Below are 144,179 nucleotides of genomic sequence, written 5' to 3'. Positions count from 1 at the left end.
GGGAAGGAAATGGGGGGAGTGGCCGGAGTGACCCCCCCACGGGACTGGGTGTAGTGCACAAAGACTCTGAGAGACGAATAGAATGAAGTCGATGAGGCTTTATTAAGCGTGACTGTTTCCCCCGCAGTTCGGTAGTCGACTGCCTGCGGGGGAGGACTCCAGGTACTTATACTCCGCCTTCAGGGCGGAGCTAGAGGTCAACGTCCAACCAGGACCCGGGATCTGTCAGCCAATGACATCATGGCTTCACAGTCCCACATGACCCCTAATGCATACTACCACATTCACCCCTTGTTAAAAATGAACCCGGCGGGGTGATGCTTCGCATGGTGGTAAGGGTTTACAAGGCTGGTCCTGGGAGGAAAACTTTCACATGTTCTAACAGTATGTACAAGGTTTTTTTTTTTTTGTTTCAAACTATTTACAGTAATCGTCAGGAAAAGACAAAATGTTCTCGTTAAAAGTCCACAAAGTCCACATTGTACTGTTAGATCGACGCCACGAGTCGGTCGGGCGGTCTGGTCGTCCGTGTCGATCGCCTTGGCCCCGGTGGTGGTGCTTGTTTCGGTGTTGTATTCTCCGGGAGCCTTACGGTTTCAGCTTGGGCTTCATTCCTGGTCGGGCCTGGGAGGAGGACTGATCCTCCTGGGAAGGGGGCGGTCGCAGGGTGCGGCGGTGGCAGAAAGGGGGGGGGGTTGGGTGATTGGTGTCGGGGGGGTGTGTGTGTTGCCGGCGGGCGCCAGATCTCGCAGAGAGACCGTGTCCTGTCGGCCGTCGGGGTACTCCACGTAAGCGTACTGCGGGTTCGCGTGAAGGAGGTGAACCCTTTCGACCAACGGGTCCGACTTGTGCGCCCGCACGTGCTTTCGGAGCAAGATGGGTCCTGGGGCCGCCAGCCACGTCGGCAGCGACGTTCCAGAGGAGGACTTCCTGGGGAAGACAAGGAGGCGCTCATGAGGCGTTTGGTTAGTGCTAGTACACAGTAGTGACCGGATGGAGAGGAGGGCGTCCGGAAGGACCTCCTGCCACCGTGAAACTGGGAGGTCCCTGGACCGTAGGGCCAGTAGGACGGTCTTCCAGACCGTGGCGTTCTCCCTCTCTACTTGCCCGTTCCCCCGGGGGTTGTAGCTGGTCATTCTGCTCGAGGCTATCCCGTTGCTGAGCAGGAACTGGCGCAGCTCGTCACTCATGAAGGAGGACCCCCTGTCGCTGTGGACGTATGTGGGGCAACCGAACAGTGTGAATATGGTGTTCAGGGCTTTAATGACTGTGGCCGCGGTCATGTCAGAACAGGGGATGGCGAATGGGAAGCGGGAGTACTCGTCCACCACATTAAGGAAGTATATGTTGCGGTCGGTGGAGGGGAGGGGTCCTTTGAAATCCAGACTAAGGCGTTCAAAGGGGCGGGAAGCCTTAATCAGGTGCGCACCATCCGGCCTGAAAAAGTGCGGTTTGCACTCTGCGCAAATGTGGCAGTTCCTTGTGACTGTACGGACCTCCTCCAAGGAGTATGGGAGGTTGCGGGACTTGATAAAGTGGTAAAACCGAGTGACCCCCGGGTGGCAGAGGTCCTCGTGGAGGGTTTGGAGGTGGTTAATTTGTGCGTTGGCACATGTGCCGCGGGATAGGGCATCGGACGGCTCGTTCAGCTTTCCGGGACGATACAAGATCTCGTAGTTGAAGGTGGAGAGCTCGATCCTCCACCTTAAGATCTTGTCGTTTTTGATTTTGCCCCTCTGTGCATTATCGAACATGAAGGCTACCGACCGTTGGTCCGTGAGGAGAGTGAATCTCCTGCCGGCCAGGTAATGCCTCCAATGTCGCACAGCTTCCACTATGGCTTGGGCTTCCTTTTCCACTGAGGAGTGGCGGATTTCTGAAGCGTGGAGGGTTCGGGAGAAAAAGGCCACGGGTCTGCCCGCTTGGTATGGGTGGCCGCTAGAGCTACGTCGGAGGCGTCGCTCTCGACCTGGAAGGGGAGGGACTCGTCGATGACGCGCATCGTGGCCTTTGCGATATCCGCTTTGATGCGGCTGAAGGCCTGGCAAGCCTCTGTCGACAGAGGGAAGGTCGTGGTCTGTATTAGGGGGCGGGCCTTGTCTGCGTACTGGGGGACCCACTGGGCGTAATATGAAAAGAACCCCAGGCAGCGTTTTAGGGCTTTTGAGCAGTGCGGGAGGGGAAATTCCATGAGGGCGCGCATACGTTCGGGGTCGGGGCCTATTATCCCATTGCGCACTACGTAGCCCAGGATGGCTAGCCGGTTGGTGCTAAAAACGCACTTGTCCTCGATGTACGTGAGGTTCAAGGCTTTAGCGGTCTGGAGGAATTTTTGGAGGTTGGCGTCGTGGTCCTGCTGATCGTGGCCGCAGGTGGTTACATTGTCGAGATACGGGAACGTGGCCCGCAACCCGTGTTGATCAACCATTCGGTCCATCTCTCGTTGGAAGACCGAGACCCCGTTTGTGATGCCAAATGGGACCCTTAGGAAATGGTATAATCGCCCGTCTGCCTCAAAGGCTGTGTACTTGCGGTCACTTGGGCGGATGGGGAGCTGATGGTAGGCGGACTTGAGGTCCACGGTGGAGAAGACTTTATATTGGGCAATCCGATTGACCATGTCGGATATGCGGGGGAGAGGGTACGCGTCTCGTTGTGTGTACCTGTTGATGGTCTGACTATAGTCTATGACCATCCTTTGCTTCTCCCCTGTCTTTACTACTACCACCTGTGCTCTCCAGGGACTATTGCTGGCCTGGATTATGCCTTCCTTTAGTAGCCGCTGGACTTCGGACCGAATGAAGGTCCGGTCCTGGGCGCTGTACCGTCTGCTCCTAGTGGCGACGGGTTTGCAATCCGGGGTGAGGTTTGCAAACAAGGACGGGGGTTGCACCTTGAGGGTTGCGAGGCCGCAGATAGTGAGTGGGGGTATTGGGCCGCCGAATTTGAAGGTAAGGCTCTGTAGATTGCACTGGAAGTCTAATTCCAGTAATGTGGGGGCGCAGAGTTGGGGAAGGACGTAGAGCCTGTAGTTTTTGAACTCCCTCCCCTGCACCGTTAGGGTAACTATGCAGAAGCCTTTGATCTGTACGGAGTGGGATCCTGCAGCTAGGGAAATCTTTTGTGCGCTGGGATGGGTGGTCAAAGAACAGCGTCTTACCATGTCGGGGTGGATAAAGCTCTCCGTGCTCCCGGAGTCGACTAGGCATGGTGTCTCGTGCCCGTTTATCAGCACCGTTGTCGTCGTCGTCTGGAGTGTCCGGGGCCGAGCTTGGTCCAGCGTTATTGAAGCGAGACGTGGTTGTAGTAGTTGAGCGTCTTCTTCGAACCCCGTGGAGCCGTCGACACTGGGGTCCGTTGTTGCCGTCCAAGATGGCGTTGGGGTTGAACAAAATGGCTGCCCCCATGCATCGCACATGGCTGGGGGGTCACAAGATGGCGGTGGGGGTGGACAAAATGGCCACCCCCATGCATCGTACAGGTCTGGGGTGGTCCAAGATGGCGGCGCCCTTCCTCCCCTCGTGGTGGCCGGGACCCAAAATGGCTGCGCCTGTGGGTCGCACATGGGGCGCTGGGGGGGTTGGGGAGCGTTAGGAACGCGCGGGGCTCCCTCATCTCTGGGGACAGCGGTGATCGGGAGCCAAATTGGTAACGCCGGCGGGTCATACGTGGGGCGGGGGGGGGTTTGGGGGGCGTTAGAGCCGCACAGAACTCCCTCTTCTCCGGGGAGAGCGGTGGTCGGGACCCAAAGTGGCTGCGCCTGCAAGTCGTACATGGGGCGCAGGGGGGGGTTGGGGAGCATAAGCGGTGTGCAGGGCTCCCTGTTCTCCCGGGACAGCGGCGACCTCGCGGGACCGGCACACAACCACAAAATGGCCCTTTTTCCCGCAGCTCTTGCAGATCGCTGCGCGGGCCGGGCAGCGCTGCCGGGGGGGTGTTTCGCCTGGCCGCAGAAATAGCAGCCGGCGCCCGCGGTGCGACTTGGTGTTTGGACCGCGCAAGCCTGTGGGGTGTCCAGGGGGGGGGGGGTTTGTCGCGACGGGTACGTACGGAGCCCAATGGGCTGCCGCGCGGTCGGGGCAGTAGGCGCGGGTATTTCGCGCGGCCACGTCTAGGGAGGCTGCTAGGGCCCGTGCCTCTGAGAGTCCTAGCAACTCTTTTTCTAGAAGTCTTTGGCGGGTTTGGGAGGAGTTCATACTTGCCACAAAAGCATCGCGCATTAACATGTCCGTGTGTTCATTTGCGTTCACCGACGGGCAGCTGCAGGCTCGTCCCAAAATTAGTAGCGCGGCGTAGAATTCATCTATCGATTCTCCGGGACTTTGCCGTCTCGTTGCGAGTTGATAGCGAGCGTAGATCTGGTTTACTGGGCAGACATAGAGACTTTTTAGTGCTGCGAACGCCGTCTGGAAATCCTCTGCGTCTTCGATGAAAGAGAAAATCTCCGTGCTTAACCTCGAGTGCAGGACCTGTAGTTTTTGGTCTTCTGTGACCCGGCCGGTGGCCGTTCTGAGGTAGGCCTCAAAACAAGTCTGCCAGTGCTTGAAAGCTGCTGCCACGTTCACTGCGTGGGGGCTGATCCTCAGCCATTCCGGGATGATCCTGAGCTCCATAGTCCTTTTTAGTCACGCTTAATAAATTGTAGCGCACAAAGACTCCGAGAGACGAATAGAGTGAAGTCGATGAGACTTTATTAAGCGTGACTGTTTCCCCCGCAGTTCAGTAGTAGACTGCCTGCGGGGGAGGACTCCAGATACTTATATTCCGCCTTCAGGGCGGAGCTAGAGGTCAACGTCCAACCAGGACCCGGGATCTGTCAGCCAATGACATCTTGGCTTCACTGTCCCACATGACCCCTAATGCATACTACCACACTGGGGCGGTGTAAAGTCCCGGACCACTATTACCGCACCCAGCAAGGCAGCCATCTTGCTATGCATTCGACTGACCACACATCCTGGCCCCTGATCCTGCAGAGTGACACCGACTGTCTGGGTGCCCACATCTCCACACCCTACCCCCCGCCACCACCCCTCCATTTGGCCACCACCCGCCACCAGATCACCCAGGGCAATAACTACAGGGGCTGCAGCCCCTACCCCTGGTGGGGGAAGTGCCAGCCAACGGTACCCCTGGCACCAGGCACCAGACGCCCACAGGGGTGTGAGGATGTGGGGGCGGGGAGGGACATGTGGGGGTGGAGCCCGCAGGGCCAACCGGGGCCACCACGTAGCCCGGTGGACCTGGTTGAGCATGGGGGGGGTACACACCATGCTAACATGTCAGCCTTTCACCCCCTGCAAACAATTGATATTGGAATTCAACCAGCAATGGTGGCCTTCCTGCTGGTCGCCGCAGTCCTGGGTGATGCCCTGCGGCTGTATGAGCTTGGGCTGCTCGAGGAGGAGGAAGCTGCAACAGCAGAGCTGGCAGCAGAAGGACAGGTGGCAGCCACCCAGGTTGGAGAGCCAGCCGCGCAACAGGCCGAGGAGGAGGATGTGCCAAGAGGGTGCCGCATGAGGCGTCTTCTGGGGCGACCGGGCCTGGATGGGCCCGGCTGCTGCTCGAGTGTCCCCACTGATATATATCAGAGTGGATTTATACATATCAGAGTATATATATATATCAGAGTATATATATCAGAGTATTCATATCAGAATTTTGGTAAGTAACAAACATTGAACCAACGTATAACATCTGTTCACCGTAAGCTTTTAGAGATCTATATATATATATATACATATAAATATACCTGTATGTAACATTAGTTTGTAAATACTGTGATTACACTGCTAAAAAGGTTCTCATTTATCAGATCATTTTGGTAGCAAGATCAGTGTACAAAGGAAATAAGGGAGAGTGTCAAATTGAAGGAAAAAGCATACAAAGTGGCAAATTTTAGTGGGAGACTAGAGGACTGGGAAATCTTTCGGGAGCAACAGAAAGCTACTAAAAAAGCTATAAAGAAGAGTAAGATAGTTTTTGAGAGTAAACTTGCTCAGAATTTAAAAACAGACAGTAAAAGTTTTTACAAATATATAAAACAAAAAAGAGTGGCTAAGGTAAATATTAGTCCTTCAGAGGATGAGAAGGGAGATTTAATAATGGGAGATGAGGAAATGGCTGAGGAACTTTTGGGTCGGTCTTCACAGTGAAAGACACAAATAACATGCCATTGACTGATGGAAATGAGGCTATGACAGTTGAGGGCCTTGAGATGATTCTTATCGCTAAGGGGGTAGTGATGGGCAAGCTAATGGGGCGAAATATAGTCAAGTCTCCTGGCCCTGATGGAAAGCATCCCAGAGTGCTAAAAGAGATGGCTAGGGAAATTGCAAATGCACTAGTGATAATTTACCAAAATTCACTAGACTCTGGGGTGGTCCCGACGAATTGGAAATTAGCAAACGTGACACCACTGTTTAAAAGAGGAGGTAGGCAGAAAGCGGGTAATTGTAGGCCAGTGAGCTTAACTTCGGTAGTAGGGAAGATGCTGGAAGCTATCATCAAGGAAGAAATAGCGAGGCATCTGGATGAAAATTGTCCCATTGGGCAGATGCAGCATGAGTTCATAAAGGGCAGGTCGTGCCTAACTAATTTAGTGGAATCTTTTGAGGACATTACCAGAGCGGTAGATAACGGGGAGCCAATGGATGTGGTATATCTGGATTTCCAGAAAGCTTTTGACTAGGTGCCACACAAAAGGTTGTTACATAAGATAAAGATGCATGGCATTAAGGGTAAAGTAGTAGCATGGATAGAGGATTGGTTAATTAATAGAAAGCAAAGAGTGGGGATTAATGGGTGTTTCTCTGGTTGGCAATCAGTAGCTAGTAGTGTCCCTCAGGGATCAGTGTTGGGCCCACAATTGTTTGCAATTTACATAGATGATTTGGAGTCAGGGACCAAGTGCAATGTGTCCAAGTTTGCAGATGACACTAAGATGAGTGGTAAAGCAAAAAGTGCAGAGGATACTGGAAGTCTGCAGAGGGATTTGGATAGGTTAAGTGAATGGGCTCGGGTCTGGCAGATGGAATACAATGTTGACAAATGTCAGGTTATCCATTTTGGTAGGAATAACAGCAAAAGGGATTATTATTTAAATGATAAAATATTAAAACATGCTGCTGTGCAGAGAGACCTGGGTGTGATAGTGCATGAGTCGCAAAAAGTTGGTTTATAGGTGCAACAGGTGATTAAGAAGGCAAATGGAGTTTTGTCCATCATTGCTAGAGAGATGGAGTTTAAGACTAGGGAGGTTATGCTGCAATTGTATAAGGTGTTCGTGAGGCCACACCTGGAGTATTGAGTTCAGTTTTGGTCTCCTTACCTGAGAAAGGACGTACTGGCGCTGAAGGGTGTGCAGAGGAGATTCACTAGGTTAATCCCAGAGCTGAAGGGGTTGGATTACGAGGAGAGGTTGAGTAGACTGTGACTGTACTCATGGAATTTAGAAGGATGCAGGGGATCTTATAGAAACATATAAAATTATGAAGGGAATAGATAGGATAGATGCGGGCAGGTTGTTTCCACTGGCGGGTGAAAGCAGAACTCGGGGGCATAGCCTCAAAGTAAGGGGAAGTAGATTTAGGACTGAGTTTAGGAGGAACGTCTTCACCCGAAGGGTTGTGAATCTATGGAATTCCTTGCCCAGAGAAGCAGTAGAGACTCCTTCATTGAATGTTTTTAAGATAAATATAGATAGTTTTTTGAAGAATGAAAGGATTAAGGGTTATGGTGTTCGGGCCGTAAAGTGGAGATGAGTCCACAAAAGATCAGCCATGATCTCATTGAATGGTGGAGCAGGCTCAAGGGGCCAGGTGGCCTACTCCTGCTCCTAGTTCTTATGTTCTTATGTTGAGACAGAACTTAGTTGTTTAATTGCTCTGACATTCCCTTGTTCTCCATTATAAATTCCATTATAACGTCTCCCATTTCGGCCATTTGTCTTCATAATCTTTTTCTTCTTACATACTTATAGAGGTTTTTACAGTCTGCTCTTATGTTCTTATGTAAGTTGGATAATTGGGGAGAATGGGAGTCCCGGGGCATCAACAATGGAATTAATGGAAAATTATTTGATCTGTCAGATTTGGCGCAAGTGGGAAGTGTTTTTTTTGTCATCACTGACTTTCATAGATTATTTCCTGTTATTTACTCTCAAAGTCTAGAATTATGTCATTCAAAATTCTAGACTTACGCCAGCATAACATATGCAGTTGTTTATGTGTTTGCTGATTAAAATGTTGGGAAATATTCCCTTCGGCATGAACCAAGTGGTATCTACCGCACTGGGATCCTGGAATGTTGGAGATCATTTCCTGATGTGAACGTAAAGAGGTTATGCAACAAACCCTGCCTATGAACCCCAGATGACATGTTCGCGCCTCTTATTTTGTGTGTAACACTCTGCAAACTTACCATTATTATACGTGTGTGCAGCCATTATATTCCCTCACTGCTGTGACACGAATCTCTCTCGTCAAGAGGTTGTGAATTTAAAAATACTTTGCGGCCATAAATTTCAACTCTGGAAAAGTGCAGGAAGCAATTGTCTTCCGATGATATGTGACAGGAACCGTGGATGCTACATAAAGTATTCAGTGTCCACAGGGACATTTCTGCTGGGTTTTTTTCACTTCTGGAAAATGCTGCTGAAATATTTGACTGACAGGTTGATCATGCAAAATTTGCTTAACCTTTGTACCATGAAGACAAGGAGATCATGTCCAAGATTGGGAAATGGATCGCAATGCCATTTGTTTTGAGTATTCCATTTAGTTTGAAATCAACAGCAAGAAAAAAAATCCAAATGTCATCCTTAACTTAGAATTCGAGGACATTACCTGCTCAGCAATGCAGTGTGTAGAAATTGAAAGTATCCCTGGTCGCAGGGGGAAAGACTGGCCTTATACCCACAACTTGTGATGGTCTTATATTAACAAGTTGTGATAGTTTACCTGTGTGATGGCGATACTGCTTTTGGGGGAAAAACAAGACGAGGGGGGGATTATCCGTTGCCCGGCGGTGAAATCGTGTTCGGCGATCAGGTGGAGAATGGACTCCGATGCCGAAATCGGGGCTCAGTCATGATCCGCCACCTCCAAACTGCCGTCATTGTGACACGCGTGCCATTAGGCCGTTGGCGCGTCACCGGCTGGCCCACCCGTGATGCTCTGCCCCCGATGGGCCGAGTTCCCGACGGCGGGGGACATGTGTGGTCGCAACCGTGCGGGAACCCAGCTGTGTCCAGCGCCGCCACACTCGGCAGGGATCCGTGCCGCTGGCCGGGGGGGGGGTTTCTGCGAGGGCTGGGAGGACTGGTTGGGGGTGGCCAAGGGGGGGGCTGTGGGGTGGGCTGTGGGGTCGGGGATGGCGGGTTAGATCCACGCATGGCTGGCGCCATGTTGTACGGCGCGACCGCTCAGGTCACCAGCCATGAGCATTCTCCAGCCGTTTTTAGCGCAGTCGGCGGGCGTTTCACTCAGCGCCAGTGATAGCCCCTCATCGGTCCGGGAATCACTGAGGGTTTCACACCGATTTGTTGGTCGTAAAAGACCACACATGAAACGGAGGCTTCTCGATGATCTGATTCCTGCTTTTAAAAAAACAACTGTCTTCCAGTGAATAATATGTGGCCAAATTGTTTCGAGATAAGCAATCAAAAAAGAGTCAACAAGTTAATTATAGGGTGAGTCGGTTGAGGGTGTGTTTCTGATCAAGCAGAATTTTATTAAGTAGCATTTTTTTGTTCTTTTAGTTTACATTATGCTGACTGCAGAAGATAAAATATCTCTCTTAACGAGAGTTTAATTGAAATTTTGCATGCCGGCTAAATGAGTTTCAAACACTTGTGAACTGAAGGTAACAGTGAGTTGAACTTCTGATATAACCAAGCTGAGAGCGAGAGAGAGAGGGATCTGACCCGACGGTAGCAATGCTTAAGAGGCTAGAGCCGTCTGTGTTGAACGAGGAGTGTGTAACTGGAGGATATTTAGAGGAGATTTGCAAGGACAACCTTATCAGAAGGTAAGCAGAACACCCAAGAAATCTCAACCTGTATACAAATCTTTGAAACAGTTCTCCGCCATTCTTGACAGTATCTGGGTTGAGCTTGTTAGCAGTGTAAATTTAATGGGTATAGAAGGAGATATCATTGAAGAATTTTGTTTATATTATAAGTGAGTTCATTGCATCCTTATTATCGTTAATGTAACTGACTATTTCAGGTAGAATGCATTTGTTGTTGTTCATTCTCTTTGAATTTTGTGCAGTAAAATCCTTTTATTTAAGCAGGAAACCTTCTGGGCACGATTCTTTCAAAAGTGTAGTACGAGCGGAAACTGCCACAAGCTTCCCGATGCTTGTCCCGCGGGGTAAGACTGTCATCACAATACACGAAACAGCTGGCTTGCAATGCAGAACAAGGCCAGCAGCGCAGGTTCAATTCCCGTGCCGGTCTCCCCGAACAGGCGCCGGAATATGGCGACTAGGGTGTTTTCACAGTAGCTTCATTGAAGCCTACTTGTAACAATAAGCGATTTTTATTATTATTATTATTACAATACAACGTTGATTGGGCCACTTAAGGCGGGCCCATGGGCTTCACACCGTAAATGAAGGCTCGCCAGCCAATTCACCATGGACCGCGTTCGCCAGCCCCCCGCTAACAAGGTAGAAGAGCACATAAATTGCTCCTGCACACCACTCAGCTCGCAGCCATGTTCGCCAGATGCCAAGCCCCATAATTCGGGGATGCGGACCTGGGGAGGCTCTGAGAGGTGGTTGAGGCCAGGAGGGATGTTGTGTTCCCCCGAGGGCCCCGGAGGGTAAGCCACAGGGCAGCCAGTGCCGCCTGGGATGATGTGGCAGTGGCCGTTGGCTCAGGCAGTTTCACCAGGAGCACCGGCACCCAATGCAGCAGGAAGGTCAATGACCTACACCAGGCCACACGCAGTGGCCGTGATATTCAGAGGGGGATGTCAGTGACACTCCAGCAGATCCATAGCGGTTGGGAGGAGTTCCAGAGGCTAGAGACACAAGAGGTGTAGCCGGCAATGCGTGGCACCGAGGCCAAAACTGCTAGAGTGGTGACCGCAGTGCACAGCCTGATGCACAATGTCAGCGGCATGAGTGGAGGTGTCCAAAACGTGGCTCAGTCGTTGACGGCCATCGCTGAAGGCCTTGGTAGACTGTCCCACCTGCTGGGGGACGTGACCCAGTACCAGATGGACCTTGATGAGGTGCTGCGGGACATGTCCCAGTCCCAGCCGAGCCTGCGGACCTTGCCCCAGTCGAAGGTGGGCATTGCCGAGGTGCTACAGAACATGGCCCAATCAGTGAGGAGTATCGCTGAGGGTGTTGACACCATGGTGCAGATATTGGGGAGCCACAAGGGCTGGCAGGGCCAAATGGCGCATAGGAATGGGGCTCGATCTAGCTGCCCCTCCGTCCCGAGGTGAACTCTCGGGCTCGGTGCCAACTCAGACCCGTCTCATGGAGTGGTGATGGTGGCCACCAGCTCCCTTGAGTTCCACCCCTCTGGCAATGCCACATCTCACTGTCAGCACCCGGGACAGGGTGGCACGGCTGTGCATGTGCCGTCGTCAAGGGCACCTCTGGTCCCAGAGGATAACCGCCAGGGGCATTGAAGGCCACAGGGCCCGGTAAGCAGCTGGCTGTCACCACCTCCGATGTGCATCCTGGGGATGGTGCGGAGAGTGGGGGTGACACTATCGGGAGAGTGGGGCAGTGGTGGACACTTGTGTGATACATTAAAAATCCTTCACCACAACCAGTATGACTCCTCTGTCATTTTCATCCGCAATGCAGCACGGTAGTACAAGTGGAGAGCACTGTGGCTTCACAGTGCCAGGGTCCCAAGTTCGGTTCCCCGCTGGGTCACTGTCTGTGTGGAGTCTGCACGTTCTCCCCGTGTGTGCGTGGGTTTCCTCCGGGTGCTCCGGTTTCCTCCCACAGTCCGAAGACATGCAGGTTAGATGGATTGGCCATGCTAAATTGCCCTTAGTGACCAAAAAAGGTTAGGAGGGGTTATTGGGTTACGGGGACAGGGTGGAAGTGAGGGCTTAAGTGGGTCGGTGCAGACCCGATGGGCCGAATGGCCTCCTTCTGCACTGTCTGTTCTATGTTCTAACCTCTAAATCCTTGCCCAACTCCCCAGGTATGGGAGTCCTGTCCAGCAACCCCCCCCCCCCCCAGGTGATGGGTGCGATCAAACACTCACCAGGCAGGCAGGGCAACAACGCTCAGCTCTCTGCAGATATTCATCACCCCCTGCCCTCGACAGTGACCCGCTGACCATGCCAACACAATCCCAACATCCTGGAATGATGTAACACAGACTTTGGGAGGGTGGGAAATGGAGGTGGGTGGTGTGAGGGGCTGGCCTGTGTGAAGCAGATGAGTATGAGGGCCTCCCTCGGCGCTACCACCTCCGGCTGGTCCTCTATTTCCTCCCAGCGATCGTCCTCCAGTCCTTGCTGGTCCAGTGCCTCCTCATCATCCCCTTCCTCCTCCTCAGAGGAAAGACCATAAGACCATAAGACAGAGGAGCAGAATTAGGCCACTCGGCCCATCGAGTCTGCTCCGCCATTCAATGATGGCTGATATTTTGTTCATCCCCATTCTCCTGCCTTCTCCCCATAACCCCTGATCCCCTTATTAATCAAGAACCTATCTATCTCTGTCTTAAAGACACTCAGTGATTTGGCCTCCACAGCCTTCTGCGGCAATGAGCTCCACAGATTCACCACCCTCTGGTTGAAGAAATTCCTCCTCATCTCTGTTTTAAAGGATCATCCCTGAATCTGAGATGGTGTCCTCTGCTTCTCGTTTTTCCTGCAAGTGGAAACATCCTCTCCATATCCACTCTATCAAGGCCTCGCAGTATCCTGTAAGTTTCAATAAGATCTCCCCCCCTCATCCTTCCAAACTCCAACGGGTACAGACCCAGAATCCTCAACTGCTCCTCATATGACAAGTTCTTCATTCCAGGGATCATTCTTGTGAAACTCCTCTGGACCCTTTCCAAGGCCAGCACATCCTTCCTTAGATACGGGGCCCAAAACTGCTCACAATACTCCAAATGGGGTCTGACCAGAGCATTATACAGCCTCAGAAGTACATCCCTGGTCTTGTATTCTACCCCTCTTGACATGAATGCTAACATTGCATTTGCCTTCCTAACTGCCGACTGAACCTGCACGTTAGCCTCAAGAGAATCTTGAACAAGGACTCCCAAGTCCCTTTGTGCCTCTGATTTCCTAAGCATTTCTCCATTTAGAAAATAGTCTATGCCTCCATTCCTCCTTCCAAAGTGCATAACCTCACACTTTTCCACATTGTATTCCGTCTGCCAATTCCGTGCCCACTCTCCTAGCCTGTCCAAGTCCTTCAGGAGCCCCACACCCACTGCTTCCTAAATATTACCTGACCATCTGCATATCTTTGTATCATCTGCAAACTTAGCTATCGTGCCCACATCGTTAATGTATATTGTGAAAAGTTGTGGTCCCAGCACAACTGGGATCCCTTTATCCCCACTCTCTGCCTTCTGCCAGTCAGCCAGTCCTCCATCCAATCCAGTATCTTACCCTTAACACCATGAGCTCTTAACTTATTTAACAGCCTCTATTCGGCACCTTGTCAAAGACCTTCTGCAAATCTAAATAAATCACGTCCACTGGTTCTCCTTCGTCTAACTTCTCGTTATCTCCTCAAAGAAACTTAACAGATCTGGGGCTGGATTTTCTGTGGCAGGATGCTCCGTTTTGCCGGCAGCCCCGGGGTTTCCTGACGGCGTGGGGCTGCCCCACGGTGGGAAACCCCATTGAGTGGCCAGTGGTACGGAGCATCCCGCCGGCGGGGTGAAACAGAAATGTGGCGCGGCGGGGCGGAGAATCGAGCCCATGACCTCCCCTTGACAAAGCCGTGCAGCACGGTAGCCTTGTGGATAGCACAATTGCTTCACAGCTCCAGGGTCCCAGGTTCGATTCCGGCTTGGGTCACTGTCTGTGCGGAGTCTGCACGTCCTCCCCGTGTGTGCGTGGGTTTCCTCCGGGTGCTCCGGTTTCCTCCCACAGTCCAAAGATGTGCAGGTTAGGTGGATTGGCCATGATCAATTGCCCTTAGTGTCCAAAATTTCCCTTAGTGTTGGGTGGGGTTACTGGGTTATGGGGATAGGGTGGAGGTGCTGACCTTGGGTAGGGTGCTCTTTCCAAGAGCCGGTGCAGACTCGATGGGCCGAATGGCCTCCTTCTGCACTGTAAATTCTATGAAATTCTATGAAATCTATGACTCAGGTGGCCACATGTTCCTCATCCTCCACCTCCAGCCACTCGCCCACTGCGGCTCCAGGTAATGGAGGGCACAGCAGACCACCACGCAGGAGAGCAGCATCGCAGACGGTTTGGCGCCCACTGCGGGGCATCGTCGGAGCAGTCGAGGCTTGGGGACCACATTTTGAGCAGTCTGATGCATTGCTCAATGACAGCCCGTGTGGCCACATGGGCCTTGTATTAGGTCAACGCCTCGGTCGCCAGCCGATGCAAATGCGTCATTAGCCATGTCCTCAGCAGGCACCCATTATTCCCCACGAGCCAGGCGGCCAGCCTGGGGTGACCCTTGAACAGGCCGGGGATGTCTGACTGCCCCAGGATGTAGCTGTCGTGCACTCTCCCTGGGAAGCGTGCACACATGCATGATCCTAAGATGGTGGTTGCACACAAGCTGGATATGCAGGGAGTGGAACCCCTTCCTGTTGATGTAGGGCACTCCCAGGTGGTCCAGTGAGCGCAAGGCAATATGCTTGCAGTCTATCAGCCCCCAGACCTGGGACATCCCAGTGATGGCTGCTGCCCAGGTATCTTGTTGAACTTTGTCTGTGTCAAAGTTTATATAGTTTTCTGCCCAGGCAGACAGGGCATCCATGATAGCCTGCGAGATGCCACACAAGTTGCCGCTCGAGCCCTGGAGGGATCCTGAGACAGAAAAGTTCAGGGCTGTGGTGACCTTTCTGGCCACTGAGAGCGAGTGTCCTCCTCCATGTGGAGCCAAGTCCATGAGGACGTGGCACAGGTGCTCCACCGTCTGCTTGTTAAGGCGGAGCTTCCTGCGGCATTCGGTGTCCGTCATTTGCTTCAGAGACCAGCAACGCTTGTACACCCTGGGCAGTCGCGGGCCTCTCCTCTGGGTCTCACCTGGGTCTGGCCTGATGGGCAGCCGGGCCCTCAGGGTGTGGGGCGGGACCCTGCACATGGTCAAAGCTGCTGCTGTCACCGCCATCCCCGGCGTCTGTCCGCCAGCCTGCCAGCAACATCACCAGGGAAAGTTCGGCAAGGTCCAGAATATTGTCCAAACCGTTCAATATCTGTAAAGAATTGGGAGAAGGCGCTAGACTGACAAACAGCGATATCTTTCACCACGGGACTCTCTGTACCCCCATGCCCCCCCCCCAGGCACAGCAGGAACGCCCTGCCCACACAGACTTGACCAGAGCGGGGCCCTGCTCACCAGACCCTAGACCTTGTACCCTTGACACCTGCACATAACGCTGGTCCCCTCCCCGTTGCACACATGCACCCTCTGGTCATGGACATGTCCCTGGTACCTCAGTGGAGCAGCCCCCCCCCCCCCCCCCACCCCCTGCCGAGAGTGGAGCCCCACCCCCCTCCGAGCACGGTGGCAGCAGGCCCAGTGACCCCGGGCTCATTGCCTGTGAGGAAAGATGGCTACTCAACTCACCGGCTCCCCTCAGAAGCCCTTCTGCCAGGTTCACATTTTTCAAAAGATGTCCTAATTGGCGCCAGCGTGACCACTTGCTGGGAAGGCCGCTGAATGATGGGAGGCCGTTGGATAACGGGTGGCTCCCGTTAATTGTATGGAACTAAGGCTTAAGTGGTGATTATTGGCTTCTTGCCACGCTACGGCGAGATCCCGATTTCGCCAATGGGAGCGGGCCAGTTGCATCGTAAACGGTTTGGCGCCCACTGCGGATCTCGTTATTGGCCTCTCCCACTATTCCCTGGCCTCGTCACGCCCTCGCTCGAGCGCAACGAGGCCACTGAATGACGCCCTCTGGCTTAATTTTTCAATAAACACCTGGGGCTGGAGTCTCTGTAGCCCGACGCCGAAATCGTGATCGATGATCAGGCAGAGAATGGATTCCAACGCTGGAATCGGGGCCGGCGGCGGTTTGACGCCGGTTCGCTAAGCTCCGCCCCCTCAAAGCTGGCGTCATCGTGATGTGCGCCACGCGCCGTTTCAACACCTTTGGCGTGTCATTGGCCAGCCCACACACGATGTTCCGGCCCCAATGGTCCAGAAACGGAAAATCCAGCCCCTGGGCTTTTGGATTCTAAAAGAAGGTAGTGTTGTCTACCTTGGTGGTAATAAATGCTCATCTTCTTTGCTAATCGAAGGTCAGCTTTTATGCCAAGGAGGCAGAATACAAAATGCTGGTGTAACTATATAAAGCAAATGGAGTACTGTGTTCCGTTCACGAGATACTACCTCAGGAAGGAGGTATGGGCCTTGGAGGGAGTACAGCATAGATTCACCTCAATGGTACTAGGGCTAAAAGGGTTAGATGGCAAGAAGTTACATAGAGTATGTTTTTATTCTCCGCAAGTACAGAAGATTAATGGGCAATATAATTGAAATTACAGCTCGGCCTTTCCAGGGTGATGTCTTCAAGCATTTTTCCCCACATTGAGTAATCTGGAACTGTCTCTCCTCCCCAAGAAGCTTTTAAGGCTGGTGATGGAACACCTCAAGACTGAGGTTGAAAGGTTTGTGTTTGGTGAAGGGATTAAGTGATATGAAACCAAGGCAGGTCAATAGAGTTAAATCAGCCATGATGATCCAAGTGAAGATCAGATAAGCTGGAGGAACTGAATGGTCCACTCCTGATCTTCTACAATGCTTATTGTCAATATGGAACCACTTCACTAAATTCCAAGAGAAACTGTCAAACGATTAATGCATACTTCTGTTCCGCATCATAACATGAGTTAACATTTAGGCATTTTCTCCCTGAAGTACTTTCCAACATCTGCTGTCCAATGCCTTGCATAAAACCATGGAGGATGTCCTATTTGCATGTACATTCCTGTAGTCTGAGCAGGGTGCGGGGAGGGGGCGGGGGGGGAGGTGTCGCTGGCTCAGCCAGCATTTATTACCCATCACTAATTACCCCTGGCAAGATGGTGGAAAGCCACCTTCTTGAACTGCTGAAGTCCATGTTGTGTAGGTACATCTACAGTGCTGTTAGGAAGGGAGATTGAGGGTTTTGACCCAGCGATGGTGAAGGAAATGGCGCTCTATTTCCAAGTCAGGATGGTGTGTGGTTTGGTGGGGAACTTGCAAGTGGTGGTGTTCCCATACATCTGCTTCCTCTATGTCTGCATTAAAAGTCCCACTGACCTTCCTACTCACATTATATCACATCAAATCAATGTATATTCCACTATCATTAAGCATTCTGGCACATTATTTTGAATTGTTTCACTCTACTGGAGGACAGAAATTGTTACCAGATCAGGTCTGCCCCAACGAAAGGTAATACCTCACAGTAACGTTGTACCAGTAATAATCAGGAAAGATGTAAAACAGGCTGATGGCCCGTTATCGTCCATTTTATTGAATAGAGTAGAACCAATTCCTACAGTGCAGAAGGAGGCCATTCAGCCCATCAAGTCTGCACCGACCCTCTGAAGAAGCACCATACCTATTCCCGTAACCCTATCTAACCTGCACATCTTTGGACACTAAGGGGCAATTTAGCATAGCGAATCCCCCTAACTTGCACATATTTGGTCTGCAGGAGGAAACCCACGTAGACACGGGGAGAATGTGCAAACTCCACACATCAGTGCCCCAAGGCCGGAATTGAACCCGGGTCCCTGGCGCGGTGAGGCAGCAGTGCTAACCATTGTGCTACCGCGCCGCCCCTGCACTTTACGCAAACTCAAGCCTTTCCAAAGACTGTTTTGCAACAGTGACAAGGTACAAGGCTACAAAGTACTGAGTGTGACATTTCGTGTGATGGCACCGAGTCTTTTCAAACATTTCACCCATTGTGTTTGTTGCAATGACTTGATTCTGTTTTCATCCAGATTCTTTTCCCAGTGAAGCTCATTTTCATGAAATCTCAGGGAATTAGGTGACTTATTTCCTACAACTTCCACAGTGAGCACACTTCGAAAGTACTTGATTGGCTGTAAAGCACTTGGGACATCCTGAGCTCGTGATAAATGCCTGCGGAAATGCGTGCTTAAGATATTTTCTCATGCTTTAAACTGACATGATCTAGATATATTCCAAGGATTGATATGAATGAATCGGATAGGGAGCAACCAGAAAACGTTAGAAAAGCAGCTCAAGTTGACAGTATCTGTGCCCAAATCAATTTTTTCTAAGTGAAATAAACATTACTGTCTGCTTTGGTAAATAGCAGCCATTAGAGTTCAAATCCTTTCAAGGGATTTTCTGCTTTCTCCCTCCTCATGTTACAGACTATGGGAGAATTCTTGTTCCCTATACAAAATTGGAAAATGATAAATATTTTCAATTTGTTAAAAAGAAGAAAGAACATAAAGTTCTCTGGATTCGGAATTTTCTCATCATTGTCACATAAAGCTATAATACTCAAGAAGGCGGGGAGCAAACAGTTTAGATTTAGCAGTGAGTGTTCAACTGGATACTGCTCAGCTCGGGAGTGAGGTTAGGGTGTTCAAGATAATTAATGTGGTCAAGTTCAAGAGCAACCTTTAAAAAAACCTTCATTCTTGGGTCCAAAGATGAGCAGATTAGGTGGATTGACCATCAAAATGGGTTTGGAAGGATCTACCTAAGGGGCCTTGGCAAGTTACAGCAGTGCGTCTTGTAGATGGTACACATGGCTGTCATTGTTCGTCGGTGGTGGAGGGATTGACGTTTGTGGAAGGGGTGGCAATCAAATGGGCTGCTTTGTCCTGGATGGTGTCGAGCTTCTTGAGTGTTGTTGGAGCTGCATTCATCCAGGCAAGTGGAGAGTATTCCATCACACTCCTGACTTGTGACCTGTCGATGGGGGGTAGACTTTGGGGGTCAGGAGGTGAGTTATTCGCTGTGGGATTCCAAGCCTTTGACCTGTTCTGGTAGCCAGAATATCATTATGGCTAGTCCAGTTCAGTTTCTGATCAATGACGACCCACGGGATGTTGATTTTGGGGGGTGGGGTTCAGCGATAATAATGTCTTTGAATGTCAAGGACAGTGGTTAGATCTTCTCTTGTAGGAGATGGTCATTGTCTGGCACTTGTGTGGCACGAATGTAACTTGGCACATGTCCGCCCAAGCCTGGATATTGCCCAGGTTTGTTGCATATCTCAATCTTGCTGCTTATCTCCATCTTGCCACTCACCTGAGATGTGATGACCCTCGGGTTAAATCACCACCAGTCAGCTCTCTCTCAAAAGTGGAGAGCAGCCTATAGGCCCTCAGGGACTACGGCAACTTTCACTTTCATTTTTGGTTATAGTGACCACATTTCATAGAATTTCATAGAATTTACAGCGCAGAAGGAGGCCATTTTGCTCATCGAGTCTGCACTGGCCCTTGGAAAGAGCACCCTACCTAAGCCCACACCTCCACCCTATCCCCGTGACCTAGTAACCCCACATCTGCAGCAAATGTTGGTTGCTTGATGATCTTCGGCTCAGAGTTAAAGAGATGGAGTCAGAGCTTCAGACACATCAGGGAAGTGGAGAGTTACCTCAACGCTATGTTTCAGGGGGCAGTCACACCCCTTAGATTAACTGCTTTGAATTCAGCCAATGGTCAGGGGCAGGAGGGTGTGACTGTAAGTGAGGCAGGTAGAGGAATCCAGGAGGGAGCACTGCAGGAACCTCAGCCCTCGGCCTTGTCCAACAGGTTTGAGATTTTTACTCCCTGTATGATCGAGAGCGGGGACTCTAGGGAGGATGAGCACATTGGCCATAAGACCATGGTACAGAGAGTCATTCTGGTTGGGAGAGAAATGGGAAATGTAGCCCTAACCCTGGAGGTATAGCTAACAGAATAGAGTCCGGAAAATAAAGAGAAATGCAGTTGTAGTCAGGGATGAAATTAAATTAAATGAAAATCGCTTATTGTCACGAGTAGACTTCAATGAAGTTACTGTGAAAAGCCCCTAGTCACCACATTCCAGCACCTGTTCAGGGAGGCTGGTACGAGAATTGAACCATGCTGCTGGCCTGCCTTGGTATGCTTTAAAAGCCAGCGATTTAGCCCAGTGTGCTAAACCAGCCCCTAGTACAGTTAGGGGAATAGACATTGCTCTCTGCAGTCAGAATCAAGAGTCCTGAAGGCTGAGGGCAGCATGTGGCGCAGTGGTTAGCATTGCTACTGCGGCGCTGAGGACCCAGGTTTGAATCCCGGCCCTGGATCACTGTCCGTGTGGAGTTTGAACATTCTCCCCGTGTCTGCATGGGTTTCACCCCTACAACACAAAGATATGCTGATTAGGTGGATTGGCCATGCTAAATTGCCTCTTAATTGGAAAAGAAAAATAATTGGCTGCTCAAAATTTATTTTAAAAAAGAGTCCTGAAGGTTATGTTCCCTGCCCGGTGCGAGGGTTAAGCATATCTCATCCAGTCCATAAAGAAACTCTAAGTTGGAGAGAAAAGATTATCGTGGTCCATGTAGATACCGACAATATAGGTAGAACGAGGAATGAGGTTCTGCGGATCATTACCTGAGCCATGAGCTAATTGTCACAGGGTCAATAAGATTAAAGAGGTAAATGCGTGGCACAAAGATTGGTGTGGGGAAATGCGTTTGGGTTCACGGGACATTGGCACCAATACTAAGGAAAGATGGCGCTGTTCCAATGTGACGGGCTCCACTTGAATCATGCTGGACCAGTGTCCTGGCAAATCCAACAACAAGGGCTGCGGATTGGGCTTAAACTAAATTATTGGGGTTGGGAGGGCGGTTTCAGTTGCATAGAAATTTTAAAAATCAAAGTGTACGGAGAAAGTAGGCATACAGGTTGATTATGAGGCTAATGGTTACCAGATAATGAAAGGAAGGGATGGAGCCTATGAATGCACCAGGGAATTGTATAATACTAGGGAAAATTAATAATGGGTCAAGTCTGAAGGCTTTGGGGGCGATTCTTCGATATGGCGGCCAAGTGTTCGCGCCGGCACGAACAGGGCCCGGGCATGTCCTATTCTGGCCTCCACAGGGGGCTAGCACAGCACTGGAGCGGTTTACGCCGCTCCAGCCTCTGTACGCAGCGCCAAATGGGCGCCGCGCCAACCCACGCATGCGCAGTTGGGCCGCGCCATCCTGCTCATGCGCGGGGAACTTCTTACGACGCAATATGGCGTGGGTGTTCAGGGGCCGGCTGCGGCGGAATGTAGGCCGGGGTGGGGGAGAGGCCGGGCCGCCGTTCGGTGGACCCGATCGCGAGCCAGACCCCTTCGGAGGCCCCCCCACCCCCCGGTGAAGGAGGCCCCCCCACAGGCCACCCCCCGAGCATTCCCGCAGAGTTCCTGCCGGCAGAGACCAGTGGTGGACGGCGCCGGCGGGACCCTGTCGTGTCGGAGCGGCCGCTCGGCCCATCCGGGCCGGAGAATCGGCACTCGCCATTTGCGTGATTTGCGCGGTGCTGGTTTCGGGGGGGGGGGGGGGCGTGAGAATCGCGTGCGGGGATCAGGGCGGCGTGACGGATTCGCGCAGCGCCCCGGCGATTCTCCCACCCGGCGGGGGGTAGTGGAGAATACCGCCCTTTGGATCTGAATGCGGGTAACATTCGGAATAAAATTAATGCGTTAACAGCACAAATAGAGACAATGAGGTATGATGTGCTGCCGAATACTGAGATATGGAGCGCGATTCAGCCGACTCAAATTAAAACGGCACTTTGCCGATTTTCTTTGGCCTCAGCGAGGAACTCCACTTTTGAGGCCATTCTTCCAGTCATTTCCTGCACTGGCGAGCTCAGCCCAGCTCGACAGTGAAGAAGGACTACTCACAGATTGGGATGCCACTTTTAAAGGCAGCCCTGATCTTTCAACGCTCCCCTCCCCCCCCGCCCCTCCCGCCCCAGCACCCCCACCACGGCCTCAAGATCACCCACCTCACCCCCCCCCCCCTCCTCACCCCACCTCTTATGGGCAAGGTTCCCCCCCCTCCCGGCCTGACCGTTGGCACGGGTAACCTGGTACCTGGGCACCTTGGCACTGCCAGCCTGGCACCCTGGCAGTTTAAATGCCAGTATGGAAGTATCACCCGGGCACTCTGGCAGTGTCAGTGGCAGGACACTGGAACCATCCCACCAGTAACAGGTAATGTAGACGTTGTTGAAAAGGAGTAACTTAAAACAATCACCATCGCTAGGGGTAAAATACTGACCAAGCCATTGTAATTAAAGGCCGACAATTTTGCCACATCCTAGGGTCTTAAAGGAAGCAGAGATAGTTGTTTCCATTGGTTACAATATTCCCAAATTCTCTGGATTCTGAAAGATTCCAGTGGATTGGAAAAAGGCTAATGTCACGTCTCTGTTCTAAAAGGGAGAAAGGCAGAAAGTAGGAAACTATAGACCAGTTAGTCTAATGTCTGTCATTGGGAAACTGTTGGAATCCATTATTAAGGAAGTAGTAATGGGACATTTGGAAAGTGAAAATGAAATCCGGCAGAGTTCAGCGGCATACCCCAGGGATCAGTGCCGGGTCCCGTATTGTTTGTCATACATACAAATGATAGAGACGAGAACGTGGCGGAATAATAAGTAAGTTTACAGACAACACCAAGATTGGTAGGGTGGTTAACAGTGAAGAGGAGGATGGTAGATTACAGGAAGATATAGATGGGTTGGTCAGAGCAGTGGCAGATTGTATTTAACCTTGATAAGTGCGAGGTGATGCACGTTGGAAGAAGAAACAGGACAAGAGAGTATGTAATGATTGACAGGATATTAGGAATCCCAGAGGAACAGATGGATCTGGGGTACTTGTTCACAGATCACTGAAGGTGGCAGGGCAGGTGAATAGGGCAGTAAAGAAGGCATTGGGGCACTTGCCTTTATCAATCATGGCACAGAATATAAGAGCAAGGAGGTTATGCTGGAGATGTACAGAATGTTGGTTAGGCCACAGCTGGAGAACTGTGTGCAGTTCTGGTCACCTCTCTATATGAAGGAGGTGATTGCACTGGAAGTGGTTCAGAGGAGATTCACCAGCATGTTGCCTGGGATGGAGCATCTAAGCTATAAGGAGAGACTGGATAGGCTTGGATTGTTCTCTTTAGCACAGAGAAGGCTGAGGGGGGAATATGATTGAGGGGTATAAGATTATGAGGGGATTGGACAGAGTAAATAGGAAGCAGCTGTTCCCCTAGGTTGAGAGGTCAATCACAATGGGGCACAGTTTTAAGGTGAGGGGCAGGAGATTCAGAAGGAATTTGAGAAAAACTTTTTTCACTCAGAGGGTGGTGAGAATCTGGAATGCCCTGCCTGGGAAAGTAGTGAAGGTGGGAAACATCACAACGTTTAAAAAGCTTTGGGTGAGCACTTGAAACATCATCATATTCAAGGATATGTGACAAGTGCTGGTAAATGGGATTAGCATGAGATATGGGGTAGTTATTGTCGGTGCAGACTCGATGGGTTGAAGAGTCTTTTCTGCGCTGAACGACGCTATGAATCTGTCTATTCGAAGTATATAAGATGCTAAAGGGGATTGACAGGGTGGACATAGAGCGAATGTTCGACATTCTTGAATGAGATGGCATGGGTTTACGCTAAAGGGTGTGTGGTAGCTCAAGACATAAACTGCAGGCTTCCAGTCGGAAACAAAAATGCATATTAATTGAAGGCAATCACAGGCACAGTACCCTATACACAGGTCCTTGCACTTCACCTCCCTGGTCTACACCGCCCCGAGTCCTGATCCCAGGGCCCCGTGCAAACTCCCCATTGGCCGGGCTCCCGCACGATTGGCCCCTAGCCGGTCGCATGATACGTGGAGCCCACCCTTTTAAAGGGCCACGTTACCACATCTTTCCTCCCTGATGTCCCTAACCCCACTATCTGGAAACCATGCACAAGGACTATAGCAGGGACAACTGAGGGAAGAGAGTCCATGAAAAAGTCAATCGGTCCAGAGACTCTGTATCCTCCCAGACCTCCGTATTCCAGTCACAGGCTCGGCACTGTTCTGGACAATCGAGTGGTCCACAGTCAATGCCGCCTCAGGAGTGACCACTTAATCGACAGGCGATTAGTCTCACTGGCCTCGATAGACACAGGAGTTTGAAGAGAAGCGGAAGTCCCTGGCTCTACTTGGCTGAACAGAGTTACAGGACTATTCACGATGCTCGCTGGACTTGTGAGCACCAAGTGGTCGACGTGCTTTTTGACATTCTTCCGATGAACATCGACCGCATAAAAGTCTGGGCCACAACCCGTCCTTCTAACCAAGGTGAAACGACAGCAACATTTCGGACCAAAACCAGGTCTCCCACTCGGAACAATCTGTCACCTCTCTGCTCTGACCATTTACGCCAAATTTGGAAATACAAGATCCAATCGGGTACTCAGTCAACGGCCCACGAGCAGCTTCGTTGGTGTGACCCCTGTGGTTGAATGGGTGGTTGAGTTGTACAACATAAAAAATTAGCCAACCCCTAGTGAAGTGGTTTATCGGATTGCTTTTTAATGCCATTCTTGAAAGTTTGAATAGACCTCTCAGCCAAACCATTCGATGCTGGATGGGAGGCGGTCGTCCTCGCGTTGTATGCCATTTTCTCTCTCAAACCGCTGGAAAACATCAGCAGTGAGAGGGGCACCATTGTCCGAAACAATTATCTCGGGAAGCCCAAGAATAGCAAACCTGGTGCAAGGCACCCACCATGGCCGCCCAGGTAGTGGTGGCATCGACCAGTGCCAAAAACACCTTGCCCAGGAACGGACCTACTTGTCAGAATGGGAGACCAAGCCATTCCCGGGGTGAAGGGGGGCAGTCGGCAGCAAAGATTTCTGCATTTGGCAAGGGTGGCACTGTATACTAATTCTTCAGTGGCTTTGTCTATGCTTGGCCACCAGACGTAACTGCACGGGAAAACTTCAGTTTTAGCTGCCCAGGGTGGGTGCTTTGTAACTCTTGAAGAAGGGGCCTCTTGACCGGAGGCTGGATGACCGCCCATGATCCCCACAGAATCACGCTATCTTCATATGTGAAGTCATTTTGACGAGTGAAGTAGAGCCTCAGCTGTTCAGACTTCTTCGTCACGTCAGTCATTTATTTGACCTTTAAAAGATTACTGTGCCTTTGGGTCCAGCTGAGGATGTGCCCAGTGGGCACTGGCAGAGAGTCTTGGAAGTTGAGGGCTAGAATGATCTCCTGGAGTACCGATGGTGGTGGAATCTCTTGGGTAGGGGCGGGCGACGTAACGCATCCGCATTAACAATATGCGTCCCAGGCCGGTGTTGAAAAGCATATTTGTAAGCTGTCAACAGCAGTGTCCAATGCTGCACCCTCGCCGATGCTGTGGGCGGTATGGGCTTCACGTCCCTTAATAGGCCCAGTAATGGCTTGCGATCAGTCACTGTCGAACCGTAGACTGTACACAAACTGGTGGAATTTTTTCACACCGAATATAACCTTTAAGCCTTACTTCTCAATCTGGCCACAGTTTCGTTCTGCTTCGGAAAGGGTCCTCGAGGCAAAGGCAATAGGGTGTTCCGGGACACCTACCGACCCCTACGCTGTGTGGGAATGTGTCAAATGTCAGCACGATTGATTTCCCCGGATCAAAATGCACCTGGAGAAAACCCACGCAGACACGGGGAGAACTCGCAGACTCTGCACAGAGAGTGACCCAAGTCGGGAATCGAACCTGGTTTGTAATGTTTGCTTCACAACTTGGAAGGCTTCCTCTAGAGGCTCCCTCTATTACCCCCATTGATTCTTCCTTAATAGCTGATGTAATGGTGCCAATCTTGTGGCTAGATTTGAGACAAACCTTCCACGGTAATTGAGCAGACCGAGGAAGAACTTCATCTCGCTGACAGTTTTGGGTGCAGACCCGTTATATATGGCTTTGACCATTTCTTCCAAATGGTGCAACTTTGTCGCATCAAAACAAACTCCGAGATATGTCACATCCATTTTGGCTTGGTTACCTTCAGGTTTTGGGAATATCCAGAAACATTGTTGATCGCCCAGTACCAACTAGACGCCTAAATTCAGCTCTTGATGTTGTTCGGTACATAGTCGCCGAAGGGGTGTTGAACTTTGTCTACCATCTTGACTAGTAGACTTAAATATCTTCTTTTTCTCACACACTTGGGTTGTTGGTAAAGTTTGTTGTGTCCGGCATCCTTTGGTAATATTCCCTTTTTGCCACAGTTCTTGCACTTATTTTCTCGACTCCAACATTCCCGACTGAGTGTCTAACTTGTGCACATCGATGGCATGACTGTACTCTGTCAGACTTGTTTTTGGTGGTCTCCATCTCCTGGATCTTCACTCCAACTCCTGTCTGTAATTTTCAGCTCTGCCAAATGTTGTTAGGTTGAGCAGTAGAGTCTGACAAGGCAGAAGGATTTGCAGGCTGTTCCTCAAAGGGTCTCTCTAAAAAGGTCTGCACAGATAAACAAGTAACCCTGATTGTTAGCTTTATTTATAAGTGCCATTTGAACTTTATTGGGTTGCTTAATTGGAATTAGTGGTAGGTATGGATCGGAAGTTAAAGTTTTTTTCCTTTTATTCAAGAACTGTTAATTGTAAAGCTATTTATTTGATGTTAATGTGGTTAATTCTGTGTTTAAATTCAAGTTTGTTTTAACATAAAATCTACCTATTGGTCAAAGTCATCACTCTTGGGGTGAAGTAACCTTTCCTCACAGTTTTACAAATTAAAAAATTGTTTGGGACTCTCATCTGGTATCCTAACAAAAGTTGGGGTCTGATCCGGAATTCTAATACACCTTCTTCCTGACTACAGTGCTGAAACAAAACCTATCTGCAATTATAATTTTTTTTTGATAATCTTTTTTAATAATCTTTATTGTCACAAGTAGGCTTACATTAACACTGCAATGAAGTTACTGTGAAAAGCTCCTAGTCGCCACACTCCGGCGCCTGTTCGGGTACACTGAGGGAGAATTCAGAATGTTCAATTCACCTAACAAGCACGTCTTTCGGGACTTGTGCGAGGAAACCGGAGCACCCGGAGGAAACCCACGCAGACACAGGGAGAATGTGCAGACTCTGCACAGAGAGTAACGCAAGCCGGGAATTGAACCTGGGACCCTGTTGCTGTGAAGCAACAGTGCTACCTACTGTGCTACCTTGAAGTGGTCTTGGTAAGAAATGCCCTTCTAGAATCTTCATCAATTAATTGCAGCTGTTAGCTCCTGGCTTTTCTGGTTGGACTACATTTTGCAGTAGCATAATAGTTTACTTCCACTGGTATTTGATCAGCTTTGAGATAATGTTTAACTCTCTCTTCATACGAGTTCTAAGTCTCACCATCTTCGTCAGATGCATGCATGGCACCACCTTTGGCCACCATTTCAGATACCAGTTCCCAGGGTCTAAACCTTATTTAGCCTTCCTCCCTTCTGTTTTTTTCATATGTATGAAGCAAGCGGTCTTCTTATCCAAAATGCAAAATTTTTTTTTTTGTTGCCTGGAATACCATTTGTTTCATTCAAGTAGTACCTTGTACTGAGCCAGACAGACTATTGAATCCCTGTTCCCACAGCCTGTTTCATTTCACCACATGTGCATCCCTGAAGCTCAGAGTCTACCCACTTTTAACAGTAAGCAAGATTTACTCAAGGTTGTACTTTGTGTTTTTTTCCTCAAACCTTTCTGCATCTGCGGATTTTCTTTTGACCAACATTTGAATCCGGTACCCAGAATCTTCTCACTCACTCTCGTCGCCCATTTTCCCTTTTCTCGTCGACAGTTTAGTGCCTCAATCCTCGTTGCCAGTTGCCTCTCTTGTTATATTCTCAAATTGCCACAAAGAGAAAAAGTATGGAGGTGCCAGGTACTTGGATTTATTCAAAACATGATGCAAGGTTTAATCAGGAGATGTTTCTCATAAGTATCTAAGAGGAGAACTAAGCCCGTGCAAACACGCTTCTGACATCTCTACAGATCATGGGTCATTTCAGCAGCAGGGATGTATTACTTAAATACATAACAGAAACCCTGTGAGGTGGGTTGCCATTGAAATTGTCCAAGTTGGAGGAACCTGGGGAGAGAATTCCAAGGCGAGATCTTCAGTGGTGGAGATTGAAAACCCTCATGAGAAAGTCAAAGTTTCGGTGAGATTGCCTGACTCGGTGTTACTGCCGTCTGGGTGTGTTGTTGAGAAATCTGTGGAATCTGGTTTGGTTGTATCTGTTATTTGTTGTGCAGTGTGGTATTCAACCACTGTTTTCCTGTTATTTCACATGTACTTCAGGTTAATGTTGAATTTGTGTGCCATGAAATGCCTGCTTTAAATTGGTAATTATTCGCAGCTGTCCCAATTGGGGAACGGTTAGGGAATCATTCACGGAGTAAATAAACCAATTCACTCTTGAGTACCTGGGAGGAACTGGGTGAGTCTGTGACTTTGCTTTGCTGTCTTGGAAATAACCCTGTTGTGAGGTACAGGTTAGCTTCAGATTCATTCCCCCTCAACATACAGTTATTGGAATTAATATTTCATACTTAGATTCATAGAATTTACAGTGCAGAAGGAGGCCATTCGGCCCATCGAGTCTGCACTGGCTCTTGGAAAGAGCACCCTACCCAAGGTCCACACCTCTACCCTATCCCCATAACCCAGTAACCCCACCCAATACTAAGGGCAATTTTGGACACTAAGGGCAATTTATCATGGCCAATCCACCTAACCTGCACATCTTTGGACTGTGGAAGGAAACCGGAGCACCCGGAGGAAACCCATGCACACATGGGGAGGATGTGCAGACTCCGCACAGACAGTGACCCAAGCCGGAATCGAACCTGGGACCCTGGAGCTGTGAAGCAATTGTGCTATCCACAATGCTACCATGCTGCCCTTACTTACCCTAATATAACTTGTGTTATGGGCCAGGGCTTGCAAACATATTATGAAGTCCACCTGACCTACAACCTTTATGTTGAATTTGGCTGGGATGAACACAAGAGCCTTCACTTCTGGTGTGATTCAACAGTCTTCCTAGAAACCTTTATCAAAATAAGCTTTATTCTAAGAACTAGCTAACATATATATATATAAACACATAGCTACAATTCTTATTAATTACAAACATAAAGACAGCACAGCTACAGTAATCTATGTATAGCACTTAATGAATTCCCCTTAACTGTTCCAATTCAAAAACAAAATCCCATAAACCAAAAAACCCTTTTCAAGGGCGTGGCCCAGCACTCTGCATTCTCACTTGAATAAGACTGGCTTTTCCTGAGATTCTGATCACGTCTCACCAGCAGGTTTAAACTCGTCCAGAAAGCAAACTATATCTTTTAAGTTCCCAAAGCAGGTAGCTATAATCAATGGGCTTTTTTTCTGGAACAACTCTTTAAAATGAAAATAGAGAGACAGGCCAAAACACCTATTTTCTCTTGTCTGCAGTCCACAGCAGTCAAACTGAAAGTGAAACCAAAAAAACCTCTCAACCACAGCTCAGCACCACCCACAAAATTACATCACTGAAGCCATGTGATAAGACAAAAACCTTTCTTCAAGAGACACTCCCATGACACTTGGGTATTGTAATCTGTTTTATCTTTTTTACCTTAAGTTTATTTTTGTTTGTTCAAAACCGTAGGAAACCTGTGGCTTTATTCTATTAGCAACTGTCTTAAATCTCAAACTTTGTCTGCTTCAAATAAATTGTTCTTGCTTCCAAACGGGTTCCCCCCAAGGATCATAATAACTCAATATCCAACTCCTTCATCACCACCGAATGATGGCTGCATTATGTATGCACAATTTTGACACCTCTGATGACCTCTACTACCAAGAATGACAAAAGCAGCAGTTTTTTCAGAATGCTATTCCCTGTGAATTCCCTGCAAGTCACACACCATCCGGATTTTCACTGCCACTAATTTCATACACGTACACCCTTATAGCAGTACCTTCACCACAAGAATTGGAGCGGTTCAAGGAGAAACCCCCAACCAAGTCCTCTTGGGCGGCAGAGTGGCATAGTAGTTAGCACTGCTGCCTCACAGCTCCAGGGTCCCGGGTTCAATTCCGGCCTCGGGTGACTCTCTGTGTGTAGTTTGCACTTTCTCCCCATGTCTGCGTGGGTTTCCTCCGGGTGCTCCGGTTTCCTCTCACAGTCCAAAGATGTGCAGGTTAGGTGGATTGGCCCCTTAGTGTCTAAAAGGTTAGGCAGTGTTACGAGGATAGGGTGGAGGCGTGAGCTTAAGTTGGGTGCTCTTTCAAAGGGCCAGTGCAGACTTGATGGGCCAAATGACCTCCTTCTGCACTGTAGGGATTCTATGATTATATGGCAACCAGTGTGAACTTGTCAGAGTTGCCCACATCTTAAGAGCGACGTGTTAAGTAGGTAGCCCCATTAATGGCACATACCATTTCATATGGACAAGTGAAGTGCCATGCACTTGAGAGGGAAACAAAGACAGAAAAGTAGAAAGCAAAAAAGTAGAAGGCAGAGAGGATCAAGGGCTAGCAGTAAATATGACCATTGTACAAACGCTACGTTTAAAAATGTTAAAAAGACAAGTCTGAAGATGCTGGGCTGGATTCTGCATTGGCGGGTTCTTACGCTTCGCTGGCAGAAAACTGACTCCCACAGATTTCCCGACGGTGCGGGGGTGCCCACAATGGGAAACCCTATTGGCTGGCTGCCAGGACAGAGGACCCCGCTGCCGACGGGGGCGCGCCACACCAGAAAATGGGTGCGGCGGGACGGAAAATCCGGCGCGATCGCGATCGGTTTGTGTGTGGGGGGGGGGGGTGTAGGCGTATGCACGGCTGCAGCTCGTCAGTCCCGTGCATGTCTAGCATGGACCTGCGATTCTCCCACCGTTTTTTGCGTATACCGCGGGTGTTTCACGCGGCGCCGGTGCTAGCCCCTCACCGGTAGCGGAATCGGTGCGCGTGTGGCACCAATTTTTCCGTCGTGGAACTCCACGGATCCTCCGTTGGCGTCAGCACTTCGCCGCAGGAACAGTGAATCCAGACCATGTTTTTATTTTCTTTAAAACTCTGGTTTGCCATGGCATTCTGCTGTTAATTCCATTAAAAGAACTTGCGTATGTAACAAAGTAGGTTGAAGTGCCAGTAATGACCTTCAGCTAAAGTTCATTTGAATTTTGCTTTGGATTTTAAGCGGTGTTGTTTACTTCTTAAAGAGACTCCCTGATGCATTGTTGATCCTTACAAGCCTCTTCAGCAGTGATATTGATATATTACTGTGAGAAAAACTTGGCTATTGCAAATGCTTTCGGAAAGTATCATGCTTTACATGACATATGCAAGCCTCTTGTAAACCGATGTCAATTATCTCTCTGACAGGTACTCCAGGATGCAGTGCAGATTGAAAACTTCTCGCAATCGCCTGGCTGCTACTTCTTTTGGACATTGAGCTTTTAAAATTAATGATATGTCCTTTCCTCCCTCCCTCCCTCTCTCCATCCCCCATTCCTTTCTCTCCATCCTCCATTCCTTTCACTCCCTCCTTTTCTTCCGTCCATCCCTCGGAGCACCACTGTAGCACAGTGGTTAGCACTTTTGCTTCAGAACGCCGGGGGCTGGGTTTGATTCCCGGCTTGGGTCACAGTCTGTGTGGAGTCTACACGTTCTCCCCGTGTCTGCGTGGGTTTCCTCCAGATGCTCCAGTTTCCTCCCACAGTCCAAAGATGTGCGGGTTAAGTGGATTGGTCATGATAAATTGCCACGGTTAGGTGGGGTTGCTGGGTTACGGGGGTAGGGTGGAGGTGTGGGCTTAGGTAGGGTGCTCGTTCAGGGGCCCAGTGTAGACTTGATGGGCCCAATCGCCCCCTTCTGCACTGTAAAATCTATGATTCTACAATTCCCTTCCCTCGCTCCATTGTTCCCCTCCCTCCCTTTACCCCTTCCCTCATTCCCTTCCCTCCCTCCATCATTCCCTTCCTCCCTTCCCTCCCTCCATTATTCCCTTCCCTCCCTCCTTGTCTCCATCTTTCATTCTCTTCCTTCCCTCCCCGTCTCCATCTTTCATTCTCTTCCCTCCCTCTATTATTCCTTTCCCTCCCTCCCTATTTACAAAAATAACGCAACAATTCTGTTGTGATAAAATGAAAAAATATATTTTATTGCCCAAAATTTGAAAAAGTTGAAGTAGTTCTTATCCCAAATGTCATACTCCAGTTGCTTATGTTAAACAGGTTAAATGTTAATATTGTATCAAAAGTTATTATTTTTGATAATCAATGTTTTTCATTAAACTTTACAGTCTGCTACAAATGTCTTATTACAACATCAAAACACAGTATTTGAATACAAGATAATTATAACTGAATATCATAATTGGAATAAACAACATTCGTGAAAAGGAAAATGGTTAAATTAAGGCAAAAATGTACTAATAAACAACACGAAGCAAAAAGAAAATCAGGTAAATGTCTTTTAAAATTTGTCCTGAAACACATTTAAGAACTTCCAAAGACAACTGAAAGCTTGCGTCCGAGGGGACTTTTTCGATTATAACACATGACAAGGTCAGAACCATCTCCAAGGTAACACCATTTTCTGACACCTCAAAAAACTATCAAAGAAACATCACCGTGTGTTATCAAGATTGCATTTGACACATCAAAAACCTAGTCGGCAGAACAACCATTGTTCCCTTTCTTAACCTCCCCAGTTAAAAACTCGGATTTTAAGTCTGATTCGAAATGAAAACACATGAACATCTTTAAGCACGCCACACGTAAAGTTATATAATAGTATTGCAGATTTATATGGTAGTATCACAGCTTTAAAACAAATACCAAAACCTATTGTAAATATTGAATAATAATAATCTTCAATCATAAAAACTAAAATTAGAAATCACACTTTAAATCATAGAATTTACAGTGCAGGAGGCCAATCGGCCCATCGAGTCCGCACCTGTCCTTGGAAAGTGCACCCTACCGAAGCCCACACCTCCACCCCATCCCCACGCCTCCACCCCATCCCCACACCTCCACCATATCCCCAAACCTCCAGCATATCCCCGCAACCCCACCTAACCTTTTTTGGACACTAAGGGCAATTTATCATGGCCAATCCACCTAACCTGTACATCTTTGGACTGTGGGAGGAAACCGGAGCACCCAGAGATAACCCACGCAGACACGTGAAGAACGTGCAGACTCCGCACAGACAGCCGATAATAAAAGCATTAATTATTTAAAAGAAATAACAAAAACATTTAAAAGGCTCAAAATATGTTTTTTAAAATATTTTTATTCAGGACGTCTTTTCCATTTTACAATATACACAACACTCAACATTATACAATTTTCATAACAAACATTACCCCCCACCTACCCCCCGTGCTGACGACTACCAGTTCTTGAAGAAGGAAATAAACAGTGCTAACCTCGAATAGAACCCCTCCTCCAACCCTCTAATCGAGTACTTAATTTTCTCCAGGTGCAGAAATTCCGACAAATCTCCCACCCACACCGTCGCCCTTGGCGAATCCGGAGCCCGTCACCCTAACAAACTCCTCCTCCGGGCTATCAGGGAAACAAAAGCCAGCACATCAGCCTCTTGCCCCTCCTGCACTCCGGGCTCATCCGTTACCCCAAATATCGCCACCCACGGGCTCAGCGCCACCCTCACCCCTAGAATCTCTGTCGTTATCTCAAAGAACGACTCCCAGAACTTCCCCAATTTTGGACAGGACCAGAATATTTGCGTGTGGTTCGTCGGCCCCCTTGAACACGTTCACATCTGTCCTCCACTTCTGGAAAGAATCCATTCATGCGTGGTTTGGCCATAAGCGCTTTGTGCGCTACATTAAACTAAACCGGGCTCAGTCTCGCACATGAAGAGGTAGAGTTTATCCTATGTAAGGCCACACTCAACAACCCCCCTTCAAGTATGTAAACCTACTTGTGACAATAAAGATTATTTTTAAAAATGCACCGCCCAGCTCCATCAATTGCCATAGGTATCCAAAATCCTCCCCTCCCTTATCTGATCCTCAGTCACTACCTTGTCAATCAATGAAGGGCATGGCAACCGAGGAAACGTAGCCAGCTACCTCCGCACAGAGTTCCTAACTTGTAAATACCTAAATCCATTTCCCCCGGGAGTTGAAATTTTTCCATCAGTTCCTTCAACCCTTCTAATTTACCCTCCACAAACAAATCCCTAAACCTCTCTTCCCCCTCCCATTCCCAGACACTGCATTGAATCCAACCCCGCTGGGATAAATCTGTGGTTCCTACACAGCGATGTTCACAAAGACATTGCCTTTAGTTTTAAATGTTGCCTAAACTGGTTCCAGACTATTGACGAGGCTACCACCACTGGACTCGTAGATTACCTGGCCGGTGAGAACGGAACCAGAGCCAGCACCAAAGCTCTCCAACATGACCCTGTGCTTTTCCCCACGTTAAGTCTATATCCTAAAAAGGAGCCAAGCTTACTTAATACCTCCAGAATTCTTTCCATACTGGAGACGGGGTCTGTTACATACAACAGGTCATCCACATACTGGAAGACTCAGTGCTCCATACCTTCCCTCTCTATACCTACCCACTCCGTCGATGACCTCAGTGCGATAACAAGTGGTTCAATTGCCTCATCTGCCTGAAACGTGCACTTCTCTCGTTTTTACCGAATACCGGCTTCTTTGAACATTTTGAGGACTTCTTCCAAATTTGCTGTGTTCCGCTGGTGTTGCCACCTTCATAGGACATCGTCCAGATGCACGACAACCTTCGACATTCCCTGCAATAGGTTCTCCATTGTGTGCTGAAATATAACGTAAGCCGTTGAAATACCAAAAGATAATCTTGTGTCTTGGAACAAGCCTTTAGGGTATTTATAGTAACAAATTTTCTTGACTCATCTTCCAGCTCAAGCTGCTGGTATGCACGGCTTAAATCCAGTTTGGTACACTTGAGGCCTCCTGCCAACTCAGCATATAAATCTTCTATCCTACGGATAGGATATCTATTTACTTTAGCAGCACTGTTCACTGTCATACTATAATCACCACAGAGTCACACTGTGTGGTTCAGTTTCAACACTGGGACGATGGGTGCTGCCCATTCAGAGTAATTATCTCCAGGTCCTCCAGGTAGTTCAAGACCACGGGCGGGATCCGCCGACCGGCGCCAAAAACGGCGCGAATCAGTCCGGCATTGTGCCGCCCCAAAGGTGCAGAATTCTCCGCATCTTGAGGGGCCGAGCCCTCACCTTGAGGGGCTAGGCCCGCACCGGACTGATTTCCGCCCCGCCAGCTGACGGGAAAGGCCTTTGGTGCCCCGCCAGCTGGCGCGGAAATGACTATGCCGTGCGGCGCATGCGCGGGGGCGTCAGCGGCCGCTCACAGCATCCCCGCGCATGCGCAGTGGAGGGGGTCTCTTCCGCCTCCGCCATAGTGGAGACCATGGCGCAGGCGGAAGGAAAACAGTGCCCCCATGGCACAGGCCCGCCCACGGATCGGTGGGCCCTGATCGCTGGCCAGGCCACCGTGGGGGCACCCCCCGGGACCAGATCGCCCCGCACCCCCCCCCAGGACCCCAGAGCCCGCCCGCGCCACCTTGTCCCGCCGTTCAAAAGGTGGTTTGATTCTCGCCGGCGGGACAGGCATTCACTGACTCCCATCCCTCCAAGACCCGCCTATTTCACCCCCTATTCTACTCTACCTTAGCCCCCCCTCCCCCTCCCCGCCTGCTGACGATTAAATCTCCGCGAAGAAGGTGATGAGATTGCCACCTCCGGGCGAACCCTAACAGTGACCCTCTCAAGGCGAACTTAATCTTCTCCAGGCCGGGAAGGCTCGCCATGTCAGTTAGCCAGGTCTCCGACTTCGGGGGCTTTGAGTCCCTCCAAGCTAACAGCAGTGGCACTTCGGCCCATTGCGGGCCGGAGAATCGCCGGAGGGGGGCCCGCCAACCGGCGCGGCGCAATTCCCACCCCCGCCGAATATCTGGTGCCGGAGAATTCGGCAACCGGCGGGGGCGGGATTCACGCCAGCCCCCGGCGATTCTCCGACCCAGCGGGGGGGTCAGAGAATCCCGCCCAGAATCTCCATTTTGTCCTGGAGCATAAGGCACTGGTCTGGTGCGAAAATAATTTGGTGATGTTTCTGGCGCTACATAGACCTTTGCTTTGACTCCTTTGATGCATCCTAACTCTCTCTGTAAGACCTTGTGGTATTTTCATAGACGCTCCTAGAAAAACCCGTCAGCGTTGTTGAATATTTCTTTTTTTTTAACAAAAAATGTAATGAGGTATTTTTGGCATTACAAACAACAACAGTATAAAAGCAATGTACAAAGTACAATAAACATAGAGCAAACACTGACTCCCATCCCTCCAAGACCCGCCTATTTCACCCCCTATTCTACTCTACCTTAGCCCCCCCTCCCCCTCCCCGCCTGCTGACGATTAAATCTCCGCGAAGAAGGTGATGAGATTGCCACCTCCGGGCGAACCCTAACAGTGACCCTCTCAAGGCGAACTTAATCTTCTCCAGGCCGGGAAGGCTCGCCATGTCAGTTAGCCAGGTCTCCGACTTCGGGGGCTTTGAGTCCCTCCAAGCTAACAGTATCCGTCTCCGGGCTACCAGGGAGGCAAAGGCCAGAACATCTGCCTCTTTCTCCTCCTGGATTCCTGGATCTTCTTACACTCCGAAAACCGCTACCTCTGGACTCATTGCCACCCTTGTTTTCAATACTCTGGACATAACGTCCGCAAGAGAGGCTGTTTAGCACAGGGCTAAATCGCTGGCTTTGAAAGCAGACCAAGGCAGGCCAGCAGCACGGTTCAATTCCCGTAACAGCCTCCCTGAACAGGCGCCGGAATGTGGCGACTAGGGGCTTTTCACAGTAACTTCATTTGAAGCCTACTTGTGACAATAAGCGATTTTCATTTCTTTTTCATTTTCAAACCCTTACCAATATCCCCGAAGTTTTGGACACGCCCAGAACATGTGAACATGGTTCGCTGGTCCGCTCGCACATTTTACACACCTGGCGTCCACCCCAAAGAATCTACTCATCCGGGCCACTGTCATGTGGGCCCGGTGGACCACCTTGAATTGGATCAAGCTGAGCCTTGCGCATGTAGCGGTCGTGTTGACTCTGCTCAACGCATCCGACAATAAGCCATCCTCCAACTCTCCCCCAAGCTCCTCCTCCCACTTATGCGTCAGCTCCTCGGTCTGCATCCATGAGTTCTTTGTAGATGTCCGAGACGCTCCCCTCTTCCACCCATCCCCTAGTCACTACCCTATCCTGGATCCCCCTTAGTGACAGGAGTGGGAAGGATGATACTGTGCCTGCGCAGAAAGCCCCGCACCTGTAAATATCTGAAGTCGTTCCCTCTTGCCAACCCAAACCTCTCCTCCAGCGCCCTCAAGCTAGGGAAGCTCCCTTCCAGGAACAAGTCCCCCATCCTCTCAATTCCCGCCCTTCGCCATGCTCGAAACTCCCCATCCAAGCTCCCCGGGGCAAACTGGTGATTGTCACAAATTGGGGAGCAAACCGATGCTCCCACTGCCGCAACTTACCTCCTCCACTGACCCCAGATCCTCAAGGCCGCCACCACCACGGGACTGGTGAAATATCTCGCCGGCGGAACGGCAGGCGTGCCGTTATCAATGCCCCCAAGCTGGTGCCCCTATGATGTTGAATATTTCTAACCAATTCAATTTGATTTCCTTCAGCCAATCCTGTCCCATGACACTTGCCATTTGCCTCTTCACCACGAATAAAGGCAGCTGGGTTGACTGCTGCTGGTACGATACTGGGTATGCTGCCGCTGCTGTTGGGAGTAATCTGCTGACACACATTCATCCTGGATTGCCTGCATCATGCAGCATCATTCATCAGTCCCTCATACACACCAGCCTCTCTCTACCTGCGAAGAACTGGGAGAGGAAGAACCGAGTACTTTGAACTCATAGCTTCCACACGAGCCTCGCAGACGAGTGGAGGTTTAACTCTGCAGGAGGCAAATCAAATACAGCAAGGACAAAACATGTTGTGATTTCATTGGCAGCAAAAAAGTAACAAAACCTTTCGACACATTGGCCCCACTTTAAACCACCGGATCAAACGGACCAATCTTCCCGAATAGTGGCACCACTATTCAATTGCTGATGATCTTTTAGCTTTCCAGGGCTCTGAGAGGCCACTCCTCACCCCCCCGCTTTCAATTTCCGATGAGTTTCCTTCGAGTGGGTTGATTTATTCTTGTCGCCAATGTTGTACTGCAAGGCAAGCAACAAGGCAGTGTTTAATCACAATGGTGATTTATTCAACTAGGAAGAACTTTATATACAGAACAGAACACCTACTTCAGAGGTCTTGTTCCCTCGACTCCCAGGTTAACTCTAACCAAACCCCAACAGGTCCATGCCCAAACACCTGATAGGCTAACGTTTGCCCATAGCCTCTGGGTCTGTCATGTGGCCTCTGAATGATCACCCATTAAAGGGGCCACGCTCCCACAAGTTAGTAGACACACACACAGAGTAGGAATGAATAGGTCTTTTTCAAAGTGACAGGCGGTGACTTGTTGTGTCTGGCAGGGACCAGTCGTTGGTCCCAGCTATTCGCAATATATATCAATCATTTGGAATGGGAACCAAATGTAACATATTTCCAAGTTTGCTGACGGCACTAAACTTGGTTGGAATGTGGGCGATGTGAATGATGTTTCGAGGCTTCAAGGTGATTTAGACAAGTTGAGCGAGTGGGCAAATACATGGCAGATGCAGTACAACATGGATAAATGTGAAGCTATCCACTTCAGATGGAGAAACTGAATGGCAGAGTATTATTTAAATACTGATAGATTGGGAAATGTTGCCATTCAAAAGGACTTTGTACAACAGTCACTGAAAGCAAGTATGCAGGTGGAGTGCGCAGTTTGGGAGGCAAATGGTATGTCAGCCTTCATTACAAGAAGACTTAAGTATAGGAGCAAGGATATCTTACTGCAGGGCCTTGGTGAGACCACACCTGGAGTATTTTGTGCAGTTTTGGTCTTCTTATCTTAGAAAAGATATACTTGCCATAGAGGGAGTGCAACAAAAGTTCACCAGACTGATACTTGGGCTGGCAGGATTATTAAATAAGGAGATATTGGGTCGACTGGACCTGTATTCACTTGGTTTGGAGGAATGAGAGGGGACCAAATTGAACATAAAATTTTGACTACATGGACAGACTGGATGCTGGGATGTTGATTCCTCTGGTTGGGGGGGTGGGGGGGTGGGGGAGATACTTGAACAAGAGCTCACAGTCTCAGGATATGGGGTAGGCCAATTAAGACTGAGATGAGGAGAAACCCATTCATCCAGAGGGTAGTGAACCTGTGGAATTCTCTCCCGCAGAAGACTGTGGAGGCCAAATCACTGAATACATTTAAGAAGGAAATATATTTATAGGCATTAAGGGTTATGGGGAGAGAGCAGGAGTTTGGAGTTGCGATGGAAGATAAGCCATGACCATATTGAATGGTGGAGCAGACTCGACAGGCCGAATGGCCTACCCCTGCTGCTATTTTCTATGTGTTTATGTGCCAGGAGGCTCCCAGAATGATAATGGACATGTTTTTTGGGGTGACTTCAAAGCACCCTTGAAGAGGTCAAGCATCCCTGTCGACGAATCGGAGTCACTGGCTTGTGACTGACCAAAATGCAGAAGGCTCATTTGGGGAGGCATCGGACACATCCAGACTTCATTGGGAACACGCTGAGATGAAGTTGAGACATCGTAGCGAGCAGACAAACCCTAAACAACCCATCTACCTGACCCTCCAAAAACCACCTGACCCCAATGAGGCAGAGTCTGCAGGTTGCGGATTGGACACATTAACCAACTCAGAAACCAGCAGCCCAGAGTGTGGAAGCAAGTCATCCTCGATCCTGGAATACTGCCCGAGAAGAAGAGGAATCACAAGCAGCTGTGGTTATTTTGGATCCTCTTTGATCACCTTCAGGAATTAGACAGGAACCTCGCAGAGCTTTTCCTGCATTGGTCACGGTTTTATTTTCCTCGGCTTGTCTCTACTGTTTCTTAATTCTCTCAAGAGATAGCAGGTGGTAAACTGGGTTTTGCAGAACATAAGACATAGGAGCAGAAGTAGGTCATTCAGCCCATCAAATCTGTGCCGCCATTCAATGAGATTATGGACTGACCTGATATGATAATCCTCAATTACACTTTCTTGCCTTATTCCCAGAACCCTTGATTCCCTTACTGATTAAAAATATGTCCATTTCAGCTTTGAACATACTTAACGTCGATAGCCCCCTGTGATAAAGAATTCCATAGATTCACTACCCTCTGAGAAGAAATTCCTCCTCATCTCTGTCCTAAATGGCCGTTTCCTTACCCTGAGATTATGCCTTCAGGTCACCCATAAAGGCACGCCAGCTTTTTGAGATTTATGCATGAGGACACCCAAGTCTCTCAGTGTTGCGGTTTTCTGCAATCTTTCTCCATTTAAATAAGATTCAGCTCCTTTATTCTACCTACCAAAGTGCATAACTTCACATTTTCTCACAGTATATTCCGTCTGCGATGTGACCCCCCAATGGAAGTGACAATCGATTACATAATGAGGGTGTTCCGCAGGTTTACTGACCGAGTGGCAAAGGTGTGGATTATCCCAAGGGAATGGGCGAACGGTGTGCATCCTGCCATTCTCATTTGCAGTTCTGGATGTCGCTGAGAAGGACAGATGCAGCTCCATAGTCAGAAACATTAAACACTCACTGAAATCCACTGTCATTCGTGAACAGGAAATAGGGGTTTCTATGAAAACTGTCAGTGTTATTCCCATTATGAAATTAGTTTCCATGCACAATTAAAGGATTTAGGAGGCAGCAGGGCTACAAAATCAAAGCGCTGACTATTCTGTCTCTAATTAAAAGGATGTTCGTTAATAATATAATTACCTTGGATGTAGGAAACCTTCGCCAGCAGTGGATTTAATGGAAGATTTGAATTTTAAATTAATCATTTGGTCTGACGCAGCAGCAGGATAGGACAAATTTGACGCAGTATCTGCATTAGTTAGATTTTGTGTCATGTGAATTGTACAGACATTATCGGGAATGCCAAATTGGAGCCATAAATTGCAAGTTGCTTGCTTTGAGCCCTGAGTATCAATGTATTTAAGGAACATTACTCAAAATTAAACAGCTGGTGCAGCTATGGATTCCTTATTGCTTTCCTCTTCTCACATCGAATCCTGAGAACAACTGAAAGGATTATAAATAAAGCATTAGCCACTTCTGTGAGAGTGACAATGAATGATGTTGCTGTCGGATTTAAAGGCATATCACAAGGATTTCTCCAAGGATTTTTGGGAGGGGATTTTAGTCACATTATTTATAATCTCATTGCGCGCGATCTAATGGCTTTGTCGCGCCCAATTTGGTGACGCCGTTAAATCTCGCAAGAGGTCTCTCGCGGGATTTGGAATGCCCATACGTCCGTCGAGATGTTGCGATCTGGATCTCAAGTGGTCTCGGGTAGTCTGGGCATAGTGGCATCCTGGCACTCTTGCTGGTGCAAGGCACCTTGGCACTGCCAGGGGGACTACCAGGGTGCCAGGCTGGCAGTGCCAAGGCGCCAGGTTGTCCGTGCCAGGGATCAATTCCCGTGGTGCCCTGCCCTGAAGAGATAGGTCGAGGGGTGGCACGAAGGAGGCTTGACAGATCGGGGCGGCATTTAAAAATGGTGTCCCGATCCGCAAACCAACTCGTCAGTGCAGGAAGTGAGGTACTACAGTGCCTCGGCGGGGGGGGGGGGGGGGGGGGGGGGGGGGGGTCCCGATCGTGGCCTAAAAAAGCCGGCAGAGTCCCAATAGATAGAGGGGTCATTCCTGGCACTGCCGACACTGAGAAACAATCCACTATATGTGCCCAAAACAGGACTCTGTTTTTTGCATTTTAAATAGAACCCATTACCTTAAAGCAACAGTCAATTATTGCTGGTACTCCTGGGGTTGTGCTTCACATCTGCAGATCATCCAGGGTTACTCTTTCATTGGCTTTTTTTTTTTATTTGTTAAGGAGATGTGGCCGCTGGTGGCTGGGTCAGCATTTTTATCACCCAGATTCCACTTCCCTACCCAGGCGATCATGTTCCTGGAGCTGTTGGCACTTTCTGGAGTGAGTGAGTGAGGCAGGTCATTTAACCTCACAGCAGTCAGTGTTGAGCAGTCACAGGTCGTACTGTCTACTGTCATCACAGGCCGCAGGTTTACTTCCTGACCTTGTATCCAATTGTCTTAACTACTATTGCACATATAATGCAAGAGGATTCTTGTGGACTAATTACAAAGTACAAAACAGAAACAGTCCATTCTGCTCAATAGGCCCATGCTGTGATGTTCTTTGTGTTGCTTGTTTAGGATAGCGGGCGCAGTGTTCCACAAAGACCACAGTATAGCTTTTACTTAAACAAAGCTATGATTTTATTTACACCACTAAACTGGGTTTTGACACTTAGTCCTTTTAGAATACAGAATTGATCAATAACATCTACCTACACTCTACTGCTAATCTCACTACCAGTATAAAGTATAATCTAACCTTCTCACCCTAACTGCTCATATGACCTTCACTCGCTGTCGCCTGTACACACTCCTCCCCTAAGGTCTAGCATCACTGCTTTATATAGTAGTATCTTCAGCTCGCTCTAGTGGCTACTCATGGTGCTACATGAACCTTAACTATTGTGTTGCTGATAGTCATGATAATACCACACAAGCTAGTATTTCTGCTTCGCACAAACTTCCTCTCACCACCAATCCAACCAACATAACCTTCTATTCCTTTCTCTCTTATGTGCTTGTCTAATTTCCCTTCTGCAATCCCTGCTATAGTGAATTCCACATTCTGACCACACTCTGGGCAAAGAGGTTTCTTCCAAATTCTGTATTGGATTTATAAATTATTAATCAGTTACATTGATGTGGATATAATGGAATGAATGGTTCTTACTAGGATAGGGTAGGATTCATGTTCAATCCTGTCAGAATCCTCTGGGCATCCACTTTTTGCTGCATTAAATGTCAAATACAACCAAAACTAACTCACTGAAACAGACAAAACCCAGCTATTCACTTGGCCAAGAATGCTGGAGACACACTCTGGATAGAGAGAGAGACAGTTAAAGTTTCAGGACAATGATGATCTTTTGCCCATCGTCATATTCCTGATTTCTGATGAAGGATCGCACCCGAAATCCCAACCGATCTTTTCTCCTTTTTGTCTGGTCAGCCTGGGAAGTGCTTCCAACACCATCAGCTTCCAACATTCTCATTTTTCCCTTAACTTCAGCTTTCATGGGTAGAGGTTGTGAGGTTATATTGCCAGCTTGAAGCCTCATTAGACACAGGGACACGGCTGCAGTGTGCACTAACTATAGGCTGCACTGCAGCAAGGCACCAAGGCTATTCAGCAGCACCTCTCAAACCACAAACTCAACCACCCTAAAAAGATGGGCAGCAAGAGCATGGGAACACCACCACCTTCAAACCATACACTATCCTGACTTGGAAACATATTGCCGTTCTTTCATTGTCACTGGGTCAAAATTGTGGAACTCCCTCCCTAACAGCACTGTGGGTGCACCTACGTCAGAGGGGCTGCAGCGGGTTCAAGAAGGCCACCTTCCTAAGAGCAATTGGGGATGGGCAATAAATGCTAACCTTGCCACTGACTTGCACGCTCCGAGGAAAATAAATAAATAAATAAGGCTACAAATTTGTAAGCAGAATTCTGATTCTGTTTGATGAGGCTTCTCACCGAGAATATAGACTCAAAGTTTCTGCTGGCTCAGTGGTAGCACACTCACTTCCCAATCACAAGGTTCACACCCCAGGGCTTGAGCACACGAACAATCAAGGTTGGCACTACAGATCAGAATTGACGGAGGACTGCACCTCTCAGATGAGACATTAAACCAAGGCCCCATGTGTCTGCTTGGGTGGATGGAAACGACCCCAAGCCTCTATTCCGAAGAAGGGCAGTGGAATTCCCTCTGGTGTCTCTGGACAATATTTACCTCTCAATCAACATCACAACAAGCAGACGCTTTGGTCATTGTCACGTTGTTGTCTGTGGGAGTTTTCTGTGCGCTGCCACAATTCCTACATTACAAAAAAGAGACAACACTTCAAAAAGTACTTCCCTGGTTGTAAAGGCCTTGGAGCACCTTGTGGTCACGAAAAGCGGTACATGAAGGTAAGTCTTTTCTCCTAGTGTAATGTTGTTAGCTGGTCTGAGCTGCCATCTGAAAAGCACTGAATCAACAGTTGGTGTCAGCCACGCACCGGCTTTGTTTGTTCCGTAACATAAACTGCTTCTGAATTCTCTTCATTCACTTTGAACTGATCGCCTGTTTTCCTCTCAAAACCTTCTTGAACAAACAGGAAGATAATGAGCGTTGGCTGCCCCTTCAGGTCGGCTATTCTACACTATTAAGGGCGTGCAAAATACCGAGGAGAAAAAATAGACTTGTATTATAATATTTAACATGAAATCATCGCAGGAAGCTGCAAGGACAAGTTGCGATCTGAATACCTCTCAAACCCAGCTGATTCAAGTCACACCAAGGATGTACCTATTTCCAATACAGAACTATCCATTTCTGCACGTGGTACCAGATTGTGTGCAGAATCCTGGTAACTGCATCCAAGTGCCTGGCCATTCATTGTCCCTGTGCAGCCCTGTGTCAAATAAATGCCCTGCGTAAAAATAAAAGGATTTACTGCAGGCCTCTTGTGAAGCTGTGAAGCTGAACACCATGGTTAGGATCTACTTTTTGACAGCAGCGAAAAGTGTTGCTGATATTTCAGTTTTCATAGTATTATAATCTTTCTCGGGAATCTGAAAGCGATAAATATCCCCCATATTTAAACCCCCACCCAAAAAAAAAATCACACAGCCGGTGCAATAAATATAAATTTTTAAAATGCAACGCAACAAAAAGCACACAGATCGCATGGAGCTCACAGCTTAGTGACTCTTTATGTCACTGACACCAATTACGTTAAACAAAAAAGTTGTCTTAAGGAGTCAACAAGTTTTTTTTTAAATATAAATTTAGGGTACCCAATTATTTTTTAAGGAGACAAGTTAAGAGCCCAACTCGGAGACTGTTATGCATCAGAGAATACATTCTTGTTGGTTACGTGTCACATGATGTGATGTCAGCAGAGTGTTTGTGCGGGCCCGTTGGTCAAGGTCCGAAACGCCCCGCTGGGATACATCCCCAGCATCTGTAAGCGGAGAGCCCAGGCATTGTGGACACAGAAGCCACAGGGGGCGCAAGGCACAAGTCAGCCAGCGATCCCGACGCCCTGTTCGATGCAGGCCCCAATCAAGGGTTTGCACTTTCCAGCTGGACCAACCAGAGGAAGAGTGGATGCAGCTGAACTGCATTGCGGATCCCGAGTGGCCCCATCAAGAAAACTGTGCAAGTTGACGGGCATCCATTAGATACGGAACCAGGCACGAGAGCTGTGGTTTCAGTTATTGGAAAGCAGACCTTCGACAGGATAAAGATGTGGGTACAGCAGTTAGATCTGCGGGACACTGAGGCAATATTAGCGGCATACACTGGCATACCATCAGCCATTACAGGAACCACAAGGATCCCAGTAGTTTACCTACAACAGTCAGTATGACATCCGTTGATCACAGTCAAGTGACATGACCCCAGCCTGCTCGGCCACGATTGGCCAGAACGCCTCCAACTGGACTGGCAGCAAATTCTCCACATGGGATCCGGAGGCCTATGCGAAGTGCTAGGGAAATGTCCTGAGGTTTTCCAACACAGACTGGTGAAAATAAAAGGGGGCCATGGCAAGAATTCAGGTAGACTCGGATGCACAACCAAGGTACTTCAGGGCTCGCCCAGTCTCTGTTGATTTATTAGCAAAAGTTGAGGTCAAACTCAGCCGACTCGAAGATCTTGGGATTATTAGACAGGTACATTTTGCCGATTGGGTGGCGCCAATGGTCCCGGTGTTCAAACCCGATAAGACGGTCTGACTGTGTGGGGACTATGATTTGACGGTCAACAGGACCTCCCAGCTGGATTCTTGTTCCGATATCCAGCATCAAGGGTCTATCTGGTGGACACTCATTTATGAAGCTCGATATGAGCCATGCGTACTTGCAGTTAGAGTTGGACCCTGCCTCACGTAAATACACCAGGCTACCTTTGGAGTGTTGTCGGCCTGTGTCATTTTCCAGATGGTAATGGAAAACATACCGAGAGGTTTGCCATGGGTGGCAGTGTATCTGGACGAGGTATTAGTCACAGGGGCAACTGGACAGGAACATTAAAGTAACTTGGATGAGGTTCTCTGTCGTTGCTAAGTTTGCAGATGATACAAAGATATGCAGTGGGACATATAGTATTGAGAAAGTAGGCGGGCTGCAGAAGGACTTGGACAGGCTAGGAGAGTGGGCAAAGAAGTGGCAGATGAAATACATTGTGGAAAAGTGTGAAGTTGTGCACTTTGGATTGCGAAATGGAGGCATAGTCTATTTTATAAATGAGGAAATGCTTAGGAAATCAGAAACACAAAGGGACTTGGGAGCCCTTGTTCACGATTCTCTTAAGGGTAACGTGCAGGTTCAGTCGACTGTTAGAAATGCAAATGCAATGTTAGCATTCGTGTCAAGAGGGCTAGAATACAAGCCTAGGGATGTACTTCTGAGGCTGTATAAGTCTCTGTTCAGACCCCATTTGAAGTATTGTGAGCAGTTTTGGGCCTCGTATCTAAAGAAGGATGTGCTGGCCTTAGAAAGGGTCCAGTGGAGGTTCACAAGAATGATCCCTGGAATGAAGAGCTTGGCATATGAGGAACGGTTGAAGACTTTGGGTCTGTACTTGTTGGAGTTTAGAAGAATGAGGTGGATCTTATTGAATCTTACAGGATACTGCGAGGCCTGGATAGAGTGGATGTGGAGAGGATGTTTCCACTTGTAGGAAAAACTAGAACCAGAGGACACCATCCCAGACTAAAGGGACAATCCTTTAAAACAGAGATTAGGAGGAATTTCTTCAGCCAGAAGGTAGTGAATCTGAGGAATTCTTTGTCGCAGAAGGCTGTGGAGGCCAAATCACTGAGTGTCTTTAAGATAGAGATAGATAGGTTCTTGATTAATAAGGGGATCAGGAGTTATGGGGGGAAGGCAGGAGAATGGGGATGAAAAAAATATCAGCCATGATTGAATGGGGGAGCAGACTCGATGGGCCGAGTGGCCTAATTCTGCTCCTAGGTCTCATGGTCTTCTCAGAGACGGGCATTCGCCTGCTTCGAGAAAAATGCATGTTCCACTTGAGGGAAGTGGTGTACCTCGGCTATCGAGTGGACAATGAGGCATTACGCCTGGTTGGGAAAAAAGTCCGGGCATTTCAGCCAGCTCTTACACCTGAAGACACCCCGGAGTGGAGGTCTTTTTTGGGATTGGTGAACGATTACAGAAGGTTAATCGCCAGCCTTTCGACCATGTTGGCCCCCACAACTCCTTTTGAAAAGAACCAGGAAATGGGTGTGGAGAAAGCAACAGGAAGAAGTATTCACACAAGTAAAGAAATAATTGACGTCCTTATCGTGTTGGGTGTTCTGGTTCACAAACAAGCCAACAATGCTGGAAGTGGTGTAACGCTATTTTATTAACTGTTCAACTATGCTAACATACTGTAAACGTGAGTATAAGCAATACCAGCTTAACTGTGGACCCTTTCCTATCACCAGCTCTGGTGAGGCACTCAGCACATGGTGAATGTCTGTGATGCAGGCTGTGAGCTCTGTGCTCTGAGCTGGCTGCTGCTAGAATGAGCGGGAACTCTCCTGTCCCCTGTCTTTATAGTGCTTGTGCTCTCACTGGTGATTGGCTGCGGTGTTATGTATGCTGGTTGGTCCTACTGCATGTCCATCAGTGTGTGTATGTGATTGCACCATAATGTACTGATGTATATTATGACATCCACCTTTTTTACAAAAAACATGTGCCTATGTGAGAATAAATAACGTGTAATGAGTGTATCTGACCATGTGTGTGCAGTATTTACATAACTATGTACATGAGGTTAGTCTATATACACGGGAAGGTGCCTGGTGCAGAGAAAAGAAAAACAAGGTGTTACACCAACAACAAAACTAAGAACGAATGCGATAAACAAACTAGTGAAATGCTGAAACAGGATGAAAGAACAAAGCATTGAGTCCAACATTGTAAGGCTCATAAATCAAGTCTCTGAGGTGGGCGACGAATTTGGGTTGACCACCTCAAGGACTCAGGAGCCACCGGCTGAGGATCGGGCCAGGCCATGGGCAAGTGAGGAGGATGCAGAGTATCCGGAAGCTCTATAAAGCCCAGGTCAGGCACAACAGGAGGGCGTGGCACCGGTGGAGGATTGCGTAGCGAGCGTGGAACGAGACGAAGGGCACGCCGATTGCGACGGCGAATGGAGCCATCAGGCAGACGAACCAGGAATGAGCGGGGAGCCACCAGCCGAAGAACCACAGCAGTCGCAGACCAGCCACCCTCCAGAACATGGATTCGGACGTTGTCACCTGGCGCCAGAGCAGGAAGATCAGTCGCTCGAGCGTTATGCGCTGCCTTGTGCTGCGCGCGAGACTGTTGCATCCACTGAAGGACCGGAGCATGGTCAAGGCCTGGGACGTGAATGGACAGTACAGTGGTCCTGAGGGTGCGTCCCATCAGCAGCTGGGCTGGTGACAGGCCCGTGGACAGTGAAGCCGAGCGATAGGCCAGCAAGGAGAGGCAGAAGTCGGATCCTGCATCAGTAGCCTTGCAGAGGAGCCTCTTTATGATGTGGACGCCCTTTTCTGCTTTGCCATTTGACTGGGTGTGCAGGGGACTGGACGTCACGTGTACAAAGTTCTACATGCTGGTGAAGTTAGACCATTCCTGGCTCGCAAAGCAGGGGCCATTGTCTGACATCACAGTGAGTGGGATGCCGTGACGAGCAAAGGTCTCTTTGCAGGCACGGATAACAGCCGATGACGTGGTGTCGTGCAGGCGTACAACCTCGGGATAGCTGGAAAAATAATCAACTATGAGAACATAGTCCCTGCCGAGCGCATGGAACAGGTCCACGCCTACCTTAGACCAAGGGGACGTGACCAACTCATGGGGCTGAAGGGTCTCCCGTGGTTGAGCCAGCTGGAACCGCTGACAGGTGGGGCAATTGAGCACAGTGTTGGCAATGTCCTCATTTATGCCAGGCCAGTAGACAGCCTCTCGGGCCCTCCGTCGGCACTTCTCTACGCCAAGATGGCCCTCGTGCAGCTGCTCTAAAACCAGGTGATGCATGCTGTGTGGGATCACGATGCGGTCCAGCTTCAGGAGGACGCCATCAACGACTGCCAGATCATCTTGAATATTATAGAACTGCGGGCATTGTCCCTTGAGCCATCCGTCAGTCATGTGGCGCATCACACGTTGTAGCAGGGGGTCAGCCGCAGTCTCACGGCGAATGTGGGTTAGGCGTTCATCCCTGGCCGGCAGATTGGCGGCCGTGAAGGCCATATGGGCGTCGGCTTGGCAAACAAACCCCTCTGGGTCGGACGGAGTGGTGACTGCCCTGGACAGAGCGTCGGCTATGATCAGGTCCTTACCCGGTGTGTACGCGAGCTGGAAAGTTGACCATTCCTAAGAACCGGAGCACCGCAATCTTATCCGCCGGCTTCTGCATGGCCGTGATGGCTGCCACCTTGTCTGCATCCCGGCCGCACACCCAACCGGGAGATGAGGTCTCCTAAAAACTTGAGTTCGGTCTGGACGAAAGAACATTTGGCTCTTTTGAGGCGCAGGTCTTGGTCCCGTATTCGCTTAAAAACGCGTTGGAGGCGACTGATATGCTCCTGCGGGGTGGTGGACCAGATGATGATGTCGTCCACATAGACGCGCACAACCTCGATGCCCTCCATCATCTGCTGCATGATGCGGTGGAACACTTCAGATGCTGATATGATTCCAAATGGCATTCTGTTGTAGCAGTACCTGCCAAATGGGGTGTTGAAAGTACACAGCTTTCTGCTGGACTTGTCCAATTGAATCTGCCAAAAGCCCTTTGATGCATCCAGCTTGGTGAATATGTTGGCTCGAGCCATCTCGCACGTGGTCTCCTCACGCTTGGGGATAGGGTAATGCTCCCACATGATGTTACGATTTAAATCCTTCGGGTCGATACAGATCCGGAGCTCGCCGGAAGGCTTCTTGACGCACACCATGGAACTGACCCAGTCGGTTGGTTCCGTCACTTTGGAAAGCACTCCTTGGTCCTGGAGGTCCTGCAGCTGCTGCTTGAGGCTGTCCTTGAGGGGTGCTGGGACTCTGCGAGGTGCATGAACCACAGGCGTGGCGTCCTGTTTGAGCAGGATTTTGTATGTGTTGGGAAGTGTGCCCATGCCTTCGAAGACATCTCGGTGTTGAGTGATGATGGCACTTAGTTGCGCCCTGACGTCCGCATCTTGGACGTCAGACGTGTCCTCTGGAGAGAGGGAATGTACGCGCTGCACGAGGTTGAGGAGCTTGCACGCCTGTGCGCCTAGCAGGGAGTCCTTTGAGGAGCCCACGATCTCGAAGGGTAGGGTGACTTTTCGCGAGTTGTGCGTCACCTCAAGTTGGCATGACCCGGTGGCGGGGATGACGTTACCATTATAGTCGACCAGTTGGCAATTGGATGGAAGAATTGTTGGTTTGACCCCCAGGGTTTGAAATGCTGACCATGCGAGGAGATTGGCGGAAGCACCAGTGTCCAGACGGAATCTGACCTGGGATCGGTTGACCGTCAGAGTGGCACACCACTCGTCGTCCGGATCAATGCTGTGCACCAACAGCAGCTGGTGCTTTCGATTCGGGGACAGCCTGTTCTTGGTTATGACAGTGACTCGAAAAGGCTCCCTGTCCTCGGTGTCACTGGTCTGCATGACGTCAGGATCGGACTCGGTGAAGGTGGGTTGGATTGCCCGAACATTCCTGCGTGGCTGGTTAAATCGTTGCGAGTTGGCAGGCTGGGCTGCTCGACAGCAGGCAGCATAGTGGCCAAGCCTGCCACAGCGTAGGCATTGTTGCGATTTGGCAGGGCATTGCCGCTTTAAGTGGACGGAGCCACAGTTGGCGCACGTCGTGACGTCAGTGCGTTTGTTGCACCACCACGCATGCGCGGTATGGTCTTGCATGGTGCGGGCCTGCGCATCGCGTTCCTCCACATCACCGTCCCTTCGTTTGGCGCGTACGTGCGCGGGAGGTCTCGGAAAGCACGCGAAATGGCCGCCCTCCTCCAGACTGCGGCCCGGGAGGTGTTCGATCGTTTGGACCCGTTCCGCCTCATGGGGCCCTTGCCACGGCGTTTCAGCTGCCTGTATGTAGGAGTACCGGCTGGTGGCATTCTTATGCAGGACACAGGTCTCGATGGCAGTCGCTAGGGTTAGCTGCTTAACTTAAAGGAGCTGCTGACGCAGGGTGTCCGACATGACCCCAAAAACAATCTGGCTGCGTATCATGGAGTCGGAGGTGGGCCCATAGCCACAGGATTGCGCGAGGATGCGGAGGTGTGTTAAATAGGATTGGAAAGGCTCGTCCTTATCCTGCAAGCGCTGCTGGATCAGATTCCTTTCGAAGCTTTCGTTGACTTCAACACTGGGGTGTGTGTCGAATTTGAGGAGAACCGTCTTGTACTTGGTCTTGTCCTCGTCGTCCGCAAATGTCAGGGAGTTAAAGATATGGATGGCAGGTTGCCCAGCCGTGGAGAGAAGGGCTATCTTCCTGGTGTCCGATGCATTCTCCCTGTCTGTGGCCTCGAGGAAGAGCTGGAAACGCTGTTTAAATATCTTCCAATTTACCCCGAGATTGCCAGCGATGCGGAGCGGCGGCGGCGGGTTGATGTTCTCCATGCTGTAGGATGCCGGAATGCTGAGAAGTTGCAGGTAGGTGTCACAAGTGCTAGATTGCGGCCACTCCTTGTACCATGTCGTGTTGGGTGTTCTGGTTCACAAACAAGCCAACAATGCTGGAAGTGGTGTAACGCTATTTTATTAACTGTTCAACTATGCTAACATACTGTAAACGTGGGTATAAGCAATACCAGCTTAACTATGGACCCTTTCCTATCACTATCTAGGTGAGGCACTCAGCACATGGTGAATGTCTGTGATGCAGGCTGTGAGCTCTGTGCTCTGAGCTGGCTGCTGCTAGAATGAGCGGGAACTCTCCTGTCCCCTGTCTTTATAGTGCTTGTGCTCTCACTGGTGATTGGCTGCGGTGTTATGTATGCTGGTTGGTCCTACTGCATGTCCATCAGTGTGTGTATGTGATTGCACCATAATGTACTGATGTATATTATGACAGTCTTCAGGCTTGTGAACACATTAGGATCCTGCCAAACAACTAACAAACGTCACCGTACGGCATTGGCGCTGTTTTATCACACCGTATGGAAGATGGCAGGGAGAGGCCAATCGCTTTCGTCTCCTGGACACTGGCTATGGCCGAGTGCAATTATGCGTAAATTGAGAAAGAGGGTCCGGCAGTTGTCTTCGCCATGAGAAAATTCCATCAATTTGTGTACGATCGATGGTTCATGATCGTTAAGGATCGCAAGCCACTGATATGTCTTTTTAACAAAGACAAAGTGATTCCGTCCATTGCCCCTGCCAGGATTCAGCATTGGTCCTCCTGCTGGCCGCCTATGAGTTCTGATTAGAACATTGTCCAGGTACCCAGATCCCAAATGCGGATGCATTAAGGCTTTGCCGACGCGTCCTCTTTCTCCTCTCAGGCACACTCAACTTTATGGATTTGTTTCCTGTTACAGCGTCCCAAATCCATGAGTGGACACAGACCAACTCGGTGCTTTTGAAAGTCTGACACATAGACCTGTATGGGGGTTAGCACAGAAGACTGCCAAATGAGTTGCGGGAATTCTCGACGAATGTGTCCAAGTTTAGTGTCGAAGACGCAGCCTTTTGAGGGGTACGCGCTGTCATCCCGGGTCAGGGCCAAGACCTGATCTCGAGGGTCCTGCACAACAATGGTGTCCAAAATGAAAATACTCGGCCGCACCTATGTTTGGTGGCCAGGCCTGGACATGGAGAGAGAGCTGGTAACCCAGCAGTGCAACGTATGTCAGGAGTAACAGAAGCTTCCACCAGCCACGCACCTTCACCCAAGGGAATGGCCGGGGTAACTGTGGGTGCAGTTCCACGCCTACTTTGCCAGCCCCTTTCAAAGATCGATGTTTTTACTCCTGATAGATGCCCACTCTCAGTGGTTGGATCCATAGAATATTGTCAACCACCACGAAGTCCACCGTTAAGAAATTGCACCTGTCTTTTAGTATGCACGGTATCCCTGCGGTGTTAGTTACCGACAATAAAATGCTTTTCATAAGTCTGAAGACAAACGGGGTACAGCACATTCGTATGGTCCCGCATCACTTGGCATCCAAGGGGCTGGCAGGAAGGGCGGTACAGATGTTCAATGATGTTACTGTGAAAAGCTCCTAGTCGCCACATTCCGGTGCCTGTTCGGGAACATAAAGGGAGAATACAGAATGTCCAAATTATCTAATAGCACCTCTTTCGGGACTTGTGAGAGGAAACCAGAACACCCGGAGGAAACCCACGCAGACACAGGGAGAATATGCAGACTCTGCGCAGACAGTGACCCAAGCCAGGAATTGAACCTGGGACCCTGATGCTGTGAAGCAACAATGCTAACCACTGTGCTACCGTGCCACCCACTAACTATCATCCCTTGTCATTCAATGGCATTACCAACAATGAGTCCCCCACGACCAACAGCCTGGGAATTATCATTGACCAGCAACCGAACTGGACTAACCATATAAATACGGTGGCTACAGACACCAAGGTGGCGCAGTGGTTATCACTGCTGCTTCATAGCGCCGAAGACCCAAGTTCGATCCTGGCCCCCCAGGTCACTGTCCGTGTGTAGTTTACACATTCACCCCCTGTCTGTGTGGATTTCACCCCCACAGCACGGTAGCCTTGTGAGGCAGCATGGTAGCCTTGTGGATAGCACAATTGTTTCACAGCTCCAGGGTCCCAGGTTTGATTCCGGCTTGGGTCACTGTCTGTGCGGAGTCTGCACATCCTCCCCGTGTGTGCGTGGGTTTCCTCCGGTTGCTCCGGTTTCCTCCCACAGTCCAAAGATATGCAGGTTAGGTGGATTGGCCGTGATAAATTGCCCTTAGGGTCCAAAATTGCCCTTAGTGTTGGGTGGGGTTACTGGGTTATGGGGATAGGGTGGAGGTGTTGACCTTGGGTAGGGTGCTCTTTCTAAGGGCCGGTGCAGACTCGATGGGCCGATTGGCCTCCTTCAGCACTGTAAATTCTATGATATCTATGAACCCAAAGATGGGCCAAGGATTGGCCACGCTAAATTGTCCATTAATTGGGAAAAACCATTTAAATTTTAAAAAGTTAAAAACTAAATAAATACTGTGGCTACAAGAGCAGTTCAGAGGTTACGAATCCTACGGCGAGTAACTAACCTCCTGACTCCCCAAAGCCTGTCCACAATCTACAATGGGTCCACAATTGGGCCCACAACTGTTCACAATTTACATAGATGATTTGGAGTTGGGGACCAAGGGCAATGTGTCCACGTTTGCAGACGACACTAAGATAAGTGGTAAAGCAAAAAGTGCAGAGGATACTGGAAGTCTGCAGAGGGATTTGGATAGGCTAAGTGAATGGGCTAGGGTCTGGCAGATGGAATACAATGTTGACAAATGTGAGGTTATCCATTTTAGGAGGAATAACAGCAAAAGGGATTATTATTTAAGTGATAAAATATGAAAACATGCTGCTGTGCAGAGAGACCTGGGTGTGCTAGTGCATGAGTCACAGAAAGTTGGTTTTCAGGTGCAACAGGTGATTAAGAAGGCAAATGGAATTTTGATCTTCATTGCTAGAGGGATGGAGTTTAAGACTAGGGCGGTTCTGCTGCAATTGTATAAGGTGTTAGTGAGGCCACACCTGGAGTATTGTGTTCAGTTTTGGTCTCCTTACTTGAGAAAGGAACTGGAGGGTGTGCAGAGGAGATTCACTAGGTTAATCCCAGACCTGAAGGGGTTGGATTACGAGGAGAGGTTGAGTAGACTGGGACTGTACTCGTTGGAATTTAGAAGGATGAGGGGGGATCTTATAGAAACATATAAGATTATGAAGGGAATACATAGGATAGATGTGGGCAGGTTGTTTCCACTGGCGGGTGAAAGCAGAACGAGGGGGCATAGCCTCAAAATAAGGGGAAGTAGATTTAGGACTGAGTTTAGGAGGAACTTCTTCACCCAAAGGGTTGTGAATCTATGGAATTCCTTGCCCAGTGAAGCAGTAGAGGCTCCTTCATTAAAAGTTTTTAAGATAAAGATAGATCGTTTTTTGACGAATAAAGGGATTAAGGGTTATGGTGTTCGGGCTGGAAAGTGGAGCTGAGTCCACAAAAGATCAGCCATGATCTCATTGAATGGTGGAGCAGGCTCGAGGGGCCAGATGGCCTACTCCTGCTCCTAGTTCTTATGTTCTTATGTACAAGGCACAAGTCAGGAGCGTAATCCTCTCCACTTGCCTGGATCAGTGCAGCTCCAACTGCACTCAAGAAATTCATCACCATCCAGGACAAAGCAACTCACCAAATTGGTATCCTTTCCATAAACATTCATTCCCTCCACCGACGAACAGTGGCAGTAGTGTTTACCCTCTACCAGGTGCACTGCAGGAACTCACCAAGTCTCCTTTGGCAACACTTTCCAAACCTATAACCCCTGACATGTAGAAGGACAAGCATGGCAGATACATGGGAGCACCACTACCTGGAAATTCCCCTCCAAGCCACTCACCATCCTGACTTGGAAATAAATTGCCGTTCCTTCACCATTGCTGGGTTAAAATCCTGGAACTCGCTCCCTAATAGCACCTTGCATGTACCTACATTCCATTGTTATATACATGTTTTTTTACATGTGCAATATCTCTTTCAGAACCGAGTCACATGACATGCATGATGGCATTGTCTACTTTGCGGGCTTCCGGGCAGTCTAGTGTCACACCTTTTACAGTGTTGACCTACCATGGGTGGCACGGTAGCACAGTGGTTAGCACCGTTGCTTCACAGAGCCTGGGACCCAGGTTCGATTCTCAACTTGGGTCCCTGTATGTACGGAGTCTGCACTTTCTCCCTGTGTCTGCGTGGGTTTCCTCCGGGTGCTCCAGTTTCCTCCCACAAATCCCGAAAGACGTGCGGTTAGGTGAATTCGACATTCTGAATTCTCCCTTAGTGTACCCGAACAGGCGCCGGAATGTGGCGACAAGGGTATATCACAGTAATTTCATTGCAGTGTCAATGTAAGCCCACTTGGATTAGATTTGTTGATTGTCACGTGTACCGAGATGCAGTGAATAATATGTTTCTGCGAGCTGCTCAAACAGATCATTTAGTACATGAAAATAAAATAAAGTAAAAAGAAAATACATAATAGGGCAACACATGATACACAATGTAACTACATAGACACCGGCATCGGGTGAAGCATACAGGAAAAAGTAGTAATCAGGTCAATCCATAAGGCGATCGTTTAGGAGTCTGGTAGCTAGCGAGGAAGAAGCTATTTATGAGTCTGTTCGTGCGTCTTCTCAGACTTTTGCATCTCCTGCCCGATGGAAGAAGTTAGAAGAGTGAGTAAGTTGGGTGGGAGGTGTCTTTGATTATGCTGCCCGCTTTCCCAAGGCAGGGTGTAGATAGAGTCAGGTGGATGGGAGGCAGGTCCTTGTAATGGACTAGGCTGTGTCCACGACTCTGAAGTTTCTTGCGGTCTTGGGCCGAGCAGTTGCCATACCAGGCTGTGATGTAGCCCGATAGGATGCTTTCTATAGTGCATCTGTAAAAGTTGGTAAGAGTTAATGTGGACATGCCGAATTTCCTTAGTTTCCTGAGGAAGTTTAGGCGCTGTTGAGCTTTCTTGGTGGTAGCGTCGACGTGGGTGGACCAGGACAGATTTTTGGTGACAATAAAGATGATTATCGTTATTAAATAAACCTCTGTTGATCTTGCATTAAACCCATATGCTTCAACAATTGATTTCTTTTGTCCAAAAGCAGAAAATACTGGACAATCTCAGCAGGTCTGACAGCATCTGTGGAGAGAGAAGGGAGCGAACGTTTTGGGTCTGGATGTCTCTTCGTCTCTCTCCACAGATGCTGTCAGGCCTGCTGAGAATGTCCAGCAATTTCTGTTGTTATTTCAGATCCAGCATCCTCAGAAATTGCTTTTTATTTCTTTTGTACTGTTAGTCTCAAGATACAACAGCCATGGACGACAGTGGTTCAAGAAGGCAACTCACCAGCACCTTTTCATGGGGAATTAGGGATGGACAATGAATGCTGACCTAGTGAACAAAGCCCACATCCTTTTGAATTAATTTTTTAAAATGTTTGCATTTTGCGGAACTCCGAACTGCCAAAACTGTTTGTGGCAACGTCTCAGCTGGACGGTTGGTTACTGGATGATAAAGAATATGTGTTACAAAGGTGGTTCAAGGTGGCTCATGACACTACTCCAGCACCCTAGGACAGAGGAAGAAAAGAAACAATGGGCGGGATTCTCCATTCCTGCGGCTAAGTGCTGGATGGAATCCGTGGGAGGTTCACATCAAAACAATCGGCGCAAACCCCTCCCCAATTCCGGTCCCGAAAGATTCCAGCGCTGCAAGAAACGCCCACAGATCGCATCGAGAACGGCCGGAGAGTGGGAGGCTCCCGGGCCGCGCATGCGTGCGGCTGACGACCTGCAGCGGTCGCATCGTACAACATGGCGCCAACCGTGCGCGTAACCTAACCCGCCAACTGCGACCCCACAGCCCAACCCCTGGTCACCCCACTGCTACCCCTCACCAGTCACCCAGCCCTGGAAAACACCCCCCCCCCCTCCCCCACCCCGGCCAGCGGCACGGATCCCGGACGAGTGTGGTGGCGCTGGACCCAGTCCACACGTGTCCCGCACCGTCAGCCCATCGGGGGTGGAGCATCACAGATGGGCCGGCCGATGAGGCGCCAACAGCATTGCGACTGCGCACGCCTCGAGTCATGATGATGCCCATTTGGAGAGGGCGGAGAATTGCAAACCAACGTCAATTCGGTGCCGGACCCGATTCCGGCGTTGGAATCGATTCTCCGCCCAATCGCCAATTACGATTTTGGCATCAGGCAACGGAGAATCCCACCCTATCAGTGTCATGTCTTTACAAGGTCAGTGATTGAGGGGACAATAGGCCTACTGAAGATGAGGTTCCACTGCCTGCACCGTTCCTGGGGATCCGTGCAATTCACTCCAGAGTATGTGTCTCTTATCCTTGTGGTATGCTGCAATATTTTACTGGCAAAGTGGAACCCGCTTGAGGATGAGGTTCCCAAGGCAGCTCCACAAGCCCCAGAGGAAGACTTCACAGATGGATCGGATGGGGAGCCGGTGAGGGCTTGCAGATCCGAGTGCAACTCTCGGGGCCCCCGGTTCTGCCCCTGAAGCTGCTTCTCCGTAAGAGTCACCACTCTCTCAGTGGAGGAGGCTGTGCGCCTGGTCTTCAGGATCAATGCAATGTTCAAACTCTGCATGGATGCCTCCACCACTGAAATCTTGGCACGCAGACCCTGGAAGTGAAACAGATAATATTAAGAACATCATCACTAAGTGTCCGCAAGCACAACGGTAGCTTTCCTCAACAGACACGAGCTTTACCAAGAGACTGTGAGTGGAAGATCTACGAGAACCCTGGGTTTTACCATTCTCACTGGAAATGCCAAAACCCCAGACTTCCTGCGTATTCCCCCAGTCTTCCTGCGTATTCCCCCAGTCTTCCTGCATATTCCCCCAGACTTCCTGCGTATTCCCCCAGACTTCCTGCATATTCCCCCAGACTTCCTGCATATTCCCCCAGACTTCCTGCGTATTCCCCCAGACTTCCTGCGTATTCCCCCAGACCTCCTGCGTATTCACCCAGACTTCCTGCGTATTCACCCAGTCTTCCTGCATATTCCCCCAGTCTTCCTGCATATTCCCCCAGTCTTCATGCGTATTCCTCCAGGCTTCATGCATATTCCCCCAGGCTTCCTGCGTATTCCCCCAGTCTTCCTGCGTATTCCCCCAGACTTCCTACATATTCCCCCAGACTTCCTGCATATTCCCCCAGTCTTCCAGCATATTCCCCCAGTCTTCCTGCATATTCGATTTCGGCGTGAGAACAGCTGGTGAGTCAGTTTCAGCGGGAGCATTGCGGAAGTGGCTGCTGGGAGTTTTTTAGGCGGGAACAGGAAGTTGACCCGCGGACGTCTGGGAAGACCCTCACCAATAAATTCTGGGGGAGAGGAAACCCATTGGTCTGAGGTAAGTACCATATTTTATTATATTATTATTATTTTTTATAAAAATTTAATTTAGTTGTTAGCCAGATCTTGGTAGAAAGTTAGAGGAATGGCGGGGAAGGGAGTGCAATGTTCCTCCTGCAGGATGTTTGAGGAGGTGAGGGATGCAGTTAGTGTCCCTGCTGATTTTACCTGCAGGAAGTGCTGCCATCTCCAGCTCCTCCAAGGCCAAGTTAGGGAACTGGAGCTGGAGTTGGAAGAACTTCGGATCATTCGGGAGGCAGAAGGGGTCATAGATAGCAGCTTCAGGGAATTAGTTACACCAAAGATTGGAGATAGGTGGGTAACTGTAAGAGGGACTGGGAAAAAGCAGTCAGTGCAGGGATCCCCTGCGGTCGTTCCCCTGAGAAACAAGTATACCGCTTTGGATACTTGTGGGGGGGATGACTTACCAGGGGTAAGCCATGGGGTACGGGCCTCTGGCACGGAGTCTGTCCCTGTTGCTCAGAAGGGAAGGGGGAGAGGAGCAGAGCATTAGTAATTGGGGACTCTATAGTCAGGGGCACAGATAGGAGATTTTGTGGGAGCGTGAGAGACTCACGTTTGGTATGTTGCCTCCCAGGTGCAAGGGTACGTGATGTCTCGGATCGTGTTTTCCGGGTCCTTAGGGGGGAGGGGGAGCAGCCCCAAGTCGTGGTCCACATTGACACTAACGACATAGGTAGGAAAGGGGACAAGGATGTCAGGCAGGCTTTCAGGGAGCTAGGATGGAAGCTCAGAACTAGAACAAACAGAGTTGTTATCTCTGGGTTGTTGCCCGTGCCACGTGATAGTGAGATGAGGAATAGGGAGAGAGAGCAGTTAAACACGTGGCTACAGGGATGGTGCAGGCGGGAGGGATTCAGATTTCTGGATAACTGGGGCTCTTTCTGGGGAAGGTGGGACCTCTACAGACAGGATGGTCTACATCTGAACCTGAGGGGCACAAATATCCTGGGGGGGGAGATTTGTTAGTGCTCTTTGGGGGAGTTTAAACTAATGCAGCAGGGGCATGGGAACCTGGGGCGTCATTCTCCGCCGGCGGGAGTCTCCGTTCTGCCGGCGCCCGGGGGTTTCCCGACGGCGTGGGGCTGCCCCACAATGGGAAACCCCATTGACCGGCCGGTGTTACGGAGACTCCCGCCGGCCGGTCGGGGCAGAAATGTGGCGGGGCGGGTAGGAGAATTTCGCCCCTGGATTGTAGTTTTAGGGTAAGGGAGAATGAGAGTATAGAGGTCAGGAGCACAGATTTGACGTCGCAGGAGGGGGCCAGTGTTCAGGTAGGTGGTTTGAAGTGTGTCTACTTCAATGCCAGGAGTATACGAAACAAGGTAGGGGAACTGGCAGCATGGGTTGGTACCTGGGACTTCGATGTTGTGGCCATTTCGGAGACATGGATAGAGCAGGGACAGGAATGGATGTTGCAGGTTCCGGGGTTTAGGTGTTTTAGTAAGCTCAGAGAAGGAGGCAAAAGAGGGGGAGGTGTGGCGCTGCTAGTCAAGAGCAGTATTACGGTGGCGGAGAGGATGCTAGATGGGGACTCTTCTTCCGAGGTAGTATGGGCTGAAGTTAGAAACAGGAAAGGAGAGGTCACACTGTTGGGAGTTTTTTATAGGCCTCCTAATAGTTCTAGGGATGTAGAGGAAAGGGTGGCGAAGATGATTCTGGATAAGAGCGAAAGTAACAGGGTAGTTATTATGGGAGACTTTAATTTTCCAAATATTGACTGGAAAAGATATAGTTCGAGTACAATAGATGGGTCGTTTTTTGTACAGTGTGTGCAGGAGGGTTTCCTGAAACAATATGTTGACAGGCCAACAAGAGGCGAGGCCACGTTGGATTTGGTTTTGGGTAATGAACCAGGCCAGGTGTTGGATTTGGAGGTAGGAGAGCACTTTGGGGACAGTGACCACAATTCGGTGTCGATTACGTTAATGATGGAAAGGGATAAGTATACACCGCAGGGCAAGAGTTATAGCTGGGGGAAGGGCAATTATGATGCCATTAGACGTGACTTGGGGGGGATAAGGTGGAGAAGTAGGCTGCAAGTGTTGGGCACACTGGATAAGTGGGGCTTGTTCAAGGATCAGCTACTGCGTGTTCTTGATAAGTATGTACCGGTCAGACAGGGAGGAAGGCGTCGAGCGAGGGAACCGTGGTTTACCAAGGAAGTGGAATCTCTTGTTAAGAGGAAGAAGGAGGCCTATGTGAAGATGAAGTGTGAAGTTTCGGTTGGGGCGATGGATAGTTACAAGGTAGCGAGGAAGGATCTAAAGAGAGAGCTAAGACGAGCAAGGAGGGGACATGAGAAGTATTTGGCAGGAAGGATCAAGGAAAACCCAAAAGCTTTCTATAGGTATGTCAGGAATAAGCGAATGACTAGGGAAAGAGTAGGACCAGTCAAGGACAGGGATGGGAAATTGTGTGTGGAGTCTGAAGAGATAGGCGAGATACTAAATGAATATTTTTCGTCAGTATTCACGCAGGAAAAAGATAATGTTGTGGAGGAGAATGCTGAGCCCCAGGCTAATAGAATAGATGGCATTGAGGTACGTAGGGAAGAGGTGTTGGCAATTCTGGACAGGCTGAAAATAGATAAGTCCCCGGGACCTGATGGGATTTATCCTAGGATTCTCTGGGAGGCCAGGGAAGAGATTGCTGGACCTTTGGCTTTGATTTTTATGTCATCATTGGCTACAGGAATAGTGCCAGAGGACTGGAGGACAGCAAATGTGGTCCCTTTGTTCAAAAAGGGGAGCAGAGACAACCCCGGCAACTATAGACCGGTGAGCCTCACGTCTGTAGTGGGTAAAGTCTTGGAGGGGATTATAAGAGACAAGATTTATAATCATCTAGATAGGAATAATATGATCAGGGACAGTCAGCATGGCTTTGTGAAGGGTAGGTCATGCCTCACAAACCTTATTGAGTTCTTTGAGAAGGTGACTGAACAGGTAGACGAGGGTAGAGCAGTTGATGTGGTGTATATGGATTTCAGCAAAGCGTTTGATAAGGTTCCCCACGGTAGGCTATTGCAAAAAATACGGAGGCTGGGGATTGAGGGTGATTTAGAGATTTGGATCAGAAATTGGCTAGCTGAAAGAAGACAGAGGGTGGTGGTTGATGGGAAATGTTCAGAATGGAGTACAGTCACAAGTGGAGTACCACAAGGATCTGTTCTGGGGCCGTTGCTGTTTGTCATTTTTATCAATGACCTAGAGGAAGGCGCAGAAGGGTGGGTGAGTAAATTTGCAGACGATACTAAAGTCGGTGGTGTTGTCGATAGTGTGGAAGGATGTAGCAGGTTACAGAGGGATATAGATAAGCTGCAGAGCTGGGCTGAGAGGTGGCAAATGGAGTTTAATGTAGAGAAGTGTGAGGTGATTCACTTTGGAAGGAATAACAGGAATGCGGAATATTTGGCTAATGGTAAAGTTCTTGAAAGTGTGGATGAGCAGAGGGATCTAGGTGTCCATGTACATAGATCCCTGAAAGTTGCCACCCAGGTTGATAGGGTTGTGAAGAAGGCCTATGGAGTGTTGGCCTTTATTGGTAGAGGGATTGAGTTCCGGAGTCGGGAGGTCATGTTGCAGCTGTACAGAACTCTGGTACGGCCGCATTTGGAGTATTGCGTACAGTTCTGGTCACCGCATTATAGGAAGGACGTGGAGGCTTTGGAGCGGGTGCAGAGGAGATTTACCAGGATGTTGCCTGGTATGGAGGGAAAATCTTATGAGGAAAGGCTGCTGGACTTGAGGTTGTTTTCGTTGGAGAGAAGAAGGTTAAGAGGAGACTTAATAGAGCCATACAAAATGATCAGGGGGTTGGATAGGGTGGACAGTGAGAGCCTTCTCCCGCGGATGGATATGGCTGGCACGAGGGGACAGAGCTTTAAACTGAGAGGTAATAGATATAGGACAGAGGTCAGAGGTAGGTTCTTTACGCAAAGAGTAGTGAAGCCGTGGAATGCCCTACCTGCTACAGTAGTGAACTCGCCAACATTGAGGGCATTTAAAAGTTTATTGGATAAACATATGGATGATAATGGCATAGTGTAGGTTAGATGGCTTTTGTTTCGGTGCAACATCGTGGGCCGAAGGGCCTGTACTGCGCTGTATTGTTCTATGTTCTATGTTCTATTCCCCCAGGCTTCCTGCATATTTCCCCAGACTTCCAGCATATTCCCCCAGACATCCTGCATATTCCCCCAGTCTTCCTGCATATTCCCCCAGTCTTCCTGCATATTCCCCCAGTCTTCCTGCATATTCCCCCAGTCTTCCTGCATATTCCCCCAGGCTTCCTGCATATTCCCCCAGTCTTCCTGCATATTCCCCCAGATTTCCTGCATATTCCCCCAGACATCCTGCATATTCCCCCAGTCTTCCTGCATATTCCCCCAGACTTCCTGCATATTCCCCCAGTCTTCCTGCATATTCCCCCAGTCTTCCTGCATATTCCCCCAGTGCCTCATTCAACCCTCTGAACTCTTATCATCCTCCTGCACCCCTGCCTCACCGACACCTTGCTCCACACTCACCCTCCAAGTCCAGGGTGTCCATCGGAAACATGGACAAGTTCAGAACATTGGGCGTCCACCATATGTTGTGTCTGCTCCATCGTGTTATGTTTTCTCTTCTCCAGAACGTGAATAAGTGCATTCACTAGTCCAGCCTTTACCTGCTACAGCATCCGAGCCTGCCCCTGAAGAGCCAGCTCTATGTGCCCATCAGACTGGCCTCTCACCCTTCCGTACACACAAGGTGAAGAGTCACATCTTCCATTCTTGATGTGCATAGTGATCTGTACTCCCTGGCACTATGCATCTCGCATCCCTGAGTGCCACTATTTATGCCCACCTTCCAAGACATCTAAACACAGCTCCACGCCAAGTTGGTAATCACACGATCATTGAACCGTTTCTGACACCGGATCCATGTTTGGCACACAACACCATGCCTGCTCATCTCCCCAGCCACCTCCATCCAAGCCTTCTTTGTCTGGTGGGATGGCCTCTTCCTTCCCCCCCATGGCATGAGTATTTTACGTGGGCACTCGATTAGAATGCCCACCCGGTCACCTGAGAATCCTGGGGGTGAGTGCCCACCAGCATTGGCAGCCCACATGCCAATCGGGTGCTGAGCCCATTACTTGTGCAAGATTTTCCACTCTCTCGTCGATAGCTTTATTTGGCTCTTTCCCAACTCCTAGCAGGGAGCTGGCTGGGTGTGTTTTGTACCACCCTCTGGGTCACCAGTCAACCCGGTGCCTGCCGTGCTCCCTCTCCCATTCCTGGGCGGGATTGTTGCATCATTGTCCGTGCATTTCACACCAGCCAGCCCGTAAGTGGCCAACCAGTGCAAAATTGCATTGTATCGATGTTGGCAGATGGAAGCGGACACCCCAACCACTTCCATGACGGCCAATCACATACGTTCGACGAGTGCAAAATTCAAGCCCAACTGTCCTTGGAAGACCATCAGCTTGGTGAAAACTTGCAGGAGAAATTTAGCGATAGGAAAAAATTGCTGGTCGAGCAGCAACACTCACATCCCATGTACATAGAAAATAGAAGCAGGAGCAGGCCATTCAGCCCTTCGAGCCTGCTCCGCCATTCATTATGATCATGGTTGAACAAATAAATGAAAATGCTCCTTGGTCTGCACAAACCGCTCTTCCAGTGTCTATGACTGAGGGTTTCAGACCAGCACATCCCAAGGTCCAGCACTACATGGCAGCTGCTTGAAAGGCTCGATGGGACAAGGCCGCTGTTTCAGGCCCTCCTACTCTGCTATACCGAGGGGCTGGAGACAGTGCAAAACCCCTCAGGTTGTCCGGTTGTCATGACATCAATATTCAAACTAGAACTTAAAACTGCAAGTGTAGTGAGGCAGCTTCGTGTGCCACATACTGTATTGAAAATAAAAAACTATCCCGTTTGCACTTCATGGAGTGTTAACTTCGAACTGTTAAGTAAGTTGCTTGCAAAAGTTTGATGAATGAAGTATGTGTTTGGAAGAAATAAAATCCTGGGTGAAGGAAGAATCAGAGAGGCTAGAGTTGGAGGACTGCAGCGATCTTGGAAAACTGTAGGGTTGGAGGAGGTTACAGAGATGATTGAGGAATGTAGATTTGAACCAGAAGATGCAGTAAGAAAAGTGTAATGACTTACGCCAGGCCTTTGAGATTGGCCAAGTAGTGGCCCAATCAGGGAACCCCTTTCTGTGCATATAACAGGGAGTGTCAGATCCTCTGCACTCCCGGTGCAGACTAAATGGTCATGGTTGTTCAGCTGTTGGGTTTGTAAATAAAATAAATTCTGGTGACGGGACTTCTGCCTCCGTGGACTTATTACAGTGGCGACGAGGAAAACGGAACGACCCGATGAATCCTGCTCGTCAGCAGCTGCCGCATATTGAGGGTAAGCCACTGACAGGACAAATGCCTTTATTAGGAAAATTGGACTCTTTTGACCCTGCAGTGGAAGACTGGGCCCAATATGTAGAGCGGATGAAGTACTTCTTTAGAGCAAGCGATGTAGTTCCGGATGAAAAGCAACAGGTCATTCTGCTGACCGCGTGTGGGCCAGCAGCCTTTGCCATTATACGCAGTCTCACTTTTCTGGAGGCACCGGATACGAAAACTTTCCAGGAATTGACGGACTTAGTAAAAGAGTTCGATGACCCGAAGCCACCTCTGATCCTGCAAAGGTACCAGTTTTACTCAACATTCCGAGACACTGGGGAGTCAGTTACAAACTTTTTAACGAGATTAAGACGATTAGCAGAGGCTTGCGAATTTGGCCTGACGCTAAATGAGATGATCCGAGACTGTTTGATATGTGGAATAAATAATTTAGCAATACAGTAACGTCTGTTAGCAGAGGCCGAGCTGGATTGCAAACAAGCATTGCAGCTGACTTTGTCCTTAGAAAAAGCGGCAAGCGGTGTGCATGAGTTACAGGGCACTCCGATGGAGGTAGATGCCCATACCAGTGAAACTGAGTTAAGGGACTACCGCTGGGGAACAGGCAACTACATAGCCACCCTCAGGAACGACTCGGACACTAAGTTAACCAGGCTCACTCGCAGAAGTCCTCCCAAGCAAGGGAAAATTAGGTCCAGACAGACGGCAGCCCCTGCAGCCTTTCGCCCGGCAAAATATTGTAGTTGTTGCCAGAGATTGGAGCCTGAAAGGGCAAATAGAAGCCCAAAGCCATCATCTTGGAGAAGATCACATAGGCCGGGGTACAGGAGAATGCATACCCGAGAAGACCCACCTACCTCCGACGAGGAACAACTAAATTGTGCAACGATGGTGAAATCAAAACCCATTAAATTATCCATAAGGTTGAATGGACTGATGGAAGTCAACACTGGAGCAGATGTATCAGTGGTGGGGGAAAATGTATTCAATAAAATTCGCACTGGACTCCAACCCTTATTCCTAACCAGGAGATCGGCAAAACCGAGGACATACACAGGGGAACCACTGAGAGTGTTGGGCACAACACATATAACTGTGGCTTATGGAGAGCAACTGGTTAGGCTGCCTTTAATGGTAGTGAAAGGTGCGGAGCCAAGTTTATTGGGACGAAACTGGCTAAAAGAGATCCAGCTGGATTGGGGAAACATTTTCCAGCTGGAAAATGGCCGCCTGAGCGAACTCCTGTGCAAATACCCAGAGGTTTTCCGAGAAGGGCTGGGAACAAAAAGGGAGCAAAGGTGACATTACATGTAGATCCAGAGGCAACCCCAAAATTCGACAAGGCCCGACCAGTACCCTTCGCATTAAGGCAGAAAGTCAATATGCAAATAAAACGATTCGAGTGTGAGGGAATAATAAAACCGGTCCAGTTTGCAGAGTGGGCGGCACCCGTGGTGCCTATCCTAAAGCCGGACCATTCGGTCCGCCTTTGTGGAGATTCAAAACAGACGATTAATCGCTATTCACAACTGGACAAATACCCAATTCCCTGGGTTGAGGATTTGTATGCAAAGCTGGCTGGAGGACTCCTATTCTCAAAGCTGGATATGAGCCAAGCATATCTACAGCTGGGGCAGGATTCTCCGAGCCCCCGCTGGGTCGGAGAATCGCCGGGGGCTGGCGTGAATCCCGCCCCCGCCAGTTGCCGAATTCTCCGGCAGCGGATATTCGGCGGGGGTGGGAATCGCGGTGCGCCGGTTGGCGTGAACCCCCGGCGATTCTCCGGCCCGCGATGGGCCGAAGTCCCGCTGCTGGAATGCCTGTGCCGCCGGCGAGAATCAAACCACCTCTCTTGCCGGCGGGACAAGGCGGCGCGGGCGGGCTCCGGGGTCCTGGGGGGGGACGTGGGGCGATCTGGCCCCGGGGGGTGCCCCCACGGTGGCCTGGCCCGCAATCGGGGCCCACCGATCCGCGGGCGGGCCTGTGCCGTGGGGGCACTCTTTTCCTTCCGCCTTCGCCATGGTCTCCACTATGGCGGAGGCGGAAGAGACCCCCTCCACTGCGCTTGCGATGGGATGCCGTGAGCGGCCGCTGATGCTCCCGCGCATGCGCCGCATGGCAAAGTCAGTTTCGCGCCAGCTGGTGGGGCACCAAAGGCCTTTCCCGCCAGCTGGTGGGGCGGAAATCAGTCCGGCGCGGGCCTAGCCCCTCAAGGTTAGGGCTCGGCCCCTCAAGATGCGGAGGATTCCGCACTTTTGGGGCAGCGCGATGCCGGACTGATTTGCGCCGTTTTTGGCGCCGGTCAGCGGACATCGCGCTGGTTGTGGAGAATCCCGCCCCTGAAGCTGGACGAAGAGTCCCCAAAATTCTCAATGATAAACACCCTGAAGGGCCTTTTTCAGTCCACAAGATTACCCTTCGGGGTATCGTCAGCTTGTGCGATATTCCAGAGGACAATGGAGAATATATTGCAAGGGGTGCCACAAGTCACCATTTACCTGGATGACGTTCTTATTACAGGAAAAACAAAGTAGTCCCTGGAGGATGACCTTCGGAGGTTTTCAGCAGCAGGCGTGCGCCTAAAGAGGGAGAAATGTATTTTCCTAGCACCTCAAGTAACCCATCTGGGGTACAAGGTTGACACCCTATGGATGTCCGGGTGAGGGTGATTAATGATGCCCTGGCCCCCAGCACAATCCAGGAGTTAAGGTCTTTTTCAGGACTGGTGACATATTATGGAAAGTTCATACGGACCAGAGCTTCCATCTTGGACCGCCTACACCAATTACTAAAAAAGGAGCAAGCCTGGGAGTGGTCCGCCCGCCAAGACAGGGCTTTGAAGAAAATAAAAAAACATCTTTCTTCAGAGAACGTCTTGGCACACCACGACCCCAGGAAAAAGTTGGTGTTCACATGCGACGCGTCTCCATATGGCGTTGGTGCAGTTTTGGTGCACAGAGGGCAAAACGGACAGGAACGACCATGCACTTACACCTCTTTGCTGTGGTCAATGTTTACAAACATTGGGGTTTCACCATTTAAGCCACTGAAGCGTGAAGGGATATGAATGGATCAAAGCTACAGATTTTTTTGCAAGCTTTCAATCACAAACCACTAGCGGAAAGCTATGAATGGCGAGCAGATACTGGATCTGTGGTAACCAGACTAAGGCACAGCTACCCTCCTACCAGGAATGAACATGTGGAGCTGCAAGGTGAGTGTTACAGCTATAATGCTTTCCACTGCCCCTGTCTGGGCTGCTCTCTAGCTTCCAGACAGGAGTCACTTTGCTAGGAGGGTTGGGGGTATTGGGTGTGTGGAGGGGTCTGTGTATTAGGGGGTATCTGTCGGGGATCCATTTAGGCAGGAGCCCCTGTGAGGAGTTCCCCTATTACAGGGGTCCTTGGGGGGGGTCTCCATATTACAGCAGTCCCTGTGGGCGGAGTCTCCTTATTATAGTGGTCTTTGGGGGGTTCCCTGTATTACCAGGGGCGGGGGGGGAGCTGCTCCTATTACTGAGGTCCCTTGGGTCCCCCATTACAGGGGCCACTGTGGGGGGGGGGGCGGTCTCCATATTACAGGGGTCTCTGGGGTCAATGCTCTATTATAGGGTTCCCTGTGGGGGCCCCACATTTCAGCGGTCGCTGGGGTGTTCCTATCACAGGGGTCCCTGTGGGGGTCTTCCTATTACAGATGTCTCTGGAGTCTCTCTATTACAGGGGTCCCTGTGGGAGTCACCATGTTACCGGGGTCCCTGGGGGAATTCCCCTATTATCGGGATCCCTGTGGGGGTCTCCATATTACCGGGGTCCCTGGGGGCATCCCCCTATTATCGGGGTCCCCCTATTATAGTGGTCTGTGGGGGGTCCCACTATTAGAGCGGTCCCTGGGGAGGTCCTCCTATTACAGTGGTCCCCGTGGGGGAGTCGGCATGGGGGGGGTGTCTGCTAGAGGAGGCGTGGGCAGGGGGATGGCCCTCGGAACCTCTCTACCAGCGTGACCCTGGCGTGGTGGACCTTGCAGTGGGCCGAAGATCCTTGGCCCACCGCGAGCTCCACCATGTCAGCTTCACAATTGTTGAGACCACAAGTGATCCATTCCCACATGATTCCCGGATGCGGGGACCCGAGAATCATGGGAAGCCGGGCCCGATAGAAAGATGTAAGTGGGTTATTAAGACCCATTTGCATTTATTTGCATCCCCCTTGCCGGCGGGCATCATGGTCCTCATTCACGCCACCAGCGGGGGGGGGGGTGGCGTCAGAGCATCGCATTCGTATCGATGGCAGGCACTGATGCCGATTTTCCCCTGACGCCCGATTCTCCATCCCATCGGGGAATGCATTCCAGGAATCTCGGGATTAGAAAACCCCATGCAATGAGCGGGTTTCTCCGTCCCGCCGCACCGGATTGCACGCCGACGGGAATCTCTGTTTCGCCAGCTGGTCAATGGGGTTTCCCATTGTGGGGCAGCCCCATGTCGTCATCAACCACCCGGCTGCCGGCAAAACGGAGAATTCTGACGGCGGAGAATTCAGTCCTTAGTCTCCCAAACAGAGCATCCTGGCCAATGTCTCCAAGCATCGAGCCCCTAGTGATCACTGCTAAGCTATGTGCTACCGTCCTGCCCATTAGTGCTCCTTATCATCCAAATGAGGTTCTTGTAACAAGGCTAAAGTACTTTCTCCTTATTAAGAAAAAAAGAGAATCTTTTTCCTTTTGATGGGATACTTTACGTAATATATATATTATTCTTTGAACCAACCGAGTCGATGAAATAAACAGTCGTCTTCTTTTAAAGATGAACTAATTTAATGAGTAATATAAATAATATTATGTGAGTCTTTTGTACTTAATACTCAACTGGTAAAATAAATAAAATACAATAAAAGATGACCAACTAACTATACAAGGTAATGATGAAATAACTTATTACTTCTCTCCCTCTAGCTAATCTAGGTCTTGTCTGTTCACTCTCCTGAAGCACCCTCTCTCAGAAAGAGCGGGATAGTCGTTCTTATACCAACTGATAGTGAGACATCTAGTGTTGAAATTACTGTACTACATTTACATACATTGATCATGGATATTGATACACAGAAATCACTACAATAGGATGCTGAATACCTCATACATTTGATGAGTAAGTTTTAAGATTAACTGCCACCATTACATAGGCCACAGAAGATGAATAGGACTGGGTTTTCGTTCCACAATCAGGTGTGCACCATGGCATCCCATCCCAAGTCATTTTGCACCAGATCATAGAATTTACAGTGCAGAAGGAGGCCATTCAGCCCATCGAGTCTGCACTGCCCCTTGGAAAGAGCACCCCACCCAAGCCCACACCTCCATCCTATCCTCGTAACCCACCCAACCTTTTTTTGGACACCAAGGGCAATTTAGCATGGCCAATCCATCTAGCCTGCACATCTTTGGACTGTGGGAGGAAACCCACACAGACACGGGGAGAACGTGCAGACTCCGCACAGACAGTGACGCAAGCCTGGAATCGAACCTGGGACCCTGGAGCTGTGAAGCAACTGTCCTAACCAATGTACCAAAGTATCTTCAATCGTTCCATTCACGGTTAAAATACTTTCTGTACCAATTCAGGACAACAGCACAGAAACCTCGTTGTAATAATAATGCAAAGAAATATCCATCTTAGTAGCTCCAAGGGGAAATTCCTCAGTAAGACTCATTAGGACTCACTTAATAGGACTCACAGCATTTGACTCTCTTTGAAGTGGTTGATGCTTATAAACAACCTCAAGGTGCAGCACAGTAGTTAACACTAACGGTGCCAGGGACCCAAGTTCAAATCCGACCATGGGTGATGTTCGGTATGGGGTTTGTATGTTCTCCCTATGTGTGCATGGGGTTCCTCCAGACGCTCTGCTTTTCTCCCACAGTCCACAAATGTGCAGGTTAACTGGGGCTATGGGGATAGGAATAGGCATAGGTAGGGTGTTCTTTATAGGAGGGTCGGTGCAGACGAGATGGGTCAAGTGGCCACTTCCTGCTCTGTAGGGATTCTATGGATTCTATAATTCACTTCACACTTTGAGTTGCCTTCGAACTTCATCAAAGCTTCGACCCTTAATCTGCATCAACGCCGAAAAGAACTGGAAAGAGAAATTCCTCGCTCCCTCGTGGAGCCAGGTCCCACCACTCCTTGTCATCTCCAGGACCTTCTGGCAATCTTTAAAACTGCGCAAGCGAATGATTATAAAACTGGGATGAAGATTGTACCTTGGCCTTAATGGCAGGATACAGTGCACCCTTTCCAATTTGAAATTCCCAGTCTCACATCCAGCTTAAGAAAACGTAGTCGCCAGTTCTTAATAGAACCTTTCCCTCCAGTCCCTCAGGCAGACCAATGACTCCGACGTGTGCTTTCTCCAACATCGGCTCTCCAAATCTTCCTGGATTTTTGACATACTTGGCTGGTTTTCCAAGGATTGAATTAGAGCTTTTCCCGAGGAAGCAACACATTTGACATCCAGGATTCTTGCCTCCGTATCATCAGTAGCCTTTTATCAGTATTCTGCAACTCAGCGTCACGAGCACATTGGTTTTGAGTTGGCACATTGAGCGTGTGGTGAATAACACAGATAGTGTCGACAGTCATTATTTTCGCCACCTCTGAGAGAGCCTTGCGTCAAGATTGCGAATGGTCTGGTTGAGCCTTTGACGGTTGGCTAGCAGAGTTGGTGGCAGATGTTAGCTTCTGGCTGCTGTTGAGTAAGGAGTCAAGAGTTCTGCTCCTTTCCTTGAACACATTCTACACAAAACTCTATCACCTCACACCACAAGTGGCACCTGCAACCCCTTTACATATCAGGGTCAATTATTGGATACTTAACATCAATTTGACATGTAATTGACATGTCTCTTAACCCATTCCTCAAATAGCAGAGACCAAAAATAAAGGCAGTGTCTTCCCCAGTGTGTAGTTGGAACAAATTTCTGCTCCATCCAATATTGGACGAGCAGCATGACAAATCTGAGGTAGCGGTGGCGTCAAGAGAGGTGATGATTAGATAGAGCTGGATATCGTCAACATGCACATGGAACTTGACATTACCTTTTCGGATCATGTTGCCAAAGCCAGCCTGCAGATGAGAAATAGGAAGAGAGTGGGGTTTGAATCTGATGCAAAAGTACCTGCCAGTTTTGCTTTTAAAAGCCTGAGTTGGAAGGAAAAACTGATGGAGGTGAGCAGCCTCAGAGTTATAGCGTCCTGTGGAAGAATGAGTTTGAGTCGGAGATATGGGACACCATCTTGATTTGGACACACTCAATATGCAGGAAGGGGGAGTACATAGTGGCCCAGATAATTACTGCAGCATGTGGAACTCAGCAAGGTCAATGTTCCATTAATATGTCTTCTCAATTCTAGAGCATATTTAACAGCCCACCCCCCAGAAATGCCTATGAGTCGGCAGTTATCAAAGATTAATCTACTGAACATGAGCAACAGAGGATAAGATTTTATTTTAACTTTCTTTGAACACTTCTGTTTATTATTAATTAGAACAAACATTTGAGGTTGGGGAAAAGGGGATATTTGACTGGGGGCAGGGGGAGAGGCAGTAATTTGAGGCTGTAAAGCATACAGTGGTTAGCACTGTTGCTTCACAGCACCAGGGTCCCAGTTCGATTCCCGGCTTGGGTCACTGTCTGTGCGGAGTCGGCACGTTCTACCCGTGTCTGCGCGGGTTTCCTCCGGGTGCTCAGGTTTCCTCCCACAAGTCCCAAAAGACACGCTTCTTAGGTGATTTGGACATTCTGAATTCTCCCTCTGTGTACCCAAACAGGTGTGGCGACTAGGGGATTTTCACAGTAACTTCAGTGCAGTGCTAATGTAAACCTACTTGTGACACTAATAAAGATTATTATTATCTCACAAGACATCCAGAAATACGCCCAACCAGAGACAGGAACTTAAAAGTGTACTTGGATACCTAATGGACTGATGGACTTTAAAGTATTTCCTGGACTGATAACAGGATGCCATGAGGAAATTAGTTGATTAGATGTTTTGCCAACTTACACCCATCAAAGAATAACAATTGTGCTCTGGACAAGTCTCAAATTCCAGACAGAAAAGTCACACTGATGTCGAGAAGTGGGCAAACTTTTCAGGTTCATACATCATTTAGATACATATTATTTGCAGCAGTGAAAGTACATCGTAAGGATTGATTAATAAAGTGATTTATCCTTCACTGCAGAGATAAGCAGAGTAAAGTTATTGCTTTCAAACTGCAGTCCAAGTGAAAGATAGCATCCTTTCACTGAAGCCTAAGATACTAATGCAGAAGAATTTGATGAAAATTTCTCTCACTACTCCCGATGAGGGGGCAACATGAAATGGGTTTGTAGCAGCTTTGCTACTGTTGTTTTTTCAATGTATTTATGTTTTTCTGATAAATTTACAGCACCCAATTTTTTTTCCAATTAGGGGACAATTTAGAGTGGCCAATCCAGGTTTGCATATGTGTCTATCAATAGAATTTTGTTTCCCTAATTGCAAATAGTACAATATTGGCCCATAACCTCCTGCATCATTCACGTGTTAAGTCGCTTGTGTGCCACGGCATGACGACCTGCAAGTGTGGCCGTTCAGGCATGCACGCTGGACACGTGTGGTGTTTAAACTCTCGTCTGGTTTTTTTGTCCGCTTGTAGCCCTGGCTGCGGAATAAGAAATCCAGCCGTAGCGCGAACTCAGGCCACTTACCCGGATATTTACTCAGACAGAAATTTTTCAGTCGAGCAGGAGACATGGGATGACATTTTTTTGGTAGGTTATTATTTAATATTATTAGTGCTTAGCATTCATAAGTACGTTTAAAATGCAAATAAAATGAGAGGAAGTTATATTTTTTTAAACTTTAGTTTGTCATGAGGTTGTTAATTCCATTAAAAGGGTACTTCACTGTATAAAGTGAGTTCGAAGTCACAGAAGGTGAAATAATGATCTAATCCTAGCCTTTGGTTTTGTCATGAGAATGCTAATTCCATTAAAGGAAGTAGAATGCGGTGATCACTCGCTAACAGGTATGATTGTCCACCTACGATACTCTGTGTTACTCGTCACGGGTTCTGTGGGTCCTTGCGTGGCTGATGAATCCGATCCGAGAGCCACATCTTCAATCACTCACTTGGCAGGAGATTCCAAAAGGTGGGATTGGTCCTTGGATTCTAAGTCGTGGGTATTCCGTTCTCAGCCTCCTTTCTCGGGCCTCCTCTTGCCGTCGGGTGTTCTCGAACAATTGTGACCCTTCAGTCATGAGGTTCCTCCAAGTAGGTCTCTTCTGAGCAAAGATGACCCCGGCATCGACGTCTATGTTCCATTTCTTTAGGCAAGCCTACAAGGTGTCTTTGAAGAGCTTCCTTTGTCCTCCTCTTGTTCGGGATCCTTCCTTGAGCTGGGTAAAGAAGATTTGCTTTGGTAGTCAGGTCTCCGACATTCTAAGCATATGGATGGCGCAGCAGAGTTGGTTTTCGATGATGATGGCCTCGATCCTGGTGCTATTGACTCTTTCAAGGATCCAGCTGCGTCAGGTCTCAACTCTTCCAATGGGTAGATGTCATCCACGACTAGTGGGTGGCTGGCGTTTCAGTGCAGCGCTGGGGGAGATTAACACTGTTAGAGATGCCTTCTTTGAGGTGAGATTTTAAATTGAGGAGACCCCATCTTGCCCTTGGGTGGAAGTCAAACCCTATTTCGAAGCAGAGGAAATCTTTCCAGTGCCCTGGCCAATATTTATTCCACAACCAACATGGAAGGTTGATTAATTGGTCACTACCTCATTGCTGTTTGAGGAACCATGCTGTTTGTAAATTAGCTGCCATTTTTCCTACATTACAATATGCTTCTTTGGCTGTGAAGCATTGTGGGGCATCCTGAGGCAGTGAAAGGCACTACATAAATGCAACTTCTTTTAAACCTTTCTTTAATGTCTGACCCAATACTTGACGAAGTAGCTACGCTCCGGAGCTCATGATTCAAATTAAACTTGTTGGACTTTAACCTGGTGTTGTAAGACTTCTTACTCTTCTCAAAGTCAATTAGGGTTGGGCAATAAATGCTGGCCAGCCAGCGACACCCACGTTCCATGAAGGAATAAATAAAAGAAAACAACAAGAATAATTGAATCCAGATAATTTTGCTCTTGGAACTGTACTGTGGAGTCTTAATATAAATTATTTTTTCTCATTGGTCAGCTACAGAATACTTTGTGCCTACCAGAAATTGTTTTCCTTTGGGATCCTATTTCCTGAACAGGTTTTAGGCCAGATGCCTCATGCAGCCACATGAACTGCCTCCAAGCCGGACATACTGCATGTTAATGTTGTGTTCCCTTGATACTCCAATTCCAGATGTTCACAATTGCTTGGTAAACATAGGAAGCGGCGTGTCACTGTTCCTGTACACTGCTATGCTGTGGTCTTCCAGTTTATCGTGGATAGCTGTCAACAACTAGCATCTGGGCTGGCCGGGGAGGAGGGGGAGGGGTGGTGAAGTCTTCTCTGACATGGGCCAAGATTGGGGGAGTGATGTCAGAATTTTGAAGACTTCCAGAAGTGAATTCTCGATCTTGCGAGCTTTTCCTGCACAGTTGCCACAAAGGATTCTGTGATAAATCTCCCACCATAAAGGAGCAAAACTCTTTTTGCAACCAGTTGTGCAAATATTGCATAATATCCTCTACAAATGACAAGAATTTGTGAGATCGTCTATCCCCCCTTTTCCTCCTCATCTGAAAAAACGTAACAATCCGAAACAAATAAATCTATCTATGTTATCTTAAAGTTCATATGTGAAGCATACATTTTGATTTGATTTGATTATTGTCACATGTATTAGTATAGAGTGAAAAGTATTGTTTCTTGCATGCTGTACAGACAACGCATACTGTACATAGGGAAGGAAGGAGAGACTGCAGAATGTAATGTTACCGTCACAGCAAAGATGTAGAGAAAAGATCAACTTAATACGAGGTAGGTTAATTCAAACGTCTGATGGCAGCAGGGAAGAAGCTGTTCTTGAGTTGGTTGGCACTTGACCCTTCAACCCACATTCAAAAATCTTTGTTGTGGACAGACACTACAGGTTGGAGGCGCTGTGTTAGAGGTTTGCAATTTTCAGGGTGCCGCACCATCTCCATTTCAGATTCACCTGGCCAGCTCAGTTGGCTGGACAGCTGGCTTGTGATGCAGAGCAAGGCCAACAGCGCAGGTTCAATTCCAGTGCTGGCTGAGGCCCACCTTCTCAACCTTGCTCCTGGCCTCAGGTGTAGTGATACTCAGGTTTAATCACCACCAGCCAGCTCTCCCCCCCCCCACCCCTCAAAGGGGAAAACAGCCGATGATCATCTGGGACTATGGCGACTTTTACTTTTACTCATTGATACTGGAAGAGTGTTTCAAAGGCACAGCAGATGTCAAGACATTAAATCCATGTGAAAATCAAACCAATGCATTAAAGACATATTTAAATCATCATAAGCCATTTCATTATGACAGTGGAAGTTGGCAAAAAACTTTTATACTTACTTGTCAAAAAGTTCCCAACTTGACAGCAGGATCTTCGCAAGGTTCACGAGCTAATGTATGATTCCCACAGCCTCCAGGAACCCATCTGCGTACATGAAAATACCAAAGGCATGGAAACTTGATTTTGGAACAGCCATTTAAATAGCAGACCTGACTTCACTTTAAGAGAGGATTGGGGTCACAAACTACCACGATTCCTGACCCAATAGAAATGGTGGACACTGGGAATCAGAGAGGGAATTTTAAAATGTGACCACGCATGTCTCCTATCTCGTCCTCTCATTTGTTCAGCATGGGAAAGAAAGATTCAGCCCTTACTTTCAGCAAATCCAAAAATATTAGATCAAAGAGAAATCCAAGAGTTTATCTGACTCAGTGTCCCAAGACTATCTGTTCATGTGCCTACAGGGCACACTTTCCATTTAGTAATTTACATTACTTTGGCCAATCTCAAAATCGTAACAATTTCAAGCCCTCTCTAGCACAAAATCTAGGCTCACATTCTAGATGGTACAAGGAGAGTCTTACAGTCAGAGGTGCTGCCTTTTGATTGAGATGTTAACTTGAGGCCTTATCTGGCTTCTTCTGTGAATGTAACAGATTCCATGGCACTATTTGAAGAAGAGCAGGTGTCCGGGATAATATCCATCTCCCAACCAACATAACTAAAACTGATATCATTTATTTCATTGCTATTTGTATGAGCTTGTAATGTGTAAATCGGTTGTCATATTTTGATACATTGCAATAGTGACTACAATTCACTGAATTCCTGGGCCCATGAAAATCACTGTGTAAAAACAAATCCTTGCGTAATTCCTTCATTTAATGGCAACAATGCTGAAAGGTAAATACCAAAGTACTTTTCAAATTGTTTGTTAATTCTTACACCGAGCGACACTGTTACCAAAATGACTTGTTTCTCTGTGAAGGGTGGTCAACTTTGTCTTTTCCCATACCAGCCTCCCCGAACAGGCGCCGGAATGTGGCGACTAGGGGCTTTTCACAGTAACTTCATTTGAAGCCTACTTGTGACAATAAGTGATTTTCATTTTCATTAATTCATTTTGAGATATGTATAATGTTGATTTCATTGTTCAAGATGGGTTGACTTAATCATGGAGCAATTCACTCTTGCACACTTTTGTAATTTCCACTTCCTATCTCACCACGAAAGTCATATTACAATATTTCCCACGCTTTCTTCTTCTTTTCAATTCGGGTCTTGTCCTACTGTATTTGAACTACCCACGCACGCGAGCCCGTCTGTCTGTTCTCCAGAGAGGCTCTCCCTGAATGATAATAAATCTGATTCAACAGCTGTGGGACACTCTTGGCAATTCAGTTCACAGAACTGAGAAACCATTTTACTGCATTTCAGACGTTTACACCAAAAATGAATTGGAGTCATCTACAGTCTATTCATGTCTCAATGCTGTTTGGTAATTCAACCGACTCAACATCCCAATGTGTTATTTTCTTGCTCCTCTACTGTAACTTGAGCTAGGTTTCCCTTGCAAAGAATGATAGTTGCTTAGTTAGAGATTGAGTTTGCAATCTGTTGGTGGCAGATCTATTACTTCACAGTGGGAACTATGTGCCATGGCTTGGGTTCACTTCTACTTTTCTCCATTGTAATAGTATCAATGATAGGTAGCCAGTGGGAGGAAAATCTTTAAAATAAAATCCCTGAGGCTTTGGACTGACCCGTACTCTGCTCTAGACCGTAACTCTAAGCAAGCCCGGGTCACTTAAGTTGTTGTGATCCACGTGGCTTCCAGGTTGGCAATGCCTCAATTATTAAATTATGTGCTAAATTCACCATTTGGGAGACTTTGGGTGGGATTCTCCATTCTTGAGTCTAGGTGCCGGTGGCAACGGAGTGTCTGCGGGTGATTCATGGCGGTAAAATCGGCGCGAGCCCCTCACCGATTCCGGTATCAGCGAGGGGCTATCCACCGGCGGCGCATGGAACAACCGCAGATCTGGCTGAAAATGGCCGGAGAATCGCTGGGTCCCGGTCCTCGCAGGCGCAGGGCTGACGAGCTGCACCGGTCGCGATGGAAAACACAGCGCCGGCCGTGCTGGAACCGTAACCGCCCACCCCGGGCCCACAACCCAGCCCCTGCCAACCCCCCACCACTCCCCGCAGCCCTCGCAGCAGCCCCTCGGCCAGCGGCACGGATCCTGGACGAGGGTGGCAGTGATGGGCACTGTCCACAGTCGGCACGCTGGGTTACCGACCGCTGGCACCGCACGTGACCTGCTCCATTGGGAACTCAGCCCATTAGGGGCGGGGCAATGTGGGTGGGTCGGCTGATGAGGCGCCAATGGCCTTGCGACTGTGTGCGGTGCACATCATGGAGACGCAGATTTGGAGGGGGAGGAGCATCGCAAATCGGCATCAAACCGCTGCCTGCCATGAAACCAGCATCAGAAGCCATTCTCCGCTCGATCGCCAATCCGGAATTCGGCTTCGGAATACAGAGAATCCTGCCCTATGTTCTCCCACCGGAGCTGAATTTCAACTGATTTGCGCTCCTGCTGGATGATGTGTTGGGTAGGTTGGGTCGATGTGGACTGCACTTGATGCAGTGTAGCGCGAGACAGACCTCCAACACTCGATCAGATGCAACACGATTTTATTTAACATCTAAACTACGATACATGTTCAACTGTGGGTTGACACTATGCTGACTTGACTGGAGACCTGATACTAGCCTAACCAGACTTACTAGCTACCACATGGTGTTTGCACTGGCCAGCTCACTAACTCTGACTATCCCAGAGGCTGGGTCCCGAGAGAGCGGGAAAACTGGTGCCCTCTGGCTTTATAGTGGTCACGTCCTGTATGGTGATTGGCTGCTCTGTTCTGTGTGCTTACTGGTCATCCTGTGCGTCAATCATAGAATCATAGAATCATAGAATCATAGAAGTTTACAGCATGGAAACAGGCCCTTCGGCCCAACCAGTCCATGCCGCCCAGTTTTTACCATTAAGGTAGTCCCAGTTGCCCGCACTTGGCCCATAACCCTCTATACCCATCTTACCCATGTAACTATCTAAATGTTTTTTAAAAGACACAATTGTACCCGCCTCTACTACTACCTCTGGCAGCCCATTCCAGAGACTCACTACCCTCTGAGTGAAGAAATTGCCCCTCTGGGCCCTTCTGAATCTCTCCCCTCTCACCTTAAACCTATGCCCTCTAGTTTTAGACTCCCCTACCTTTGGGAAAAGATGTTGACTATCTACCTTATCTATGCCCCTCATTATTTTATAGACCTCTATAAGATCACCCCTAAGCCTCCTACGCTCCAAGGAAAAAAGTCCCAGTCTATCCAGCCTCTCCTTATAACTCAAACCATCAAGTCCCGGCAACATCCTAGTAAACCTTTTCTGCACTCTTTCCAGTTTAATAATATCCTTTCTATAATAGGGTGACCAGAACTGCACACAGTATTCCAAGTGTGGCCGTACCAATGTTTTGTACAACTTCAACAAGACGTCCCAACTCCTGTATTCAATGTTCTGACCAATGAAACCAAGCATGCCGAATGCCTTCTTCACCACCCTGTCCACCTGCGACTCCACCTTCAAGGAGCTATGAACCTGTACTCCTAGATCTTTTTGTTCTATAACTCTCCCCAACGCCATACCATTAACTGAGTAGGTCCTGGCCTGATTCGATCTGCCAAAATGCATCACCTCACATTTATCTAAATTAAACTCCATCTGCCATTCGTCGGCCCACTGGCCTAATTGATCAAGATCCCGTTGCAATCCTAGATAACCTTCTTCACTATCCACTGTGCCACCAATCTTGGTGTCATCTGCAAACTTACTAACCATGCCTCCTAAATTCTCATCCAAATCATTAATATAAATCACAAATAACAGTGGACCCAGCACCGATCCCTGAGGCACACCACTGGTCACAGGCCTCCAGTTTGAAAAACAACCCTCGTCCAGCCAATTTTGAATCCAATTGGCAACCTCACCCTGGATCCCGTGAGCTTTAACCTTCTGCAACAACCTACCATGCGGTACCTTGTCAAAGGCTTTGCTAAAGTCCATGTAGACAACGTCTACTGCACTGCCCTCATCTACCTTCTTGGTCACCCCCTCAAAAAACTCAATCAAATTTGTGAGACATAATTTTCCACGCACAAAGCCATGCTGACTGCCCCAAATCAGTCCTTGCCTCTCTAAATGCTTGTAGATCCTGTCTCTCAGGATACCTTCTAGCAACTTACCTACTACAGACGTTAGGCTCACCGGTCTGTAGTTCCCAGGCTTTTCCCTGCTGCCCTTCTTAAACAAGGGCACAACATTCGCCACTCTCCAATCTTCAGGCACCTCACCTGTGGCTGCCGATGATTCAAATATCTCTGTTAGGGGACCCGCAATTTCCTCCCTAGCCTCCCACAACATCCTGGGATACATTTCATCAGGTCCCGGGAATTTATCTACCTTGATGCGCTTTAAGACTTCCAGCACCTCCTCCTCTGTAATATGCACACTTCTCAAGACATCACTATTTATTTCCCTTAGTTTCCTAACATCCATGCCTTTCTCCACCGTGAATACCGATGAGAAATATTCATTCAGGATCTCACACAACTCTTGTGGCTCTGCACATAGATGCCCTTGTTGATCCTTAAGAGGCCCTACTCTGTCCCTAGTTACTCTTTTCCCCTTTATGTATTTGTAGAATCTCTTTGGATTCTCCCTTGCATTATTTGCCAAAGCAATTTCATGTCCCTTTTTTGCCCTCCTGATTTCCCTCTTAACTCTATTTCGACAATCTCTATACTCTTCAAGGGATCCACTTGATCCCAGTTGCTTATGTACGTCATATGCCTCCTTCTTCTTTTTGACCAGAGTCTCAATATCTCGAGTCATCCAGGGTTCCCTACTTCTACCAGCCTTGCCCTTCACTCTAAAGGGAATGTGCTTACCCTGCACCCTGGTTAACACATTTTTAAAAGCCTCCCATTTACCAGCCGTCCCTTTGCCTGCCAACAGTCTCCCCTAATCTACCTCTGCAAGTTCCTGTCTGATACCATCAAAATTGGCCTTGCCCCAATTAAGAATTTTAACTCTTGGGCCAGACCTATCATTCTCCATAGCTATCTTAAAACTAATGGAGTCATGGTCACTTGTCCCAAAGTGATCTCTCACTAGCACTTCTGTCACTTGCCCTTCCTTATTTCCCAAGACGAGGTCAGGTTTTGCCCCCTCTCTAGTCGGTCCATCCACATACTGAATGAGAAATTCCTCCTGAATACACTCAACAAATTTCCCTCCATCCAAGCCGCTAATGCTATGGCTGTCCCAGTCAATGTTGGGAAAGTTAAAGTCCCCTACTACTACCACCCTATTATTCTTGCAGCTATCTGTAATCTCCTTACATATTTGCTCCTCAATTTCCCGCTGACTATTTGGGGGCCTGTAGTACAGTCCTACCAAGGTGATCTCTCCCTTCTTATTTTTCAGTTCCACCCATATAGACTCAGTGGGCGAACCCTCGGATATATCCCCTCTAAGTACTGCCGTGATGTTCTCCCTAATCAAAAACGCCACTCCCCCTCCTCTCTTACCTCCTGTTCTATCCTTTCTATAGCATCTGTACCCCGGAACATTGAGCTGCCAGTCCTGCCCCTCCCTTAGCCATGTTTCAGTCATAGCTATAATATCCCAGTCCCATGTGCCCGTCCATGCCCTGAGTTCATCCGCTTTGCCCGTCAGGCCCCTTGCATTGAAATAAATGCAGTTTAATGTAGACCTTCCTTGCTCTCTGCCCTGCTTTCTCTGGTCATGCTTTACACACTCTTCCTTCCTGCCTTTTGTTTCTGTCCCCACTGACCTCCTACATCGGTTCCCATCCCCCTGCCACATTAGTTTAAACCCTCCCCAACTGCACTAGCAAACACACCCCCGAGAACATTGGTTCCGGTCCCACCCAGATGCAGACCGTCCGATTTGTACAGGTCCCACCTCCCCCAGAACCGGTCCCAATGTCCCAGGAATTTGAAACCCTCCCTCTTGCACCATCTCTCAAGCCACATATTCATCCTAGCTATCCTGTCATTCCTACTCTGACTATCACATGGCACTGGTAGCAATCCTGAGATTACTACCTTTGAGGTCCTACTTTTTAGTTTAACTCCTAACTCCCTAAATTCAGCTTGTAGGACCTCATCCCGTTTTTTACCTATATCGTTGGTGCCTATATGCACCACGACAGCTGGCTGTTCACCCTCCCCCTCCAGCCGCTCCGAGACATCCTTGACCCTTGCACCAGGGAGGCAACATACCAACCTGGATTCTCGTTTGTGTCCACAGAAACGCCTGTCTATTCCCCTTACAATTGAATCCCCTATCACTATAGCTCTGCCACTCTTTTTCCCGCCCTTCTGTGCAGCAGAGCCAGCCACGGTGCCATGAACCTGGCTGCTGCCACCTTCCCCTGGTGAGCCATCTCCCCCAACAGTTTCCAAAACGGTAAATCTGTTTTGGAGGGAGATGACCGCAGGGGATCCCTGCACTGCCTTCCTACTCTTCCTCTGTCTGTTGGTCACCCATTCCCTATCTGCCTCAGTAATTTTAATCTGCGGTGTGACCAACTCACTGAATGTGCTATCCACAACTTCCTCAGCATCGCGGATGCTCCAAAGTGAGTCCATCCGCAGCTCCAGAGCCGTCAAGCGGTCTAACAGGAGCTGCAGTTGGACACACTTCTTGCAGATGAAGGAGTCAGGGACACCAGAAGGGTCCCTGACTTGCCACATCTCACAAGAGGAGCATGACATGGGTCTGAGCTCTCCTGCCATGACTTAAACCTAAAGTTAAATTTGAACTACACTACACAGCTAAGAGAAAGTCAAAGAGAGAGAAATCACTTACCAGTTACAAGCCAATCACTTACCTGCTGGCTGTGATGTAATTGCTCCCGAGGCTCCCTCACAGGTCTGCTTCTCTGCACCTCCTTAAGATGAGCACCAAATTCCCTTAACTAGTTGTCTCGCACAAAGACTCCCGAGAGACGAATAGTGGTGAAGTCGATGAGGCTTTATTAAGCGTGACTTGTTCCCCGCAGTTCAGTAACAGACTGGCCTGCGGGGGCGAACTCCTGGTTCTTATACTCCGCCTTCAGGGCGGAGCTAGAGGTCAACAGCCAACCAGGACCCGGGATCTGTCAGCCAATGACATCACGGCTTCACAGTCCCACATGACCCCTAATGCATACTACCACACTAGTTAATTAATTTACTTAATTAATTGGATTTTTTTTGGGGGGGGGGGAAACTCAGCCCCAAACACCAAACTCCAAAAAACAAACACAGCCCTCACTCACCTCTTACCCGAACTCAGCCTTACCCAAACTTAGATACACTCTGTTTGCCTCCAGCACTCTGTTTCTATAGGCACTTCAGCCACACCTTTTGTATCCTTCCTGATTTACAGTCAGCCAATAGGCCTGCTCCCGAAACTAATCTCCCGAAACTAACAGCTGACCTGCAAGGTAAGGAAGTGGTTAATCAGTACTTACCTCACCCACGCCGCGACCTTTTAATCTGTCCCCTCTGCCTCGCAGCTCCCGCGCTTTTCCAAACTCCCGCGCTATTTCCAAGGTCCCGGCTCCCTCTCTCGCCCGAACAGCTGACCTGCAAGGTAAGGAAGTGGTTAATCAGTACTTACCTCACCCACGCCGCAACCTTTTAATCTGTCCCCTCTGCCTCGCAGCTCCCGCGCTTTTTCAAACTCCCTGACACTGCCTGTCTGCACTCCATTATATGCATAGATGTATATTATGACATCTCCACCCCTTTTTTTTTGTATTGTGTGTGTTGAGATAGTAAATATTAAGGTGCATGTGCGTGTGGATGTGTATATGTGCGTGAATGTGGTATCCCTATATACAGAATGTGCTAAAATGACCTTATGTACACAGGAAGGTGTCACTAGTGCAGATATAGGGCAGATGAAACGGTAAAAAACGATATTTACAGAGGTCAAAACGATAAGGTAACACAGTTGTGCAAATGGTCAGTCTATAAGTTTAGTCTCTGCGGCGGGTGCCGAATTCTGGTTGACCGCCTCAAGGGTGGATCAGGGGCCGCCTGCACTTGGATAGGCGGGACCAATGCGGTGATCGCAGAGGTCGGCAGGATTGCTGGTAGATCGGTGGCCTCGTGGTAGGACACGTCCAGAGGAAGCATTGTGTGAGGCGGGACATCATGGTTAGGTGGTGGGCGTGGAACTCTGCGCAGCGCCCGTCTGTTGCGTCGTAGGAAGGAGCCACCAGCCATGCGGATAAGGAATGATCTCAGGGCCACTTGCTTGACCACCACAGCTGTGGCGGACCAGCCACCGTCAGGCAACTGCACACGAACACGATCAGCTCGGGGAGATCCGTGGTAAGAGCATCGTATGCTGATTTCTGTTGGGCCCGAGACGGCTGTATCTTTTGTATGACCATGAGGTGGTCAAGGTCTGGAACATGGATGGCTGGAACCGTGGTCCGCAGAGTGCGATTCATGAGCATCTGCGCCGGAGACAACCCAGTGGACAGCGGGGATGCTCGGTATGCCAGCAGCGCCAGGTTGATGTCGGAGCCTGAGTCTGCAGCCTTGCATAGTAATCTCTTGACAATATGGACCCCTTTTTCGGCCGTCCCGTTTGACTGCGGTTAGTGGGGTCTGGAGGTTACGTGACGAAAGTTGTATAGGTGGGCAAAATCAGACCATTCCTGGCTGTAGAAACAGGGACCGTTGTCACTCATCACTGTGAGCGGTATCCCATGCCTGGAAAACGTTTCTTTGCATGCTTTATTCACCGCCTTCGACGTGAGGTCGGACAGTTTCACCACTTCAGGGTAATTGGAGAAGTAGTCGACCAGGAGGATATAGTCACGCCCCTTGGCGTGGAAAAGGTCGGCACCGACTTTGGACCATGGGGAGGTCACTATCTCATGTTGCTGCAGAGTTTCTTTGGGTTGAGCTGGCTGAAATTTCCGACATGTGGGACAGTTGAGGACCGTGTTGGCAATGTCCTGGCTGATGCCCGGCCAGTAGACTGCCTCTCGAGGTCTGCGTCGACATTTCTCGACCCCCAGGTGACCTGCATGGAGTTGGCCGAGCACCATAGCTCGCATGCTCTGCGGAATCACAATCCTATTGAGCTTCATGAGGATGCCGTCCAACACCGTCAGGTCATCCTTGATGTTGTAAAACTGGGGACACTGTCCCTTCTGCCAGCCATTCATGAGGTGCTGCATCACATGCTGTAGCAGAGGATCCTTGGCCGTTTCCTCACGAATTTGGATGACTCTCTCATCAGTGGCCGGAAGGTTGGAGGCACACAATTGCACCTGCGCATCGATTTGGCAGACAAAGTCAGTTTGTTCACACGGTGTGGTGATAGACCTGGAAAGGGCATCTGCAACAATGAGTTCTTTGCCTGGCGTGTAGACAAGTTCAAAGTCATAGCGGCGTAGCTTGAGAAGGATTTGTTGTAACCGAGGCGTCATGTCATTCAAATCCTTCTGGATTATGTGGACTAATGGCCTGTGGTCCGTCTCAACCGTGAATTTTGGGAGGCCATACACATAGTCATGAAATTTGTCGATTCCCATTGGGAGGCCCAGGCATTCCTTCGCAATCTGAGCATACCATTGCTCAGTGGGCGTCATGGCTCTGGAGGCATACGCAACTGGGGCCCATGAGGAGGAGTCATCCTGTTGGAGGAGCACCGCCCCAATACCGTCCTGGCTCGCGTCAGTGGATATTTTTGTCTCTTTGGTAGGGTCGAAGAATTCCAGAACCGGGGCTGTGGTGAGTTTTGCCCTCAGCTCACGCCATTCGTTCTCATGAGCGGGCAGCCACTGAAATTCCGTCGACTTTTTGACGAGATGGCGGAGGGCTGTGGTGTGTGCCACCATGTTGGGAATGAACTTCCCCGAGGAAGTTGACCATCACTAGAAAGCGGAGGACCGCCTTCTTGTCCTCTGGGGTCTTCATGGCGTTGATCACTGAGACATTGGCAGCATCTGGCCGTACACCTTGGTGCGAGATGTGGTCACCAAGGAATTTGATTTCTGATTGGCCGAACGAGCACTTGGCTCTGTTGAGTCGGAGGCCATGCTCATGGATTCTGTGGAATACCTGCTTGAGGTGATCGATGTGTTCTTGAGGAGTTGTGGACCAGATTATTACATCGTCAGCATACACGCGCACCCCCTCGATACCCTCCATCATCTGTTCCATGATGCGGTGAAATACCTCTGAGGCAGAGATGATGCCAAATGGCATCCGGTTGTAGCAGTAGCGACCGAACGGGGTATTGAATGTGCACAGCGTGCGACTGGATGCATCCAGCTGTATTTGCCAGAACCCCTTGGAGGCGTCCAGCTTCGTAAAGAGTTTGGCATGAGCCATCTCGCTGGTCAACTCCTCTCGTTTTGGTATCGGGTAATGTTCCCTCATGATGTTGCGGTTTAAATCCTTGGGGTCAATGTAAATTCGAAGCTCTCCTGACGGCTTCTTGATGCAGACCATGGAGCTGACCCAGCCCGCGGGTTCTGTGACCCTTGATATGATGCCCTGGTCCTGGAGGTCCTGTAACTGCTGCTTGAGGCGGTCCTTGAGGGGTGCCGGCAACCGATGTGGTGCGTGGATCACAGGGGTGGCGTTTGGTTTGAGCAGGATTTTGTATCGGTATGGGAGTGTGCCCATTCCGTCGAACACGCTGTGGTACTGCATGATGATGTCATCAATTTCAGCCTGGAAGTTCTCATCAGGTGAGGCCGTCGCCTGTGAGGATGACATGGTGTGGACTCGCTGAACCAAGTTCAGGAGTTTGCAGGCCCGAGCACCGAGCAGGGATGCTCTGTGAGGTCCCATGATCTCAAATCGCAGTGTCGCTTTAAATGACTTATTGGAAACTCCGAGTTGGCATGAGCCACTGGCAGATATGGCATTGCCATTGTAGTCAAGGAGCTGGCAGGCCGGTGGAAGAATGCTTGGTCTGACGCGGATGGTGTCGAGCTCGGATTTGGAGATGAGGTTCGCCGATGCGCCGGTGTCCAGTTTGAACTGGATGCGAGCCTTGTTGACTGTGAGGACAGCACACCATTCGTTATTGGGATCCACGCTGAGGATCGGAAGGTTCTTCGCTGTCTTGGAGAAAGGCAGCGCATGCTTCGTAATGATGCCCACCTGGTATGGAGATTTGAGGCATGCAGCATCAGGATCTGTTGGGCTGGCAGGGTTGGTGTCTGGCATGGCCTGCTGTATTGAACGGATGCTTCTGCGCCGCGGCTGGGATCACTGGATGCTGGGTAGTGGATCAGATCTGCAAAGGGCTGCGTAGTGACCAAGCTTGCCACACTGTAGACACCGTCGTGATTTTGCCAGATATTGCCGCTTTAAATGGGCGGAGCCACAATTCGGACACGTCATGACGCCAACGTCAGCGCGTTCGGTGCGTCATCGCGCATGTGCAGTGCGGTCGAACGACGTACGCATCTGCGCCTTCTGGTCGTCAGTCTCGCCGTCCCCTCGGTCGTGGCGCACATGTGCAGGGGCCCGGGAAAAGCACCCAGAATGGCCACTCTCGTCGATACTTAGGCCCTGCATTTGTGCGATGACCTGCACCCGTTCCGCCTCGTGGGAGGTTAGCTTTGCCGTTTCTGCCGCCCTGATGTGGGAGTACCGATTGTTAGCATGTTCGTGGAGAATGCACGTTTCAATGGCGATGGTGAGGGTGAACTGCTTGACTTTCAGGAGCTGCTGGCAAAGGAGTCGACCCCGAAAATGATCTGATCCTGGATCATGGAATCAGTGGTCGAGTCATAGTTACATGACTGCGCGAGGATGCGGAGATGGGTCAGAAAGGATTGAAAAGGTTCATCTTTACCCTGAAGCCTCTGCTGGAAAACGTACCGTTTAAAGCTCTCATTCACCTCAATGTCGCAGTGGCTGTCAAACTTCAGTCGGACTGTTTTAAATTTTGTCTTGTCTTCGCCTTCAGCGAATGTAAGGGAGTTGTAGATGTGGATGGCGTGGTCCCCGGCTGTGGAGAGGAATAGTGCGATCTTCCTGGCGTCCGACGCAGCCTCGAGGACGGTGGCTTCTAGATAGAGTTGGAACTTTTGTTTGAAGATCTTCCAATTTGCACCGAGGTTGCCGGCGATGCGGAGCTGCGGAGGAGGGCGGATGTTTTCCATGTCACCGGATGGCTGTTTGCTGGTCAATGCTGATTCACTCAAGGTAGGTCCGTCAATTTCCAGCATCACTCACTGGTACCATGATGTGTTGGGTAGGCTGGGTCGATGTGGACTGCACTTGATGCAGTGTAGTGAGAGGCAGACCTCCAACACTTGATAAGATGCAACACGATTTTATTTAACATCTGAACGATTATACATGTTCAACTGTGGGTTGACACTATGCTGACTTGACTGGAGACCTGATACTAGCCTAACCAGACTTACTAGTTACCACATGGTGTTTGCACTGGCCAGCTCACTAACTCTGACTGTCCCATTGGCTGGGTCCCGAGAGAGCGGGAAAACTGGTGCCCTCTAGCTTTATAGTGGTCATGTCCTGTCTGGTGATTGGCTGCTCTGTTCTGTGTGCTTACTGGTCATCCGGTGTGTCAATCACTGTCTGTCTGCACTCCATTATATACATAGATTAATATTATGACACTGGGAGCGCAGATTAGGAAACAATTCCCAATTCATAGCAATTCAAAATTATGCATGGCGAGGATTGCGCGGGATTCCCGAGGGAACCCACTACCGAACAGGGGGTTCGATAGTGGCGTCCTGCGGCTGACCACCCCCACCCGCATCACAATTCAACCCCCCACCCTTGGATTTTCTGGGTCTCTCCCCCCTTCCCCCAAGTACGGGGATGACCTGACTGCCCCCCCCCCCCCCCCACAGAGTGCTTTTAAGTATGGAGTTCCCCCCCACAGACCTACTAAATAAAGGGACACCCACACATCTCTCAAAAAAGAGACATCTGTCAGGCAGCCTCCCAGAAAAGAGACTTCTTTCAGGAAGTCTCCACCACCCCAGAAAAGAGACCCCTCTCAATTTCCAGCTGACCACTTCAAAATCACTCAAGCATGAAGTGGGGTGATTGGTAAGCACTTAACTCACTTTGAAGTGGTTGATGATGATAAATATTGTGGTTGGAACACTTCAGAGTTACTCAACTGTGAAGGAAGATGAATGAATCAACGCTGCAAACTATGTGCGTAGAAGCTGTCAATCACAGCCTAGTAAAGGAAATGAATGAATGGCTTGCAGCTCACAGATGTGAACAAAGAACATGACAGCACAGAATCTGGCCCTTTTGCCCTCTAAACTAAAACCTTCTGCTCTTCTAAGTTCCGTATCCCTCTATTCCCATCCTGTTCCTTTATTCGTCAAGATGTCTCTTAAACATCACTATTGTATCTAAAGGCCTGCCACTCATGAATCAGCTGCTACAGCCATATCAGACATGCCCAGGGTGTATGTTGGAAGCAACATACACCCTGCACATAGTCCATCGTCTCCCAAGATGCCAATATTAATCCTCACATCCAAATCCCTCCATAGTCTCATCCTTCTTTACCCCTTCAGCCTTACACTCTCTGTGCTCTTCCAATTGCATCTCCGCACACCCCAACTTTCATGACTCCACCATTTGTGACTGTGCCTTAAGCTGCCTATAACCCAAGTTCTGTAATTTCCTCCCTAAACCTCTCTCCACGTCTTGAAAATGCATTTTAAAACTTGGTTCTTTGACCAAGCTGCTAATTATCTGACCCAATAATGTGTAATGCCCAGAATGGGATACAATATTCCAGGCCTGAGGCCTAACCAGTATGTTATAGCCCCAGGAGAGGTCGCGGGATAGGAACAATTAGGTTTCCCCTGCCCTCTGGGGAATATGAACTTCCCCAGTGACGGGGTGGGGTGTCCCCTTAACAGGTGCAGCCCCTCTAATATAAAAACCCATACTTGGGTGCAGGTTGGGGAAGGAGACCTTCCAGGGAGTGGTAGTATTTGACTATAACTAGTAATAAACCTCTGTGTACTCTAAACTACTGTTTATGTGTGGCTGCTTTCCTTGGATCTAACTCTGGTGACAAGGGTGGGCTGGAGTTGCCATCGACACCAGTTGCTACGCGCCTGGTCTACCTCGACTAGGCCTTGTCAGGCCCCATTGGAAGCCATCACCATGCTGCATTTCGGGAAGTTAGAGCCATTCAATGCAGGTACGGATAACTGGGGACAGTAAATAGAGAGGATGTGGTTCTTCTTCCTCACAAACGCAATTATTGCCGACAAGCGCCAAACTGTTACCTTGCTGATAGCTTGTGGGGGGAGGGGGGGATGCCCAATTACAGCGTTATATAAAGCTTAACCCACCCAGACCCTCTGGACACCCACTCATTCACCTCCCTGGTAGCCTTGGTGGGGGAACATTTCGACTGAAAGCCGCCACTGATAGTGTACCATTTTTGATTCCACACAGCCGTTCAGGGTGAAGGCATCAGAAACTCTTTGGCTTACCTCAGTGTGCTGAATGGTTACTGTACCCTTAACACCATGTAGGTGATGCCCCTTTAAGACCGTGTTTGGGACCCTGGGGAACTCCGCCTCCGGCTCCGCCCACCAGGTAGCTGTATATAAGGTGACGCCCTGTAGGTGGCACTCAGTAAGCACACGTCTCGGTCACTGACTAGTTCTCGGCTTATTAAAGCCTTAATTTACTGTTCTACACTCTTGTGTCGTTATTTGAGGGTACCACACTCAGGAAACTAGCTGAGACCTGAGAGTTTGGCCAAGCCCAGGGCGAAACGTTATGCAATCGGTTAGGATGTGGGATCCGCGATGCGGCCAGGCAAAGAAAACTACTAGCCGAAGATCGTTTAGACCTCGAGAAGAGCAGTAATTGCGGTATCCCAGGAAAGCACCGAACAGGGAGTTCAGGAACGCCAGGGGATGGCGGTGCTCAGTCCAGGACACCGAAACAGACCCTGTGCACAGCCTGCTAGAACCGAAGAACCCCTTCCCCAGCATTGGGACACCTACAAGCAAGGGGTGAGACACCGGAATAGGCCCTGGAAAAATTGCCAAACTTCTTCCCTTAACCAGGGGGACCGGGAATATAATTACCAGACGGCAGTGGTTACAGTGGGATGCAGGGATCTGGGGCACAGCAGGCCCTGTGAGGAGCCACCCACCCACCGCACTGCCAGGCGTGACCATCCCATTCATGACGGACCCCATACGTGGAGGACGATGACGACCAGTACCAAGGACTATATTGTGTGGCTGCACCAAGAATCGCGGCCATTCAAATCTCGGCCACACCACCCACATAGAACTCAATACAGGGGCTGCCATGTCTGTATTTAGCCTACATACTTTCAACCGCATACGATCCGGGATTGTGGGCACGACCATATCCCCATTGAATATAGCCACCAGTCAACAAATTTACCACTGGTTGTTGCACATGGGAGTGGGCCGAGCCTATAGGGCATGACTGGCTCCGCCGATACCTTCGCTTGGACTGGCAGAGGGTTTGCAAAATGCACCCACATGGCTCCGAAGGCCTATTGGCCAGATTTCCAACCGCATTCCAGGAAGTTTTGGAGACCATCAGGCGAGTCGCAGCCCGAAAAAGCATGGATCCCATGGCCCTGCCGTACTATTTCAGCGCCCGCCCTGTTCCATATGTCTTGCGTCCAAAGATAGATGTGGAGTTGGATCACATGGAGAAGATGGGGACCAGAAGACCAGTACAATAAACCTCTTTGTGCTCTAAACTACTGTTTGGATTCGGGTTTGTTTATTGTCATGTGAACTGGGGTACAGTGAAAAGTATTGTTCGGCGTGCAGCTCAGACTGATCATTCTGGACATGAAAAGAAAATACATAGAACATAGAAAAATACAGCACAGAACAGGCCCTTCGGCCCACAATGTTGTGCCGAACCTTTGTCCCAGATTAATCATAGATTATCATAGAATTTACAGTGCAGAAGGAGGCCATTCGGCCCATCGAGTCTGCACCAGCTCTTGGAAAGAGCACCCTACCAAGGTCAACACCTCCACCCTATCCCCATAACCCAGTAACCCGACCGAACACTAAGGGCAATTTTGGACACTAAGGGCAATTTAGCATGGCCAATCCACCTAACCTGCACATCTTTGGACTGTGGGAGGAAACCGGAGCACCCGAAGGAAACCCACGCACACACGGGGAGGATGTGCAGACTCCTCACAGACAATGGCCAAAGCCGGAATCGAACCTGGGACCCTGGAGCTGTGAAGCAATTGTGCTATCCACAATGCTACCGTGCTGCCCTTAAGAACAAATTAATCTACACTATATCATTCTACCGTAATCCATCTACCTATCCAATAGCCGCTTGAAGGTCCCTAATGTTTCCGACTCAACTACTTCCACAGGCAGTGCATTCCATGCCCCCACTACTCTGGGCAAAGAACCTACCTCTGACATCCCCCCTATATCTTCCACCATTGACCTTAATTCACATAATAGGGCAAACATAAAATTCACAATGTAAATACATTGACACATCGGGTGAAGCATTCAGGAGTGTAGTACTGCTCAGTAGAGAAGATGTGTGAAGAGATCAGTCCATACGAGGGTGGTTTAGGAGTCCGATAACAGCGGGGAAGAAGCTATTTTTGAGTCTGTTCGTGCGTGTTCTCAGACTTTTGTATCTCCTGTCCGAGGGAAGAAGTTGGAAGAGTGAGTCAGCCAGATGGGAGGGGTCTTTGATTATGCGCGGCTGCTTACCTCGGATCTAATGCAGTTCTGTATGAAACTTTACCAGAGCTCAGCTTGCTTTTTATAATTCTATTTTTGAGGCCCGGTCTCCCACGAGCTTTTTAAGTACCTTATTAAACGGCCTCCTTCACAGATTTGAGTGTGTGCAACCTCAAGCAGGGTAGCCAAACATTCCTTATTTTCCAGGATAGTCCCAAATTTGTGGCCACTGTCCTGTGCGGCGGTCGGGATCCCATTTGTCTTAAGGGTTTGGGTCCTTTGAATCTTCCGCACGTGCGCAGTACCGGCTCTCCATCTGCTTGTGCACTCTCACAGCCTTAGCAGAATTAACCCTCCTCTGCTGTCACAGCTCTGGCAGCGCACTACCCCCCCCCCCCCCCCCCCCCTAGCGTAATGGACCCAATGGAGTGTCTCGGCTGTGGGAGCTGGTCACCCTGCTGCCCTCGAGGTCTTCCTGTTTGTGCGCCCGGCTTGAAATTGTACCTTTTGTTGAGGGAAAGGGAGAAACTGGAGGAAGAGAAATTACATTTAATTTCACATTGTTGCTGCTCAGATCACGTTCTCGGGGGTTATCACATGACACGAGCACAGACCTGCTGCCTGGAGAGCAAACACTGTGCCCTTGAGTGACAAGTGCAGAAGGCGAACAGCTGCTGAAAATGATACTTAAATCACAGGTTCGAAAAAAGTGAATTGAATTAAAAGCATTAGAATCACATTGTCAAGGCACTGAAAATCTGTACTTCAATTGTCAAATTTAATCAGCCTTTTAATTGCTACTCATTACAGTGAGCATTATTTAAATTCCGTCTCTCCCCCCCCCCCCCCCCCAGCCGCCCCCCCACCCCCCACCCTCCCGAATGATTGTTATTTGTCCTTCCCAAAAACATTAATTCTGTGGGGTTTTTTCGCCAGTATGTCCAGTGCAGGCATGTAGGTATTACAAATTTTTAAAGCTCTTTTTAAAAGCCACATTCTTAAAGACTGCAAAAGCTGGTCTACCGGATCCACCAGACTTTACTTCTGGTTTGAAATTACCAGAGAGAACCAAAGAACAGCTTATTGACTGATGTGGCTCATAGTGGGTGCCCAAGAGCTAAAATAAATCCATAAATTCATTGTAATTGAATGGCCTGCCCTTCCAACAAAAAGGCTGTCTAAAAGGACAGGTGTCTAAAACCCAAATCTAGAATGCTTATCAAATTGACACACCACCTTATTTGGACAATGATTCAGCACATGTTATAAGGTCACATGGTTAAGGTGGCTATTTTTTCTCCCTGCTTTTAAAATATAACAGTAAGAAGTTTTACAACACCAGGTTAAAGTCCAACAGGTTTGTTTCAATGTCACTAGCTTTCGGAGCGCTGCTCCTTCCTCAGGTGAATGTAAAATATAACAGTAGAATTCCATCAGAATCCACGAAACGCCTGTGGTAAACACCACTAGTGATATATTGTATGTATTACGGCATTGCCCGTATTTTACAGGTGCGACGGTAAATCCCTGCCTGCTGGCTCCGCCCAGCAGGCAGCGTATAAAAGTGTGTGCTCTCCTGCGCTGCAGCCATTCTGGTTCCAGCTACAGGAGGCACAACATCTTGTTCAATAAAGCCTCGATTGTTTCACCATTCTCATCTCGTGGTAATTGACGGTACATCAACACCATCAGAACTAACAGGATGCTGCGGTCAACAAAGTTGTCCAGGTCCCCAACAAAGTACCTTGAAAGAGAAAGGATTCTAGTATATCCTGGTCCAACATAATTATAATAATCACTTATTGTCACAAGTAGGCTTCAATGAAGTTACTGTGAAAAGCCCCTAGTCGCCACATTCCGGCGCCTGTTCAGGGAGGCCGGTACGGGAATTGAACCTGCGCAGCTGGCATTGTTCTGCATTACAAGCCAGCTGTTTAGCCCACTGTGCTCAACCAGCCTTTACATCAGGTTCATCTGAGAGACCAGCCATAGGGCAGATCGACTACAGGAATCTTCACAGCTATTGAGAAATTCTCTGCCAGTCAAGACTTTCACTCCAGCCAAAGCACCAACTCAATTAAGAAACATCTGGCCTGTGACGAAAGAGGGACGGAGGTCAATTTAATTATCATAACCACTGTTTTAATCCTCCTCTGCATCTGATTTTGTGTGTGTGTGTGTGTGTGTGTGTGATAATGTGGATGAGTTGCATTTTCATGCTGGGCAAGTGTGTAAGAAATAAAGATAACTTTCTGCATTTTTTTAAATTAAATATTTTATTGAAAATTTTTGGTCAACCAACACAGTACATTGTGCATCCTTTACACAATATTATAACAACACAAATAACAATGACCTATTTTATAAACAAAAAATGAATAAATAATAAATAACAAAAATGAAAACTAGCCCTAATTGGCAACTGCCTTGTCACAAGTAACACTCTCCAAAAATATAATTTAACAGTCCAATATATAATTATCTGTAGCAACGACCTATACATACTATACAGTATATATTAACAACCCTGAGAGTCCTTCTGGTTCCTCCTCCCCCCCCCCCCCCCCCCCCCCCCGATCCTGGGCTGCTGCTGCTGCCTTCTTTTTCCCATTCCGTCTATCTTTCTGCGAGGTATTCGACGAACGGTTGCCACCGCCTGGTGAACCCTTGAGCCGACCCCCTTAGGACGAACTTAATCCGCTCTAGCTTTATAAACCCCGCCATGTCATTTATCCAGGTCTCCACCCCCGGGGGCTTGGCTTCTTTCCACATTAGCAATATCCTGCGCCGGGCTACTAGGGACGCAAAGGCCAAAACATCGGCCTCTCTCGCCTCCTGCACTCCCGGCTCTTGTGCAACCCCAAATATAGCCAACCCCCAGCTTGGTTCGACCCGGACTCCTACTACTTTTGAAAGCACCTTTGTCACCCCCATCCAAAACCCCTGTAGTGCCGGGCATGACCAAAACATGTGGGTATGATTCGCTGGGCTTCTCGAGCACCTCGCACACCTATCCTCCACCCCAAAAAATTTACTGAGCTGTGCTCCAGTCATATGTGCCCTGTGTAATACCTTAAACTGAATCAGGCTTAGCCTGGCACACGAGGACGACGAGTTTACCCTGCTTAGGGCATCTGCCCACAGCCCCTCCTCGATCTCCTCCCCCAGCTCTTCTTCCCATTTCCCTTTTAGTTCATCTACCATAGTCTCCCCTTCGTCCCTCATTTCCCTATATATATCTGACACCTTACCATCCCCCACCCATGTCTTTGAGATCACTCTGTCCTGCACCTCTTGTGTCGGGAGCTGCGGGAATTCCCTCACCTGTTGCCTCGCAAAAGCCCTCAGTTGCATATACCTGAATGCATTCCCTTGGGGCAACCCATATTTCTCGGTCAGCGCTCCCAGACTCGCGAACTTCCCATCCACAAACAGATCTTTCAGTTGCGTTATTCCTGCTCTTTGCCACATTCCATATCCCCCATCCATTCCCCCCGGGGCAAACCTATGGTTGTTTCTTATCGGGGACCCCCCCAAGGCTCCAGTCTTTCCCCTATGCCGTCTCCACTGTCCCCAAATCTTCAGTGTAGCCACCACCACCGGGCTTGTGGTGTAGTTCCTCGGTGAGAACGGCAATGGGGCTGTCAGCATAGCCTGTAGGCTAGTCCCCCTACAGGACGCCCTCTCTAATCTCTTCCACGCCGCTCCCTCCTCCTCTCCCATCCACTTACTCACCATTGAAATATTAGCGGCCCAATAATACTCACTTAGGCTCGGTAGTGCCAGCCCCCCCCTATCCCTGCTACGCTGTAAGAATCCCTTCCTCACTCTCGGGGTCTTCCCGGCCCACACAAAACCCATGATGCTCTTTTCAATCCTTTTAAAAAAAGCCTTCGTGATCACCACCGGGAGGCACTGAAACACAAAGAGGAATTCGGGAGGACCACCATCTTAACCGCCTGCACCCTCCCTGCCATTGACAGGGATACCATATCCCATCTCTTGAAATCCTCCTCCATCTGTTCCACCAACCGCGTTAAATTTAACCTATGCAATGTGCCCCAATTCTTAGCTATCTGGATCCCCAGGTAACGAAAGTCCCTTGTTACCTTCCTCAACGGTAGGTCCTCTATTTCTCTACTCTGCTCCCCTGGATGCACCACAAACAACTCACTTTTCCCCATGTTCAATTTATACCCTGAAAAATCCCCAAACTCCCCAAGTATCCGCATTATTTCTGGCATCCCCTCCGCCGGGTCCGCCACGTATAGTAGCAAATCGTCCGCATACAAAGATACCATGTGCTCTTCTCCTCCCCTAAGTACTCCCCTCCACTTCTTGGAACCCCTCAACGCTATCGCCAGGGGCTCAATCGCCAGTGCAAACAATAATGGGGACAGAGGGCATCCCTGCCTTGTCCCTCTATGGAGCCGAAAATATGCAGATCCCCGTCCATTCGTGACCACGCTCGCCACTGGGGCCCTATACAACAGCTGCACCCATCTAACATACCCCTCTCCAAAACCAAATCTCCTCAACACCTCCCACAAATAATCCCACTCCACTCTATCAAATGCTTTCTCGGCATCCATCGCCACTACTATCTCCGTTTCTCCCTCTGGTGGGGCCATCATCATTACCCCTAACAACCTCCGTATATTCGTGTTCAGCTGTCTCCCCTTCACAAACCCAGTTTGGTCCTCGTGGACCACCCCCGGGACACATTCCTCTATTCTCATTGCCATTACCTTGGCCAGGACCTTGGCATCTACATTTAGGAGGGAAATAGGTCTATAGGACCCGCAATGTAGCGGGTCCTTTTCCTTCTTTAAGAGAAGCGAGATCGTTGCTTCAGACATAGTCGGGGGCAGTTGTCCCCTTTCCTTTGCCTCATTAAAGGTCCTCGTCAGTACCGGGGCGAGCAAGTCCACATATTTTCTATAGAATTTGACTGGGAATCCATCCGGTCCCGGGGCCTTTCCCGCCTGCATGCTCCTAATTCCTTTCACCACTTCTTCTACCTCGATCTGTGCTCCCAGTCCCACCCTTTCCTGCTCTTCCACCTTGGGAAATTCCAGCCGATCCAAGAAGCCCATCATTCTCTCCCTCCCATCCGGGGGTTGAGCTTCATATAATTTTTTATAAAATGTCTTGAACACTCCATTCACTCTCTCCGCTCCCCGCTCCATCTCTCCTTCCTCATCCCTCACTCCCCCTATTTCCCTCGCTGCTCCCCTTTTCCTCAATTGGTGTGCCAGCAACCTGCTCGCCTTCTCCCCATATTCGTACTGTACACCCTGTGCCTTCCTCCATTGTGCCTCTGCAGTGCCTGTAGTCAGCAAGTCAAATTCTACATGTAGCCTTTGCCTTTCCCTGTACAGTCCCTCCTCCGGTGCTTCCGCATATTGTCTGTCCACCCTCAAAGGTTCTTGCAGCAACCGCTCCCGTTCCTTACTCTCCTGCTTCCCTTTATGTGCCCTTATTGATATCAGCTCCCCTCTAACCACCGCCTTCAACGCCTCCCAGACCACTCCCACCTGGACCTCCCCATTATCATTGAGTTCCAAGTACTTTTCAATGCACCCCCTCACCCTTAGACACACCCCCTCATCTGCCATTAGTCCCATGTCCATTCTCCAGGGTGGGCGCCCTCCTGTTTCCTCCCCTATCTCCAAGTCCACCCAGTGTGGAGCGTGATCCGAAATGGCTATAGCCGTATACTCCGTTCCCCTCACCTTCGGGATCAATGCCCTACCCAGCACAAAAAAGTCTATTCGCGAGTAGACTTTATGGACATAGGAGAAAAACGAGAACTCCTTACTCCTAGGTCTGCTAAATCTCCACGGGTCTACACCTCCCATCTGCTCCATAAAATCTTTAAGTACCTTGGCTGCTGCCGGCCTCCTTCCAGTCCTGGACTTCGACCTATCCAGCCCTGGTTCCAACACCGTATTAAAATCTCCCCCCATTATCAGCTTTCCCATCTCTAGGTCCGGAATGCGTCCTAGCATCCGCCTCATAAAATTGGCATCATCCCAGTTCGGGGCATATACGTTTACCAAAACCACCGTCTCCCCCTGTAGTTTGCCACTCACCATCACGTATCTGCCCCCGTTATCCGCCACTATAGTCTTTGCCTCGAACATTACCCGCTTCCCCACTAATATAGCCACCCCCCTGTTTTTCGCATCTAGCCCCGAATGGAACACCTGCCCCACCCATCCTTTGCGTAGCCTAACCTGGTCTATCAGTTTCAGGTGCGTTTCCTGTAACATAACCACATCTGCCTTAAGTTTCTTAAGGTGTGCGAGTACCCGTGCCCTCTTTATCGGCCCGTTCAGCCCTCTCACGTTCCACGTGATCAGCCGAGTTGGGGGGCTTCCTACCCCCCACCCCCCCCTTGTCGATTAGCCATCACCTTTTTCCAGCTCCTCACCCGGTTCCCACGCAGCTGTATCTCCCCCAGGCGGTGCCCCCCGCCCATTCTCTCCCATACCAGCTCCCCCCTCTCCCCAGCAGCAGCAACCCAGTAATTCCCCCTTCCACCCCCCCCCGCTAGATCCCCCGCTAGCGTAATTACTCCCCCCATGTTGCTCCCAGAAGTCAGCAAACTCTGGCTGACCTCGGCTTCCCCCCGTGACCTCGGCTCGCACCGTGCGACGCCCCCTCCTTCCTGCTTCTCTATTCCCGCCATGATTATCATAGCGCGGGAACCAAGCCCGCGCTTCTCCCTTGGCCCCGCCCCCAATGGCCAATGCCCCATCTCCTCCACCTCCCCTCCTCCCCCCATCACCACCTGTGGGAGAGAGAAAAGTTACCACATCGCAGGATTAGTACATAAAACCCCTCTTTGCCCCCCACATTCGCCCCACCACTTTGTTCGAACGTTCTTTTTAATAACTCGCTCATTCCAGTTTTTCTTCCACAATAAAAGTCCACGCTTCATCCGCCGTCTCAAAGTAGTGGTGCCTCCCTCGATATGTGACCCACAGTCTTGCCGGTTGCAGCATTCCAAATTTTATCTTCTTTTTATGAAGCACCGCCTTGGCCCGATTAAAGCTCGCCCTCCTTCTCGCCACCTCCGCACTCCAGTCTTGATAAACGCGGATCACCGCGTTCTCCCAGTTACTGTTCCGAGTTTTCTTCGCCCATCTAAGGACCATTTCTCTATCCTTAAAACCGAGGAATCTCACCACTATGGCTCTGGGAATTTCTCCTGCTCTCGGTCCTCGCGCCATCACTCGGTATGCTCCCTCCACCTCCAACGGACCCGCCGGGGCCTCCGCTCCCATTAACGAGTGCAGCATCGTGCTCACATATGCCCCGACGTCCGCTCCCTCCACACCTTCAGGAAGACCAAGAATCCTCAGGTTGTTCCTCCTTGCGTTGTTTTCCAGTGCCTCCAACCTTTCCACACATCGTTTCTGATGTGCCTCCTGCGTCTCCGTCTTCACCACCAGCCCCTGTATATCGTCCTCATTCTCGGCTGCCTTTGCCTTCACGATCCGAAGCTCCCGCTCCTGGGTCTTTTGTTCCTCCTTTAGCCCTTCGATCGCCTGTAGTATCGGGGCCAACAGCTCTTTCTTCATTTCCTTTTTGATCTCTTCCACACAGCATTTCAAGAACTCTTGTTGTTCAGGGCCCCATGTTAAACTGCCACCTTCCGACGCCATCTTGGTTTTTGCTTGCCTTCCTTGCCGCTGTTCTAAAGGATACACTGCAATCTGGCCACTCTCTCCTCCTTTTTCCATCCGTATCCAGGGGGATTCCCTTCTGGTTTACCGCACAGTGTTTTTAGCCGTCAAAATTGCCGTTGGGGCTCCTATCAAGAGCCCAAAAGTCCGTTTCACAGGGAGCTGCCGAAACGTGCGACTCAGCTGGTCATCGCCGCACCCGGAAGTCGAGCAACTTTCTGCATTTTTAAATACACAACAGCTTACTTCTGGAAAATACAAAATTGAGGAAACACTCCAAGGATTCCCTCCCTACCCCCTCCTCTAACCAAAAAAAAACAACTGCTGTAAAGATCAAGAGGAAGGCTCGAGGGCAGGTAGAAGTAGAAAGAAGTTGAACTGCGAAGTCACAGCCTGCAGGTAAGGGATAGGCTGGTGACTGGGAAGTAGTTTTTCTTTTCTTTTCCCTCAGGTGTTATTGTGCGGGGCGCAGAGGTTGCTGAGTGAGTGCTTGCTGAGAAGGGGAGCGAATAACAGGTAAGCTCTTTCTTTCTTTTTCTTTTTTTACCTAGAGGGGATGGCAGGGAAGGCAGTGCAATGTTCCTCCTGCAGAATGTGTGAGATGAGGGACGCCATCAGTGTCCCTGCTGATTTCATCTGTGGGAAGTGCACTCATCTCCAGCTCCTCCGAAACCGCGTTAGGGAACTGGAGCTGGAGCTGGATGAATTTCGGATCATTCGGGAGGCAGAGGTGGTCATAGATAGAAGCTTCAGGGATGTAGTTACTCCGAAGAATATAGTTAGATGGGTGACGGTGAGAGGGGCTGGGAGGAAGCAGTCAGTACAGGGATCCCCTGTGGTCATTCCCCTTAGTAACAAGTATACCACTTTGGAAACTGTTGGGGGGGGGGGACTTACCAGGGGTAAGCCATGGGGTACAGGTCTCTGGCACAGAATCTGTCCCTGTTGCTCAGAAGGGAAGGGGGGAGAGGAGTAGAGCATTAGTCATTGGAGACTCCATAGTTAGGGGGATAGAAAGGAGATTCTGTGGGAATGAGAGAGACTCGCGGTTGGTGTGTTGCCTCCCAGGTGCCAGGGTGCGTGATGTCTCGGATCGTGTTTTCGGGATCCTTAAGGGGGAGGGGGAGCAGCCCCAAGCCGTGGTCCACATAGGTACCAACGACAGTTAGGAAAAGGGATAGGGATGTAAGGCAGGAATTCAGGGAGCTAGGGTGGAAACATAGATCTAGGACAAACAGAGTTATTATCTCTGGGTTGTTACCCGTGCCACGTGATAGCAAGATGAGGAATAGGGAGAGAGAACAGTTGAACAGGTGGCTACAGGGATGGTGCAGGAGGGAGGGTTTCAAATTTCTGGATAATTGGGGCTCATTCTGGGGTCGGTGGGACCTCGACAAACGTGATGGTCTACACCTGGACCAGTGGGGTACCAATATCCTGGGGGGGAAATTTGCTAATGCTCTTCGGGAGGGTTTCAACTAGTTCAGTAGGGGCTTGGGAACCTGAATTGAAGTTCCAGTATACAGGAGGTTGAGAGTAGTGAGGTCATGAGTAAGGTTTCAAAGTTGCAGGAGTGTACCAACAGTCAGGAAGGTGGTTTAAAGTGTATCTTCTTCAATGCCAGGAGCATCCGGAATAAGGTGGGTGAACTTGCGGCATGGGTTGGTACCTGGGACTTTGATGTCGTGGCCATTTCGGAGACATGGATAGAGCAGGGACAGGAATGGTTTTTGCAGGTTCCGGGGTTTAGATATTTCAGTAAGCTCAGGGAAGGTGGTTAAAGAGGGGGAGGGGTGTCATTGTTAGTCAAGGACAATATTACGGTGGCAGAAAGGACGTTTGATGAGGACTCGTCTACTGAGGTAGTATGGGCTGAGGTTAGAAACAGGAAAGGAGAGGTCACCCTGTTAGGGGTTTTCTATAGGCCTCCGAAAAGTTCCAGAGATGTAGAGGAAAGGATTGAAAAGATGACTCTGGATAGGAGCGAAAGCAACAGGGTAGTTTTTATGGGGGACTTTAACTTTCCATATATTGACTGGAAACGCTATAGTTCGAGTACTTTAGATGGCTCCGTTTTTGTCCAATGTGTGCAGGAGGGTTTCCTGACACAGTATGTAGATAGGCCAAAGAGAGACAAGGCCATATTGGATTTGCTACTGGGTAATGAACCAGGACAGGTGTTAGATTTGCAGGTAGGTGAGCACTTTGGTGATAGTGACCACAATTCGATTACGTTTACTTTAGTGATGGAAAGGGATAGGTATATACCGCAGGGCAAGAATTATATCTGGGGGAAAGGCAATTATGATGCGATGAGGCAAGACTTAGGATGCATCGGATGGAGAGAAAAACTGCAGGGGATGGGCACAATGGAAATGTGGAGCTTGTTCAAGGAACAGCTCCTGCGTGTCCTTGATAAGTATGTACCTGTCAGGCAGGGAGGAAGTGGTTGAGCAAGGGAACCGTGGTTTACTAAAGCAGTCAAAACACCTGTCAAGAGGAAGAAGGAGACTTATGTAAAGATGAGACATGAAGGTTCAGTTAGGGTGCTCAAGAGTTACAAGTTAGCTAGGAAGGACCTAAAGAGAGAGCTAAGAAGAGCCAGGAGGGGACATGAGAAGTCTTTGGCAGGTAGGATCAAGGATAACCCTACAGCTTTCTATAGATATGTCAGGAATATTAATTAGGAATGAAATTAAATCAATAGCACTAAACGACATAGGGTCAGATGATGTGGAGTCTGTGTGGGTAGCGTTGAGGAACCACAAAGGCAAAAAAACCATAATGGGAGTTATGTACAGGCCTCCTAACAGTCGTCAGGACCAGGGGCACAAAATGCACCACGAAATAGAAAGTGCATGTCAGAAAGGCAAGGTCACAGTGATCATGGGGGACTTCAATATGCAGGTGGACTGGGTAAATAATGCTGCCAGTGGACCCAAGGAAAGGGAATTCATTGAATGTTTACAGGAGGGCTTTTTGGAACAGCTTGTGATGGAGCCCACGAGGGAACAGGCCATTCTGGACTTAGTGTTATGTAATGAGCCAGACTTGATTAAAGATCTTAAAGTAAGGGAACACTAAGGAGGCAGTGATCATAATATGGTAGAATTCAATCTCCAATTTAAAAGAAAGAAGGTAGAATCAGATGTAAAGGTGTTACAGTTAAATAAAGGTAACTACAGGGGCATGAGGGAGGAACTGACGAAAATCGACTGGGAGCAGAGCCCAGTGGGAAAGACAGTAGAACAGCAATGGCAGGAGTTTCTGGGAGTAATTGAGGACACAGTACAGAGGTTCATCCCAAAGAAAAGAAAGGTTATCAGAGGGGGGATTAGGCAGCCATGGCTGACAAAGGAAGTTAGGGAATGCATCAAAGCAAAAGAGAAAGCCTATAATGTGGCAAAGAGTAGTGGGAAGTCAGAAGATTTGGAATGCTACAAAAACAAACAGAGGATAACAAAGAGAGAAATAAGGAAAGAGAGGATCAATTATGAAGGTAGGCTAGCCAGTAACATTAGGAATGATAGTAAAAGTTTCTTTAAATACATTAAAAACAAACGGGAGGCAAAAGTAGACATTGGGCTGCTCCAAAATGACGCTGGTAATCTAGTGATGGGAGAGAAGGAAATAGCTGAGGAACTAAATAAGTACTTTGCGTCAGTCTTCACAGTAGAAGACATGAGTAATATCCCAACAATTCAGGAGAGTCAGGGGGCAGAGTTGAATATGGTAGCCATCACAAAGGAGAAAGTGCTGTAGAAACTAAGATGTCTAAAAATTGATAAATCTCCGGGCCCAGGTGGGCTACATCCTAGAGTTCTAAAGGAGATAGCTGAAGAAATAGTGGAGGCGTTAGTTATGATCTTTCAAAAGTCACTGGAGTCAGGGAAAGTCCCAGAGGATTGGAAAATCGCTGTTGTAACCCCCCTGTTCAAGAAGGGAACAAAGAAAAAGATGGAAAATTAAAGGCCAATTAGCCTAACCTCGGTTGTTGGCAAGATTCTAGAATCCATTGTTAAGGATGAGATTTCTGAATTCTTGGAAGTGCAGGGTCGGATTAGGACAAGTCAGCATGGATTTAGTATGGGGAGGTCATGCCTGACAAACCTGTTAGAGTTCTTCGAAGAGATAACAAATAGGTTAGACCAAGGAGAGCCAATGGATGTTATCTATCTTGACTTCCAAAAGGCCTTTGATAAGGTGCCTCATGGGAGACTGCTGAGTAAAATAAGGGCCCATGGTATTCGAGGCAAGGTACTAATGTGGATTGACGATTGGCTGTCAGGCAGAAAGCAGAGAGTTGGGATAAAAGGTTATTTTTCGGAATGGCAACCGGTGACGAGTGGTGTCCCGCAGGGTTCAGTGTTGGGGCCACAGCTGTTCTCTTTATATATTAACGATCTAGATGACGGGAATGGGGGCATTCTGGCTAAGTTTGCCGATGATACAAAGCTAGGTGGAGGGGCAGGTAGTATGGAGGAGGTGGAGGCTGCAGAAAGATTTAGACAGTTTAGGAGAGTGGTCCAAGAAATGGCTGATGAAATTCAACGTGGGCAAGTGCGAGGTCTTGCACTTTGGAAAAAAGAATAGAGGCCTGGACTATTTTCTAAACGGTGACAAAATTCATAATGCTGAAGTGCAAAGGGACTTGGGAGTCCTAGTCCAGGATTCTCTAAAGGTAAACTTGCAGGTTGAGTCCGTAATTAAGAAAGCAAATGCAATGTTGTCATTTATCTCAAGAGGCTTGGAATATAAAAGCAGGGATGTACTTCTGAAGCTTTATAAAGCATTAGTTAGGCCCCATTTAGAATACTGTGAGCAATTTTGGGCCCCACACCTCAGGAAGGACATACTGGCACTGGAGCGGGTCCAGCGGAGATTCACACGGATGATCCCAGGAATGGTAGGCCTAACATACGATGAACGTCTGAGGATCCTGGGATTATATTCATTGGAGTTTAGGAGGTTGAGGGGAGATCTAATAGAAACTTACAAGATAATGAATGGCTTAGATAGGGTGGACGTAGGGAAGTTGTTTCCATTAGCAGGGGATACTAGGACCCAGGGGCACAGCCTTAGAATAAAAGGGAGTCACTTTAGAACAGAGATGAGGAGAAATTTCTTCAGCCAGAGAGTGGTGGGTCTGTGGAATTAATTGCCACAGAGGGCGGTGGAGGCCGGGGCGTTGAGTGTCTTCAAGACAGAAGTTGATAAATTCTTGATTTCTCGAGGAATTAAGGGCTATGGCGAGAGAGCGGGTAAATGGAGTTGAAATCAGCCATGATTGAATGGTGGAGTGGACTCGATGGGCCGAACGGCCTTACTTCCGCTTCCTATGTCTTATGGTCTTATGGTCTGATGGAATAAACGAATGACTATGGTAAGAGTAGGGTCAGTCAAGGACAGTAGTGGGAAGTTGTGCTTGGAGTCCGAGGAGATAGGAGAGGTGCTAAATGAATATTTTTCATCAGTATTCACACAGAAAAAAGACAATGTTGTCGAGGAGAATACTGAGATTCAGGCTACTAGACTAGAAGGGTAGAGGTTCATAAGGAAGAGGTGTTAGCAATTCTGGAAAGTGTGAAAATAAATAAGTCCCCAGGGCCGGATGGGATTTATCCTAGGATTCTCTGGGAAGCTAGGGAGGAGATTGCTGAGCCTTTGGCTTTGATCTTTAAGTCATCTTTGTCTACAGGAATAGTGCCAGAAGACGAGGATAGCAAATGTTGTCCCCTTGTTCAAGAAGGGGAATAGAGACAATCCCGGTAACTATAGACCAGTGAGCCTTACTTCTGTTGTGGGCAAAATCTTGGAAAGATTTATAAGAGATAGGATGTATAATCATCTGGGAAGGAGTAATTTGATTAGAAATAGTCAACACGGTTTTGTGAAGGGTAGGTCGTGCCTCATAAACCTTATTGAGTTATTTGAGATAGTGACCAAACAAGTGGATGAGGGTAAAGCAGTTGATGTGGTGTATATGGATTTCAGTAAAGCATTTGATAAGGTTCCCCACGGTAGGCTACTGCAGAAAATACGGAGGCATGGGATTCAGGGTGATTTAGCAGTTTGGATCAGAAATTGGCTAGCTGGAAGAAGACAAAGGGTGATGGTTGATGGGAAATGTTCAGACTGGAGTGCAGTTACTAGTGGTGTACCACAAGGATCTGTTTTGGGGCCACTGTTGTTTGTCATTTTTATAAATGACCTGGAGCAAGGTGCAGAAGAATGGGTGAGTAAATTTGCAGATGGCACTTAAGTCGGTGGAGTTGTGGAGAGTGCAGAAGGATGTTACAAGTTACAAAGGGACATAGATAAGCTGCAGCGCTGGACTGAGAGTGGCAAATGGAGTTTAATGCAGAAAAGTGTGAGGTGATTCATTTTGGAAGGAATAACAGGAAGACAGAGTACTGGGCTAATGGTAAGATTCTTGGCAGTGTGGATGAGCAGAGAGATCTCGGTGTACATGTACATAGATCCCTGAAAGTTGCCACCCAGGTTGAGAGGGTTGTTAAGAAGGCATACGGTGTGTTAGCTTTTATTGGTAGAGGAATTGAGTTTCGGAGCCATGAGGGCATGTTGCAGCTGTACAAATCTCTGATGCGGCCACATTTGGAGTATTGCGTGCAATTCTGGTCGCCGCATTATAGGAAGGATGTGAAAGCATTGGAAAGGGTGCAGAGGAGATTTACCAGAATGTTGCCTGGTATGGAGGGAAGATCTTGTGAGGAAAGGCTAAGGGACTTGAGGCTGTTTTCGTTAGAGAGAAGAAGGTTAAGAGGTGACTTAATTGAGGCATACAAGATGATCAAAGGATTAGATAGGGTGGACAGTGAGAGCCTTTTCCCTCGGATGGTGATATCTAGCACGAGGGGACATAGCTTTAAATTGAGGGGAGATAGATATAAGACAGATGTCAGAGGTAGGTTCTTTACTCGGAGAGTAGTAAGGGCGTGGAATGCCCTGCCTGCAACAGTAGCGGACTCGCCAACACTAAATGCATTCAAATGGTCATTGGATAGACATATGGACGATAAGGGAATGTTGTAGATGGGCTTTAGAGTGGTTTCACAGGTCGGCGCAACATCGAGGGCCGAAGGGCCTGTACTGTGCTGTAATGTTCTATGTTCTAAGGATAAGAAAACACACACTTCAAAGTACAAATCTATTGATCATGCACAATTATAAGGAAACATATAAAATGTGCCAGTGAAATGAAATGAAAATCGCTTATTGTCACAAGAAGGCTTCAAATGAAGTTACTGTGAAAAGCCCCTAGTCGCCACATTCCGCCACCTGTTCGGGGAGGCTGGTACGGGAATTGAACCATGCTGCTGGCCTGCCTTGGTCTGCTTTAAAAGCCAGCTATTTAGCCCTGTGCTAAACCAGCCCCTCCACACTGTCAATTGCTAAATGTACAGCTCTGTCCAAGTCGGTGCTCAACCTTTGACTAAATTCCTCAGCTGGAAAGTTAAGTTATCTCTTGTAACAAGTCCACAGGGGCAGAACTCCCGTCACCAGAAATCCTTTTATTTCGAAATCCAACAGCAGAACAACCATGACCATTCAGTCTGCTGTCTACACCGGGAGTGCAGAGGATCTGACAGTCCCTGTTATGTACACAGAAAGGGGTTCCCTGATTGGGCCACTGTGCCGGGTTCGGAGTCGTCTGCCCCGGAGTCGCTCCGCCGGTGCTATTCCCGTTGTGGCGTGTGGGGATTGTTCTGTTGTCCAATAGCCAGCGCGACAGTTTGGTAATGATGCGGCTGACTGTTTCTACAACCTGACTTTTAATGTCTGGACAGCTCTCTCCGCCAACCCATTCAATGCCGGGTGGTATGGTGCCGTCCTTATGTGCCGAATGCCATTCGACTTCATAAATTTTGTGAAGTCCTGGCTGGTGAAAACCGATCCATTATCCGAAACTAACACCTCCGGGATACCATGAGTTGCAAACGAGGTGCGGAGTTTTTCAATGGTGGTTGTTGAATTTGCAGAGTTCATTTTGCAGACGCCCAGCCATTTGGAATGGGCGTCTACTATTATAAAAAAACATTGAACCCATAAACCGGCCTGCAAAATCGACATGACGTCGCAACCATGGTCTACCTGGCCATTCCCATGGGTGCAGCGGGGCTGCCGGTGGCACCTTCTGCCCTTGTTGGCTTTCTTGGCACCGACCTACCTGTCATGATATGCACTCATGCACATAATGAGATACAGACAGGCAGTGACAGACACCCAGTACAGCCAATCAACACACAGGACAGAACACAACCAATCACCGGGCAGAACACTAGAGGGTGGTCTCTCACTATAAAACACACAAGGCATCAGCACTCTGCCTCTTTCCACTGGGGACAACTGTAGTGACAGTCAGGGTGTATATATCAGTTAGCACCTTCTACACGTGGTTCAGAGCTAGTCTGGTCTAGTTAGTTATAGTAAGCACACTTTGATTAGTAGAGTGTCAAACCTACAGCGAACTGTGTGCACTGCTTCAGAAGTTCAATAAAGCGTATTGAACCAACATCATAGTTTGGAGTCTACTTTCAAGTACAACTGCATCCAGTTGCAGTCCGTGTTACCCCAAGGTGAATAACACGACACAACCAATGCCGCTATGTCTGTGTCCAGGCCCAGCCACCAGACATAGCTTCTGGCCAGCATCTTCATTTTTGAGACTCCAGGGTGCCCATGATGTAGTGCAGCCAGTATGGCTTGATGGCCTTGACTTGGAACTATTACTCGAGCCCCCCCATAGCAGGATCCCGTCTTCCACGGTGATATGCTCCCTTCTGCTCCAGTAAGGGTGGAATTCCACCTGGATCGGTCTTTCCATCTCCCCAGTTAGCACCATGTGTTTTATTTTTGATTAAACCGGCTCCCTTTGGTCCATAAACAAATGTTTTGTGCGTCCACTGGAAGGGTGTCCAGGAAATGTCACGTCATTACCGTTTCCTCTATTTTGGGTACTGATGACGGGGTGTCCGGTAATGGCAGCCTGCTTAGTGCATCGCTGTTTGCCACCTGAGTTCCTGGCTGATGCTCCAGTTGATACTGGTACGCCACCAGTAGTGGGGCCCAGCGTTGGATCCGGGCTGAGGCTACTGGTGGGATTGCTTTGTCTTCTTTCAACAAACCCAGCAATGGCTTGTGGTCTGTAATTATAGTGAATTTTCGCCAGTACAAGTACTGGTGAAATTCCTTCACCGCGATGTGATGTTGTACGAATTAAATAACGGCATGATGGGAAAACTGGTCAACTATTCGGTACAATGTAAGAAAAGCTGACCTAGCCATTTCAATGTATCAGACCCCTTTGTAAGACCAATAAGGCTGACTCCGCATAACCTAAAGCATGAATAAGATCAGAGAAGGTCAAGCTATTCCAAAATGCCTGAACTCTGTATTTTTTGATAAGGCTAACTCGTCATAACCCAGGGCGGTATGAATAAGGCAAGATAAGGAATGGATGAGTCTCCTCTGACCTTCTAATGTTCTATCAAAGGACAAGATAATGGTATGAGGGATGAGACAAAGAGTCCAACAAGATCAACAGCTCATGCTTGGTTTATGACATTGCTTCCGATTCTACTTCCGATCGAATTCCTGACTAAGCTGTAGTCACGCAATCTTGATAATGATAATGTATAAATACTGAGCTGATTCTCTGTGAAAGCGCGGACTTGGGAAGGAATCAGCAGTGGTACTAACTGCTCTCTGACCTCAAGTTTCAGCCATTACTGCATGCAGTCTTTTCGTAAATAAAGCCTTGTTACTTTGCCTTAACGAACGTTGTTGAATCTTTCTACTACAGTCCAGAAGCAGGAAATTATTGACTTCAACAGCGACGATCACAGCCAGTCCTTCCTTTTCGATTTGAGCTTACTTTCGTTCTGCTGCTGCCAGCGTCCTCGAAGCAAATGCTATTCCAACCACTCGAGCGTGGTATTTCACTGCACTAACCTCTCTTTGAAGTGACCAATGTGGTCTCTGGAGGTGTCCCCCTATTACAGGGGTCGCTGAGGAGTGTGGGGTGGGTCACTCCCGTACTTTAGGACAGGGCGGGCACCCAGACAATCCGGGTGTGGGAAGGGGGTCTTGAAGCCGAATTACGGTGGGATGGGGTCAGGCTGATTTGCAGTGGGGGGAGTGGCCAGCCACGGGACCTTGTTATCGGGCTGCCAACTCAAGATGGCGGCCCAATAGTGGGATTCCCAGGGAATCCCTCGTATTCCACGCCATGCAAAAAGTTGCATGGCATAGAACACCGAATCGCATTGCGTTTTACGACCGCAAGGTGACTCTGGCGGGAGAACATAAATAGCCTCCCAAAGGGAGAATCCTGCCCTATGTTCTCCTACTGGAAGTGAATTACAACTGATTATCCCTCGTGCTGGGAGCGCAGGCCAGGAAGCCATTCACTATCCTTCGCCATGCAAATTTATGCAGGCAAGGATTACGAAGCAGTACTGAGGGAGAATTACAAGGGAGTACTGAGGGAGGATTATGAGGGAGTACTGAGGGAGGATTATGAGGGAGTACTGAGGGAGGATTACGAGGCAGTACTGAGGGAGGATTACGAGGGAATACTGCGGGAGGATTACAAGGGAGTACTGAGGGAGGATTACGAGGGAGTACTGAGGGAGGAATACGAGGGAGTACTGAGGGAGGATAATGAGGGAGTACTGAGGGAGGATTACGAGGCAGTACTGAGGGAGGATTACGAGGGAGTACTGAGGGAGGATTACGAGGGAGTACTGAGGGAGGATAATGAGGGAGTACTGAGGGAGGATTACGAGGCAGTACTGAGGGAGGATTACGAGGGGGTACTGAGGGAGGATAATGAGGGAGTACTGAGGGAGGATAATGAGGGAGTACTGAGGAAGGATTACGAGGCAGTACTGAGGGAGGATTATGAGGCAGTACTGAGGGAATCCCACTATCGGGTTGGCAGTTTTTCTTTTTAAAGTATTTTTATTCTCCTTTATCACATTTTCTCCCAAATTTACACCCGCCAACAATAAACAATAATCAGTAAAGAATGTAATGTCAATCCCCAAATAAACAACAACAATCCCATCCTCCCACCAAACCCCCAAACAGCAGCCCGCATGTTAACATAAACAAATAACAAAGAAGAAACAGGAATCACTCATAGTCACCATGAACACAAACAGTGACCCCCCCCCAACCTTCCCCCCCCCCCCCCCCAATGTTCGATGTAATCCAATTTTTGAAAGTGCATAATGAATAACGCCCATGAATTGTAGAACCCCTCCGTCCTTTCCCTCAGTTCAAATTTGACCTTCTCGAGAGTCAAGAATTCCAGCAGGTCCCCCCGCCATGCCAGGGCACAGGCTGGAGATGTTGATCTCCATCCCTAACAGGATCGGCCTTTGGGCGATCAATGAGGTGAAGGCTACAACATCTACCTCTGTTTCCAACTCTGACTATGGCCTTCCGAGGGCCCGGGTCCAGTTTCACCACTTTAGAGATTAGCCTAAAAACCTCCTTTCAGCAATCCCCCAGGACCAAAACATATGAACGGGGTCTGCGGGCCCCCTGCAACGTTCACACATATCTTCTACCCCTCAAAGAGCCGGCTAATCCTTGTAAGGTGTGCTCTATATACCACCTTCAGCTGGATCAGCCCCAACCTTGCACACAAGGTGGAGGCATTCACCCTCTGGAGCACCTCATACCAGAAACCTTCCTCCAAACCTCTCCCAGCTCTTCCAGGTGTACCTGAGCTAAAGACCCTAGCTGTTCGAGTGAAGACAAGCATCCAGCAGAGGGCAGCAGAGCGGAGCTGCTGATTGGTGTTACAAGGGAAATTTGCATACCTCCGTCGTGGTCACCCTAATTTGAAGGTAGTTTGTGGAGGAGCTGTTGTCAAGTGACACTTGAACCCAAAACACTTCTTCAGTGTTTCCCTCCCTACCCCCTCCTCTAACCAAAAAAAACCAACCGCTGTGAAGATCAAGAGGAAGGCTCGAGGTCAGTGACTGGTAAGTAGTGTTTCTGTTTTCTTTTCATTGGTATATTGATATATTTTTTTCTTCATTGTTTATTTATTTATTTAATTTGTGGGGGTAAATTGTAATTGTTGAAGTTAACCGAAGGTTTAAGACATGGCAGGAGATCTCAGACCCGTGTCATGCTCCTCGTGTGCAATGTGGGAGCTCAGGGACACGTCCACTGTCCCTGGTTCCTTCACGTGCAAGAAGTGTGTCCAGTTGCAGCTCCTGGTAGATCGCTTGATGGCTCTGGAGCTGCGGATGGACTCACTTTGGAGCATCCGCGATGCTGAGGACGTCGTGGATAGCACGTTTAGCGAGTTGGTCACACCGCAGGTGAAAGGTACTGAGGGAGATAGAAAATGGGTGACCAAAAGACGGAACAAGAGTAGGAAGGCAGTGCAGGTGTCCTCTGTGGTCATCTCCCTGCAAAACAGATATACCGCTTTGGATACTGTTGAGGGAGATGGCTCACCAGGGGAAGGCAGCAGCAGCCAGGTTCATGGCACCATGGCTGGCTCTGCTGCGCAGCTGGGCAGGAAGAAGAATGGCCGGGCTATAGTGATAGGGGACTCAATTGTAAGGGGAATAGACAGGCGGTTCTGCGGACGCAATCGAGACTCCAGGATGGTATGTTGCCTCCCTGGTGCAAGGGTCAAGGATGTCTCGGAGCGGTTGCAGGACATTCTGGGGGGGGGGGGGGGGGGGGGAGGGTGAACAGCCAGCTGTCGTGGTGCACATAGGCACCAATGATATAGGTAAAAAACGGGATGAGGTCCGACAAGCTGAATTTAGGGAGTTAGCAGTTAAACTAAAAAGTAGGACCTCAAAGGTAGTAATCTCAGGATTGTTACCAGTGCCACGAGCTAGTCAGAGTAGGAATGTCAGGATAGAAAGGATGAATGCGTGGCTCGAGAGATGGTGCAAGAGGGAGAGATTCAAATTCCTGGGACATTGGAACCGGTTCTGGGGGAGGTGGGACCAGTACATTTGCTAGAGCTGTTGGGGAGAGTTTAAACTAATGTGGCAGGGGGATGGGAACCGATGCAGGAAGTTGGAAGGTAGTAAAACAGGGACAGAAATAAAAGGCAGTAAGGGGGAAATTATAAGGCAGAGAGCCATAGTCAAAAATCAAAAAGGGCGACAGTTCAAGGTACAGTGACTGAGGGGAGCTCAGTGAATAGGACCAGGAATACTAAAAGGAATACAACAGGAAGTGAAAACATTAATGGTAAGCAACGCGGCAGGTTGTTACATGAAGATATGAGATCAACGACAAGGAAAATTAGGAGAAAAGTTAAGAGGAAATATAACTTAGGAAAGGTTACTGATCGAGGTGTTCAGATTCAGAACAGAGGTAAAAAAGCCAACATAAGTGTACTTTACCTGAATGCTCGTAGTATTCGGAATAAGGTAAATGAGTTGATGGCGCAAATCATCGTGAATGACTATGATTTAGTGGCCATTACTGAAACATGGTTAAAGGATGGTCACGACTGGGAGTTAAATATCCGAGGGTATCAAACTATTCGGAAGGACAGAGTGGATGGTAAGGGAGGTGGTGTAGCTCTGTTATTTAAGGATGACATCCGGGCAACAGTAAGGGATGGCATCGGTGCTATGGAGGATAAGGTTGAATCCATTTGGGTGGAAATCAGGAATAGTAAGGCGAAAAAGTCACTGGTAGGAGTAGTCTATAGGCCACCAATTAGTAACATTATGGTGGGGCAGGCAATAAACAAAGAAATAACTGATGCATGTAGAAATGGTACAGCAGTTATCATGGGGGATTTTAATCTTCATGTTGATTGTTTTAACCAGGTCGGTCAAGGCAGCCTTGAGGAGGAGTTTATAGAATGTATCCGCGATAGTTTCCTAGAACAGTATGTAATGGAACCTACGAGGGAACAAGCGGTCCTAGATCTGGTCCTGTGTAATGAGACAGGATTGATTCAGGATCTTATAGTTAGGGATCCTCTCGGAAGGAGCGATCACAATATGGTGGAATTTAAAATACAGATGGAGGGTGAGAATGTAAAATCAAGCACTAGTGTTTTGTGCTTAAACAAAGGAGATTACAATGGGATGAGAGAAGAACTAGCGAAGGTAGACTGGGAGCAAATACTTCATGGTGAAACAGTTGAGGAACAGTGGAGAACCTTCCAAGTGATTTTTCACAGTGCTCAGCAAAGGTTTATACCAACAAAAAGGAAGGACGGTAAAAAGAGGGAAAATCGACCATGGATATCTAAGGAAATAAGGGAGAGTATCAAATTAAAGGAAAAAACATACAAAGTAGCAAAGATCAGTGGGAGACTAGAGGACTGGGAAATCTTTAGGGGGCAACAGAAAGCTACTAAAAAAGCTATATAGAAGAGTAAGATAGATTTTGAGAGTAAACTTGCTCAGAATATAAAAACAGATAGTAAAAGTTTCTACAAATATATAAAACAAAAAAGAGTGGCTAAGGTAAATATTGGTCCTTTAGAGGATGAGAAGGGAGATTTAATAATGGGAGATGAGGAAATGGCTGAGGAACTGAACAGGTTTTTTGGGTCGGTCTTCACAGTGGAAGACACAAATAACATGCCAGTGACTGATGGAAATGAGGCTATGACAGGTGAGGACCTTGAGAGGATTGTTATCACCAAGGAGGTAGTGATGGGCAAGCTAATGGGGCTAAAGGTAGACAAGTCTCCTGGACCTGATGGAATGCATCCCAGAGTGCTAAAAGAGATGGCTAGGGAAATTGCAAATGCACTAGTGATAATTTACCAAAATTCACAAGACTCGGTCCCGGCGGATTGGAAATTAGCAAACGTGACACCACTGTTTAAAAAAGGAGGAAGGCAGAAAGCGGGTAATTATAGGCCAGTGAGCTTAACTTCGGTAGTAGGGAAGATGCTGGAATCTATCATCAAGGAAGAAATAGCGAGGCATCTGGATGGAAATTGTCCCATTGGGCAGACGCAACATGGGTTCATAAAGGGCAGATCATGCCTAACTAATTTAGTGGAATTTTTTGAGGACATTAACAGTGCGGTAGATAACGGGGAGCCAGTGGATGTGGTATATCTGGATTTCCATAAAGCCTTTGACAAGGTGCCACACAAAAGGTTACTGTATAAGATAAAGATGCATGGCATTAAGGGGAAAGTAGTAGCATGGATAGAGGATTGGTTAATTAATAGAAAGCAAAGAGTGGGGATTAATGGGTGTTTCTCTGGTTGGCAATCAGTAGCTAGTGGTGTCCCTCAGGGATCAGTGTTGGGCCTACAACTGTTCACAATTTACAGAGATGATTTGGAGTTGGGGACCAAGGGCAATGTGTCCAAATTTGCAGACGACACTAAGATAAGTGGTAAAGCAAAAAGTGCAGAGAATACCGGAAGTCTGCAGAGGGATTTGGATAGGCTAAGTGAATGGGCTAGGGTCTGGCAGATGGAATACAGTGTTGACAAATGTGAGATTATCCATTTTGGTAGGAATAACAGCAAAAGGGATTATTATTTAAATGATAAAATATTAAAACATGCTGCTGTGCAGAGAGACCTGGGTGTGCTAGTGCATGAGTCGCAAAAAGTTGGTATTCAGGTGCAACAGGTGATTAAGAAGGCAAATGGAATTGTGTCCTTCATTGCTAGAGGGATGGAGTTTAAGACTAGGGAGGTTATGCTGCAATTGTATAAGGTGTTAGTGAGGCCACACCTGGAGTATTGTGTTCAGTTTTGGTCTCCTTACTTGAGAAAGGACGTACTGGCACTGGAGGGTGTGCAGAGGAGATTCACTAGGTTAATCCCAGAGCTGAAGGTGTTGGATTATGAGGACAGGCTGAGTAGACTGGGACTGTACTCGTTGGAATTTAGAAGGATGAGGGGGGATCTTATAGAAACATATAAGATTATGAAGAGAATAGATGGGATAGATGCGGGCAGGTTGTTTCCACTGGTGGGTGAAAGCAGAACTAGGGGGCATATCCTCAAAATAAGGGGAAGTAGATTTAGGACTGAGTTTAGGAGGAACTTCTTCACCCAAAGGGTTGTGAATCTATGTAATTCCTTGCCCAGTGAAGCAGCAGAGGCTCCTTCATTAATTGTTTTTAAGATAAAGATAGATAGTTTTTTGAAGAATAAAGGGATTAAGGGTTATGGTGTTCGGGCAGGAAAGTGGAGCTAAGTCCACAAAAGATCAGCCATGATCTCATTGAATGGTGGAGCAGGCTCGAGGGGCCAGATGGCCTACTCCTGCTCCTAGTTCTTATGTTCTTATGTTCTTATGTTCCTCCCACTTTGCCTTGATCCCTTCTAGCGGCGCCTTCTCCTCCAAAATAGCCCCGTAAATCGCCAGCACTACCTCTTTCTCCAGTCCCCCTGTCGTCAGCACCTCCTCCAGCAATGTGGAAGCTGGCTCTATTGGGAAGCTCTATCTCCTTTCTGGCAAAGTCTCAAACCTGCATGTATCTAAATATTTCCCCTGCTCCAGGCCATACTTCGCTCCCAGCTCCTTCAATCCTGCAAACTGACCACCAAGAAACAAATCTTTTAGTGTCCTAATTCCTTTCTCCTCCCATCTCTGAAAATTTCCATCCCAGTTCCCTGGCACATATCTATGGTTCCCCCAAATCGGCATTTCCCTTGACCCTGCCCCCAACCCGAAGTGCTGTCGAAACTGCCTCCAAATTCTCAACGAACCTATTACTACCGGACTCCCTGAGTATTTCCCCGGGGCTGTCAAGAACGGCGCTGTTGCTAGCACCTTCAATCCCGACCCCCTACACAAACTCTCCTCTATTCTGACCCACTGGGAGTCAACCCCTCTGACCCAGCTCCGCACCTTCTCCACATTCGCTGCCCAGTAATAAGACATCAGGTTCGGAAGACCCAAACTGCCTGCCTGCCTTCCTCTCTGAAGCAGCACCTTTCTAATTCTGGCCACCTTGCCTCCCCATTTGAACGAGGTAATCATTCCTACAATCTCTCTAAAAAATGCCTTTGGCAGGAAAATCGGCAGGCATTGGAAAATAAACAGAAATCGAGGCAACACGTTCATTTTAACCGCCTGTACCCAACCCACCAGTAACAGAGGGAAACCATGCCACCTTGTCAGATCAGCTTCCACCTTCCCCATCAAATGTTGTACCTACGGAGCCCGCCTCCCAAATCCCGAGCAACCTGTTTCGATGACAATAATCTATCCCTCAATGTCAACAAAACGAAGGAGATTGTCATCGACTTCAGGAAGCGTACTGGAGAACATGCCCCTGTCTACATCAGTGGGAACGAAGTAGAAAGGGTCGAGAGCTTCAAGTTTTTAGGTGTCCAGATCACCAACAACCTGTCCTGGTCCCCCCATGCCGACACTATAGTTAAGAAAGCCCACCAATGACTCTACTTTCTCAGAAAACAAAGGAAATTTGGCATGTCAGCTACGACTCTCACCAACTTTTACAGATGCACCATAGAAAGCATTCTTTCTGGTTGTATAACAGCCTGGTATGGATCCTGCCCTGCCCAAGACCGCTGGAAACTACAAAAGGTCATCCATGTAGCCCAATCCATCACGCAAACAAGCCTCCCATCCATGGACTCTGTCTACAATTCCCGCTGCCTCAGGAAGGCAGCCAGCATAATTAAGGACCCCACGCACCTGGACATACTCTCTTCCACCTTCTTCCATCAGGAAAAAGATACAAAAGTTTGAGGTCACGTACCAACCGACTCAAAAACAGTTTCTTCCCTGCTGCCATCAGACTTTTGAATGGACCTACCTCGTATTAACTTGATCTTTCCTCTACACCCTAGCTATGACTGTAACATTATATTCTGCAGTCTCTCCTTCCTTCCCTATGTACAGTTGCATTGTCTGTATAGCATGCAAGAAACAATACTTTTCACTGTATGCTAATACATGTGACAATAATAAATCAAATCAAATCCTTTCATGGTTTTGCTGCTCCATATCTCTGTAACATCCTCCAGTCCCGCAGGCCTCTGAGGTATCTGCGCTCTCTTAACTCTGGAATCTCGTGCATTCCCAATTAGAACTTCTCTGCCATTGGTGGATGTGCATTCAGGGGTCTAGACCTCAAGCTCTCGGATTCCCTCCCTGCATTTTGCTACGTCGCTACCTCTCTTTCTTCCTTTAAGATACCTCTTGACCAATCTTTTTATCATCTGAGCTCTATCTTCTCCTGTGGCTGAATATCACACTTTGTTTAAAATGCTTCTGTGAAGCATGGGATGTTTTATTAAGTTAAAGGTGCTAGACAAAGACAAGTTGTTGTTTTGCGTTTGTTTAGAAACACTGAGATGTCAGGTTCACATTAGCTCAGTGGCATTTGCAGCTTTCTTTTCATTTCAAGACTCAATCTGCATTCAGGGGAGAATGTGGAGAGTGATGAGCTGGCTACAAATTTAACATTACTGTCTAGTTTCAAAGAGCACCGTAATGTAAAGCTTTCATTAAATTTCAATTGGAAAAATAAATAAAACTTAAACCAATTCAACCACAGAAAAGTTTTAAATTAAATGTACCACCGAGAGTGTGTAAGGTTTATTTTTAATTCCCACTTACAACACAGACCACAATTCACTTTCCATTACACTGCTCTAAAAGCTTTATAATGTCTGTTTCAACTGTGGTAAATTAATGCAGAGGCACCTTATGTTATGTTCAATCGATACTTTTAAAAGTTGGACACAAAACAAGCTGTTATGATGGCTTCTACAAATCATGTGGTGTGTGCTGATCTTGGGTAGGTGCGGGAGAAAAAATAACGTTCTTTACTTAAAACGCATTAAAGTTTGCTGCTGAATTTTTAGCTGGAATACATACTTCGAGTGTAAGATAATAGATACATCTTTCCATACTATTGTATACTGTATATACGCAGGAACAGAGCAAATATATTCCGTCCGTTACCAGATTGGAAGTTGTATCTGGGATTTAAATCCATAAGTCCAAACAAACCAAATCTGACTTTAATAGAAAGTTGGAAGTAGAAGGGATAAGTGACAATCTAAAATTTTTGAAACAAAAACAAATGTAATTATAACAGGAAACTTTGTAAATACTAACAATAGAAAGTAAGATGGCTGACTTCAACATCAAAGCATTCATGCCACTGGAGTTATCATCCTGAGCCATGGAACAGATTAAAAACCATAGCTCAGCAGGTAAAACTTACTATGCATCATGTTATGAGTTGGCACCAGAGCTTCAATTTTGGTTAAGGTCCCAGATTAGAACTCAACTTTTTGTATTTGGTAAAACTGTGAGGAAATGTTATCACGCCGCAGGAATGATATCACTGACCAATGGACAGCTTTTATATCAAAACAAACTTTCAGTCAAACACTGAATTTAGCAGATGATTTTTAAAATAATCTTTATTGTCACAAGTAGGCTTACATTAACACTGCAATGAAGTTACTGTGAAAAGCCTCTAGTCGCCACATTCCGGCTCCTATTCGGGTACACGGAGGGAAAATTCAGAATGTCCAAATTACCTGACAGCACGTCTTTTGGGACTTGGCAACAAAGAAACAGTTTTGTAGTTAACAGCTACAACATCTTAACTTGCTTCCTGAAACTACAGAATAGAATTCCTATATTGCAGAAGGATGTCATTTGGCCCACCAAGTCTGCACTGACCCTCTGAAGGAGTCCACTCCCCTAGCTCCATAGCCCCATCACCCCACCTAACCTGCACATTTTTGTACATTAAGGGGAAATTTAGCTTGGCCAATCCATCTAACCTGCACATCTTTGAACTGTGGGAGGAAATCAGAGAACCCGGAGGAAACCCACGCAGACACGGGGAGAAAGTGCAGACTCCACACAGACAGTAACCCGAGGCCGGAATTAAACCTGGGTCCCTGGCGCTGTGAACCAGGAATGCTAACCAATGTGCCACCAAGCCACCTCATATCTGCATCTACGTTCCAATTAAGCAAACCCTCACACGGGAGGGTTTAAACTAGTATGGCAGGGGGGTGGGCACGGGAGCAATAGGTCAGAAGGTGAGAGCATTGAGGGAGAACTAGGGAATAGGGACAGTGTGGCTCTGAGGCAGAGCAGACAGGGAGAAGTTGCTGAACACAGCGGGTCTGGTGGCCTGAAGTGCATATGTTTTAATGCAAGAAGTATTACGGGTAAGGCAGATGAACTTAGAGCTTGGATTAGTACTTGGAACTATGATGTTGTTGCCATTACAGAGACCTGGTTGAGGGAAGGGCAGGATTGGCAGCTAAACGTTCCAGGATTTAGATGTTTCAGGCGGGATAGAGGGGGATGTAAAAGGGGAGGCGGAGTTGCGCTACTGGTTCGGGAGAATATCACAGCTGTACTGCGGGAGGACACCTCAGAGGGCAGTGAGGCTACATGGGTAGAGATCAGGAATAAGAAGGGTGCAGTCACAATGTTGGGGATTTACTACAGGCCTTCCAACAGCCAGCGGGAGATAGAGGAGCAGATAGGTAGACAGATTTTGGAAAAGAGTAAAAACAACAGGGTTGTGGTGATGGGAGACTTCAACTTCCCCAATATTGACTGGGACTCACTTAGTGCCAGGGGCTTAGACGGGGCGGAGTTTGTAAGGAGCATCCAGGAAGGCTTCTTAAAACAATATGTAGACAGTCCGAATAGGGAAGGGGCGGTACTGGACCTGGTATTGGGGAATGAGCCCGGCCAGGTGGTAGATGTTTCAGTAGGGGAGCATTTCGGTAACAGTGACCACAATTCAGTAAGTTTTAAAGTACTGGTGGACAAGGATAAGAGTGGTCCTAGGATGAATGTGCTAAATTGGGGGAAGGCTAATTATAACAATATTAGGCGGGAACTGAAGAACATAGATTGGGGGCGGATGTTTGAGGGCAAATCAACATCTGACATGTGGGAGGCTTTCAAGTGGCAGTTGAAAGGAATTCAGGACCGGCATGTTCCTGTGAGGAAGAAGGATAAATACGGCAATTTTCGGGAATCTTGGATGACGAGAGATATTGTAGGCCTCGTCAAAAAGAAAAAGGAGGCATTTGTCAGGGCTAAAAGGCTGGGAACAGACGAAGCCTGCGTGGAATATAAGGAAAGTAGGAAGGAACTTAAGCAAGGAGTCAGGAGGGCTAGAAGGGGTCACGAAAAGTCATTGGCAAATAGGGTTAAGGAAAATCCCAAGGCTTTTTACACGTACATAAAAAGCAAGAGGGTAGCCAGGGAAAGGGTTGGCCCACTGAAGGATAGGCAAGGGAATCTATGTGTGGAGCCAGAGGAAATGGGCGAGGTACTAAATGAATACTTTGCATCAGTATTCACCAAAGAGAAGAAATTGGTAGATGTTGAGTCTGGAGAAGGGGGTGTAGATAGCCTGGGTCACATTGAGATCCAAAAAGACGAGGTGTTGGGTGTCTTAAAAAATATTAAGGTAGACAAGTCCCCAGGGCCTGATGGGATCTACCCCAGAATACTGAAGGAGGCTGGAGAGGAAATTGCTGAGGCCTTGACAGAAATCTTTGGATCCTCGCTGTCTTCAGGGGATGTCCCGGAGGACTGGAGAATAGCCAATGTTGTTCCTCTGTTTAAGAAGGGTAGCAAGGATAATCCCGGGAACTACAGGCCGGTGAGCCTTACTTCAGTGGTAGGGAAATTACTGGAGAGAATTCTTCGAGACAGGATCTACTCCCATTTGGAAGCAAATGGACGTATTAGTGAGAGGCAGCATGGTTTTGTGAAGGGGAGGTCGTGTCTCACTAACTTGATAGAGTTTTTCGAGGTGGTCACTAAGATGATTGATGTAGGTAGGGCAGTGGATGTTGTCTATATGGACTTCAGTAAGGCCTTTGACAAGGTCCCTCATGGTAGACTTGTACAAAAGGTGAAGTCACACGGGATCAGGGGTGAGCTGGCAAGGTGGATACAGAACTGGCTAGGCCATAGAAGGCAGAGAGTAGCAATGGAAGGATGCTTTTCTAATTGGAGGGCTGTGACCAGTGGTGTTCCACAGGGATCAGTGCTGGGACCTTTGCTCTTTGTAGTATATATAAATAATTTGGAGGAAAATGTAACTGGTCTGATTAGTAAGTTTGCAGACAACACAAAGGTTGGTGGAATTGCGGATAGAGATGAGGACTGTCGGAGGATACAACAGGATTTAGATTGTTTGGAGACTTGGGCGGAGAGATGGCAGATGGAGTTTAATCCGGACAAATGTGAGGTAATGCATTTTGGAAGGTCTAATGCAGGTAGGGAATATACAGTGAATGGTAGAACCCTCAAGAGTATTGAAAGTCAAAGAGATCTAGGAGTACAGGTCCACAGGTCATTGAAAAGGGCAACACAGGTGGAGAAGGTAGTCAAGAAGGCATACGGCATGCTTGCCTTCATTGGCCGGGGCATTGAGTATAAGAATTGGCAAGTCATGTTGCAGCTGTATAGAACCTTAGTTAGGCCACACTTGGAGTATAGTGTTCAATTCTGGTCGCCACACTACCAGAAGGATGTGGAGGCTTTAGAGAGGGTGCAGAAGAGATTTACCAGAATGTTGCCTGGTATGGAGGGCATTAGCTATGAGGAGCGGTTGAATAAACTCGGTTTGTTCTCACTGGAATGAAGGAGGTTGAGGGGAGACCTGATAGAGGTATACAAAATTATGAGGGGCATAGACAGAGTGGATAGTCAGAGGCTTTTCCCCAGGGTAGAGGGGTCAATTACTAGGGGGCATAGGTTTAAGGTGAGAGGGGCAAGGTTTAGAGTAGATGTACGAGGCAAGTTTTTTACGCAGAGGGTAGTGGGTGCCTGGAACTCGCTACCGGAGGAGGTGGTGGAAGCAGGGACGATAGTGACATTTAAGGGGCATCTTGACAAATACATGAATAGGATGGGAATAGAGGGATACGGTCCAAGGAAGTGTAGAAGATTGTAGTTTAGTCGGGCAGCATGGTCGGCACGGGCTTGGAGGGCCGAAGGGCTTGTTCCTGTGCTGTACATTTCTTTGTTCTTTGTTCTTTGTTCGCATATATTTCAAATACCAGTTATGTATAAAGTTAATAACCAGGTTTTACTTGCTTATCTTGGTGCAGAGTACTTGGAGAGAGATACCTTTTTTTTAGGACCAAGCTAAAAACCTTCCGCTCAGCTTAGAGCCCTTAAAGCAACTTCTTGTCCAGACATACCTGGGTTCTCCCATTAGCTACACCAGCTACACTCAAAACACACAGCATTCTTTTGTCTCTTGTTACAAGATGAGCCTTGATTTGTTTAGCCAGGCTCAAATTATTACAACATTACATTAGCTCTCGATCTGCAAACAGGTAGAATGGCTTTTCATATCTATTAGCAAAACACTTACCCTGCAAAGATCACTGATTTCCTAACTTTTAATCACAGCTCTAGCAGACATACTGTCTGTAAGCATTTTAATCCAGGTTTCAATACTATTGCTGCAAAAATGCAAACTATAAAATATGAAAATTTCTTATATGCATCACAATCATAAACCATGGAAGTCAGAGATATTGGGATGTTGGGTCCGAGCCTCAACCTAGACTTCCAACTGGCAGAAGATGTCGAACTTGAAACAGGTCAGGTAATCTTAATCCAAGTTCACCTAGAAGACCAGTTGGAGTTTCAGTCAAGGGAAAAAAAGAGAAAAAGAGAATCCCTAAACAAAAGAGAGGAGAGAGAATTCCAGGACCGAGTGTGGGAACAAGTCTGGAGAAACTGGAGGAAGAATCAAAGAAATAAAGCATAGGGAACTAAGGCAGGTTCAAGCAACGAGTGAAAACATGTCTTCACCTAGTGGAAACGCTGCTGGTGGTTCAACTACCCTGAGTTCAGAAACGAGCTTTGGGGGGCAATTCTCCCAAATGGAGCCAAAGTGTTCGCGCCATCGTGAACGCCGTCGCGTTTCACGACAGCGCGAAATGGGCACGGGGACGACTGATTCTGGCCCAGCCGGTAACGGTGGACAGCCACCTGCCCGTGTCTAGCCCGTCTGCCCTGACCATTGCCCCCATCCCCCTCATCTGGGGAGGACTGCGCCTCTTCCTGCTGCTCCTCCACTCGGCCCTCCTCTGCCTGCGGCACATCGCTCCTCTGCTGGGCTATGTTGTGCAGGACACAGCACACCACAATGATGCGGCCGACCCTATCTGACCGATACTGGAGGGCGCCCACAGAGAGGTCCAGGCACCTGAAACGCATCTTCAGCACGCCAAAGCACCTCTCTATCACTCCCCTTGTCGCTACATGGGCATCATTGTAGCGGTTCTCTGCCTCATTGCGTGGCCTCCGTACAAGCGTCATCAGCCACGATCGCAATGGGTAGCCCCTGTCGCCCAGCAACCAGCCCCTCAGCCGGGGATGGTGTCCCTCGTACATGCCGGTGATGGATGACCGCGACAACACGTATGAGTCGTGTACACTGCCCGGGTAACGGGCGCAGACGTGCATGATCATCATGCGGTGGTCGCAGACCACCTGTACGTTCATCGAATAGGTCCCCTTCCTATTGGTGAACACGGCCCTGTTATCTGCAGGTGGCCACACGGCGACGTGCATCCCATCAATCACGCCCTGGACCATGGGGAACCCGGCCAAGGCAGAGAAGCCCACGGCCCAGGCATCTTGGCTGGCCCGGTCCACAGGGAAGCGAATGTAGCGGTGCGCCATGGCATATAGGGCGTCTGTCACTGCCCGGATGCACCGGTGCACCGATGTCTGCGATATGCCGGACAGGTCCCCACTCGGTGCCTGGAATGACCCCGTTGCATAAAAGTTCAGGGCCACCGTAACCTTGACGGACACGGGGGGAGGGTGTCCCCCGCAAGTGCCACGCGGTGACAGGTGTGCCAGCAGGTGGCAGATGTGTACCACGGTTTCCCGCCTCATCCGGAGTCTCCTACTGCATTCCCGGTCCGTGAGGTCCTGGTATGACTGCCGGGGCCGGTACACACGGGGCGCCCTCGGGTGCCTCCGTTGCCATGGGGCCGCGATGTCCACCTCCCCCTCCTCGTCCTGTCGGTCAGGTGTCCTTCCAGCCTGGGCGGGTGCCACCTGCCCCTCTGCGGCAGGCTGCGCCGCCTCTCTGGCACGCTCCTCCTCCTCCTCCTCCTCCTCCTCCTCATCCAGGGCAACATAGACATTAGCGGCTGCCGCCACGGCGGCCAACATCGCTGGCTGATCGGAAAACATGACGGCCTGGTTGGGGGGGGGGGGGTAACGGCGACATGTCATCATTGCCCATACCCCCTCCTCCCCCCAGCCAGGTGGCATGGACCGCATGGGTCCAACTGTTGGAGGCTGGCACCTGGCCAGATGGACTAACTCACTTGCCCTCGCACACCCCCCTCCCCGGCACGGACCCCCCCATCCCCCTCCCCGGCACAGACCCCCCATCCCCCTCCCCGGCACAGACCCCCCATCCCCCTCCCCGGCACGGACCCCCCATCTTCCTCCCCGGCACGGACCCCCCATCCTCCTCCCCGGCACAGACCCCCCCCATCCCCCTCCCCGGCACGGACCCCCCATCCTCCTCCCGGGCACAGACCCCCCCATCCCCCTCCTCGGCACGGACCCCCCCATCCACCTCCCCGGCACGGACCCCCCATCCTCCTCCCCGGCACGGACCCCCCATCCTCCTCCCCGGCACGGACCCCCCATCCCATTCCCCGGCACAGACCCCCCATCCTCCTCCCCGGCCCTCCCCGGCACGGACCCCCCATCCCCCTCCCTGGCACGGACCCCCCATCCCCCTCCCTGGCACGGACCCCCCCAATCCCCCTCCCCGGCACGGACCCCCCATCCCCCTCCCCGGCACGGACCCCCCATCCTCCTCCCCGGCTCTCCCCGGCATGGACCCCCCATCCTCCTCCACGGCACGGAACCCCCATCCTCCTCCCCGGCACGGACTCCCCATCCTCCTCCCCGGCCATCACCGGCATGGACCCCCCATCCTCCTCCCCGGCACGGACCCCTCATCCTCCTCCCCGGCACGGACCCCCCATCCTCCTCCCCGGCACGGACCCTCCGTCCTCCTCCCCGGCCCTCCCCGGCATGGAACCCCCATCCTCCTCCCCGGCACGAACCCCCCCATCCCCCTCACCGGCACGGACCCCCCATCCTCCTTCCCGGCACGGACCCCCCATTCTCCTCCCAGGCCCTCCCCGGCACTGATCCCCCCTCCCGGAATTCCCCCGGAGCTCAGCCCACTCTAACCGCCCCCCCCCCCCCGCCCCGCCGCACACACACACAAAACCCTAGACACACCTCTCCCCCACACATTCAGACTGCGGCCACGCCATCGCCTGCCCAGCGGCCAACCCCCCAGGCCGTCACCCACCTCCACGCTTGTCGGCGTAAATCTTGAGCACAGGTTTCCCATCCGGACGGGAGAATATCGGCAGGCCCAAAATCGGCTGCCTTGCGCCCACCCGTGCCATTCTCCGACGTCTGCGGCGCCATTAACGCCCCGCCGACTTTTCTCCCTTCGAAGACTTCGGCAACCGGCGGGGGCGGGATTCACGGCGGCCAACGGCCATTCTCCGACCCGCTGGGAGGTCGGAGAATGACGCCCCTGAAGTGGTTTTGAACTTATATCGAAGGCTTACCAACTATAATTCTGCAACTCTTATTAAAAAGCCCACACAAACATTCCTCACATTCAAGAGAATTAAACAGTTTGCATTTTACTAGTGTGTGTGAGCTTTAAAGGTTGATCATTCCTACAATGGATTATGGGAAATAATTTTGTTGGAATTGTTTAAAAACTGCCTCCCAGCTGGGCTCAAAGCTCATTTGGCGGAATAGAGAGTTTTAACAGCCAGGAATGCTGCCAAACTCACTGATGACTATGAACTTATCCAGAGGACCAGGAACCCAGCCAGGAACGTCCCTATTAACCCCCAAAGGTTCGGATGATAAGAAGGAGAAATATGATGGAAGCTGAGTTAGCCACAAAACAAATATGAAAATGAGGATGCGAGAAGTGTTCCCCAAGTTTCATAGATTCCTCGATGTTTACAACACAGAAGGGGGCCATTCAGCCCATCGGGTCCACGCCAATCATCGAAGATCTGACTGCACTAATCCCATTTTCCAGCGCTTGACCCATAGACCTGGACTTTATGGCAAGTGAATATCAAAATACTTCTTAAATGTTCCGAGAGTTTCTGACTCAACCATCTTTTCAGGCAGTGAGTTCCGGACTCCCACCACCCTCTGGGTGAAACTGTTTCTCCTCAACCTTCCTCTTAGCCGGCTGTGCAGCACGGTAGCATAGTGGTTAGCACAATTGCTTCACAGCTCCAGGGTCCCAGGTTAGATTCCCGGCTTGGTTCACTGTCTGTGTGGAGTCTGCACGTTCTCCCCGTGTGTGCGTGGCTTTCCTCCGGGTCCTCCGGTTTCCTCCCACAATCCCAAGATGTGCAGGTTAGATGGATTGGCCACGCTAAATTGCCCTTAGTGTTCAAAATTGCCCTTAGTGTTGGGTGGGGTTACTGGCTAATGGGGATAGGGTGGAGGTGTGGGTTTAGGTAGAGTGCTCTTTCCAAGAGCCGGTGCAGACTCGATGGGCCGAATGGCCTCCTTCTGCACTGTAAATTCTATGCATCTATGTATCTATGTACCTCTTAGATTAAATCTATGCTCCCTGGTTAATGACTCCTCTCCCAATGAAAAAAGTGCCTTCCATCCACCTTTTCTGTGCCCCTCACAATCTTATACACATCTATCATGTCCCCTCTCGCTGCTCGAAGGAAAACAGCTGCAGCCTATCCAATCTTTCCACACAGCTCAGACCCTCCAGCCCAGACAGCATATCCTGGTGAATCTCCTCTGCACCCTCTCCAGTGTAATCACATCCTTCCTGTAATGTGGTGACCAGGACTGCACAGAGTGCTCCAGTTGTTTTATACAGCCCCAGCATGACCTCCCTGCTCTTGTAATCTATGCCTCAGCTAATAGAGGCAAGTCTCCCATATGCTTTCTTAGCCACCTGTGGATTATACATTCCAAGGTCCCTCTGATCTTCAGTAATTCCAGGGTCCTACCATTAAGAGTGCAATCCTTTGCCTTGTTGGACCTCCCCAAATACATCACATCACATTTTTCCAGGTTGAATTCCATTTGCCGTTGTTCTGCCCACCTGACCAGTCCAATGATTTCTTCCTGCAGTCTACGGCTATCCTGCTCACTATACATTACCTACCAGTTTTACTTTTATCCCCAAACTTCTTGATCATACCCCCTACATTTAAGTCCAGATAATTAACATGCACCACTTTATCAAGGGCCCCAGCAGGGACTGATTTGGTTGGCTGTAAGGCAGTCGGGATCTTCATAATCCTAGACCAGCCAAGGGAGAAAAGGGAAACTGAGCAGCTACCGGAGGAAGTTCCAAGAATTTCCCTCAATTGTCGTGAGCCAGTTCCACGCCAGAGAGACAAATTTAATCGAGAAGGTGCCAGCACCCCAATTGGATGAGCCATAGGTTTAGTTCATAGAATCATAGAATCCCTACAGTGCAGAGCGAGGCCATTCAGCCCATCAGTCTGCACTGACCCTCTGAAACAACATCCTATCTAGGCCCATTTCCCCACCCTATCCTGCAACTAATAACCCCATTTAACCATTGGACACTAAGGGACAATTTAGCATGGCCAATCCACCTAACCTGCACATCTTTGGTCTGTGAGAAGAAACCGGAGCACCCGGAGGAAATGCAGACATGGGGACGATATACAAACACCACACAGGTCGGAATTGAACCAGGGTCAAAGAACAAAGAAATGTACAGCACAGGAACAGGCCCTTCGGCCCTCCAAGCCCGCGCCAACCATACTGCCCGGCTAAACTACAATCTTCTACACTTCCTGGGTCCGTATCCTTCTATTCCCATCCTATTCATATATTTGTCAAGATGCCCCTTAAATGTCCCTATCGTCCCTGCTTCCACTACCTCCTCCGGTAGTGAGTTCCAGGTACCCACTACCCTCTGCGTAAAAAACTTGCCTCGTACATCTACTCTAAACCTTGCCCCTCTCACCTTAAACCTATGCCCCCTAGTAATTGACCCCTCTACCCTGGGGAAAAGCCTCTGACTATCCACTCTGTCTATGCCCCTCATAATTTTGTAGACCTCTATCAGGTCTCCCCTCAACCTCCTTCGTTCCAGTGAGAACAAACCGAGTTTATTCAATCGCTCCTCATAGCTTATGCCCTCCATACCAGGCAACATTCTGGTAAATCTCTTCTGCACCCTCTCTAAAGCCTCCACATCCTTCTGGTAGTGTGGCGACCAGAATTGAACACTATACTCCAAGTGTGGCCTAACTAAGGTTCTATACAGCTGCAACATGACTTGCCAATTCTAATACTCAATGCCCCGGCCAATGAAGGCAAGCATGCCGTATGCCTTCTTGACTACCTTCTCCACCTGTGTTGCCCCTTTCAATGACCTGTGGACCTGTACTCTTAGATCTCTTTGACTTTCAATACTCTTGAGGGTTCTACCATTCACTGTCCCGGGAGCCATGAGGCAGCATTGCTAACCACTCGCCATTGATGGCTTTTTCAATCAGTCCATCACAAGTATCAAAGTCACCTTAAGAACCAGCTTGTCGTGCAGTTAAGTCAACATTTCTTTGTTTCCTTCTGCAGTGACTCAAAGGCCTCCGTGTGGTTGTGCTCGCGGAAGTGGTTCAGGCATAACCTAATTGCTTCTGGTTTTTGGTACTTGCTGTGCCAGTTAGGGCAGGTACGGTTGTACAATGCCTGGTTCATCTATTCCATGTAGTTCAACATACCAGATGCTGAAGTTAAAACGAGGACACCAGGACTTTAATGGAACTATTTTAGTGAAATGGCGGTGGCCCGTCGTTGGAGACGTGTCTGAAGGGGAGGAGATTCTCAATCAAACCTCCTTAATTAAAGCAGAGCAGGAAATTCCTGAATGGAAGTGTACAGCACATGCTGCCTGCTCTGAGGCAGGCGTCACCCAGTATTATAAGAGTTGGGGTAGTCATGCGAAAATGGAGATCCCTTGGGTGACCTGCAGATGAGAAGTAGTGTTGCGTCCCCAGAGCATCATAAGGGAATCTTATAAATTGCCCATGCTATTCCAATGGTTGGTTATGTGCATACCCACAAAACCTCAGGCCGCATAAGCAGGCACCTTTCCTGGCCTCACCTCTGGTTTGAATTTGCCACATACCAGAAAAACTGCCATGCTCATCAGGGACAGGAAAATCATAGAATCATAGAACCCTTACAGTGCAGAAGGAGGTAATTCGGCCTATCAAGTCTGCACTTACTCTCCAAAAGAGCACCTTACCCAAGCCTAACCCCCACCCAACCTAACCTTTGGACACTAAGGGGCAGTGGTAAATCCCCCAAACCTGCACATCTTTGGACTGTGTGAGGAAACCGGAGCACCCGGTGAAAACTCACTCAGACACGGGGAGACAGTTACCCAAGGTCGGAGTGGAGCCCGGTCCCTGGCGCCGTGAGGCAGCAGTGCTGACCACTGTGATACTGTGTCGCCAAACCGCAATTAAACCAACCACTCAAATCCATTCTCAGTTTGGTACAAATCCTGATAGTAGATCCAATCTGATCAAGGAACAGCTCTCATGTCCTGTTTATTCGAGAAGGTTATCCACAGCCTGGGAATAACCCAGCTAAGTCATCGACTGGGACACAAACTCTCCAGCCAGGAGATCTGGTCCTAGTGATGGCGCCCCTGCCAAATGATCCTTGCAGTGCCTAATTTAGCGGTCCATGTCAGGTGACCAAAGGGACCAGCGAGGTGAATTATTTGATCCACGCCACTGACCGGAGAAAGCAACACTGGTTATACCACTTTTATTGTGGTTCAAGGAATATCACAGCCGAGGGCTTAGTCAATCAGTAAGGTAGAGATAGCAGAGGACAGCCTAGGAGACTCAGGTGCGGAGTAGCAGGATGGCCAGGCTGAACCCCCAAATATTTGGCAGGCAAATACAGAAATTCTGGAAAAGATAAATGCCCAATTAGCCTCTCGAACAGAAGAGCAGCAGAAGAATATAGCCACCCTGCTCAAGGAATTTTAAATATATATGTCGGTGACAAATGTTGAATTCTTTACCCATCAGTCTGGCCTCAATAAAACTCGAGATGGATTTGTAGGCATAGTATTATTTATTTTTAACCAACTTGCAAGTCTGACTCGCTTCTCAGGGACACAGAACACAGAACCAGTCTCCTGAACCCCTTGGACGCCTTGGAAATGAATGAGGAAGGAGACAACAGGATCTCCGCAAATACATTCAAATGGCATCACGTTTCACATACCCGATTCCCATAAGTCATCCTATACCCCTCCTGACCTGGCCATACATCCTAATTGGCTCACTTCTCATTCCTTAACCCTGGCCTCTTGTTACCCAGCATCCTTTTCTCCTCCTCTACCAGACACCCCTCCCCCTTCCTTGCCATGCTTTCTGAAATCCTTTGTCTGTGAACTCACTAGAATTAGACCGGCCTACATCTACATTACTGTAACTAATATATTTAAACTAACTATTTTATATCACATTCGTCATCGGGACAAACCGGGATGTACCCCACTGACAGGCCATGATGTGGACTGAAGGGATACCCCAGCAATAAAATAAAATCCCCACGGACTGATCCCTGACCAGCTTCCCAGGTCAGACAAAGAATCTAGTACATGCCAGACAATAACGTAATCGAGCCCAGCCAGACCAGCTGGAGTTCCTCCATCGCCATAGTCCCCAAACCGGACAAATCAAAAGAGTTTGTCATTGACTACCAGAAGTCTAAATGCAGTGACCCCAACCAATACATCCAGGATTGCACACATAACAATTCCCCGTGTCTGTGCGGGTTTCCTCCAGGTGGTCTAGTTTCCTCCTCCTGTCCAAAGATGCGCAGGTTAGGTGGTTTGGCTATGCTAATTTTTAAAAAATAAATTTAGAGTACCCAATTCATTTTTTCCAATTAAGGGGCAATTTAGCATGTTCAATCCACCTAGCCTGCACATCTTTGGGTTGTGGGGGCGAAACCCAATCAAACACGGGGAGAATGTGCAAACTCCACACGGATAGTGACCCAGAGCTGGGATTGAATCTGGCACCTTGGCGCCGGGCTATGCTAGACCTGTCCCTTAGTGTCCAAAGATGTGCAGGTTAGGTGGGGTTGTGGGGATAGGCTGGTGGCGTGACCCAAGGTTGGGTGTTCTTTCAGAAGATCGGTACAGCCTCGATGGGCTGAATGGTCTCCTTCTGCACTGTAGGAATTCGATGGATAATCTGTAAAAGTGCACTTTCTTTATCTGTGTCCTGTGTCTGTGTGTTTGTGCGTTAGACTGAGCATGCGACGTATTCATTTGGGATAAGTCTGTGCAAATAAACTTTCTCTATTTTAAACTCAGCTTGCTGCTGAATTATTTAATTCTAATGTATAACTCCAAGGTAAGAAAAGACACACCTCTTTCCATACAAAACATACTGATTATTGGAAGTAAGAGAGCAAATATATCTGTATGTGACAGTAGCTTTTCACTGTAGATTTAGATTTTTTGTCAGGTGTACCGAGGCACAGTGAAATGTATTGTTTTACGTACAGTCCAGGAAGATCGTTCCATACATGAGAAACATAGGACATACGATAAATACACAATGTAAATACATAGACATCTGTAATGTCTATCCGGCATCAAGGAACAGATAATTAAATATTGAGAGCCCGGAGCAGGACTGCGCGGAATATTACATCCAGTAAGCAAACCAAATTGAAAACATGAGGCAAGATTACTTCAATAAAGCATGTCAGATTACACTGGTGAAAAAGATAATCATCATTACTGTTACCAGAATAATTGCAAGAAACAGGCGCTCTTTCTCCTAGTTGAAAACATTGGGTCATATTTTGCTATAAAGATAACAACATCTGAACCAGCCACTCTGCAATTAATGTGCAAATCAATCAATGACATGTAGCAAGGAAGAGATATTCCATGAATTGTGAATCACCACACGTTTCTGGCAGCTTTTGTGAAAACATTACCTTGCGCTTAATTTCCCTGTGATTCTCCCCCCATTGCTGCAGTCACACATTAATTGTCCATAAAATCTGCCACAGAATGTTACGTCCAGTGATTAGCAGCACATGAAACCTTTCAACAATGTGATAATTGTAAACAGCAGCCCATGAATCCCTTTTACCCAGAACCTGTATCATTGCAAGTGTGAATTTTCATTCCTTTAGGTCTTGCATAGTTTTAGGTGATTTTAAAAGTGTCAGATTTTCAATTGTCCCTTTTTCTTATTTCCTTCTGCCTCATTTTCTGTCTCTCAATCTATTTTCTCTTTCCCTCTTTTGATTTCTCATTCTGATTTGGCATTTCATTCACCCACTCCAGTTCACCATCATTCCATGCCTGCTTTGTTTCATTCTCATTCCTTAATCCCATCCGTCGCTTGCCCTATGGCTCCTCAAGGTGTCAGAAGCTCCCAATTTCCCCATGATGTCGTTATTAGTCCTCAATTCCAACAACTTTGCGGGAAAGATATTTTAAAAGTAAACATGCACGAAGATGTCTAACAAATGGGTTGTGCTGAGAGATACCCAACTCCAGAAATACTTGTCCCAATTTCTCTAGATTATCGGCTGGATTCTCACTGCCCATCGCCAGCAGTGAGAATCACCTTCGGGCAGGGAATTTTGGGTGGAACAAAAATCGAAATGTGCGCCCAGCGCCGATTCTGATGCTCTGGTTCCCTGCTGGTGACGGCAGTGAGATTTATGCCCCTTGCCGGTGTCCCCACGCAAATCCGTCAGTTGCATGAATTTGAATGCGATTAGCGGATTGGACACCACATGCTCCTCGCTCCGTAATGCTGCACCTCTCTCAGACAGGAGTCGAGCGGACGTGAATTGGGACAAGTATTCACAAGCGGGGCCTGGGTACCATGGCTGTTAACAGGGGCAGATCTACTATGAAACTAATGAAGCTTAAGCTTCAGGGCCCCTAATCCCAGAGGGACCCCAGAAGCGACTTTAGTCCACATTGCTTAAAAACTTTGGGTCTACTGTATGAGAAGGGTTTTAAAAAAATAATAATATTAATAATACAGTGTAATTCAATACAAAATAATAGTTAAAATAAAAATTAAAAGGTTATTAAAGTATCAAGTCGGCTAGCCGTAAACGAAAAAGCATTCAAATTAAGGATGTTTCATTCTAAATATATTTAATATAAAATAATTATAAATAATTTAAAACACTATTAACATTTATGACAGATATACAAACAGTAGATGACGTGTTGTAACAAAAAAGGGGAGCCGTTGGACAGGCAATCACAATGCTAACGTGAATTTTCAACGTGTTAGCACTCGTGTTAGCGATCTAGACAAGAATTTTTTTCAATAAAGCGTTCATAAGGATACAATATTTTAATTACCTCTATTCAAAAATAAATGTTATATTTAGAAAAGTAAGGTAAGTAATACATGTGAAATAGTGTTAGATTAGCCTAAGCCTATTGTTTTTATGAAGAGGTGAACAGAAGGTAGGCTACGACCGCATAGCGTTGGCTAATACTATATTACAAGTATTTATGAAAAAGTAATAAAAAGGTGAATTTGTGTTAAATTACAGGTGTTTATTATGAAAAGTGTTCAAATAATGGTAAAATTGTGTTACATTACACTATGAAGCAGTCGGGGCAATTAAAAATGGATATATGGGTATTTTACAAACTCGCAAACATATTTTTGAAGACTCAGAAGAGAAGCCGGATTGTAAACGAGATGCAAAGAATTTATACCACAAGTTGGTAAAGCTGGAATATGCTATTTTAACAGTCGTTTGGGAAGAAGTGCTTCAACAAAACAAGTAAGAAACTCCAAACCCCTGGTTTTGATGTATTTGAAGGTTATCTTCTGCTATCGTTTGTTAAAGAACTCAGAGAAAATTCAGCCGATAGGATTGCACACTATGAATCAGAAGCAAAAGGTTTGTGTGAAGATACCACCTCAAGTTATTCTGATGCTTCCAAACGCATTGTTACAAGGAAATTTTCAGATGGAACAAGTGGTATTGCTTCTTTGAGAGGAGCTGACAAATTTAGGATAGAAGTTCTATATCAACTCTACGACTGTTTGATAATCCAGTTACGCAAGAGGATTGACCCACATGAGCAGATTGCGAAAAGGTTCGAGTTCCTCTCAGAATTGGTGAACAATTCTGAAATTGATGAGGACAGTATTAAACTTATAATATCGTATTACAAAGATGATATTGACCACAAATTAGTAAACGAGTGTTATCAGTTCAAAGAATATTTGCACCTTAGGAAATTCCAGAACACAGAAGAAAACACGCCATCTAAAATGCAATGCGCAGAAGTTCTTCAGCTTATTTGTGAGCAACACCTAATTGAAGTGTTCCCCAATATTACTACTGCGCTAAAGCTGTACTTGACAATGCCTATCACGAGCTGTGAAGCAGAAAGGAATTTTTCAAAGCTATCCTTTATAAACAACAAATTTCGGTCTACCATGACTGAAGAGCGCTTAAATTCTTTATGCATATTGTCTCTAGAAAGTGACATTGCAAGGAAGCTCTCATATGACAAAACTGTACGTGAATATGTTGCTAGGAAAAACAGAAAAAAGAGTATTTTGTAAAATGTGCTTCATGTAGTATGTATTCTCATAGGTGTCTAAAATAAAAGATTATATTGACTGTGGTCTTTTCTGTGTTTTATTTCATCATTCTATAATGCATCATGCATGTATATGACATTTTCCTAATTTTCATCCCCCACAACTCGAAAACTATAAGGCATAGGAAATTTTTATTCACACCAGTGACTTTGACATGTGAGATAATCCAGTACAGCAATTTTAATCAAAATCTGAGATGTAGGGGTTACATTTTAAAAAGATTTGTGGTGATCTGTCGTGGAACAACCCCATTGAAGAAGATAACAGTGGTTACCCAGACCTCATTGCTGGTTGCGAAGGAGCCCCCATAACAGTTCAAGCTTCAGGGCCCCAAAATGTAGGTCCGCCACTGGCTGCTAAGGGGGAGGAGAAGTTAAGAAAACTCTCAAAACTTGTCGGGCTTGCTGGGGGGTGGCTGCTTGGACCACAGGGAGTAGCAGGGAATGACTCAGCACCAAGTCCGTTCATTTGCGGAGTCCCACTCAGGATCGGGATGGCCAGACTCAGTAACCTATTGCTGCAGAATGTTATTTAAATGCACCCCTTTGGTGCAACTTACAGGCTCCTGACTGTTCACACTGCTGACTGCTCACTGTGTCCTGTAAATAATCAGAGAGCCTCTGGTCATGTGGGAGCTCACTCGGCCCGCCCCTCTGGAAATCCTTAATCTCCGGCCCACCAGATATTTTATTTTCAACAATATTCTGCCCACAGCAGTAACTATCTACAATCCAGTCCCCATTGGGAGAACCAACATGAAGGTCCTTGCTCAGGCCGTCTTTTATGTTCAGTTCCAATGAGCCCTACTGGGTGGCCTTCGCCCCCTTCCCTGGGAAGCTCGTACTCCTCGAGCTCCGAGGGGAGATCGATAATGGTTTCCCCGTGGGCCTCGTGGGGGTTATGACACTCACCTTTGAGAGGGAAAGCGTTCCAAGGAAAGATGCAGGTATAAAGTATTCAGCTGTTTCAGAAAGCGAAATGCAGAGGCAGACTGTGTACTGCAAGTTTCAAAGAAAACACAATGGTGACTCCAGTCAACAAGCTTGAGGAAGACCCTGAAGAAACACCACAAGTATAAAAGCTTAATATGGTGAAATTAAGTAAAACAGCCTCCATTGAGATTGTCCTCGTCGTCTACGGCCGTCCACTCAAAATGGTTGATACAGCTGCGGCTGCCACAGTTGCAGGTGAGCAAATGTTTAAGTATCTGCAGGGAGCTCTGCAGCCGGTAAATCTCACCAATACATCATGACCTTAGTCACCCATACTGGAGAGGTACTGAAGGTATTGGGGACGCCAGCCATACCAGTATCATACCAATATCAGTCAGCTCAGCTGCCATTGAGCTTTGTAGAGGGATAAAGGCCAAGCGTCATGGGACATGATTAGCTGAAGAAAATCAAATTGAATTGGTTAGAAATATTCAGCACCACCGACGGGGTGTCCAGGAACTTCTACAGAAATACAGCAAGGTCGTCCAGCGAGATTTAGGATGCATGAATGGTGTGAAGGCAAAGATTTATGTGGAGCCAGAAGCAATACCAAAATGTTTTTGCGCCAGATCAGTGCCTTATGCTCTACACCAAAAAGTGGAGCTGGAGTTGAAGCATCTGGAAGGCCTGGAGGTAATTACTCCAGTACAGTTTTCAGAATGGGCAGCACCCATCGTCCCAGTGTTGAAGCCAGGCTACACAGTCTGAATGTGCGGTGATTATAAGATGACGGTGAACTAAAGTGGATAAATATTCTATACCCAGGAGAGAAGATTTATGTGCCAAGTTGGCAGGAGGCCTTAAATACGCCACGTTGGATTTAAGCCATGCGTACCAGCAGCTTGAGTCAAGAGAGTTTGTTACCATAAATACTCAGAAAGGCTTGCTCCAATATACAAGATTGCTTTTTAGTTTTTCGTCCACCTTTGCGATATTCCAAAGCACAACGGAGAGTCTTTTGCAGGAAATTCCAAAGCTTGTTGTGAATCTGGATGACATCCTAGCAACGAGGGCAACACCAGAGGAACACAGAGTAAATTTGGAAGAAGCCTTCAAGGGGTTTAAAGAAGCTGGTATTCGGTTAAAGCGGAAAAAAGTGCATTTTTCAGGCTGAAAGTCACGGATTTAGCTTTCAGAGTTGATGCAAAGGGGTTGCATCCGCTCAAAGATAAGATAAAGGCAATAAAAGGGGTCCCGGAATCGAGGAATACATTGGAATTGAACTCCGTTTTCGGGATGATCAATTATTACGGCAGCATTTTTCCCAACCTGTCGACCATTTTGGCACCCCTGCAGCAGCCACTAAACAAGCAACAAGCAGCGAGGTTGGAAGTGGGAAGATTCCTAGAGGAAGTCTTTTGATCAAGTCAAACAGCTCCTGCAGGCACATTTCAACCTGGATAAACCCATCGTTCTTACTTACGATACGGCATCGTGCTGGTACTCACACAGAATGGAAGATGGTGGGGAAAGGCCTGTCGCTGACACTGTCGGATGCTGAACGGAGATATTCCCAGATTGACAAAAAGTCTGGCCGTCATTTATGCCATAAAGAAATTCCATCAATATATTTAATATGGCCAGCACGTCACTATCATCTCGCACCATAGACCATTACTTGGCATTTTACGTGAGTAAACCCATCCCACCTGATGTGTTGGGTAGGCTGGGTCGATGTGGATTGCACTTGATGCAGTGTAGCGAGAGACAGACCTCCAACACTTGATAAGATGCAACACGATTTTATTTAACATCTAAACTATTACACATGTTCAACTGTGGGTTGACACTATGCTGACTTGACTGGAGACCTGATGCTAGCCTAACCAGACTTACTAGCTACCACATGGTGTTTGCACTGGCCAGCTCACTAACTCTGACTGTCTCAGAGGCTGGGTCCCGAGAGAGCGGGGAAACTGGTGCCCTCTGGCTTTATAGTAGTCGTGTCCTGTCTGGTGATTGGCTGCTCTGTTCTGTGTGCTTACCGGTCATCCTGTGTGTCAATCACTGCCTGTCCGCGCTCCATTGTATACATAGATGTATATTATGACACCACCAACCGCTTCAGCTCGAGTGCAAAGATGGGCAATGCTCTTGGCTGCATTTTCTTAGACCTTTCAACATAGACCGGGAACCCAGATATCAAATGTGGCTGCTTTGAATAGACTTCCATTGCCACGAACAATTTCCGAACCTCCCACTCTGCAGAAGGTCATCCTGGCTCTAAGTGTTCTTGATATCTTGCCTATTTTATCCAACCACACGAGAGCATGGAACCACAGAGACCCTGTGTTGTCAAGAGTTAAAAGGATTCTTCTTACAGGCTGGCATTTTGAGAAGTCCGAACAGATTAGGCCCTCTATGCAACATGGGGATGAAATCACTTTTGAAGATGGGGTTTTTCTGTGGGGTTGCAGAGTGAAAGTGCCACTCCCAAGGCATGGCGGTCACCCTGGGCAATCTAAAATGAAGATACTGGACAGGAGTTACATATGGTGGCCAAGGATATACAAGGATATAGAAAGAATGGTCAATTGATGTGAGCATTGTCATCTCAACACAACCTTCCACCTGCAGCAGGTTTGCACCCTTCGCAGTGGCCAGGGCATCCATGGAGGGGACTCCACAGTGACTTTGCGGCTCCCTTTTTGGGTACGATGTTTTTGATTGTCATAGATGTCCTCTAGAAGTGGTTGGATGTCTAGCCTATTTGTTCAACCACTCCAGCGGCCACCATGGACAAGTTGCGCCAAATCTTTGCCATTCATGGCATACCCGAGGTCATTGTCTCAGACAATGGTACTGCCTTCACAGCTGAAGAGATTCAAGTCTTTGTTAAGTCCAGTACATCGGGACAGCCCCCTACCACCCCGGATCAAATGGGCTGGCTGAAAGAGCTGCCCAAACTTTCAAAGCATCAATTAAAAAACACGCAAAAAGGTTTGTTCAGCAGAGTTCTTGCTCTCGTACAGTTCAACCCCGCATACCACCAAGTGGGTTACCCTGGCTGAGTTGCTAATGGGCCCGCATCTCAGGAGCCGGTTCGACCTTATTTTTCCAAATTTATCAGGAGCGTGGAGGCTAAGCAAGCCTCACAATAGAGCCAGGAAGGACAGGTCATTTCAAACAGAAGAATTAGTGTACATGCAGAACTTTGGTGGAGAACCAGGATGGTTACCTGGAAGAGTTGTGGCCAGGACTGGGCCAGCATCCTATGTCACAGACCTACAGGGCGGTGAGGCTCAAAAACACATTGATCATTTGAGAAGGCGAGAAACCAGCATCCGCGAAAAGAGGCAGGTGGATCCAGTTCCAATTACCCGTGTACCACTTGCCGAGGGGGTGGTAGAACCGAGATTTTCTGAAGGAAATTCATCAGCGGCTGCAGAAGGAGCTGAAGTGGTAGTGAACACAACCCCTGATTTGGGCTCTACCGATCCACCTGCCTTTGCTGGAGACTTGGATGCTACTAATCTGGAAGAACCGGTGACAAAGTTGAGACGATCGACAAGAGTTAAGGAGTTAGACTTACCTTGTGAGCTTTGCTTTGAGGTCCATTACTGTAACTGTCATTGTCTGTATATAACTGTCAATAAGAGTTTTTCTGTTTTTGTGTCTCAGGAATCTGTAAGGGAACTTAATGGGCGAGTAATGTTGTAGCATGGCCCCTTTAAGGGGTGATACTACGAGGACCACGCGATGGGCTCAGAGCTCATGGGGAGGGGAATGTGCAAACGTTAACCTATCAGGAGTTTAGGCATGGTTCTGGCTGTTGGAGCATCGTCAGAGTTAGCTCAGGAATTGTGGGAAGAAGACCTGTGTGGTAGTTGTGCTGTCCTGTCTATATAGAACATAGAACATTACAGCGCAGTACAGGCCCTTCGGCCCTCGATGTTGCGCCGACCTGTGAAACCACTCTAAAGCCCATCTACAACATTCCCTTATCGTCCATATGTCTATCCAATGCCCATTTGAATGCCCTTAGTGTTGGCGAGTCCACTACTGTTGCAGGCAGGGCATTCCACGCCCTTACTACTCTCTGAGTAAAGAACCAACCTCTGACATCGGTCTTATATCTATCTCCCCTCAATTTAAAGGTATGTCCCCTCGTGCTAGACATCACCATCTGAGGAAAAAGGCTCTCACTGTCCACCCTATCCAATCCTCTGATCATCTTGTCTGCCTCAATTAAGTCACCTCTTAACATTCTTCTCTCTATTACTCGCCCATTAAGTTCCCTTACAGGTTCCTGAAACACAAAAACAGAAAAACTCTTATTTACAGTTATATACAGACAATGAAAATAGCCTCAAGTCCCTCAGCCTTTCCTCATAAGATCTTCCCTCCATACCAGGCAACATTCTGGTAAATCTCCTCTGCACCCTTTCCAATGCTTTCACATCCTTCCTATAATGCGGCGACCAGAATTGCACGCAATACTCCAAATGCGGCCGCACCAGAGTTTTGTACAGCTGCAACATGACCTCATGGCTCCGAAACTCAATTCCTCTACCAATAAAACACCGTACGCCTTCTTAACATAAGTTCTTCTCAGTTCAATAAACCTCTGTTGAGTTTTAATAGGGCCCCGTCAATCGCTTCACAATATATCATCTACTCTGTAATTCTAGTTACGAAGGGTTAAACAGAAAGAGAGGAAATGACGATAGCAGGTCTGGAGTTTTATGCAGATGTCAAATAGCAGTTCATCAAACATTCTTATCTTATCTGTATTTTCTGACCTTGGAAAATATACAGAGGAGAGGTGTCTGTTGGAGAAATGTTGGGCGGGATGCTCCGAGCCCCGTGCCGGGCCGGAGAATCGGCGCAACCGCGCCACGCCACCCTGACACCGGCATGAGATTCTCCGAGGAGCGAAGAATCGGCACCATTTGCGCCGGCGCGGTCGTGGGCCGCTGTCCGTGGCCAGGCCGCCGATTCTCCGGCCTTGATGGGCCGAGCGGCCGCGCGGAAACAGCAGAGTCCCGCCGGCGCCGTCCACACCTACACACAGTCGGCGGGATCTCTGTGCGCCTGTGGTGGGGGGAGGGCGGCTCCTTCACCGGGGGGCCTCCGATGGGGTCTGACCCGCGATCGGGGCCCGCCGATCGGCGGGCCGGCCTCTCCAGCCCCGGCCCTATTTTGTTCAGCGGTCGGCCTCTGAACCCCCGTGCCATGTTGCGTCGGGGCCGGCGCATTGAGGAAGCCCCCTGCGCATGCGCAGGTTGGCATGGCGCCACTGC

At 48.6% G+C, this 144,179-nt stretch overlaps 1 long non-coding RNA gene across 2 annotated transcripts; it reads right to left on the bottom strand.

Moving 5' to 3' along the window:
* Positions 1 to 58,262: 58,262 nt before the first annotated feature.
* Positions 58,263 to 94,837, bottom strand: LOC140389280 (uncharacterized). Of its 2 annotated transcripts, none has more exons than XR_011934318.1 (4): positions 94,532 to 94,837; positions 85,247 to 85,361; positions 77,692 to 77,776; positions 58,263 to 58,948 (listed from the first exon to the last, which is right to left on the bottom strand). It is a non-coding gene; the product is annotated as an uncharacterized lncRNA (long non-coding RNA). The 2 variants fall into 2 exon arrangements; XR_011934317.1 differs by having other exon boundaries at positions 94,632 to 94,837.
* Between the last annotated feature and the right edge of the window lie 49,342 nt (positions 94,838 to 144,179).

The sequence above is a fragment of the Scyliorhinus torazame genome, chromosome 14, assembly GCF_047496885.1.
Source record: "Scyliorhinus torazame isolate Kashiwa2021f chromosome 14, sScyTor2.1, whole genome shotgun sequence".
Taxonomy (NCBI): domain Eukaryota; kingdom Metazoa; phylum Chordata; class Chondrichthyes; order Carcharhiniformes; family Scyliorhinidae; genus Scyliorhinus; species Scyliorhinus torazame.
This window is presented reverse-complemented; position numbering and strand designations above follow the sequence as displayed.